This window comes from Loxodonta africana, chromosome X (genome assembly GCF_030014295.1).
Source record: "Loxodonta africana isolate mLoxAfr1 chromosome X, mLoxAfr1.hap2, whole genome shotgun sequence".
Classification (NCBI taxonomy): domain Eukaryota; kingdom Metazoa; phylum Chordata; class Mammalia; order Proboscidea; family Elephantidae; genus Loxodonta; species Loxodonta africana.
The window spans coordinates 127,251,847-127,396,025 of NC_087369.1; the positions used below are offsets into that span (position 1 = coordinate 127,251,847).

At 38.4% G+C, this 144,179-nt stretch overlaps 1 protein-coding gene across 5 annotated transcripts; it reads left to right on the plus strand.

Moving 5' to 3' along the window:
- The first annotated feature begins 320 nt into the window (after positions 1-320).
- On the plus strand, positions 321-117,705 carry TBC1D8B (TBC1 domain family member 8B). Of its 5 annotated transcripts, XM_003414817.4 has the most exons (21): positions 323-635; positions 17,419-17,529; positions 20,336-20,454; positions 21,190-21,415; positions 22,083-22,323; positions 25,300-25,507; positions 26,909-27,076; positions 64,861-65,010; positions 66,522-66,672; positions 67,380-67,594; positions 81,912-82,029; positions 83,422-83,707; positions 84,638-84,767; positions 85,548-85,646; positions 92,167-92,235; positions 92,394-92,634; positions 93,371-93,436; positions 95,246-95,329; positions 96,565-96,621; positions 101,195-101,292; positions 102,759-111,099. In XM_003414817.4, exons 1-21 carry the CDS (start codon positions 506-508, stop codon positions 103,155-103,157), a joined length of 3,366 nt encoding a protein of 1,121 aa, XP_003414865.1. In that variant the 5' UTR covers positions 323-505; the 3' UTR covers positions 103,158-111,099. The 5 variants fall into 5 exon arrangements, with proteins under 5 accessions (XP_064134724.1, XP_064134725.1, XP_003414865.1 ...); XM_064278654.1 differs by lacking the exon at positions 17,419-17,529 and having other exon boundaries at positions 321-635; positions 102,759-117,705; XM_064278655.1 differs by lacking the exons at positions 92,167-92,235; positions 92,394-92,634; positions 93,371-93,436; ... (2 more) ...; positions 101,195-101,292; positions 102,759-111,099 and adding an exon at positions 89,376-92,095 and having other exon boundaries at positions 322-635.
- Positions 117,706-144,179: the final 26,474 nt, after the last annotated feature.

Genomic DNA, 144,179 nt, shown 5'->3' on the forward strand with positions numbered 1-144,179 from the left:
TTTCGGGAACTTTGTTTTCTTCAGTTTAACGCCCTCAGCTGGAAAAGGATGAAAAGGATGAAGAAATACCTTTATACCTGGGGCTCACACTTACCTGACCAATAAACCGCTTTAAACTTTGCATAGGCAAAATCACTTAACTGGTGGCGGGACCCGCTTTGAAAGTACCCCCTCCCGGTCTTCACTCCACTGCTTTCTGGGAATTGTAGTCTCTGGCTACGGCGGCGTGAGTACAGAAAAAGCAGTTAGGAAACTACAAGTCCCAAGAGGTGAAGAAGCAGGACTATTTCCTCGTCGGGCTGTAGCGCTGTGGGAGGGTATTGGCAATTGCTCTGCCTACGTGGGAGAGTAGGGAGGGTTGGGGAAATGTGGAGAACCTGAACCTGAGGCGCTACCGCCAGAGGAAGGTTTGCTGGGAGGAGAAGTAGAAGGGAAAACACGGGTGGAGGGTGAGGTGAGGAGGACATCTAGGTTGCTGCTTCTGGGCGGCACAAAGTTCTTCACGATGTGGCTGAAGCCTGAGGAAGTGCTCCTGAAAAATGCGCTGAAGCTGTGGCTGATGGAAAGGTCCAACGACTACTTCGTGTTGCAAAGGCGTCGGGGCTACGGAGAAGAAGGCGGAGGAGGGCTCACAGGTAAGCTCTGGCCTCCCCCATCTGCCTCAGGGCATTGTTCGCGGTTACTTGAAGGGTGGTGAGGAAAACAGGTACTTCTTGCCGCCCGCCACCCAACCCTAAACCCTGGGCGAAGGGACTGGGGTTCTTCTCCCGCCACCACCAAGTCCTAAGAATGCCTCACTGGACAGCAGTTGCTCTTTGAGTGGGACGGGGAGAGGGAGGAGGGTTCTTTCTGGGGCAAAGGGAGAATTGGGGACCTGCCCTCTCGCTTCCCCCGGGAGGAGGGGCTGATGACGCGTGTTAGACCCAGGTGGGTTTCGTTAAGGCTGGTGACAGGGGCCAGTTCGTAGTTGTGGACTTAAAAAAAAAAAAAAAAAAACTGATAACCACCACTTCGGGAAGTTTAAGTGTCTCTGTGTTGGGGGAAGGGGGGTTGAGGAGAAAAGGGAGGAGCCCCAATCAGATCCTGAGAGATGGGCTTCAAATGAGAAATTAGGGAATAGGGGTGAGGGGTGTTGTGGGGGGGGGGTCGAGAATACTTACTCAGAATTGCTGACTTCTCCCAATTCGACATCTTTTACTTTGTTTCCAAGTTTTTGGCCCTTAGGATCTCCTCTGAGAAGGCTATTAAAACCATTAAAAAAAAAAATAATAAAACACTGCCCTTGATTCTAGTTCGACTCATAGTGGCCCCATACGATTTTCGAGGATATAAATCTCTACTGAAGCAGACCGGGCTGGTGGTTTCCAACCGCCGGTTTCCAGTCGATCGCTTTAACTACTGCGCCACCAAGGCTCCCATGAGAAAGCTATTACAACGTCGGAATTAATTTCTGTACTGAGTATTTGGAGCCCTGGTGGCAGAGGCTAAGAGCTGGCTGCTAACCAAAAGGTCTGCAGTTCAAATCCACCAGGCGCTGCTTGGAAACCCTATAGGGCAGCTCTGCTCTGTCCTATAGGGTCACTATGAATTGGAATAAAATCGACGGGCAACCAGTTTTTACTGAGTGGCGCTGCTCCTTCTTTCAAAGCCCTAATTCTAAGCAAAACCAATAAAACAAACGAAAGTTTCACTCTTCCTGCCTATCCCATCGTGCCCTCGATTTTCATATTAAAAAAAAAAAAAAAATTGTTCCTCGGCCAAGTGTTTAAAGCCTCTTGAGAATGTTATTTTGAGACCATTCGTCTTGTGAGGGGCTTTCAAACTTTTGGACTTAAGAGTGACAAAGGTTCTTTTTCATGACAGTTTCTAGTTTGATATCTTGGCCTCAAAATGGTGGAGCAGGCTTAATTTAGGCAGCGTGAAGTACTGGGAAGAGGGGTGAGTTAGAAAACCTTTATTGTAGTCCTATGTGCATCTCTTACCTGCTGGATGACATTCCACAAATTTTTTTTTCATTTATTCAACCTTAAGCACCTACTTTGTGCTACGTGGAATGCTAGCATACAATTAAGATTCCCTTCGTTGCTTTTGAAGCGCTCCTCATCGAGACAAACACGAGGTGGCTGAACTTGGATGGGGGGAGGAGGAAGACCCACTAGTAAACCAGGCAAGTTGTGATTAGAACCAAAGGACTGGAGGATTGGTTAAAGCGTCACGGAGGAGGTGACACTGCTTTTCCGCTTCTGTAAAATGGTGCCTGCCTCACAGAGTTGTAAGGATAAAATGAAACATAAACCAAACCAAACCTGTTGCCCTCGAGTCGATTCCGACTCATAGTGACCCTATAGCAGAGAGTAGAACTTGCCCCATAGGGTTTCCAAGGAGCAGCTGGTGGATTCGAACTGCCGACCTTTTGGTTACGGCCGATTGCTTAACCACTGAGCACCAGGGCTCCAAAATGGAATATAACTTAAAACTCAGTGTCGTCGAGTCGATTACTACTCATAGCGACCCTATAGGACAGAGCAGAGTTGCCCCATAGAGTTTCCAAGGAGCACCTGGCGGATTCGAACTGCCGACCCTTTGGTTAGCAGCCGTAGCACTTAACCACTACGCCACCAGGGTTTCCAAATGGAATATAATAGGTGCCAAATCAGTGTTAAGATGGTGATAAACGTGTGCTGTGATTTCCTTGTTTTTTAAGCCATCTCCAGGGTGGAGAGAATCCCCAGGCTCTATACCAAAAACCAAACCCAGTGCCGTCGAGTCGATTCTGACTCATAGCGACCCTATAGGACAGAGTAGACCTGCCCCATAGAGTTTCCAAGGAGCACCTGGCGGATTTCAACGGCCGAGGCCGACCCTTTGGTTAGCAGCCGTAGCACTTAACCACTATGCCACCAGGGTTTCCCCAGGCTCTATAGGACACTTTTTTTTTTCATCTTGCAAACCCTGTTCATCAATCCAGTTTCTAAAAAGAGCTTCTTGAAAATATGGCAACAAAAATTGCTTCAATAAATTTGACATGTCATTTTCTGATTTTTAAACATTGAAAAAAAAAGTTGCTGTCCAGTCGGGCTGGTGGATTTGAACTGCTGACCTTTTTGGTTAGCAGCCCAATGCTTAACCACTGTGTCACCAGGACTCCTTTTAAACATTAGAAGTATTATTTTGTAAAGGAGTCTTTTCATTTAATAGATGCAAATATTTTCCAGATTAAAATTTGAGAATTGATTTCCGTAACTGCCCAGTGATGCAAACTACCTACCTGAGTCTCTAGCAAATAGATCAGAATATATTTAAAATAGATCATATAGCCCTGTGTTACAACCTCAGAAATAGTCTTCTAATATATTTTGGTTCTGCATCATTTTACTTGACCAGTTTTTTATAGTGCTCCTACCTACAATTAACAAAGAAGTGTATTTCTCTTTGTGCACCTGTGTTCCTGAAAAATAATAGGTAAATCAAAATCTTGTGAATCAAATCACTGTAATGTAGTATAAAATGATCTTTGACTTGTTGCAGGTTTCCTTTAAATAATCACTCTTTGCTTTCTATGTTTGAATTTTGATATAATAGGCTTACTGAAAGTTTGGGCCAATTGCATCAGTTTCTTATCTATCTCCCATGTACTCCCATTTACTGTTCCCCATATCCCTAGAATAAGAAGAAATTCTACCGCATATGTTGTGACGAGCCATAGCGCCATTTTTGTACTTCCTGGTCAGTTTATATGATTGTTTTCCTTGTGGTATTGTCAAGATGTTTGAAATATACCACATGAGACCTGCCACTATATTCCATGCAAATTAAACAAAAAGGATAAGAATGGAACAAAAAGATGCTTTTAAAGTTTATTTGGTTCTTTTGGTCCAGAGGAAAAGTGTGTGCCGATTTTCATGGTTGCTCAATTACTGTATTCTTACTTAAAATGTGAAGCCAAGAGCTTTGCTATGCTTTACCACAAATCCACGTTTGGATTAGTTCTCCCAGGAGCTTGAATGTGTGCCAACATAAGCTTGCCTTTGTTCATTTTGTTTGCTAAAATCCAATATTTTGTGCTTTCCCTTTAAAAGATTATACATTTCGTGTAATGAAGAAAAGATAATGACCATCTAGAAATGTTAATAACTGTACTTTCTTTAAGATTTCATATCTTTGCCCTGTGATAATTGGCAATAACTACCAGTAGTGTAATGACTTTACATGTGAACTTGGTGAAGTTAGTTGGCTACATTTTTTTTTCTTGTAATAGAATTAGCACAACATAAAAGCCTAGGATGGTTAAAGCAGTATACTGGTTTGGAGTTACAATTATGTTGCCCTTTTCTAAATTTTTGAAATATTTATACTGGCTATCTGGTAGACTACTTAACCATTTGCCTAAGTTTATCTTACTTAATTGTTCTGGCTCACAGCAAAGTGGACTGTTCTGTGGGCATTTTTGTTATATATAAGGTTATTTTACAGAAAAAGTGATTTTCCTTCATTTAGAGAAGTAATTCGTTCTTCTGGATTCTTGTGGTTACTTACATCATCCCTTGCTCCTCTTGGCTGATAAGGGTAATGACTTTTCTATGGCACCTAAATTTAGCACTTGGTTTTATATAATTAAAAATAATTTATGCGTATTTGGGTTATTATGCAAAAATCAACAATTGGTTCTGCTTGGCAGATGGAATCTACTACACTGATGAAATTAAGGAGCTACATTCCATTAAGTATTCTAGTGTATGGGACTTAGGAAGATCTGCCAATCAGAGAGCCTTAATTTAAGTAGTTTACTGAGAATATTTTACTCTTGAATTTTCTGTATCTGAATAGTGGAAGCAGTTTCTTGGGCATTGGATTGATAATCTCCCTCAGGGGATCTTATTTAGGTGGTATAAAACAAAACTAAGAAATAAAATTTATTAAAATAGAGGATTTTTAGGCATTCTCTTTCCTAATTTCTTTGATCTTGGCATCATAATTCTGTAAAAGCTAGAACACGATAATGTTTGAAATAAGTTGTTCATTTCAAAATGTTATGATATGTATATAAGCTTAACAAGTCACTGTGTAAATGGTTTGTCATAATTAAACATACATATTAAACAGTAAAGTAGCCTTTTAAAAAAACTTCTTAATGACCAACCCTTGAAAATATAAAGCTTTTCTCCCCTTTACTCCTATTCCTACCCAAGGAGATGAACTCTAAAAATGTTCACATTAAGTATTTCTTAGCAAAACATCCCTGCATTCCATACTCATGAAGGAACAATCTGATAAAAATTTTGACCTCTCAGGCACCTCATTACTGGGAAAACCCAAACCCAAACCATTGCCGTAGACTCAATTCTGTCCCATAGCGAACAGAGTAGAACTAACTGCACCATAGGCTTTCCAAGGAGTGACTGGTAGATTCGAACCGTAGCTCAAATGGTGGCCCTGATTTATTTTAGGTAAGGAAAGGTATACGCTCCAATGAACTAGTAAATTATCATTTGAGCTTATTAAAAAGAAAATCCCCTAGGCCAACCCCTAGGGAGGGCGCATCACACTGTGTGTCTCCCCCTCCCCCCCCCGAATATTTTGATTCCCGTACAATCAGGTAAAAAAAAAAAAAACACCTTTAAAGATCTCTCTGAATGACCAAATTGAAGGAGCCTGGGTGGTGCAAACGGTTAAGCTCTCCACTACTAGCCAAAACGTTGACAGGTCTAACCCACCCACAGGTGCCTTAGAAGACAGGCCTGGCGATCTGATTCCAAAAGGTCACAGCCTTGAAAACCCTATGGAGTAGTTCTACTCTGCACATGTGGGGTCGCCATGAGTCAGATTGGACTTCACGGCAACTAAAAACAACAGAAGATTTTGTGAAATGAAGGATGGAGGATGTCATTACTTTTTCTTGGTAGTAGTGGAAGAATTATTGACTGTATACTTATGACCCTTGAGGCTTTTTTATGTTGGCACATTGTCCTCTTGCCTTTCCCCTACTTTGCTTGCTGCTGGGGCCTTTCCTTCCTTAAGCATAGGCTGGAATATACTTCAATTCGATTTAGGGCCCTGAATTCCCAATCCCCAAAAGTTAAAGTCTAATGATATGGATTATATGGAAAAGTTTTTTTTGTTAAGATATTGGATAGTTATAATGTAAGTAGAAAATTAAAAATTGCTATCAAGTCGATTTCAATCTAATGGGGAGAAAAAAAAAAACCCAAGACCAACACACATACAAATATGTGGATACACTGCCGAATCTAGTGATCCCACTTACTCCATTAACACTGCTTCCTTTCTCATCCTTGATTCTTTAATTTTTTTTATGTCTCTATTCAGTTGTAATTATTTTATAAAGTCTTAGTTTTCTTATCCTCACAATGTGCTTAAAACTTGTTTTTCCTATCTCACATAATTATGTGGATCAAATGAGTTCTGAAACCTGTGAGCATCTATACAAACATTTGATGTTCATTTATCTATTGATGGAAGACTAAGATGTTAAATGAATTTTCTGTGACTGAAGACCAAAGAAGGCTATGCACTTACATGATTTTTCCCTAGTAATTACTTTTCCCATGTTGTATATAAAAATTTATTTGGAGTAGCAACATTGAGTATGTCCAATCTACAGTGATTTCATTGTAAAAGCAAAACACTGATAGTTAATTATTCAAGAATTTTAGTATGATAGTGATTATTCATTTATGATTTATAATCAGAATAGTGTACAAGAATTAGAATAATTTATGATGGCATTTCTTTTTGATCTGTAATTGCCTGAAACCTAGAAGTTCTTTAACAATGCCTTTATAGATGTGTCACTTGTCGTCTTGCTGAGTGGTATTGAAAAGGACATATAACTTTGATTGCTTTAGTAGTTTTTCTCAAAACATAATACTTGAAGAAGAAATAATTCTGCAGGTGGTGAAAGCCCATACTGCTTGTGGACTGTTGTGAAAGGACCATGGATGTAAGATAAACTAAAAAGTAATAATAAAAATAAAAGGCACTATGTTTGTCACTGTGGGGTGAAGGACCTAGTTTTACCCTAAGTAAGGTGACCTTTGTCCTTGGCACTGGAGAAATAACCCTTGGAGTAATTGGGATGTCTTGGTCTGGGACTTCCAGGCCATACCTGAGAATTTGTGCTGGTGAATGTGGGCTGGCCAGACCAGAAAAGACTCACTTGGGAGACTTATATCAACTAGCCTCAGGAGGCATGGTTTAGCCTATAATGCAGGACTGGCCAATACAAGCCCTGAACGCTAAGGCTCAAGAGAGTTTCCTGGTTGACAGGACATCTGCTCTTGGGAGAGAGAGTACTGCTTCCCTTGGGACATGGACGCTTCAGGTTGGGAAGCCTCCCAGACCTCACCCTGTGTATCTCTCAGTTTGTATCCTTTTTTTTTTTTTTTTTTTGCTATTATATATCTGTAGTCATAAGTATGGTATAAAAACAACAGCAGCAAAAAACCAAACCCACTGCTGTTGAGTAAATTCCGACTTGTAGTGACCCTATAGTACAGAGTAGAACTGTCCCATAGGGTTTCCAAGACAGTAAATCTTTCTCCCACCGAGTGGCTGGTGCATTTGAACTGCCGACCTTTCAGTAGCAGCTGAGTACTTTAACCACTGTGCCACCAGGGCTAGGAAACAGCAGGTCAGAAAGTAAGGGTGTTGTGTGGACTCCTAAGCTTGCAGCTGGCATCCCAAAGGGGTCGTGGGAAACCAGCCCAAAATTTGTGGCCAGCAGGTCAGAAGGTTGGAGTGTTGTGTGGATTCCCCATACTTGTGGCTGGCGTCTACCTATTTGGCAGTCTGAAGGACAGTGTCCTTTTAACTTGTAAACCGTGACCTAGCTCCTGGTAGCTAGGTCAGAGACAGAGAGAGAGAGAGCTGTGGGAGCAGCTGGTGAAGAGGATGGAGAAGTGGAAATATGAAGACTGGATCCATCTTCACATTTTGGGGATTGGATTCATGCTGACCCTTGTTGTGCAGCCACATTGCTATACCGCTATGACATGGATTTTATATTGCCTTTATTTATTTATTTTTTTATGTTAGAAGGAAACCCTGGTGGTGTAGTGGTTAAGTGCTACAGCTGCTAATCAAGAGATCGGTAGTTCGAATCCACCAGGTGCTCCTTGGATACTCTATGGGGCAGTTCTACTCTGTCCTATAGGGTCGCTATGAGTCGGAATCGACTTGATGGCAGTGGGTTTGGTTTTATGTTAGAATGAGCTCTGGTGACATGGTGGTTAAAACTATGGCTGCTAACCAAAAAAAGATTGGCAGTTCGAATCCACCAGCCACTCCTTGGAAACCCTATGGGGCAGTTCTACTCTGTCCTATAAGGTCACTGTAAGTCAGAATCAACTCAACGGCAGTGGGTTTTGGGCTATGTTAGAAAGTTCGGCCAGTTTTCCACCTTTTGCTGCTGCTATATAACCACAAAAGGTAAGAGTAAATCCTAAATGGTATGGTATACAATACATACATCCAACAGCTGTTTACTGAGTGTCTTCTAAAAACAAGCACTGTTTTAGGTGCTGGAGATAACAGCAGTGAACAAAACAAAGTTCTTAACTTTCATGGGGCTAACATTCTAGTTGAGGGAGACAAACAATAAATAGTATGGCTGTGGTAACAATGATATGAAGAAGAATAAAGCAAGGTACAGTGATAGAGAGGACAAGAGGTTGGCAGTTTAGATAAATTGGTCTGGGGAAGCCTCTTTGAGGTGAATAAGGAAGACCAAAGAAGAACTGATGCCTTTGAATTATGGTGTTGGCAAAGAATATTGAATATACCATGGACTGCTAGCAGAATAAACAAGTCTATCTTGGAAGAAGTACAGCCAGAGTGCTCCTTGGAAGTGAGGATGGTGAGACTTCATGTCACATATTTTGGACATGTTATCAGGAGGGACCAGTCCCTGGAGGAGGACATCATTTCTGGTAAGGTAGAGGGTCAGCAAAAAAGAGGAAGACCTTCAACGAAATGGGTTGACATAGTGGTTGCAACAATGGGCTCAAACATAGCAATGATTGTGGGGATGGCGCAGGACTGGTCAATGTTTTGTTCTGTAGGGTCACTATGAGTCAGAACCAACTTGATGGCACCTAACAGCAACAACAACAATGAGCAGAGACCAGAAGGACTAGGGTATATGAGCCAAGCAGATATTTTGGAGCAGAGTGAATATAGATAATTATTTCTAGAAATTTTGCTGCGAAGGGAAGCAGAGAAATGGGGTGGCCGCTGGCCACTGTCCTTGGTGTTGAGTATACAGGTGGATAAAACAAATAGTTCCTACTCTCAGTTTATAATCTGGTGGGACAGATAGACAATAAATATAAATAAGCAAACAAATGTATAATTACTGAGATAGCCACTAATGATATCAGGCTGGTTTTGTTGGCTTATAAATCTCCATGAATGAGGGGGTATTAGAAACTCTTAAAGCAATTTCCCAAGGCTAGCTCTGGTGTAAAGTATATTTATCAAATGTCCTGTTCAGTGATACAAAGGTTTCCTAAAAGCAGTGATTAATAATAAGTGGTGTACTGGTGGCAGAATTCCAGTGTGGCATCTGTGGGGCATGTTGCCAAAATCCAGCTTGGATTGTTTTTGAATTAAATCAACCATCTAGGAGCACTAACAATAATCTGGACGTGGTTTGGTAGAGAGAAGTGAGGAGGACATTCCAGGTGGGAGGAATAATGTGATAGTACAAAAGCAAGAGATGGTAGTTGTTGGGGATGCAGCAAATATCCGAGATTCATTTATTTGGATTTGAAAATATGAGACTCAAGGTATAGTGCCCTTAGCAATTATAAAAAAGTTATTGAAAAGCAATAGCCTCATGGATGTAAGAAGAAAACCTGAGATAGAACATTAAAGGGAGATGAGAATTAAACCTTTGTTGTTTTTTTGTCTCCTCTGCTATTTCAAATCAATTCTAGATGGCTTTGTTTTTCTCCCTTACTCTGATATAAAGAAGTGAAGCTTTAAAACAAGTGATAATCACTTTTTTTGTTTTTATTATTATATTAGTTGTCCTCTTGTTTTAAACTAACCAAAGGAATGCCTAGGTTTGGTTTTTCTAGATAATGTCTTAATAGACCTATATTATATATGAGTTTGTTCATTTGCTGCCATACCTGCTTTTTGCTTTGCACCTAGGAATTTGTTTATTTTGTTGTTGTTGTTACTTTTTTGTACATTGATACATAAATTTTTAAGAGTAAGAAGTGGTTGTAAATAAAGATGGTAGCAATTCTTATATTGTCCTATGTTTTCATTTTTAGAAATGTAGCTGGGTTTGGTTAATAATTCATCTATTCTTGTTTCCCAAATGACATTGTAATCTGCCATTTGTGGCATCAGTTCCTTCCCTAGAAAAATTCCAAGTCTTTTAACGAACAAAGATTTCAGTTAGAGAAGGAAGTAAGTGCTTGCATGTATCCAGTTTTCAAGTAAATGCTTTTAAAAGAATGCAGAGAGAAAGAACACAGGACAAAAGAATAATTCTGTTTATTAACAGTTTTCCAAGCTCTCAGTGTAAAGTTGGCAGCTTTCAAAATGCCAACTGTGACTATTTCGTTATTTTGAAATAACCATTCATAGTCCTGTTTGGCAGACTTGGGTCTAATAGCAAGATAATAGAGTCAGGAAAATCCACAACCTTTATTGACCGCACTACTTTCTCTTATTTGAATGTATTTCCTACTAAGTGTGTTGTCAATTTACTAATTAGTTTGTTCATTAACATTTAATGAAATTGAGATTATAAAAATTCAGTAAAGGTATTCTTGTTTGACTTTATAAGCATGGCAATATATGGAAAGATGGAATCCTTTATAAGGTTCCAGCAGTCATTTCTATGGCATAAATTTGTAATCAAATATTTTACTTAGAATGGAAATAAATCTTGTTTGTAATTAGGAAATTTATTTAAATGACCGTTATACAGTTAGCACAGTGTTGCCTTACACAATGTAGGACATAGCGCCCTCAATCTAGTTTATAAACAAAAAGAGCCAATTTGTCAAACTAAAACACACTTTAATTTGTATGGTAAACTAGCACATTGACAGTGAGTACCATCTTCAAGCTGTGGCTCTTTCAGTGGCCTCGCCTCCAAAACTCAACTCTGCTCCTACCTGTTGATCATTACCATTGACCTAAAAAAAAAAAAGAAATGTTTATCAAATTTGCAGGTGTCTCAAAATTGCAGGGTGTACTTGATACCATAGGTCAGTGGTTCTCAATACTGGCTGCACATTAGATTTAACCGAGACCTTTTTAAAAGAAACTAGATGGCCCTGGAGTATTGTGAATAAAATGATATGTCATGTTTGGAATTTATTTTCAAATATTCCATGGAGGGATAAATGAAAGAAAACTAACAATGTTAGTAGCTATTGAAGCTAAGTGATGAGCACATGAATGTTCCAATATAGTATTCTATTTTTAAAGTATGTTTTAAAGATTTTGTAATACAAAGTTAAGGAAGAAATAGGATGTTCAGGTCAATGAAATCAGAATCCCTGAGGGCTGAGCTTGAGTAGTTTCAAACAAATATTTAGCAGTTTGGGTTTGCAAATCACTATCATGAACAATAAAATAAAAATTCATAAAGATCTGGACAAGTTAGAATGCTCATTTGAAATCAGTGAGATAAAATTTAGCTTGGGTAAGTGTAAACTGCATTTAGGTTTAAAAAAATAAGCTGTACAGAACAGAGATATTTGTGAAAAAGTTCAAAGTAGGTTAATTGACCACAAGATGAATATGGTATTATGGTGTAGTGGCTGAAAAAGCTAGTATCATTTTAGACTGCATTAATAAAACCAAAAAACCTGTGGCCATCAAGTCGATTCCGACACATAGTGACCCTATAAGACAGAGTGGAACTGCCATATAGGGGTTTCAAGGAGCAGCTGGTGGATTCGATTGCCTGCCTTTACTTTTGGTTCTCAGTTGAGCTCTTAACCACTACGCCACTAAGGCTCCACTTTAATAGGACCATGGAGTCCAAAATGTAAAAAGCCTTCACTTGTTTAGGCCATATCTAGTGTTCGGGTTTGAATGCCATATTTTAAAAGGGATTTTGCCAAATAGGTTTGTTAAAAGAGTAGTGGAAGAAATAATAAGAGGCCTAGACGATTGCGTACAGCAAAAGTAAGGGGAAACAAGATCGCTATAATTAAAATATTTGAAGATCTGTCATGCTGAATAGAGTACATGTTTTGTATTGCCCAAAGTTGGAAGGAAGAAATGTTTTATTTACCTTAAGAAAGATGTTCCTTTTTCTGTATTCGGTGTGTAAGAAACAGCTTTGTTTTTCTATCATAAAAGTGAAAAAATATTCATTGTAAAAATGTCAGAAACTATGTATAGGTATAAAGAAAAAAATAATCATCACCCATCATTCCACTGCCCAGAGATGACCACTAAAACGAGGACTGGCTATCTCTTTCGTGGGGCTCAGTGCAAAACGAAAATTCAGGGCCCCTTGTTAAAAAATGATTAAGAATTTCAAGACAGTGACGCCAGAGGATTAAACCAAGCATGGGGCCCTTCTGAGCACAGGGCCCTGTGCATAGGCCACAAGCCCATGAAGCCAGTCCTAACTAAAACATTCGGATATATAAATCCCTCCATATTTTGAAAAGACTTTCTAATTTATGGAAAATCCTACCAATGCCATGGGCTGCCTTGGGAGAAGTAACCTCTTTGGAGTTATACAAGAAAAACCTAGGCTTTCTATCAGGGGTACTGTAGAGAAAATGAATGTGTTAGGAGGTGGGATTACATGAACTGTTAGGATGTTTTTCTGCTCTAAAGTCAGTGATCCTCTATAACTAGCCAAAAACAATTGATCAGTGGACAATAATCATGGTATGCAAATTCCCTATTGTGGAGGAACCTCACTTTTTTATTATCTTCCTGTGCCATTTAATAAGGAGCCCTGGTGGCACAACAGTTAAGCACTGGGCTACTAACTGAAAGATTGGCAGTTCAAACCCACCCAGTGGCTCTGCACGAGAAAGACCTGACGATCCACTTCCCATAAAGATTATTACAGCCTAGAAAATCCTATGGGGCAGTTCTACTCTGTCACATGGGGTCGCTATGAGTCAAAATGGACTCGAGGGCACTAACAACAACAATGCCATTTAATACAAAGTATTACACATTTTTTTTTTAATTATGGTGTTGAATTCTCTTCAAAAGTTGGATGTGACTTGTATGTCAGAATGCTACCAAAACTCTGTAGACCTTTACCAGTGTCTAGAACATTGGTACTTTACTTATAGTCATTCAAAGGATGATTTTAATTTCTTGATATTATTCAATTTTTTCTGTTATGCAACTGACAGAAATTATCAATTCTCATTTTGAATTTAGGATAGCTATAGTATTTCTCGTGTGTGGGCCGATTCATGACCTTGGAAGTTTAGGCCGTTACATGATAAACCTCTGTGTATATAGAATAACAACCCAAGTCATCTCCTGGTTTGCTTGTACTTTTAGAACCCAGACATTGGCATATTAATTCTTGAATGATTTTCAGGGACTTGATGGTGATTACAGCTTAATAAGCTAGAAGAGTTCCCTAAGTAACTGGAAATGTATTCTACTACTAGCTTCTAAATTATTTGTTGCATAGTTTTATACTAACTGCCTTTTTTAATGCACTTTAAAAAGCTGAACAATTTTTTTCGATATAGTGTAAAAAAAAGCACCTATAATCTTAGACATATTTCTGGTGCCAAAAAATTATCTTTCTTGCTAGTGATTTTGGCCACCTTGTCCCCGGCCTCAAAACTTTGTATCGGACAACTAACTGATATTTTGCCACTCAAGAATGGTATCTAATGGCCTCTCCTTCGCTCACTGCCTCCTTACACATCCCCATTTCCAGTTACTTTTCAGTTGAGCCAGTCTTTACCTCTGTGTTCTTCCTCCAAATCTCCTAGTACTACTTTTCCTAGTGTATATAAAAAAGAAAATAAAATTTGAGGTAGTTTTATTCAAAAAGTAGTAAAGGTGAAATGAAGGAGCCCTGGCGGCACCGTGGTTAAGTACTCAGCTGCTAACCGAAAGCTTGGTGGTTTTAACCCACCAGCCACTCTGCAGGAGAGAGATGTGGCAGTCTGCTTCCATAAAGATTGTTGTTGTTGTTGTCAGGTGCCGGGAAGTTGGTTCCAATTCATGGCAACCCTGTGTACAACAGAATGAAACACTGCCCAGTCCTGTGCCATCTTCACAATCAACTATGTTTGAACCCATTGTTGCAGCCACTGTGTCAGTCTGTCTCATCAACGGTCTTCCTCTTTTTCATTCACCCTGTACTTTACCAAGCATGATATCTTTCTCCGGCGACTGATCCCACCTAATAACATGTGCAAAGTGCATGAGATGTAGTCTCACCATCCTCGCTTCTAATGAGCATTCTGGCTGTACTTCTTCCAAGACAGATTTGTTTGTTTTTCTGGCAGTCCATGGTATATTCAATATTCTTCACCAACACCGTAATTTAAAGGCATCAATTCTTTGGTCTTCTTATTCACTGCCCAGCTTTTGCATAGATATAAGGCGATTGAAAATACCGTCGATTGGGTCAAGCACACTTTAGTTCTCAAAGTGACATCTTTGCTTTTTAACACTTGAAAGAGGTCTTTTGCAGCAGATTTGCCCAATGTAATGCATTGTTTGATTTCTTCACTGCTGATTCCATGGGTGTTAACTGTGCATCCAAGTAAAATGAAGTTGTTGACAACGTCAGCATTTTCTCCATTTATCATGATGTTACTTATTGGTCCAGTTGTGAAGGGTTTTTTTCCCCATTATTTTGAAGTGTAATCCACAAAGATTACAGCCTCGGAAACCCTATGGGACAGTTCTACTCTGCTCTGTAGGGTTGCCATGAGTCCGAAATCAACTCAATGGCAACAGGTTTTGGGTTTAAAGGTGAAATAAATGGTTTTCTTGCAGATTTGAAAATACTTCTTTTTGAAGCACTGTTTTAGAATTTAAATTCTTGGAAGGCAAAAACTGTCATAAATCTAACAACTAAACTGTGGTGTATTTAATAAGTTCTTTTATTTGAAGTTGTTTAATAAGTTCTTTTATTTGAAGTTGTAATTTATTTTGACAATTGTCATGTTATTATATATCCACATGCACGTTTTCTTGATTTCCTTTTCAATCCGAAGATAGTTACCTTTTTTATTGTCCTTTGCTATAACGCTTTTAACTTCCTTTTGAATATTTTCGTTCTCCTGTCTTCAAACTGAGAACATTCCCCTTGTTTTCTCCATTTCCTGAGTAATTTCAGTCATACCATTCTGAAGACACTATCTGCATATGTTTAGCTCCCACTTTTCTTTATTCTTGACCTCTTAGCCAAATCTCCAATTTCTCACAGTTACTACTTCATGCTGAATGTGATAGAATTATTTTTCCTTTATCCCTAAACACTCCAGTAATTCCCTCATTATTATTTGAAGTATAATCATTTCCTCTGTCCCTCCTCCTCATGCCCATTCTCTTTTCCCCAGGACCTCTGCTTTCAGAATAGTTGACTGGCACGAGGTGTGGAACTCCCTTGTAGTAAACAATTTGGCCTTTGGCCCTGGTTCCTGCAAGCCGTACCACACATGAGGCCAATGAGTGGGGGGCTGGCCAGACCAAGAAGAACCACCTGAGGGCCTGATGCTGACTAAGCCTCAGGAGGCACGATATAATCTGTCATGGCACACGGGGAGGCCAATAAAGGCCTTGATAGATGGAGGCTCAGTGGAGCTTCTGGGAGGTGAAAGTAAACATCTGCTCTTGGGAGGGTAGGAGTGTTCCCTGGAAACATGGAAGCTCTGAGCCAAGATCCCTCCCAGACCTCGCCCACTGTATTTGTATCATTTTTTTTCTGCTAGATTAAAGATAACCCTTCCTCTGGAGTTTGTGAGTCATTCCAGTGGATTATGGAATGTAAGAAACAAGAGAAGGGGCCAATACCTGCTGACCTAACCCTGGGTGAATGGGGATGAGAGAGAAAGGGATGTGTGGAGCAGCTGGAGTCTAGATGCAGTTGGCTTGGAGAGTGGAATTTATTACCCACCACAATTACCATGGAAACCCTGGTGGTGTAGTGGTTAAGAGCTAAGGCTTCTAACCAAAAGGTCAGCAGTTTGAATCCACCAGGCACTCCTTGGAAACTCTATGGGGCAGTTCTACTCTGTCCTGTAGGGTAGCTATGAGTTGGAATTGACTTGATGGCAACAGGTTAATGGGTTTAATATTTGGCATCAGAAGTGAATGCTCTCAACCTCCCTAGACTGGTTTGCACAGTTGGTGCTGTGAGCCGGCTTAGCTAGAGAGAACCCTGACTGTGCAGCTGGGTTGTATCGTTTGTTTCTTAAACAAAATCTTCAATTCATACTCTAAGTTTTTTCCTATCAGATAGCTCCTTTCCTCTATAATCTGTACACATTGCCATTGCGAAGTTACTCTTTCTTCATACTTTACCCCTACCATGAAAACCCTCTGTCAGATTGCTAATTGCTATTATGCCGCATTTGTGATCCTTACTTTTCATCTATTTCTACATCTATTTTCCCATTCTTACCTTTCAACTAAGTCACATCTCCCCCTCTTCTAATTTACCTCCCTCTACTCTTTTTTAGTCTATTTTTTTTATGCTTGTAGTTCCTTTTTGACCCAAACAATTATCTTTTAATAGATGAATTTATTTATGGGGATAATTGTGGTTCAGTGGTAAAATTCTCACCTCTCCCCTCATGTGGGAGACCCAGGTTCGATTCCTGGCCAATGCACCTCATTTTGCTCTGATGCCGAACAGGTTTCAGCAGAGCTTCCAATCTAAGCCAGACTAGGAAGAAAGGCCTGGTGGTCTACTTCCCAAAAATAGCCAGTGAAAACCTTATGAATCACAATAGTGCAATCCGCAACCAATCACGGGGATGATACAGGACTAGGCAGTGTTTCCTTCCATTGTACGTGGGGTCACCATTAGTTGGGGGCCAACTCAATGGCAGCTAACAACAACAATAACAGGCTTGTGATAACATCCTATTTCACATGTGCCAAGCTACTAATATTCTGGGTACTAGAGTCCACATTTTTATTTGCTGTAGAGACAGTCTTGTGAAACAGGTGCTGCAAAATATATTGTCAGATGTGGACAACTAAGCCTGACTTACTGAAAGATAATTTTTGTCAAGCACGACTTATATAGGCATACTTCATTCAGAATACATTTTTTCTTTAGGAAAAATCTCTGTGAGGATTCTTTGGGCTAAAAAAGTAATTTAAAATAAGTTTATTAGTTCTCACATGAAGTGATACTGATTTTACTTGTCTCTTATGAAACCCTTATTCAACAATCTATCACAACAGGGCTTCTGGTTGGGACTCTTGATTCAGTCTTAGACTCTACTGCTAAAGTAGCTCCATTCCGCATCCTACACCAGACACCAGACTCTCAAGTTTACTGGTCAATTGCATGTGGTAAGTATGATTTTTCAAAATGTATAAATCAACATTAAATAAGGATACTAAGAAATGGAATATTTAAACTTAATTTAATTAAACTTAGGAGCCCTGATGGCGCAGTGGTTAAGAGTTCGGCTGCTTATCAAAAGGTTGGCAGTTCAAATTCACCAGCTGCTCCTTGGAAATCTTATGGGGCAGTTCTACTCTGTCCTATAGGGTCTCTATGAGTTAGAATTGACTCGGCAGCACTGGGTAGTAGTAGGCAGTAGGAAATTTTAAAATTTAAAACAACTATTTCCCTAGTTGTTTTGATATTTAGAAACAAGTTAAATGTGCAACTCTGCTTTCTGAGAATAGCAAGAAATCTAATTGTTTACTTAAGATTACAGGTTATTAGGACTTAAAAAAATTCACTGGTGTGAGACACCTAAAGCATGTGTTCCAGCAATACTGATTTGGAGCATATTTTGGTCAGTGCTATTACTTTATGACTTTTCTTCAATTTAACTTCTCTTGCCTCCTCCAAGTGCTGGGGAAGATGGGAACTTTCCTAGAAATGTTTTATCATTAATAACAGATAATTCAGATTAGAAGAATCTGAAGTTAACTGTGAGCCCGAAATTTAAGAATTGTGCCCTAAGGATATATAAGTAGAAAAAATTAACTTTTTTTTTTATCACGCCCCTACTTTCTCACAAAAGGCATTGTATTCTTGAAATATGAAGAAATGTGTTGCAGGTTAGTACTGCATATTCATTCATGCTGAGGTGGTTTAGATGCTGCCACCTATATATTGTGGATGGATAAGGAATGAAGATAATTCTTCCTTATAAAGCAGTTCAAAATAAAATATATATAATGACAGTTTATTTCTTTATGATTTCATTATAATGTTGGTCTAATTAGAATCCCAGAATTCTAGCCTTTTTAATGTTGAAAGGCTGTCTTTTTCATTTTCTCGCCTCCCTTTCTCTTAAGAAAAAAAGCACATGAATTTTCTAGGCAGTTCATATGTGTGAACGTACAGCATACAATTAATTTTTTTAAATACGTGGCTTGTTTTTTGATTTACCTCTAAATTTCCTTTAATGCTGCTGATGAGTCTTTTCTCCTGGCCCTTTTAAATTGAACGCCATTTAAACTAAATGAAGATGTTACACCTGCTGGTATCACTAGAATTGTGTATCTCAGCTCTAAATCTGGTTGGTAGAAATCATTTCAAGAAAAACATCCATTCTATTTTTGATGAAAATGAAAGGATATTACATAACTTAAATCCCCCAAATTAATCTGATGCAGAAATGTGGTACTGGTTACTTACTGATGAAGCTTCCTTATATATAAAGGACCAAAATAAAAGCCTTAAAATTTCCCCGCAGCTTTCAATTGTGTTTCATTAAATAATGTTATTATGCTTGGGATGGTGACTTCAGTAAGATGAATAAATTCTAAGTGAGTAATGAGGAATAGTTTTTCAGTGTCAATAATTTGTTTTAATGTATCAGTCTCCATACATCATAAAACATACTGAGAAGTGAAGATATTTCTTTTGAATGAGATTTGTATAATCCACAATGCTAGGAAGATCTCAAAGGTATGTGGTGATAGGAGGAGGTTGATAGATATTGAAATGTTTTTCAAAGCAACCCAGAGATAACTGTAATATTTTATCTGACCTCCAACAATCCATGTAACACTGATCAGAAAATTGCTACAAATTTTCTACCCTCCTTAATGAGATTTCTGTAACTTTACTAGTTCTGGTAACAAATGGGTTATTATGGATTGAACTGTGTACACCTCCACCCCCCAAAGTATGTGTTATAAATCCTAACCTCTATGCCTTATGCCTATGGTTATCATCCCATTTGGGAATGGGTTGTCTTTATTGTGTTAATAAAACGGAATTAGCATAGGGTGTATTTTTGTCAATCTCTTCTGAGATGCAAAAGAGATTAAAGGCAACTAGCAAGCACGGATACCAAGAGACAGGAAAATCACCCAGGAAGCAGAAGCTCAAAAAGACAAGGACCTTCCATTAGAATCTACAGAGAAAGAAAGCCTTCCCCTAGAGCTGGCACCCTGATTTAAGACTTCTAGCCCCCTAAACTGTGAGAGGAAACCCTGGTGGTGTAGTGGTTAAGTCGGCGGTTCAAATCCACCAGGCACTCCTTGGAAACTCTATGGGGCAGTTCTAATCTGTCTTATAGGGTCGCTGTGAGTCGGAATTGACTTGGTGGCAATGGGTTTTTTTTTAAGTGTGAGAAAATAAATTTCTGTTGTTAAAGCCACCAATTTGTGGTATTTCTGTTACAGCAGCACTAGGTAACTAACACATGGGGTGACTCTGAGCAAAGGCTTCACACTTCCTAAGATAGAATGGCCACCGTTGAAATCCACATTTACACAGCATGCATAAGATTGTCATGTACTTGCTGTTTTCAGTCACAGATTATTTGAAGACCAAGGATTGAATTATGTGTATGTATTTCCTGGTAACTCTACATAATCTCTTATAAGATACTGGTTACTGTAGATACCAGTTAGTGGCATCTTGTTTTCAGAATTTTATATCTTTTCTCATGATTTGTATTTACTTTTCTCCTCTTTCATTAAATATTTTATTCTTTCTATTTATAATAAAAAATACCGTTGGTCCCCACAAGTAGAGAATAAATATAATACTTTTATTCATTTGTGATCATCATTTTTGAAAGTGAACAGATATTCTATTCCTTTTTACACTAAGCTTGTAAATGTTAAGAGCAGTTTTGTTGTAGAGTTTTCCTTGAGCCTCTTATTTTCATGTGCTATTAATCAGGAGCCAACAGAGAAGAAATAACTAAGCACTGGGATTGGTTGGAAGAAAATATTATGAAGACCTTATCTGTGTTTGATTCAAATGAAGATATTACTAATTTTGTACAAGGAAAGATCAGAGTAAGTGTCATGAATATATTTTGTAGATAAAAAAATTAAAAAAATTTTTTAAATTATGTTTGACCCTCTTATATGAGGGTCAGAAGTTGAATGGAAAATCATTGTTTTACTGGCACTTTCAGGATTGATCAAAGCATACATGCGAATGTCACAATTAGTGCTAAAGAAAATTGTAAAGTCATTCATTTGTTTTTGGTACCATTGTAAGTATTCTTAGGTGTATTTTAACTTCAATATCTCTTGAATTTGGAGTTTGAATGAACTTTAGTTCATTTGAAAGAATATATTTAGTACCTATATTTGTGGTAACTCCTTGTGAGATATCAGAAACGCCTAGTTACAAAACTGAAGAAAATCTTCTGGCCTCTATCCTAAGAGAAGTATGTACGTACACACATACTGTGTTTTTATGCAAATAACGCACCTTCTGTGTTTGTTTGCCAGCCATGCCCTCCCCTTATGAGGTATTTTCTGAAGCGCGCTATGCTAATTTTTTTACAGCAACATGTGGAAGAGGATTGGCTTGGCGGGTGCCTCCCCGGGGGGAGGATGCAGCTGGCAAGCAAACTCAGAAGGTGTGCATTTTTGCATAAAAATACTGTATATACATATGATATATGTACCTTTATAGAAATATACAGTGGTATATGATTAACTATTTAAAATGAAATATGTGAAATATATTTTTGTTGGCAAGTGGTGATGAGTTTTCAGGAAATGTTTCATCTCTTTTAGGGATTAATTGCTGAAGAGGGAAAGCATTCTTTTGCAAAAGAAGATGATCCTGAGAAATTTCGAGAAGCCCTTTTGAAATTTGAAAAATGTTTTGGCTTACCAGAGCAGGAGAAGTTAGTGACCTATTACTCATGCAGTTATTGGAAAGGACGGGTTCCTTGTCAGGGCTGGCTCTATCTCAGCACCAACTTTTTGAGCTTCTATTCTTTTTTATTAGGATCAGAAAGTAAGTGGTTTCTGTTGCTTACCATGACTTTGAACTTGCTGACTATCAACTCTATGGTGGTGTTAGGTTTATATAAAGTAATGGGGTTGATATTAAGGGTAATTAAATTGTACATTAAAAAGTTAACTTCATCTAGAGAATCCTTCTAAGGCTGCTTGGTTAATATATGAACCATTGGACATGTGTATAGAGTGTCTTGCATACTATGTGAAGTGAATGGATATTAAATGATGATGGTTGACTGGCATATGACTGCTTTTTGCCCCTTGTTATAAATTGCCTACTTGTTTCTATCCTTGTTTTAAACATACAGCATAAACATAATAGCCATAGTACTATAATGGCCCCCATATAATTTTGTGGCCAAAAAGAAGAATCAAGCAGTATTATTTATAGTACACATGCAGTTTTTAATCATTGGTTATTGAAAAGTTATTTTCTCTAATTATGTAAAGACACAGATTTATATATCAAGTCATAATAGTTTTTAAAATTTCTTTAAAATTATTTCTTCAAAATTTTAACAAGTCTTGGATCTCTGCAGTATTTTAGCCATTCATAGCTTTTTTTTTCCAGGTGGTTAACTGTTGTCCCAAAAGACCTGATTAATAAACATCTATCAATGTTGAGAAAGTTAATCATACCTCCTTATAACTCTTATTTGCAGTAAAACTTGTTATCTCCTGGGATGCAGTCTCAAAACTTGAAAAGGCTTCCAATGTCATACTGACAGAGAGTATTCATGTATGTTCCCAAGGGGAGAATCACTACTTTTCAATGTTTTTGCACATTAATCAAACATACCTTCTCATGGAGCAGCTGGCGAATTATGCTATAAAGAGACTTTTTGATAAAGAAACGTTTGATAATGATCCAATCCTTGATGATCCTCTGCAAATCACCAAGAGGTATTTGGAGCTTAATTAGTACTTACTTTTTATAGTTTGATCATAAGAATGATGGTGCTGATTACCATTGAAATGTAACTGTTCTTTCTTATATGGTAGTTTTTTGGAGCTGATCATCAATATGTGTGTTTTTTGTGTTTATTCATATGCATTTCACAAATAATAATCTCTCCACGAAATTTAATCCTACAAAATACTAGAAGTTATTTGTTACCTGTTGTGGTTGAGTCGATTCCAACTCATAACAACCCTATAGGACAGAGTAGAATTGCCCCATAGCGTTTCCAAGGAGTGGATAATGGATTTGAACTGCCAACCTTTTTGGTTAGCAGCTGAGCTCTTAACCACTGTGCCACCAGGGGTCTGAAAATTATTTCTGGAGATTCAGATAGGATTTGCCCTGGAATGCTTTTAGAAATGTAGCGATTTGTATGTGTGTGTGTTTAGTCTAACTCTAAATTTCTTTCTGAGTGGTATAGGTAGTTTCAGGTCTGAAATTGTTAAATTCATTGTTAATTAAAAAAAATATTTTATTCATAGCATCATTTTTGATGAATAGGCAAGTTAGTGGAGCCAGTGGAACATGGGCTTTAGAATGAGAATAGAGCAACCCTTGGACAAGGTATAATCTCTCAGGACCTCAGTTTCTCATCTGGCATAACTACCTCAGAGTGCACTTGTGAGGAATGGGTAATATAATGTGTGTGAAAGCACTTTGTAAAATACAAAGCAGTGAATAAGTGTTTAATCATTTTTACGGCCTATGAGTAGGAATTCGCTCCACAGCAACAGGTTACATCAGAAGTATCAGTCTGATAGCTGCTTGTTACTATATTTGGTTTGAGGAAACTGATCAGAGCCCTTTCTTCCTGCTCAACATTCAGAACAGTTGAATGAAATTAGCATGTCAAAGGGAAGGAGGACAGAAGAGTTTCCGGAAATAGCTAGTGCAAGCAGCTTCTGGCAAGGAGGATGACTGTATAGGCGGTATGGGAAGGTCTAAGAGGAACCTCAGCCACAGTGTTATGGGTAGATGAACAAGTGATCTGGAGGGTTGTGGGATTACTGCATAGCCCCAATTGGGTACAATTGTTCCTCTTGCTTATTCCTCAACCATTCTTAAGTTATTCCTTTGTGAGCTAGCTTGCTTTTCTGGAGGTTAGATCAGCAAGGTGATTATTTTACACTTCATTACCAAAATTATGTTCCAGTGTGCATGATTTATAAATGGAACTCTATAAGGATTAAGAATCCTGTTTTTGTTGCATTCTAGTTGGGCATTTGTTTTTTATTTGTTCCTTGGTTGGCCACCATAAACATACTATAGAGCCCTCCTTAGCCATTGTGTTTCCCTTTAAAAAATCCTCTATAAAGCCATCTGTTGATGAGTTATTCATTACTAAGTTTGTATTGAAATGAGATACAGTAAATCCATTTTTGTTTCTATGCATTTTTAAGAGAGCCTCTTGAAAATCATATATATCTAAAAAATTTTTTCTTACTGTTTCTATAAGCATGTATTACTGCTATAATTTAAATAATACCAAAACCCCAAAACCAAACCCACTGCCATTGAGTTGATTCTGACTCATAGCGACCCTATAGGACGGAGTGGAACTGCCCCATAGGGTTTCCTAGGCTGTAATCTTTATGGAAGCAGGCTGCCACATCTTTCTCCCACTGAGCACCTGGGGGGTTCAAACCACTGACCTTTTGTTAAGCAGCCAAGTGCTTAACCACTGTACCAGTAGAGCTCCAATTCAGACAATACAGAAGCATAATAACCATAGTTAAGTTTCGTGCATGCCCTCCCAAGATTTTTAGTGCATGAATGAAAAAATATTTGCAAGAAAACATGAGTGGGCTTAAACAACACATACTGTTCTACAATCTGTTTTTTTTTCCCTTGCGATATTATATTGTGGACATTTTTCCTTTCATATAAATAGACCTCATCTTTTCAAACAGTAGCAAAATAGCCCACTAAATTGCAGTTTAAGTGAAGCTCATATTTATCAGAATTATTTTGGAAGACATGATGAAGTATCACATATTCAAATAGTGCAGGAGGGATGAGTTTAGATTTAACCTTGTTGGATTTGAGTTAGAGTTTATATAATCTGCTTACTCCCCCAGATGGCATTGCTGCCTAGCACTTGTGATTAAACCATAAAACCAAACCCACTGCCGTCGAGTCGATTCCGACTCATAGCGACCCTATAGGACAGAGTAGAACTGCCCCGTAGAGTTTCCAAGGAGCGCCTGGCGGAGTCAAGCTGCCAACCTTTTGGTTAATAGCCATAGCACTTAACCACTGCACCACCAGGGTTTCCAGCACATGTGCTTAGTGCCCCTAAATAATAGTACTGTTTTAAGCAATTGCTTTTTTATTTGTGTATTTATGTTATCAGCCAACCAGTCACCTGTATTTATCGACACCTATCCTGTGCCCAGCGCTGTGCAAAACAGTGTTGTTATATCATGCCTCTACTTTGGATATTTTTTAAACATTCATTTAAATGTTTGTTTCACTGAATTTTGATATTTTCTTTTATGGGATATTCTTCCTTTCTAAACTTCGATGCCATAAATTTTCATTATTTTATTTTGTTTGAACTGAGTAATTCTCTTGATTTTCTGATAACTTGATATGACAATTATTGTCTACCAAGATTGGTTGTAGCCATCATGGACTTCCAGCAAATCAACCCTTAATAGATGGTTTTAAGGTCTACATCATCTCTAACTTTTGTGCATTTTAATCTACTAATAAAATAAAATTGGAAAGAAGAATAAGCAAAATGAGTTTGTTAGGAATTGGTGTGTTTCTTCCATTTTATAGTTTGTTAAAGAACATAGTATTTAATGTTTGACCTATCTGTTTTACAGTGCATTTAGATTAATTGATATAGGCATGTGTACACTTTAGAATTCATCATTTGAGCCCTCCCCCTTCCCTTTTTTTCTTTTCTACAGAGGCCTGGAAAATCGAGCACACAGTGAGCAATTTATTGCCTTTTACAGGCTGCCCAAAGAAGAGACTTTGGAAGAAGTGCATGAATGTTTCTTATGGGTGCCATTTAGCCACTTTAATACTTATGGAAAAATGTGCATTTCAGAAAACTATATCTGCTTTGCTAGCCAGGATGGCAATCTATGTAGCGTAATCATTCCATTACGAGAGGTAATGAAAATTTGGTTACATATCAGCTTTTAGTTTGAAGGTGTTTTCATTCGCAGAGTAAAATCACCTTTAATTCTGTAAATTACTAAAAACTCAATATGCAGTGTCCTTGTTGTAATTTTAAATATTTTTTTTAAGTTAAGTATTCAAGATAGGTGTTCTAGCTCCTGAGATGCTCTCACTTTTTTTTTTCACTTCTCACATTTTATTGACGATAGCTTTTTTCCTTTACAAATAGAAACAATTGTGTAAATTTACATATGTATCAACCTGAGATGGGTTAGCTGTGTATTAACTGCTGGTGAAGAAAACTAAAGTCTAGAAAGGGAAACTGTCTTCAGTTTCACAAAGGAGAGGAAATCTTACTCCTGCTTCCCACTGAGAAAAAGAAAGGACACAGAAAGCACTAATGACCTACAGCCACATTGCTGAGTTCCTTCCTCTTTTTCGCAACAAACCATCAACATCCAGTGACAATATTATGATGTTGATTTTTTGTTTTTAAAGCTGGTTCAGGCATCATCAATTTTCATTACTTTCTTCTCCCCACCCCCATTCTTCAAATATGGTGAGATAAGGCCATTGAATGTGTACTTTTTGATGAATCATTGCCTCTTGATCCTCTCCTTATCATTCAAATAAGACGCCGTAGAGCCATTTCCATGGATTCAGACATACTGGATTGAGAGACTTGAGTTCTAGTCTCAGCAATTCCCTTTCTGCCTGTCAGATAATGGGGAAACTACAGAACTTCGCTGAGTTTTAATTTCCTTATTTGCAAGCATTTTTTTTATTAACTTTTATTGAGCTTCAAGCGAACGTTTACAAATCAAGTCAAACTGTCACATATAAGTTTATATACACCTTACTCCGTTCTCCCACTTGCTCTCCCCCTAAGGAGTCAGCCCTTCCAGTCTCTTGTGACTCAGTTACTTTTAGTAAAGCCTTCCAGCTCTTATTAAAAGTGAAAGTAGAAAAAAATTAAAAATTTAAAAACAAAACAAGGCATTAGGATGACTAAAAAAGGCATTAGGATGACTAAAACGCAGACGTTTGTGACATGAATAGCAAAATACAGATTATCACATTTGATTGTCAAAAAAGAATAGAATCGGTAACTTTCGTGTAGGTTAGAAATAAATTGTCAGTATTGCAGTGCTGAGTTTTTACAATTGTATTGTGATTTCTTTACACGTTAGCTAAACTTTTTCCTTGAGAAGTGAAATAACTTGCACTGAGGTTACTTCTATCAGTGGTACAGCTAGTACCCAAAGCCAATTTCTTAATGTATCACAGGCCAAAACTTTTAGCTATAAAACACTAGGCCCAAACACATTTTGCCTGAAAAAGTATCAACAGTAACAGAAAAACGTGATTCACTTAAATGTTTTTCACCCCCAGGTCTTAGCTATAGATAAGACAAATGATTCCAGCAAATCTGTCGTCATCAGCATCAAAGGAAAAACAGCTTTTCGCTTTACTGAAGTTAACGACTTGGAGCAACTGGTAACCAAACTCAGACTCAGGTGTGGGGCAGCTTCGACTCGCTATCACGATATTAGCACAGAGGTAATTATATAGTAATTGAATTACTTTGAAAAAAAGGCTTGTTTAGTGTGGTCCACTCTTTAAAAAGAAATTTATAGTATCTTTCCTATTCATATCTAGGTTTATTTAAAAAAAGAATGGAAGCTATAGGAATTATGTTCTATTAGTCATTTAATAAAATAGAAGTGAGAAGTAAAGACTTTATCATTTTAGGAGTGTATACTTTTAAAACATTATTATTACTTGATGTTTTTTACTCTGTTTGCTGCTTGTCATATATACACACCTTGTGTACTTCTATATAACTTGGATTTTAACAGCTCAAGCTATATTTGAGAATTTAACAAGGCCTTGAAAAAGAACTCTCCTCTTACTGTTGCCGAGTGACAGCAATTTTAAGCCAGTCTGCATATCTTTTGTTTAATATCTAGTAGGTCAGCTTTATTTTCATAATGTGGCCCACAGCAAAATAGTGGCATATCTGTTTACATAGTAAAGTCTTAAAAAATAGGGCAAATATTCTTGGCAAAAGGAGGTTAAGAGCCTGATTTTGATGCTTAGTATGTCTTTCGTGGAAATATAGAAAGTTAGTTTCAATTCAAATGATTTTTCTTTTTCGATGCCTAGGAGCCCCATTTTTTAATAGATCGATAAAATGTTTTAAATTATAACTATTTATATTTTAATTTAAAATTCAAAGAAAAAAATCACCATAGGTTTTCCTGCCTACCCTATTTTATTGGGTTTGTAGTGTAGAGCTTTTTACCTCTTTCTCTAGAGTAGAGTAGAACTGAAAACATTATAAGTCAATTATCATGCAGTATTGATAAGACTATCCCTTTCATAATAAAAAAGCGTAATGAAAACGTATAATTAAAATACATATGTCATTTCATTTCTAAACACAGAACCTTCATCTTGGGCATCAAGAGTCTTTCTTGCCCCAACTTTATTATCTCTTTAAAGATAAAGTCGCACTGTCTTTACTATCTCTTCTAGTATGTACCATTTGTTTGCTATGGGGACACAAGTAAAATCTGATCAGTGTTGCTAGTTTCCCTCCCATTACCCCCATATACTTACTGATATCACTTTTTTTTTCCCCGGCCTATTCTATTTCAGGTTTAGTCTCTGTTCAATGATGTGCTTGTTTTTCTCTCTCCTTTAATTTATCTGCCTCTCCAAAACCTGGAGAACTGGGATTTTCCCGTGAAAACTTTCACGTGCCTCTCTCTAGTAGTGGGATATGCTCAGTTGTCAAGGAAGGATTTTGTTTCAAAATGAACTTACCCACTCTTGGAGGTTTTAATAAAGATATGTACAAAATACCAAAGTCAGTATTTCTTTTTGGCTTGGAAGTCTAATTTTTTTTTAATTGTCATAACATTGTATTTTCACTTAAGATTTTTATCTTAGCAATGATGAAGAATATTGATCTGTTTTGGTATCATCTGTATATATCTAGCTTTAATGAGTATGTTTTAAAAATTAGTAAAGAAAGTTCTTTAAACAAGAGCTCATACCATTTGATTTCTAAAAAGCAGAAGTTGTAATTAGTTACATTAATTTATAGCCACACCTGAAAGAGAAAAAAATACATTCTGTAATTTTACCAAGCCTGGTGAATTTACAAAAACAACAAAACTTTTTTTTTAATCTAAATCTCAGAGAAACAAGTCTAAATATGAATACAGGAAGAACTTTAGGAGGTTTTTCTTGTGGGTACGTCAAAGATGTGGTACGAAGAACAAATGTTCCCAGAAGCAATTGGGATTATACGTAAGAATTTGATCTGCCTGAATTTTTAAGTAGATGTCGCTTAAAATTCTCCACATTTTAATAACTTAAAACCTTGGTGCACAAATGGGTTTTGATAATTTTTAATAGACCGGAAAATAGATTAATCTTTTATTTTTATTGACACGTATAATCAAGAAATATCACTTAAAGCACAAATGGGTTTTGATAATTTTTAATAGACTGTTTGGAAAATAGATTAATCTTTTATTTTTATTGACACATATAATCAAGAAATATCACTAGATAATTTTTCAAAATTAAATGAAAGAAAATGGGTTCCTTTAGCTTATTTTGGAAACCCTGGTGGTGTGGTGGTTAAGACCTACAGCTGCTAACCAAAAGGTCGGCAGTTCAAATCTACCAGGTGCTCCTTGGAAACCATATAGGCTAGTTCTCTGTCCTATAGGGTCGCTATGAGTCGGAATCAACTCCAAGGCGACTTTTTTTTTTTTTAGTTTAGTTTTAAGGAAAGTGGCCTATGAAGGGAGAGCATTGCTGAAGATACCTTACTTGATGCTTTTGAAATGCATTATAAGTGAATCATGCCCTGGTGGTGCAGTGGTAAAGAGCTCAGCTGCTAACCAAAAGGTCAGCAGTTCGAATCCACCAGCTGCTCCTTGGAAACCATATGGGGCAGTTCTGCTCTGTCCTATAGGGTCACTATGAGTTGATATTGACTCTACAGCAGTGGATTTTTTTTTTAATATATATAGCATGTCAAAAAGAAGTGGAAATTAAGCTCTTGCCTTAAAGTCTATAGAAGGGCAAATATCTTCTATAGATTATCAAAACATGTGTTGTTAGGTGCTGTCAACATCGATCTCATGTGAAAGAGTAGTACTGCCCCATAGGTTTTTTTTTTTTAAGGTTTGAATCTACCAAGCCAAATTTATTTCAAACAGCCATAATTACAGAAAGCTGATACCAGTGACTGATCAGCAAGCAACTCTGTATCGTGTTCAGAATATTGAGATTTCATAATACAAGGCTAGTGAGGTCCTAGACAGTGGGTTAATTATCACAGCTGAGTATCATGGATACTGTTGGTATGCTGGCCAGATCCTGTTTACCTGGCTAGTGAACCCATCCCTCAGAGTCCCTGGGTGATGTAAATGGTTAATGTGATCAGCTGCTAAACAAAAGGTTGGAGGTTGGAGACTACCCAGAGGCACCTTGGAAGAAAGGCCTGGTGATCTACTTCCCCAAAATCAGCCATCGAAAGCCCCATGGAGCACAGTTCTACTTTGACACACATAGGGTCACCATGAGTTGGAATTGACTTGACAGCAACTGGATTGACACCTATCCCCAGGTGGCGTGAGCTTTGGCTGGTAATCATTCACCCCATTGCCATCGAGTCAATTCCAATTAACAGCAACCCCATAGGACAGAGTAAATCTGCCCCATAGGGTTTCCAAGGAGCAGCTCGTGGACTGGAACTGCTGACCCCTTGGTTAGCAGCCATAGCTCTCAACTACAGCACCACCAGGGCTCTAATCATTCACAGCTGCCCCATTCTCCAGAGAATTGCCCTCAGTCCACAGAGAGCCATTACCTGGGAACCTCACCACCACCCCAGCTGCAACCAGCCACCAATGGCTGACTGATATGGGAGTACAAAAGGCTGGCCCCCTTGCTTCAAAGTAAGACCAACTCTGAGATGCAGTGTGTGCTCTAGATTTCCCATGGGATCAGGCAGAGGCTCCTCTCCAGCTCCACATCTTGTTGAGCTCCTTCTCCTGCCACAGCCTGCTTCCTTCACTTGCTTTCTCTTAGCACACTTTTCCATAAATCACGAGCACCCCAATCCCTGTGTCAAGCTCTGCTTCTAGGTAACCGGATCCAGGACAGCAAGAAAATCCAATTTCCTATTAAAAACAAAATTCTAATATATATGATTTATAATCTAATAAATATAACAGACATGTTTTATGAACTTTGTAGGCATCATAGCTTCAAGGTTGTTGTTGTTAGGTGCCGTTGAGTCACTTCCAACTCATAGAGACCCTGTGTACAACAGTGAAACACTGCCCAGTCCTGCGCCATCCTCACAATCGTTGTTATGCTTGAACCCATTGTTGCAGCCACTGTGTCAGTCCATCTCCTTGAAGGTCTCCCTCTTTTTTGATGACCCTCTACTTTATCAAGCATGATGTCTTTCTCCAGGGACTGGTCCTTCCTGACAACACATCCAAAGTATGTGAGATGAAGTGGTGCCATCCTTGCTTCCAAGGAGCACTCTGGCTGTACTTCTTCCAAGACAGACTTATTCATTCTTTTGGCAGTCCATGGTATATTCAATTCAATTCAGAGGCATCAATTCTTCTTAGGTCTTCCTTATTCATTGTCCAGCTTTTCACATGCATATGAGGTGATCAAAAACACCATGGCTTGGGTCAGGCGCACCTTAGTCTTCAAGGAGACATCTTTGCTTTTTTTTTTTTAATTTAGGTGAAAGGTTAGCCCAAGTTAATTATTCATACAAAAATTTATACACATACTATTATGCGACATTAATTGCAATCCCTATAATGTGACAGCACGCCCCCCCTTTCCATCCTGGGTTTTCAGTGTCCATTCAACCAGATCCTGTCCCTTCCTGCCTTCTCATCCTGCCTCTGGACAGGAGGCACCCATTTAGTCTCGTGTTGGGTGGGTTATCTACTTGAACTAAGAAGCACACTCTTCACAAATATTATTTTGTTTTATAGTCCAGCCTAATCTTTGAAGAGTGGGCTTCGGGAATGGTTTTAGTTCTGGGTTAACAGCGTGTCTGGGGGCCATGGCTTCAGGAGTTCCTCCAGTCTCAGTCAGAGCATTAAGTCTGGTCTTTTTATGTGAATTTGAATTCTGCTCCTTATTTTTCTCCCGCTTTGTCGGGGACTCTCTGTTGTGTTCCCTGTCAGGGTGGTGTCACTGATGGTAGCCAGGTACCATCTAGTTCTTCTGGTCTCACGCTGATGGAGTCTTTGGTTTATGGGACCCTTTTGTCTCTTGGGCTTATATTTTCCTTGTGTCTTCGATGTTCTTTGTTCTCCTTTGTTCCAAGTGGGTTAGGACCAATTGATGCATCTTAGGTGGCCACTCACAAGCTTTTAAGACCCCAGACGCCATTGACCAAAGTGGGATGTAAAACATTTTCTTTCTTTTTTAAAAAAAATTTTTTATTTACTGTGCTTTAAGTGAAATTTTACAAATCAAGTCAGTCTTTCATACAAAAAATTATACACACCTCGCTATGTACTCCTAGCTGCTGTCCCCCTAATGAGACAGCACACTCCTCCTCTCCACCCTGTATTCCCCGTGACCATTCAACCAGCTCCTGTCCTCCTCTGCCTTCTCATCTCTCCTCCAGACTGGAGCAGTCCACATAGTCTCATGTGTCTACTTGAGCCAAGAAGCTCACTCCTCACCGGTATCATTTTCTGTCTTATACTCCAGTCCAGTCCCTGTTTGAAGAGTTAGCTTCAGGAATGGTTTCAGTCTTGGGCTAACAGAAGGTCCCAGGACCATGACCTCCAGGGGTCCCACCAATCTCAGTCAGACCATTTAGTCTGGTCTTTTTATGAGAATTTGAGGTCTGTATCCCACTGTTCTCTGATCAGTCAGGGATTCTCTGTTGTGTTCCCTATCAGGGCAGTCATCGGTGGTAGACAGGCACCATCTAGTTCTTCTGGTCTCAGGCTGATGTAGTCTCTGGTTTATGTGGCCCTTTTTGTCTCTTGGGCTTGTAGTTACCTTGTGTCTTTGGTGTTCTTCATTCTCCTTTGTTCCAGGTGGGTTGAGACCAATTGATGCATCTTAGATGGCCGCTTGCTAGCGTTTAAGACTTCAGATACCACTCACCAAAGTGGGATGTGGAACATTTTCTTAATATATCTTGTTATGCCAGTTGACCTAGATGTCCTCTGAAACCATGGTCCTCAGACCCCTGTCCCGGCCACTCTGGCCTTCGAAGCATTTGGGTGTATTCAGGAAACTTGTTAGCTTTTTGGTTTTAGTTCAGTTGTGCTGACCTCCCTTGTATTGGGTGTTGTCTTTGCCTTCACCTAAAATAGTTCTTGTCTACTATCTAATTAGTGAATACCCCCTCCCTCCCTCCCCACCCTCATAACCATCAAAGAATATTTTCTTCTGTGTTTAAACTTCTTCTCGAGTTCTTATAATAGTGGTCTCATACAATATTTGTCCTTTTGCAACTGACTAATTTCACTCGGCATAATGCCTTCCAGATTCCTCCATGTTATGAGATGTTTCAGGGATTCATTGTTGTTCTTAATCATTGTGTAGCATTCCATTGTGTGAAGATACCATAATTTATTTATCCGTTCATCCATTGATGGGCACCTTGGTTGTTTCCATCTTTTTGCTATTGTAAACAGTGCTGCAGTGAACATGGGTGTGCATATATCTGTTCGTGTGAGGGCTCTTATTTCTCTAGGATATATTCCAAGGGCTGGAATTGCTGGATCGTATGGTAGTTCTATATTCAGCTTTTTTAAGGAAGCGCCAAATCGAATTCCAAAATGGTTGTACCATTTTACATTCCAACCAGCAGTGTATAAGTGTTCCTGTCTCTCCACAGCCTCTCCAATATTTATTATTCTGTGTTTTTTCGATTAATGCCAATCCTGGTGGCGTAGTGGTTAAGTGCTACAGCTGCTAACCAAGAGGCCAGCAGTTCAAATCCACCAGGCACTCCTTGGAAACTCTATGGGGCAGTTCTACTCTGTCCTATAGGGTTGCTATGAGTCGGAATCAACCCGAGGGCAATGGGTTTGTTTTTTTTTTTGGCTTTTGTTGGGGTGAGATGGTATCTGTAGTTTTGATTTGCATTTCTCTAATGGCTAATGATCGTGAGCATTTCCTCATGTATCTGTTAGCTGCCTGAATGTCTTCTGTGATGAAATGACTGCAGAACATTTTCTTTATAAACTTTGTTATGCCAATTGATCTACATGTCCTCTGAAAACATGTTCTCCAGGCCCCAGTGCCAGCTACTCTGTTCCTCAAAGTGTTTGATTGTGTTCAGGAAACTTCTTAGCTTTTGCTTTTTTCCATTTGTGCTGATTTCCCCTGTACTGTGTATTGTCCTTCACTTCACCAAAGATGATTTTTGTCTACTATCTAGTTAGTGAATTCCCATCTCCCTCCCTCCCCACCCTCATAACCATCAAAGAATGCTTTTTTCTGTGTTTAAACCTTTTCTTGAGTTCTTATAATAGTGGTCTCGTACCATATTTGTCCTTTTGCGACTGACTAATTTCATTCAGTGTAATGCCCTCCAAATTCATCCATGTTGTGGGATGTTTCGCAGATTCATCATTGTTCTTTATCATGGCATCCAATATCCCATTACGTGTAAGTACCATAATTTGTTTATCTTTTCTTCTTGTGATGGGCACCTAGGTTGTTTCCATCTTTTTGCTATCATGAGCAGTGCTGCAATGAACATGGGTGTGCATATATCTATTCGTGTGACAGCTGTTATTTCTCTAGGGTATGTTTCAAGGAGTAGGATTGCTGGATCCTATAGTATTTCTATTTCTAGCTTTTTAAGGAAGTGCCAAATCATTTTTGAAAGTGGTCCAACCATTTTACATTCCCACCAGTAGAGCATAAATGTTCCAGTCTCTCCGCAACCTCTCTAGTATTTATTTTTTTGTGTTTTTTGGATTAGTGCCAGCTTTGTGGGGGTGAGATGGTATCTCATTCTAGTTTTGATTTGCATTATGATCGTGAGCATTTCCTCATGTACCGTTAGCCGGAAACTCTGGTGGTGTGGTGGTTAAGTGCTACAGGTGCTAACCAGAAGGTTGGCAGTTCCAATCCGCCAGGCACTCCTTGGAAACTCTATGGGGCAGTTCTACTCTGTCCTGTAGGGTTGCTATGAGTCAGAATTGACTCAACAGCAATGGGTTTTTTTTTTTTTTTTAATCTCTTAGCCGCCTGAATGTCTTCTTTGGGGAAGTGTCTGTTCATATCCTTTGGTCATTTTTTAATTGGGTTATTTGTCTTTTTATTGTTGAGGTGTTGCAGTATCTTGTAGATTTTAGAGGTTAGACCCTTATTAGATGTGTCATAGCCAAAACTTTTTCCCCAGTCTGTGGGTTGTCTTTTTACTCTTTTGGTGAAGTCTTTGGATGAGCATAAATGTATTTTAGAAGCTCCCAGTTATCTAGTTTCTCTTCTGGTGTTTGTGCATTGTTAGTTATGGTTTGTATTCTGTTTATGCCAGGTATTAGGGCTCCTAGGATTGTCTCTATTTTTTCTTCCATGATCTTTATCATTTTAGATTTTGTATTTAGCTCTTTGATCCATTTTGAGTTAGTTTTTTTACATGGTGTGAGGTATGGATCTTGTTCCACCTTTTTGCAGATGGATATCCAGTTATGCCAGTACCATTTGTTAAAGAGACTGTCTTTTCCCCCATTTAACAGACTTTGGGCCTTTGTTAAGTATCAGCTGCTCATAGGTGGATGAATTTACATCTGGGTTCTCCATGCTGTTCCATTGGTCTATGTATCTGTTATTGTACCAGTACCAGGCTGTTTTGACTACTATGGTGGTGTGATAGCTTCTAAAATCAGGTAGTGTGAGACCTCCCACTTTGTTCTTCTTCTTCAGTAATGCTTTACTTATCCTGGTCCTCTTCCCTTTCCATATGAAGTTGGTGATTTGTTTCTCCACCTCATTAAAAAAATGTCGTTGGAATTTGAATCGGGATTGCATTGTGTCTGTAGATCGCTTTGGGTAGAATTGACATTTTCACAATGTTGAGCCTTCTCATCCATGAGCATGGTATGTTTTTCCACTTATGCAGGTCTGTTTTGGTTTCTTGCAGTAGTGTCTTGTAGTTTTCTTTGTATAGCCTTTTATGTCTCTGGCTAGGTTTATTTCTAAGTATTTTATCTTCTTGGGGGCTATTGTAAATGGTATTGATTTGGCGATTTCCTTTTTGAAGTTTTGTTTGTTGGCGTAGAGGAATCCAACTGATTTTTATATGTTTATCTTGTATCCTGATACTTTGCTGAAATCTTCTATTAGTTCCAGTAGTTTTCTTGTGGATTCTTTGAGGTTTTCTATGTATAAGATCATATCATCTGCAAATAGGGATACTTTTACTTCTTTCTTACCAGTTTGAATCCCCTTTATTTCTTTTTCATGCCTTATTGCTCCAGTTAGGACCTCCAGCACAGTGTTGAATAAGAGTGATGATAAAGGGCATCCTTCTCTGGTTCCCATTCTCAAGAGGAATGCTTCCAGACTTCCTTGGTTTAGGATGATGTTGGATGTTGACTTTGTATAAATGCCCTTTATTATGTTGAGGAGTTTTCATTCTTTTCCTATTTTGCTGAGAGTTTTTATTACGAATGAGTGTTGGATTTTGTCAAATGCCTTTTCTGCATCAATTGGTAAGATCATGTGGTTCTTATTTTTTGTTTTATTTATGTGATGGATTACACTGATTGTTTTTCTAATGTTGAACCACCCTTGCATACTTAGGATGAATCCCACTTGGTCATGGTGAATTATTTTTATATGTTGTTGAATTCTATTGGCTAGAATTTTTTTTGAGGATTTTTGCTTCTAAGTGCACGTAGGATATTGGTCTGTAATTTAATTTGTCTTTACCTGGCTCTGGTATCAGGGTTTTGCTGTGGCTTCGTAGAATGAATTTGAAAGTATTCCATCCCTTTCTATGCCATGAAGTACATTTAATAGTACTGGTATTAACTCTTCTCTGAAAGTTTGGTAGAATTCTCCAGTGAAGCCATCAGGGCCAGGGCTTTTTTATGTTGGAAGTTTATTACCTCTTCAATCTTTTCTTTTGTTATAGGATTTTTTTAGTTTTTCTACTGTAGTTTGTGTTAGTTTGGATAGGTAGTGTGTTTCTAGAAACTTGTCCATTTCCTCTAGGTTTTCAAATTAGTTGGAGTCCAATTTTCCAGAGTATTCTCTTATGATCTTTTTAATTTCAGTTGGGTCTGTTGTGATATCGCCAGTCTCATTTCTTATTTGGGTTATTTTCTTCCTCCCCTGTTTTTCTTTTGTCAGTTTGGCCAGTGGTTTATTGATTTTGTTGATCTTTTCAAAGAACCATCTTTTGGTCTTGTTGACTCATTCAGTAGTTTTTCTATTCTCTATTTCATTTATTTCTGCTCTAATCTTTATTATTTCCTTTATTCTCTTACCCGAGGCGCCCCACAGAGTTTTCTTTGAGTAAATTTCCAGGTCTTTCTCCTGTGCAGCCGCCGGGTGGGTTCAAACCATCAACCTTTCAGCTAGCGGCTGAGCGCTTAATCGTCGTGCCACCAGGACTCAAAACCGGCACTATCTTACTTTCCAACTTTTTTGATTAGGAGTTGGTTCCTTACCCTATACAATAATGCAGATAAGAGTAATAGGTTTACTCACACAATTGGTTTTTCTTTGCCTTAATAAGAATAAGGTAATATATTTTCTGTGATTATAATATAAATTAGAAACATGTTTTACCGGTGGGGAGTAAATTTGTTTCTAAGTTAGTAAACCAGGAAGTTTATTAAAAATAAAATTAGACTCTTAATTTTAAATTATGGACTGTGAACAGGAGCCTATTTTGAAGTTAAAAAAAAAAAAACACCAAACCCATTACCTTCAAGTTGATTCCAATTCTGACTCATAGCAACCCTGCAGGACAGAGTAGAACTGCCCCATAGGGTTTACAAGGAGTGGCTGTTGGATTTGAAATGTCAACCTTTTGGTTTGCAGCCAAGCTCTTAGCCATTGTGCCACCAGGGCTCCTATTTTAAGATAGACTTGTGATATTTGAGAGGAGTGTTTCTTTGAGTATTTTTCTTCTAATTTTTGGTTTTACGGGTCAACTCTGGCCCCAACCATGATTTATTTTGCTGACTTTGTGAAATATTCTAATTTAAATCTACTCATTTGTGGAAAAAGAGCCCCAGTGGTGCAAATGGTTAAGCTGTCGGCTACTAACCAAAAAGTTGACGATTCGAACTCACTCAGAGGATCTGTGGCACAGTTCCACTCTGTCAAACGGGGTCTCTATGGGTCAAAATGACTCTACAGCACCTAACAACAGCAACAGTTTTTTTAAAAGTTAACACGTTAAGCAATGTTCATCTTTGCTGTGCCTTTTCTTCACTGTCAGAAGCCACAGACTACTACTGAAGCCAGTGTCAATGCCAAAGACCGAGTAGTCCTGAGAGTACCTCTTAGGATGTCAGTAACGTATGGTGTTTTCTAGACGGGAATGGATTTTGCTCCATATTACCAAAAATAAAATAAACCCATTGCCGTTGAGTCAAATCCAACTCATAATGACCCAATAGGACAGAGTAGAACTGTCCCACAGGATTTCCAAGGCTGTAAGTCTTTATGGAAGCAGACTACCACATCTTAAGTGGCTACTAAATGTGTGCTGAGTGCCAAGTTTATTCCAGTCACAACTGTGAGCACCCAAGTAAATGAATAAACAGAATATATGCGGCCATGGGGTAAAACGCCTCCATCAAAAAAAAAAAAACCCAGAGGCAAAAAAAAGTTCAGAAATTTTAAGCTTTTTCTTGGATAATCTGTTATACTCTTCAAACAATCCAAATATTAAATTATTTTAAGCTACCATCTTTGGAAGTGAATGAGTTCATGTGGTTTTATGAATACTTAAATGCTAGTGTTTAAGAAGTAATTGTGAATAGTAACCCTGATGGCATAGTGATTAAGAGCTACAGCTGCTAACCAAAAGACTGGCAGTTCGAATTCACCAGGTGCTTCTTGGAAACTCTACAAGGCAGTTCTAGTCTGTCCTACAGGGTCACTATGAGTCAGAATCAACTTGACGGCAATGGGTTTAGTTTTTGGGGGGTCTTAAATGCTTGCATTTAAGAGGTAACTGTTAATAGGACTGTCATACTTATTATTGTGTTTATAGATTTATTTTGGGGGTTTCATCACTCAAGAGGTTATTTGTATTTTCCATCTTGGATACTTTCGTCCAGTTTGGATATACTACTAATAGATAAACGCGTGCTCCATTCATATAGTTTAAGGGAATGTACCTTGCTTGAAATCTAGAATACAAGCATGGATTTTTCAATCTGTATTTGCAAAAACATTCCTCATTACAGTCAGAGCTAGAGAAAAATGTAGAACAAAATTCAAACTCACAAAAAAAGACCAGACTTACTGGTCTGACAGAGACTTAAGAAACCCTAAGAATATGGCCCCTGGACACCCTTTTAACTCAGTACTGAAGTCACTCCTGAGGTTTACCCTTCAGCCAAAGATTAGATAGGCCCCTAAAACAAAACGAGACTAAATGGGCACAATAGCCCAAGGGCAAGGACGAGAAGGCAGGAGGGGACAGGAAAGCTGGTAATGGGAAACCCAAGGTCAAGAAAGGGAGAGTGTTGACATGTTGTGGGGTTGGCAACCAGTGTTACAAAACAATAGTGTATTAATACTTTAATGAGAAACTAATTTTCTCTGTAAACAAACCTTCATCTAAAGTACAGTAAAAAAAAGTTTTAAAAAATTCCTCAAAATTCCTCATTAAAATAACTAAATTTGATATTTTGTAGTAAATTAGGTGATTTGTCAAAACAAACTTAAAAGTAGGGAACTGTTGTAATTTGGGACCTATAATCATTAAGTAATGTTCCTTTTATCAGCTTCTTCTACCCTACCCTTATATTCAAACATTGAACTCAGTACTCCTTTCTAACTTTACCTGAATCTTGTCTTAATGTCTAACCATCCAAGGGTTTCAAGTTAAAATATCACTGTATTATTCCACCCTAAGGTGGTATTTTTTTGCCACCTCAGTCATGGGCATTCTTTTCATCTTGCTTAATTACTAAAGTTAAAGGGATGACCTTAGTGAGCCTTTTAAAAAACCCTTAGTGGTAATTCAGATGTTTCGTATAGCTATAATCCACAGAAGCTGATAACTGATTTGTTTTAAAAGTAAACGTTTTGGGGATCATACAATTCATACGGAAATGGAAGGGATTCAGAATAGCTAAAACAGTATTGAAAAAGAATAAATTTGGATGACTCACATTCTCTGATTTCAAAACTTATTACACAACTGCAATAATCAAGACAGGTGTGATAATGGCATAAGGATAGACTAAGTACAATAAATTGATAGTTCAGAAATAGACCTTTACATTTATGGTTAGTTGATCTTTCACAAGGGTGCTAAGGCAATTTAATGAGGGAAAGAATAAACTTTTCAACAAATGGTTCTGGGACAATTGAATATCCACATACAAAAGAATGAAGGCGGACCCCTTCCTTAACTCACAGTGGATCAGAGTTCTAAATGTAAGAGTTAAAAATATAAAACTCTTGGATAAAACATTGTTGATCTTCATGACCTTGAATTAAGGAATTGTTTCTTAGATATGACACTAGTTACACAAGTGACAAAAAAAAATAGATTGGACTCCATCAAAATTAAAAACTTGTACTGCAAGTAATACCATCAAGGAGGGCGGAGCCAAGATGGCGGACTAGGCAGACGCTACCTCGGATCCCTCTTACAACAAAGACACGGAAAAACAAGTGAATCGATCACATACATAACAATCTACGAACCCTGAACAACAAACACAGATTTAGAGACGGAGAACGAACTTATACGGGGAAGCAGCGATTGTTTCCAGAGCCTGGAGCCAGCGTACCAGTCAGGTACGGCACAAGCACAGAGACCTGCTCCACCCTCCTGAACTAACCCCGGGAGGGGGACCAGCCGGTTCCACGGGCGGCGTGGGACGCAGCCAGTAGGAGAAGTCCCCGGGAGGCAGTGACTGGTCTTGGAGCAGAAAGAGCAGCATCCGAGCCGGGGAACCGTCCCGCAGGGATTTGGACTGGACGCAGGTACGCCATAAACACGGAGAGTTGCTCCACCCCCCTGAACTAACCCCGGGAAGGGGACCAGCCGGGTCGCGCGGGCGGCGTGGGACGCAGCCGGTAGGAGAAGTCCCCGGGAGGCAGCGACTGGTATTGGAGCGGGGAGAACAGCGTCCCAGCCGGGACACTCGGTCACGGCACAAGCACGGGGACCTGCTCCACCCATCTGAACTAACCCCGGGAGGAGGCTCAACTGGTTCTCGGGGCGGCACGGCCACGCGGCTGGAGGGACGAGAAGTCCCCGGGAGGCAGCGACTGATTTTGGAGTCGAGAGTGCACCGTCCCAGTAGGGGAGCCTTGACGCTGGGCGTGGGGCTGGAAGCGGAGGATCTGACCGTGACTCCAGCGGGCCAGACCCCCCGGGGGCAATCTCCACACAGCCAGCACACATAGGCGACGCGCCCGCGGGAATCTCAGATATAATAGTCATTCCAAGCAAGACAAGCAACTCTGGCTATATTCTGAGGTGCTACTCTCCTATCTCTCTGTTCCCTCCCCCACCCTCCCCAGGCGGCTTCATTAACATCTGAATAGCCTGAGCCAGAGGGAGAACTCTGATAGGGATCTGACTGCATTTTTTTTTTAGTGGATTTTCTGGAAAAACTAGTTTCCCAGTGATGGCTCGGAGACAACAATCCATAGCAAACCACTTAAAGAAGCAGACCGTGACAGCTTCTCCAACCCCCCCAAACAAAAGAATCAAAACCTTTCCCAAATGAAGATACAATCTTGGAATTATCAGATACAGAATATAAAAAACTAATTTACAGAATGCTTAATGATATCACAAATGAAATTAGGATAACTGCAGAAAAAGCCAAGGAACACACTGATAAAACTGTTGAAGAACTCAAAAAGATTATTCAAGAACATACTGGAAAAATTAATAAGTTGCAAGAATCCATAGAGAGACAACATGTAGAAATCCAAAAGATTAACAATAAAATAACAGAATTAGACAACGCACTAGGAAGTCAGAGGAGCAGACTCGAGCAATTAGAATGCAGACTGGGACATCTGGAGGACCAGGGAATCAACACCAACATAGCTGAAAAAAAATCGGATAAAAGAATTAAAAAAAATGAAGAAACCCTAAGAATCATGTGGGACTCTATCATATAAAGAAGGATAACCTGCGGGGGATTGGAGTCCCAGAACAGGGAGGGGGGACAGAAAACACAGAGAAAATAGTTGAAGAACTCCTGACAGAAAACTTCCCTGACATCATGAAAGACGAAAGGATAGCTATCCAAGATGCTCATCGAACCCCATTTAAGATTGATACAAAAAGAAAAACACCAAGACATATCATCAAACTCACCAAAACCAAAGATAAACAGAAAATTTTAAAAGCAGCCAGGGAGAAAAGAAAGGTTTCCTTCAAGGGAGAATCAATAAGAATATGTTCTGACTACTCAGCAGAAACCATGCAGGCAAGAAGGGAATGGGACGACATATACAGAACACTGAAGGAGAAAAACTGCCAGCCAAGGATCATATATCCAGCAAAACTCTCTCTCAAATATGAAGGCGAAATTAAGATATTTACAGACAAACACAAGTTTAGAGAATTTGCAAAAACCAAACCAAAGCTACAAGAAATACTAAAGGATATTGTTTGGTCAGAGAACCAATAATATCAGATATCAGCACAACACAAGGTCACAAAACAGAACGTCCTGATATCAACTCAAATAGGGAAATCACAAAAACAAACAAAGTAAGATTAATTAAAAATAAATAAATAAAAATACACATAACAGGGAATCATGGAAGTCAATAGGTAAAAGATCACAATAATCAAAAAGAGGGACTAAATACAGGAGACATTGAACTGCCATATGGAGAGTGATACAAGGCCATATAGAACAATACAAGTTAGGTTTTTACTTAGAAAAATAGGGGTAAATAATAAGGTAACCACAAAAAGGTATAACAACTCTATAACTCAAGATAAAAACCAAGAAAAACGTAACGACTCAACTAACATAAAGTCAAGCACTACGAAAATGAGGATCTCACAATTTACTAAGAAAAACGCCTCAGCACAAAAAAGTATGTGGAAAAATGAAATTGTCAACAACACACATAAAAAGGCATCAAAATGACAGCACTAAAAACTTATTTATCTATAATTACCCTGAATGTAAATGGACTAAATGCACCAATAAAGAGACAGAGAGTCACAGACTGGATAAAGAAACACGATCCATCTATATGCTGCCTACAAGAGACACACCTTAGACTTAGAGACACAAACAAACTAAAACTCAAAGGATGGAAAAAAGTATATCAAGCAAACAATAAGCAAAAAAGAAGAGGAGTAGCAATATTCATTTCTGACAAAATAGACTTTAGACTTAAATCCACCACAAAGGATAAAGAAGGACACTATATAATGATAAAAGGGACAATTGATCAGGAAGACATAACCATATTAAATATTTACGCACCCAATGACAGGGCTGCAAGATACATAAATCAAATTTTAACAGAATTGAAAAGCGAGATAGATACCTCCACAATTATAGTAGGAGACTTCAACACACCACTTTCGGAGAAGGACAGGACATCCAGTAAGAAGCTCAACAGAGACACGGAAGATCTAATTACAACAATCAACCAACTTGACCTCATTGACTTATACAGAACTCTCCACCCAACTGCTGCAAAATATACTTTTTTTTCTAGCGCACATGGAACATTCTCTAGAATAGACCACATATTAGGTCATAAAACAAACCTTTGCAGAGTCCAAAACATCGAAATATTACAAAGCATCTTCTCAGACCACAAGGCAATAAAACTAGAGATCAATAACAGAAAAACTAGGGAAAAGAAATCAAATACTTGGAAAATGAACAATACCCTCCTGAAAAAAGACTGGGTTATAGAAGACATCAAGGAGGGAATAAGGAAATTCATAGAAAGCAACGAGAATGAAAATACTTCCTATCAAAACCTCTGGGACACAGCAAAAGCGGTGCTCAGAGGCCAATTTATATCAATAAATGCACACATACAAAAAGAAGAGCCAAAATCAGAGAACTGTCCCTACAACTTGAACAAATAGAAACTGAGCAACAAAAGAATCCATCAGGCACCAGAAGAAAACAAATAATAAAAATGAGAGCTGAACTAAATGAATTAGAGAACAGAAAAACAATCGAAAGAATTAACAAAGCCAAAAGCTGGTTCTCTGAAAAAATTAACAAAATTGATAAACCATTGGCTAGACTGACTAAAGAAATACAGGAAAGGAAACAAATAACCCGAATGAGAAATGAGAAGGACCACATCACAACAGAACCAAATGAAATTAAAAGAATCATTTCAGATTATTATGAAAAATTGTACTCTAACAAATTTGCAAACCTAGAAGAAATGGATGAATTCCTGGAAAAACACTACCTACCTAAACGAACACATTCAGAAGTAGAACAACTAAATAGACCCATAACAAAAAAAGAGATTGAAACGGTAATCAAAAAACTCCCAACAAAAAAAAGCCCTGGCCCGGACGGCTTCACTGCAGAGTTCTACCAAAGTTTCAGAGCAGAGTTAACACCACTACTACTAAAGGTATTCCAAAGCATAGAAAATGACGGAATACTACCCAACTCGTTCTATGAAGCCACCATCTCCCTGATACCAAAACCAGGTAAAGACATTACAAAAAAAGAAAATTATAGACCTATATCCCTCATGAACATTGATGCAAAAATCCTCAACAAAATTCTAGCCAATAGAATCCAACAACACATCAAAAAAATAATTCACCCTGATCAAGTGGGATTTATACCAGGTATGCAAGGCTGGTTTAATATCAGAAAAACCATTAATGTAATCCACCACATAAATAAAACAAAAGACAAAAACCACATGATCTTATCAATTGATGCAGAAAAGGCATTTGACAAAGTCCAACACCCATTCATGATAAAAACTCTTACCAAAATAGGAATTGAAGGAAAATTCCTGAACATAATAAAGGGCATCTATGCAAAGCCAACAGCCAACATCACTCTAAATGGAGAGAGCCTGAAAGCATTTCCCTTGAGAACGGGAACCAGACAAGGATGCCCTTTATCCCCGCTCTTATTCAACATCGTGTTGGAAGTCTTAGCCAGGGCAATTAGGCTAGACAAAGAAATAAAAGGTATCCGGATTGGCAAGGAAGAAGTAAAGTTATCACTATTTGCAGATGACATGATTATATACACAGAAAACCCTAAGGAATCCTCCAGAAAACTACTGAAACTAATAGAAGAGTTTGGCAGAGTCTCAGGTTATAAAATAAACATACAAAAATCACTTGGATTCCTCTACATCAACAAAAAGAACACCGAAGAGGAAATAACCAAATCAATACCATTCACAGTAGCCCCCAAGAAGATAAGATACTTAGGAATAAATCTTACCAAAGATGTAAAAGACCTATACAAAGAAAACTACAAAGCTCTACTACAAGAAATTCAAAAGGACATACTTAAGTGGAAAAACATACCTTGCTCATGGATAGGAAGACTTAACATAGTAAAAATGTCTATTCTACCAAAAGCCATCTATACATTTAACGCACTTCCGATCCAAATTCCAATGTCATATTTTAAGGGGATAGAGAAACAAATCACCAATTTCATATGGAAGGGAAAGAAGCCCCGGATAAGCAAAGCACTACTGAAAAAGAAGAAGAAAGTGGGAGGCCTCACCTTACCTGACTTCAGAACCTATTATACAGCCACAGTAGTCAAAACAGCCTGGTATTGGTACAACAACAGACACATAGACCAATGGAACAGAATTGAGAACCCAGACATAGATCCATCCACGTATGAGCAGCTGATATTTGACAAAGGACCAGTGTCAATTAACTGGGGAAAAGATAGCCTTTTTAACAAATGGTGCTGGCATAACTGGATATCCATTTGCAAAAAAATGAAACAGGACCCATACCTCACACCATGCACAAAAACTAACTCCAAGTGGATCAAAGACCTAAACATAAAGACTAAAACGATAAAGATCATGGAAGAAAAAATTGGGACAACCCTAGGAGCCCTAATACAAGGTATAAACAGAATACAAAACATTACCAAAAATGATGACGAGAAACCCGATAACTGGGAGCTCCTAAAAATCAAACACCTATGCTCATCTAAAGACTTCACCAAAAGAGTAAAAAGACCACCTACAGATTGGGAAAGAATTTTCAGCTATGACATCTCCGACCAGCGCCTGATCTCTAAAATCTACATGATTCTGTCAAAACTCAACCACAAAAAGACAAACAACCCAATCAAGAAGTGGGCAAAGGATATGAACACACATTTCACTAAAGAAGATATTCAGGCAGCCAACAGATACATGAGAAAATGCTCTCGATCATTAGCCGTTAGAGAAATGCAAATTAAAACTACGATGAGATTCCATCTCACACCAGCAAGGCTGGCATTAATCCAAAAAACACAAAATAATAAATGTTGGAGAGGCTGCGGAGAGATTGGAACTCTCATACACTGCTGGTGGGAATGTAAAATGGTACAACCACTTTGGAAATCTATCTGGCGTTATCTTAAACAGTTAGAAATAGAACTACCATACAACCCAGAAATCCCACTCCTAGGAATATACCCTAGAGATACAAGAGCCTGCATACAAACAGATATATGCACACCCATGTTTATTGCAGCTCTGTTTACAATAGCAAAAAGTTGGAAGCAACCAAGGTGTCCATCAACGGATGAATGGGTAAATAAATTGTGGTATATTCACACAATGGAATACTACGCATCGATAAAGAACAGTGACGAATCTCTGAAACATTTCATAACATGGAGGAACCTGGAAGGCATTATGCTGAGCAAAATGAGTCAGAGGCAAAAGGACAAATATTGTATAAGACCACTATTATAAGATCTTGAGAAATAGTAAACCTGAGAAGAACACATACTTTTGTGGTTACGAGGGGGGAGGGAGGGAGGGTGGGAGAGGGTTTTTTATTGATTAATCAGTAGATAAGAACTGCTTTAGGTGAAGGGAAAGACAACACTCAATACATGGAAGGTCAGCTCAATTGGACTGGACCAAAAGCAAAGAAGTTTCCGGGATAAAATGAATGCTTCAAAGGTCAGCGGAGCAAGCGCGGGGGTCTGGGGAACATGGTTTGCGGGGACTTCTAAGTCAATTGGCAAAATAATTCTATTATGAAATCACTCTGCATCCCACTTTGAAATGTGGTGTCTGGGGTCTTAAATGCTAACAAGCGGCCATCTAAGATGCAGCAATTGGTCTCAACCCACCTGGAGCAAAGGAAGATGAAGAACACCAAGGCCACACGACAACTAAGAGCCCGAGAGATAGAAAGGGCCACATGAACCAGAGACCTACATCATCCTGAGACCAGAAGAACTAGGTGGTGCCCGGCCACAATCGATGACTGCCCTGACAGGGAGCACAGCAGAGGACCCCTGAGGGAGCAGGAGATCAGTGGGATGCAGACCCCAAATTCTCATAAAAAGACCAAACTTAATGGTCTGACTGAGACTAGAGGAATCCCGGCAGCCATGCTCCCCAGACCTTCTGTTGACACAGGACAGGAACCATCCCCGAAGACAACTCATCAGACATGAAAGGGACTGGTCAGCGGGTGGAAGAGAGATGCTGATGAAGAGTGAGCTAATTATATCAGGTGGACACTTGAGATTGTGTTGGCAACTCTTGTCTGGAGGGGGGATGGGAGGATAGAGAGAGAGGGAAGCAGGCAAAATTGTCAAGAAAGGAGAGACTGAAAGGGCTGACTCAAGAGGGGGAGAGTAAGTGGGAGTAGGGAGTGAGATGTATGTAAACTTATACGTGACAGACTGATTGGATTTGTAAACGTTCACTTGAAGTTTAATAAAAGTTATTAAAAAAAATAATAATACCATCAAGAAAGTGAAAAAAAAAACCATAGGATGGGATTTGTATCCAGAGTAAAGAACTCTTACAACTCAATTATAAAAAGACAAATCAATTAAAAAATGGTCAAACGATTTGAATACACATTTCTCCAAAGAAGATACAGAAATGACCAATAAACACATGAAAAGATACTCAACATCCTTACTTATTAGGGAAATGCAAATCAAAACCACAGTGAAATACAATCCCACACCTACTAGGGAGACTCTAATAAAAAAACACAGACAATAACAAGTGTTATTGAGAATGCTGAGAAATCAGAACAATTATACATTGCTGGTGGGGATGTAAGTTAGTGCAGCCACTTTAAGAAACAGTTTAGTAGTTTCTCAAAACGTGAAACATAGAGTAACCATATGACCCAGGTTTCCACTCCTAGATATCTATCCAAGAGAATTAAAAACACGTCCACCCAAATATTTGCACATGGATGTTCTTAGCAGCATTATTCATAATTGCCGTAAATGGTCACAACTCCAGTGTCTATCAACTGCTAGGGCTGGGAGTGTGGAGAATGGGGAGTGACTGCAAATGAGTAGGGATTTTCTTTTTGGAGGTGATGAGAATGTCCTAAACTTATATTGTGATTATGATTGCACAATTCTGTAAATATACTAAACCATTGAATTGTACTCTTTAAATGCATGGATATTCTGGCTCGTGATTTATATCAATAAAGATGTTAAAAATAAGCTAAAAGTTTTGGGGAAACCTTTGTCAGCATTCTTAGCTTAAATACCTTTGGCATACATAAAGTTTTACCGTGTAGTTAAGCTTTACTAAGTATGTTGATAAAGGTTCCTCAAACCTTTTCTTAGAAAACCGTCAAATTAATGGTCTGGAATCTTACTTCCCTTAAAAAAAAAATGTACTCTAATACTGAGAATGGAAAAGCCCTCTTGATCTCTTCAATCTTAAAAGATTCAAATACAGCTAGCACTTTTTAAGTGTCTCCTCTGTGTTAGACATTATGCTAGTTGCTTTCACATACGCTATATTAATTTCATAATTATCCTGTGATAAAGGTGTTATCCTCATTTACATATGAGGAAACCAAGGCTCAAAGAAGGTAACTTACAGGAATTATGTAGGTAGAAAATGACAAAAACATATGGGTTAGGTTTCAGCTCTCAGTTAAAATCACATAATAATCCTACCTCCTTAAATTCTCAAATCTGTTTAGCAATATATTTGATAATCTCTTGGGCTACTTCTATGATAACTAGTCTCATCTGTTCAATGGAAATTACATTACTTTAACTCTCAATATAATCTTAATCGAATACACTTTATTTCATCCTATATTCTGATAACAGTTGTTAACTATTGACAGTATGGGATAAGAAGGAAGACAACTGGAATGAAAATTAAAAGGCCAAATTCTAGACACAACTGTCATTAAAAATCCCTGAATATGAGCAAATTGCTTAATCTCTCTGTACATTTACCCCATCTGTAAATTGAGAGGGTAAAGCAAAATAATGTTCTTTGTACTTATTGGATATTCCCTCTTAATACATCTCAAGCTAAGAATATTCCAAGAGTATTTTCAACTATGTCTCAGCAAGCTGAGGTTTCCCACTTCCAAAATTATTCTTGATCTTTAAATCTAGTAGAAAAGCTTGTTCTGTAGTACTGATGTTTCCTATGTGAACCTTTACTTATTTTCTCTTGGTTTATCTACTAGTCATGCTGTTGTTTTTTTAGGTGCCATCAAGTTGGTTCCCACTCATAGTGACCCTGTGTACAACAGAATGAAACACTGCCCGGTTCTACGCTATCCTCACAATTGTTACGCTTGAGCCGGTTGTTGCAGCCAATCTGTCAATCCATCTCATTGAGAGTCTTCCTCTTTTTTGCTGACGCTCTATTTTACCAAGCATGATGTCCTTCTCCAGGGACTGGTACCTCTTGACATTTGCAAAGATTGTGAGACAAAGCCTTGCCATCCTTGCTTTTAAGGAGCGTTCTGGCTGTACTTCTTCCAAGACAGGTTTGTTCATTCTTCTGGCAGTCCTTGGTATATTCAGTATCCTACGCCGACACCGTAATTCAAAGACATCAATTCTTCTTTGGTCTTCTTTATTTTTTGTCCAACTTTTTCACAGCACACAAAGTGATTGAAAACACCATGGCTTCGATCAGGTGCACCTTAGTCCTCAAAGTGACATCTTTGCTTTTTAACACTTTAAAGAGGTGTTTTGCAGCAGATTTGCCCAATGCAATATGTTGTTTGATTTCTTGACTGTTGCTTCCATGGGTGTTGATTGTGGATCCAAGTAAAATTAAATCCTTGACAACTTCAATCTTTTTCTCCACTTATCGTGATGTTGCTTATTGGTCCAGTTGTGAGGATTTTTGTTTTCTTTATGTTGAGGTGTAATCCATACTGAAGGATGTAGTCTTTGATCTTCATCAATAAGTGCTTCAAGTCCTCTTCATTTTCAGAAAGCAAGGTTGTGTCATCTGCATATCACAGGTCATTAATGAGTCTTCCTGCATTCCTGATGCCCCATTCTTCTTCACATAGTCTAGCTTCTTGGATTATTTGTTGAGCATACAGATTGAATAAGTGTGGTGAAAGTCTACAACCCTGACGCACACCTTTCCTGACTTTAAACCACACAGTATCCCCTTGTTCTGTTTGAGTGACTGCCTCTTGGTCTATGTACAGATTCCTCATGAGCACAATTAAGTGTTCTGTAATTCCCATTCTTTGCAATGTTATCCATAATTTGTTATGATCCACACAGTAAAATGCCTTTGAATAGTCAACAAAACACAAGTAAACATCTTTCTGGTATTCTCTGCTTTCAGCCAAGACCCATCAGACATCAGCAATGATATCCCTTATTCCACGTCCTCATCTGAATCCGGCTTGAATTCCTGGCAGTTCTCTGTCAGTGTACTGCTGCAACTGCTTTTGAATGATCTTCGGCAAAATTTTACTTGAGTGTGATATTAATGATATTGTTTGATAATTTCTGCATTCTGTTGGATCACCTTTCTTTGGAATGGACACAGTTATGGATCTCTTCCAGTTGGTTGGCTAGGTAGCTGTCTTCCAAATTTCTTGGCATAGATGAATGATTGCTTCCAACGCTGTATCCGTTTGTTGCAACATCTCAATTGGTATTCTGTCAATTCCTGGAGCCTTGTTTTTGCCAGTGCCTTCAGGGTAGCTTGGACTTCTTCCTTCAGTAACATAGGTTCTCGATCATATGCTACCTCCTGAAATAGTTGAACATCAGCCAATTCTTTTTGGTACACTGACTCTCTGTATTCCTTCCATCTTCTTTTGATACTTCCTGGGTTGTTTAATGGAAACCCTGGTGGTGTAGTGGTTAAGTCCTGCGGCTGCTAATCAAAGGGTAGGCAGTTTGAATCCGCCAGGCGCTCCTAGGAAACTCTATGGGGCAGTTCTACTCGGTCCTATAGGGTCACTATGAGTCGGAATCGACTCGACGGCACTGGGTTTGGCTTGTTTAATATTTTTCCCATAGAATCCTTCAAAATTGCAACTCAAGGCTTGAGTTTTCTCTTCAGTTCTTTCAGCTTAAGAAATGCCAAGCGTGGTTTTCACTTTTGGTTTTCTAACTCTAGGTCCTTGCATACTTCATTATAATACTCTTCTATTCAGCTTTTACTTCATCATTTCTTCTTTTCACTTTAGCTTCTGTACACTTAAGAGCAAGTTTCAGAGTGTCTTCTGACATCCATTTTGGTTATCTCTTTCTTTCCTGTCTTTTTAATTACCTCTTCCTTTCTTCATGTATGGTGTCCTTCATATCATTCCATAACTCATCTAGTCTTTGGTGATTAGTGTTTAATGAGTCAAATCTGTTCTTAAGATGGGTTCTAAATTCAAGTGGAATACTCAAGGTCATACTTTGCTCTGCTGGACTTGTTCTAATTTTATTCATCTTAACTTGAACTTACATATGAGCAATTGATGGTCTGTTCCACAATTGGCCCCTGGCCTTGTTCCAACTGATGATGTTGAGTTTTCCATCGTCTCTTTCCACAAATGTAGTTGATTTGATTCCTGTGTACTCCATCTAGCGAGGTTCATGTGTATAGTTGCCATTTATGTTGATGAGAATAGGTATTTGCAATGAAGAAGTTGTTGATCTTGCAAAATTCTATCATGTGATCTCCAGCACCATTTCTATTACCAAGACCATATTTTCTAACTACTGTTCATTCTTTGTTTCCATCTTTCACATTCCAATCACTATTAATTACCAATGCACCTTGACTGCATGTTTGATCAATTTCAGACTGCAGAAATTGGTAAAAATCTTCACTTTCCTCATCTTTGGCATTAGTGGCTGGTGCGTAAATTTGAATAATAGTCGTATTAACTGATCTTCTTTGTAGGTGTATGGATATTATCACTGGCAGTGTTGTACTTCAGGAGAGATCTTAAAATGTTCTTTTTGACAATGCATGCAATGGCATTCCTCTTCAATTTGTCATTCCTGGCATAGCAGACCATATGACTGTCCGATTCAAAATGGCCAGTACCAGTCCATTTCAGCTCACTAATGCCTAGGATATTTACACCTTCCATTTCATTTTTGACGACTTCCAGTTTTCCTAGATTCATACTTCGTGCATTCTATGTTCCTTTTATTAATGGATGTTTGCAACTTTTTCTTCTCATTTTGAGCCATGCCACATCAGCAAATGAAGGTCCCAAAAGCTTGACTCCATCCACGTCATTAAGGTTTATTCTATTTTGAGCAGACAGCTCTTCCCCAGTTGTATTTTGGGTGCCTTCGAACCAGAGGGACTCATCATCCGGCACTATATTAGACAATGTTCCACTGCTATTCCTAAGGTTTTCACGGGCTAATTCTTTTCAGAATTAGACCGCTGGGCCCTTCTTCTTAGTCTGGAAGCTCAACTGAATCCTGTCTGCCATGGGTGACCCTGCTGGTATTTGAACACCAATGGCATAGCTTCTGGCATCACAGCAACATGTGAACCCCCACAATATGACAAACTGACAGGAGATAAGTTACTTGGCCCTGTGAATTCCCTCATATCCTTTCCAATTGTTCCATACCCACTGCTTCTACCGTCATTATGTATGTCTGTACATACCTCCTTAACAGATCCTTAACAGATAAGTTTTACCTTCCTCCAATTCTAGAGTGGTATTTCTGAAACATAAATCTGATCGTGTTACTTCCCTGCTTATATTTACCAGTGACCACTTCACCATCACCAAATAACCTACAGGATGAAGTTCAAATTCATACCCTGTATTGCTCTTCATGATCTGACTCCTGCTTACTTATTCAGCTTTATCTCTTAATGCTTATCTGTGTGCACCATATATGCATTGGTTATCCGAATTACTTTTCAGTTCCCCAAAATCCTTTATTGTTCCATGCATAAGTATCTTTCTACATGCTCTTCTGTCTACTAGGAATGCTTTTTCCCCTTTTCAGTTTGGCACACACTCACTCTTGAAGATCCACCTCAAGCATCATATTCTTAGTGAAACCTGGCACTATCCACCCATTTGGACACTAGTGAAGTTGATCACTTCCTTCTTTCTGGTATCACTATAATTTGTATGTATAAAAAAAAATTTTTTTTTATTTTATATTATAGCATTTATGGCAGTGTATTATCATTATTTATTGTCTTTCTTTCCCACTGTGAGCTCTTGTTTGTCTTTATAATTCTAGAGAAGTGCCTGGAATATAGTAGGTACTCATTAGATGTTTGAATGTTGTTGAATAAATGAGAGATGGTTTTCTATAGATGTAAATTTTTGATCAACAATCAATGCCCATGGAAACAGCAGTCAGGAAATCAAAAGCTGTATTGCATTGGGCAAATCTACTGCAAAAGACCTCTTCAAAGTTTTAAAAAAAAGTCACTTTGATGACTAAGGTGTGCCTGGCCCAAGCCATGGTCTTTTCAATTGTTTCATATGTATGTGAAAGCTGGACAATGAGAGAGGAAGACCGAAGAAGAATTGACAAATTTGAATTATGGTTGGTGTTGGCAAAGAATATTGAATATACCGTGGACTACTTAAAGAACAAACAAATTAGTCTTAGAAGAAATACAACCAGAATGTTCCTTAAAAACGAGGATGGTAAAACTTTGTCTTGCTTACTTTGGACATCATCAGGAAAGACCAATCCCTAGAAAAGGACATCAGGTCAGTGAAAACAGGGAAACCCTCAATGAGATGAATTGACACAATAACTACAAGAGTGGGCTCAAACATATCAAAGATCGTGAAGATGGTGCAGGGCCAGGTAATGTTTTGTTCTGTTGTACATAAGATTGCCATGAGTCAGAGCCAACTCAGTGACAACTAACAACAGCAATTTTTCCAAAATACCTTTATTGAAGCATATTTTTCATTTCATATAAATCACTCTTTTGAAGTGTACAATGATTTTTTTTTTAATTTACCAAGTTGTGCAACCATCGCCATAAATCAGTTTCAGAACAATTTTATCTCCCCAATAAGATGCCCCACGCACATTTATTGTTAATCTCTGTCTGTCCTCTACCTCTAGCCCTGTTGTTGTTGTTGAGTCGATTTTGACTCATAGAGACCCTATATGACAGAGGAGAACTGCCCATAGAGTTTCCTACGCTGTAATCTTTACAGGAGCAGATTGCCAGGTCTTTTCTCCTGCAGAGCTGCTGGTGAGTTTGAACTGCTGACCTTTGGTTAGCAGCTGAGCACTTAACACTTGCACCACCAGGACTCTGTCCCGCAGCCCTAGACAACCACTAATCTACTTTCTGTCTTTATAAATTAACCTTTTATAGATATTTCATATAAATGGAATCACACAATATGTAGTCTCTTTGTGTCCAGTTTTCACTGAGCATAATGTTTTTGAGGTTCATCCATGTCATAGAATGTACCCACAGTCTGTTCCTTTTTATTGCTGAATAGTATTCCTTTGTAAGGATATGCCACGTTTTTAATCCATTCATTAGTTGATAGACATCAGGATTCCAATTTTTGGTAATTATGAGTAATGCTGCCAAGAACATTTGTAAGTCTTAGTGTGGATATGTTTTTATTTCTCTTGAGTATGTACCTAAGAGTGGAATTGCTGGGTCATATGGAAAATTTACATTTAATTCTTTAATAAACTGCCAAACTATTTTCTAATAGGTTGTGCAATTTTATACCCCCACCAGCGATGTATGAAATTTCCTGGTTTTACATACCCCATCAAACATTCTTTACTGTCTTTTTGTCAGGAAACCCTGGTGGCTCAGTGTTTAAGAGCTATGGTTGTTAACCAAAAAGGTCAGCAGTTCAGATCCACCAGGTGCTCCTTGGAAACCGTATGGGGCAGTTCTTTTCTGTCCTACAGGGTTGCTATGAGTTGGAATCTACTCGACGGCAATGGGTTATCTTTTCGTCATAGCCATTTTAGGGTGTGTGATATAGTATTTCATTGTGGTTTTAACTTGCGTTTCCCTAATGACTAATGACATTGAGTATATTACCCATTTATATGTCATTTTTTATAAACTTTATTGAAATATTTTGTCCATTTTTTTTATTGGGTTGTTTGTCTTCTTATTGAGGTATGTTTTTGTATATTCTGGATAACCCACTGCCATCGAGTCCATCCCGACTCAAAGCGACCCTACAGGACAGGGTAGAACTGCCTCATAGAGTTTCCAAGGAGCACCTAGCGGATTCGAACTGCTGACCTCTTGGTTAGCAGCCATAGCACTTAGCCACTATGCCACCAGGGTTTCCATATTCTGGATATAATTCTTTTATCAGATAGGTGTTTTTCAAATATTTTCTCCCAGTCTGTTACTTGTGTTTTCATTTTCTTGATGTCTTTTGAAGAGCAAAGCTTTTGAAATTTATCCATTGTTTCTTTTATGTACTGTGCTTTTGACATCATATCTAAAAAATCTTTGCTGAGCCCAAGGTTTCAAGGATTTCATCCTGTTTTCTTGTAAAAGTTGTATTGTTTTAGGTCTTACAGTTTAGTCCATAATCTGTTTTAAGTTAATTTTTGTTTATAGCATGAGGTAATGGCCTAAGTTCATCTTTTTGCATGTGGATATCCAATTACTGCATCATCATTTGTTTAAAAAGGTGGGTCTTTTCCCCAGTGAATTGCCTTGACACCTTTGTTGAAAATCAGTTTACTATAAATATAAAGATTTACTTCTGGGCTCTCAATTGTGACCACTGATCTGTGTATCTATCCTTATGCTAATACCACATTGTCTTGATAATTGTAGCTTTATGGTTAAGTTTTGAAATTGGGAAGTAAAAGTCCCCGACTTTGGTCTACTTTCTCAAAATTGTTTTGCTTATTCTAGATCTTTTGCATTTCCATATATTTTAGAATTATCTTATTAGTTTCTCAAAAAAACAAAAAAAAGCCTGTTGGAATTTTCATAGGAATTATATTGAATTTATTTTTCAATTTAGGGAAAATTGTCACCTTAACAATGTTGGGTCTTTCAGCCCACCGACATGGAATGTCCACTTACTTAGATCTTTAATCTCTTTCAGCGATGTTCTGTAATTTTCAGTGTATGAGTGTTGTACTTCTTTTGTTAAGTTTATCCCTCTGTATTTCACAACTTTCGATGTTATTGTGAAAGGTATCATATTCTTAACTTCATTTTCAGATTGTTCATTTTTCATATATAGGAATAAAATTGAATTTGTATATTAATGTTGTATTCTGTGACCTTGCTGTACTTGTTTATTACTTCTAATAGTTTCTTAGATTCCTTAAGATTTTCTACATACAGAATCGCGTCATCTACAAATAAGACAATTTTTATCTTCCTTTCCTATTTTTTTTTTTTCCTATCTGGGTATCTTTTGTTTCGTTTTCTTGCCTGATTGCATTGACTAGAGCTTTCGGTACAATTTTGAAAAAAAGTGCCAAGAGTGGGCTTCCTTGCCTTGTTCCCAGTCTTAGGGGGAATGCTTCCAGTCTTGAACCATTAAGTATGATGTTAGCTGTAAGTTTTTCATAGATGCCCTTTTTAGGTTGAAGAACTTTCCTTCCAATCCAAGCTTGTAGAGTGTTTTTATCATGAATGGGAGTTAGATTTTGTCAAATGCTTTTTCTGGGTCTATTGAGATGATCTTTTTTTTTTTTTTTAATTGAGATGATCATGTGGTTTTTCTCTTTATCCTGTTAATATGGTGTATTTGGAAACCCTGTTGGTGTAGTGATTAAGTACTACGGCTGCCAACCAAAGGGTCAGCAGTTTGAATCCACCAGGCGCTCCTTGGAAACTCTATGGGGCAGTTCTCCTCTGTCCTGTAGGGTCGCTATGAGTCGGAACTGACTCGACGGCACTGGGTTTGGTTTGGTTTTTTTTTTTTTGGATTACATTAATTGATGTACAGATATTAAACCGGCATTGTATTTCTGGGATAAATCCCACTTGGTCATGGTGTATAATCATTTTTATATATTGTTGGGCTTTGTTTGATAATATTTGGTTGAGAATTTTCGCATTGTATTTATGAGAGATGCTGGTTTGTAGTTTTCTTGTGATGTCTTTTTCTGGTTTCAGTATCAGGGTGATAATGGCCTCATGGAGTAAGTTGGGAAGTGTTTCTGCTGTTTTCTGGAAGAATTTGTATAGCACTGCTATTATTTCTTCTTAGATGTTTGATAGAATTCACCAATAAAGCTATCTGGACCTGATCTTTTGTGTGTGTGTCTATGTGGTGGAGGGAGGCTTTTAATTACTGATTCAATTTCTTTGTTATAGGTCTATTCATATCTTCTCTTTCTTTTTGAGTCAGTTTTGATAATTTTTTTTAGTAGTTTGTCCATTTCTTCTAAATTGTTGGATTTGTTGGCATAAAGTTGTTCATCTAACTAAAGGTTTGTCAATTTTGTTGATCTTTTCAAAGAACCAACATTTGTGTTCATTGATTTTCTCTATTGTTTTTCTGTTTTCTATTTCATTAATTTCCACACTAATGTTTATTATTTCCTACCTTTTGCTTGCTTTCAGTTTGGTTTGCTCTTCTTTTTCAAGTGTCTTAAGGTTAGAGTTTAGATTATTGATATAAGATCTTTCTTATTTTCTAATTATGCAGGTGAATATAAATTTCCCTCTAAAAACTAATTTGACTGCATCCCATATATTTTGGCATGTTGTGTTTTTATTTTCATTCAGTTAAAATACTTTCTAATTCCACTTGTAATTTCTTCTTGACCCATGATTTAAAAATTTAATTTCCAAATATTTATAAAAAAAATATTTATGGAGCTCCTAAATTGCCTTCTGTTGTTGATTTCCAGTTTAATTCCATTGTACTAGGAGAACATCCTTTGTATGATTTCAATCCTTTTAAATTTATTAAGATTTTATCATGACCTAGTATTAGTCTATCCTGGGGAATGTTGTATTTGAAAAATAATATGTTTTCTTCTTTTGTTGGAGGAAGTGTTCTATAGATGTCTATAAGGTCTAGTTAGTTTATAGTCTTCTGTATCCTTGCTGATTTTCTGTCTAGTTGTTCTATCAGTTATTTAGATTGGAATATTAAAGCCTCTATTATTGTTGATTTGTCCATTTTTTGTCCTTCAGTTCCCTCAGCTTTTGTTTCATATATTTTGGGGCTCTGTCATTAAACGTGTAGATGTTTATAATTTGTTATATCTTCCCGCCGAATTGGCCGTTTTGTCATTGCAAAGTGTTCCTCTTTGTCTCTAGTAATGCTTTTTTGTCTTAAACTCTTTTGTCTCGTATTTCTTCCATTATTGTCTACATGGTATATCTTTTTCTGCCTTTTACTTTCAACCTATTTGTATGTTTCAATCTAAAATATATGTTATAGACAGCACACAACTGAATCCTGTTGTTTTTTTTTTTTTAATCCGGTCTGACAACCTCTGCCTTTTGAGTTTTTAATCTATTTACATTTAATGTAATTACTGATAAAGTAGGATTTACATCTACCATTTTGCTGTGTGTTATGAATTTTTTGTTCCTGTGTGTACCTTTTTTGTTTGTTTAACATGTATATTCTACTGTACCTTTTAAGTTCTTCTGTTCATTTTTTTTACTGTATATTTAAAAAATTATTTCTCCATAACCTTGCCAACACCTGTTGTTTCCTGTTTTTTTGATCATTACAATTCTAATAGGAGTAAGATAGTATCTCATTGTAGTTTTGATTTGCCTCTCCCTAATGCCTAATGATGTGGAATATCTTTTCATGTGCTCAACGGCCATTTGAACATACTCTTTGGTGAAATGTCTGTTCAAGTTCTTTGCCCATTTTTTGATTGGGTTGTTTGTCTTATTGTTGTTGAGTAGTAGAAGTTTTATATGTATTTTGGATATTAGACCTTTATCAGGTATATGGTTCCTGAAATTTTTCTCCCAATCTGTAGTTTGTCTCTTCACTTTGTTGATAAAGTTTTTTTTTTTTAATAAAGTCCTTTGATGAACAAAAGTATTTATTTTTTATGAGGTCCCATCTATCTATTTTGTCTTTTGGTGCTTATGCTTTTGATGTCATTCCTGAACATTCATTGCTGAAAACCAAGACCCACAGCCTCACCCCTATATTTTCTTCTAAGAATTTCATGGTTTTAGTTTTCACATTTAGATCCTTGACCCATTTTGAATTGGTTTTTGTGTATAGTGTGAGACATGGATCTTGTTTCATTCTTCTCCATGTGGAAATCCAATTTTCCCAGCTCTGTTTTCTAAAGTGGCTCTACCTTCCTCATTACATGGACTTAGCACCCTTGTTAAAACAGTTGACCATAGATGCATGGATTCATTTCTGGACTCTCAGCTCTATTCCACTGGTCTATATATCTGTTAAGGAACCCTGGTGGTACAACAGTTTGGTTCTTGGCTGCTAACTAAAAGCTTGGCAGTTCAAACCCCACTTCCCCACCAGCGACTCTGAGGGAGAAAGAGCTGGTAATCTGCTTTCGTTAAGAATGCAGCCAAGTGGTGGGATTGTAAAATGGTACAACCACTGTGGAAATCCATCTGGCGTTATCTTAAACAGTTAGAAATAGAACTACCATACAACCCAGAAATCCCACTCCTCGGAATATACCCTAAAAATACAAGACCCTTCACACAAACAGATATATGCACACCCATGTTTATTGCAGCTCTGTTTACAATAGCAAAAAGCTGGAAGCAACCAAGATGTCCATCAACGGACGAATGGGTAAATAAATTGTGGTATATTCACACAATGGAATACTACGCATCGATAAAGAACAGTGACGAATCTCTGAAACATTTCATAACATGGAGGAATCTGGAAGGCATTATGCTGAGCGAAATGAGTCAGTTGCAAAAGGACAAATATTGTATAAGACCACTATTATAAGATCTTGAGGAATAGAAAAAATGGAAAAGAACACATACTTTTGTGGTTACAAAGGGGGGAGGGAGGGAGGGAGGGAGGGAGAGGGCTTTTTATTGATCAATCTGTAGATGGGAACTGCTTTGGGTGAAGGGAAAGACAACACTCAAAACAAGGAAGGTCAGCCTAATTGGACAGGATTAAAAGTAAAGAGGTTTCCGAGATAAAATGAAAGCTTCAAAGGATAGCGAAGCAGGGGCTGGGGTCTGGGGAACTTGGTTTGAGAGGACTTCTAAATCAATGGGCAAAATAATTCTATTATGAAAACACTCTGCATCCCACTTTGAATTGTGGCACCTGGGGTCCTAAATGCCAACAAGCAGCCATCTAAAATACATTAATTGGTCTCAACCCACCGGGAGCAAAGGCAAAGGAAGAACACCAAGGTCACACGACAACTAAGAACCCAAGAGACAGAAAGGGCCACTTGAACCAGAGACCTACAATATCCTGAGACCAGAAGAACAAGTTGGTGCCCGGCCACAATCGATGTCTGCCCTGTCAGGGAGCACAAGAGACAACTCCTGAGGGAGCAGGAGACCAATGGGATACAGACCCCAAATTCTCATTAAAAGACCACACCTAATGGTATGATTGCGACTAGAGGAATCCCAGAGACAATGCTCCCCAGAACTTCTGATGGCACAGGACAGGAACCAACCCCGAAGACAAATCATCAGGCATGAAAAGGACTGGTCAGTGGGGGGGAGAGAGATACTGATGAAGAGCGAGCTAATTAAATCAGGTGGACACGGGAGAGTGTGTTGGCAACTCTTGACTGGAGGGGGGATGGGAAGATAGAGAGAGATGGAAGAAGGTAAAATTGGCACGAAACGAGAGACTGTAAGGGCTGACTCAATAGGGGGAGAGCAAGTGGGAGAAGGGAGTAAGATGTATGTAAACCTACATGTGACAGACTGATTGGAATGGTAAATGTTCACTTGAAGCTTAATAAAAATTTAAAAAAAAAAAAAAAAAAAAAGAATGCAGCCAAGAAAACCATGTGGAGCCTGATTAGAAGGGCGAAAATGCAGAGCAGAATTTCACAATCTCATGGACTTTAGACTTTCTGAGCTGTGGAGGGTGGATGAGCCCCTGAAACTGTTGCTCTGAGATAATCTTTAAACCTTAAACCAAAAATATCCCCTAAAGTCATCTTAAATCTAAACAGTAGTTTAGTTTAACTGGTAGAAAAGGCCTACCTTGAGCATTATGGTCTTTTAATGACTATATGGGATCAAATTGACAACAACTCAAAAGATTAGATAGGAACCTTAGAGAGCAGTGAGTTTGTGTTAATGAGGGAACAATAAGAAAAGGAGGGTGAGAACGGTTGCACAACTCAAAGAATGTAATCAGTTTCACTAAATTGTACATGTAGAAACTGTTGCATTGGTGTATGTTTTGCTGTGTATATTCTCAATAACAACAAAATAAATAAAATTTAGGAAAAAAAACTATGGGGCAGCTCAGCTCTGTAACTTGTGATCGTTATGAGTCAGAATTGACTTGAAGGCACCCAACGATAACATATGTCTTTTAATACGTTCCTTCATTTTGAAGGATAATTTTGCTGGATATGGAATTCTTGGTTGACTCTTTTTCTTCCAATTTTTAATATGTTCACTGACTGATTTCTGGTAAGAAGTCAGCTGTCGATTTTATTGAGTATCACTTGTGCATGGTAAGTTGTTTTTTCTTGCTGTTTTCAAGATATTCCAGATTCTCTGTTTTTCTTTGACTTTTATCAGTTTGATTATGTTGTGTTTAGGTATACATTGGGAGCCCTGGGGGCGCAGTGGTTGAGTTATGTTGCTAATCAAAAGGCTGGCAGTTCAAATCCACCAGCTCCTCCTTGGAAACCCTGTGGGGCAGTTCTACTCTGTCCTACAGGGTTGCTGAGTTGGGCTCAAATCAATGGGCAACAGTTTGATTTGGTTGGTAGGTATATATCTTTCTGAATTTATTCTACTTGGAGTTTGTTGAGCTTCTTGGTTGAATAACTTAATATTTTCTCGTGAAATTTGGGGAGTTTTTGGCCATTATTTTTTCCTATGTCTTTCCTACCCCTTTCTCTTTTCTCCTTCTGGGACTCCCATTATGTGAATGCTTGATGGTTTCCTACAAATATCTGAGGCTTTGTTCATTTTTCTTCATCCTTTTTGTTTTCTGTAACTCAAACTAGATAATCTCTATTGACCTAACTTCAAGATTGTTAATTCTTTATTTTGCCAGCTCAGATCTGCTGTCGAGCCACTTAGTGAATTTTTCATTTCAGTTATTGTACTTTTCAACTCCAGAATTTTTATTCGATTCCTTTTCTTTACTGATATCCTCTGTGTAGTTGGACACAGTTGTCATACTTTCCTTAAACAGAATTTCCTTTAGTTCTTTGAATATATTCATAATAACTGCTTTACAGTTTTTGAAAACCCTGGTGGCGTGGTGGCTAAGAACTACAGCTGCTAACCAAAAGGTCGGCCGTTTGAATCCACCAGGTGCTCCTTGGAAACCCTATGGGGCAGTTCTACTCTGTCCTATAGGGGTCACTATGAGTCAGAATCGACTCGATGGAAATGGGTTTTTGTTTGTTTTGTCTTTTTAATGTATCTATTGTGCTTTAGGTGAAAGTTTACAAATCAAGTCAGTCTCTTATACAAAAAGTTATATACACCTTGCTGTGTGGTACACCTAACTGCTCTCCTCTTAATGAGACAGCACGTTCCTCCTCTCCACTCTGTATTCCCCATGTCCATTCAACCAGCTCCTGTCACCCTCTTCCTTCTCATCTCACCACCAGACAGAAGTTGCCCACATAGTCTCATGTGTCTACCTGAGCCACAAAGTTCACTCCTCAACAGCATCATTGTCTAATAGTCTAGGCCAATCCTTTGCTGTAAAGGTGGTTTCAGGAATGGTTCCAATCTTGGGCTATCAATGGGTCCGGGGACCATGACCGTCAGGGTCCCTCTGGTCAGGCAGACCATTAAGCCTGGTCTTGTTAGGAGAATTTGAGATCTGTATCCCACTGTTCTTCTGCTCCATCAGGGATTCTCTGTTGTGTTCCCTGTCAGGACAGTGATTGGTGGTAGCTGGTCACCATCTAGTTCTTCTGGTCTCAGGCTGATGGAGTCTCTGGTTTATGTGGCCCTTTCTGTCTCTTGGGCTCGTAATTACCTTGTGTTCTTGGTGTTTTTCATTCTCCTTTGCTCCAGGTGGGTTGAGACCAATTGATGCATCTTAGATGGCCGCTTGCTAGCATTTAAGACCCCAGACGCCTCTCACCAAAGAGGGATGTAGAACGTTTTCTTAATATATTTCGCTATGCCAATTGACCTAGATGTGGCTTGGTTTTTTACAGTTTTTGTCTATGAAGTCAACATCTAGGCTCCTTCAGTGACATTTTCTGTTGCCCCACCCCCCCACCCCCCACCATATATAGGCATACTTTTGTCTTTCTTTGCATGTTTAGTAATTTTTTTTTGAGAACTGGACCTTATAGTTAATATATTGTACCAACTCTTAATATCACATCTCTCCCCCAGGGTTTTTTGTTCTTGATGTTGTTTTTCTCGTTATTTCTGCTTATTTGTTTAGCAACTTTCCTAGACTAATTCTGCGCATTCTGCCTCCCTGCAGGGTGCAGCCACTGAGTTCTCTTATAGTTTTTTTTTTAAGTTCTTGTTTTTATTTTAAAGCCTAGCTTCATTCATGCTCACCCTTGAGATCAGTATAATTCAGTGATCAGAAGATTTCTTTAAATTCCTTGAGCCAGTAAGTCATCCACCTTTTGCCAAGGGCATCTTTGTGTGAAGACAAGCCTTCAAATTTCAGGCAATTTACAAATCAGCCTTAGCTTTCACAGGGGCTCAAAATCAGCCAGAGTTGAGTGACTGGGGCCTTCTGTCCCATTTCTTTCCTGGCCATGTGCATAGCTCTGCACACGCATGTATACTTCTAGAGCTCCAAGAATATATCAAAATCTTTCCAGTTTTTTTAGCCACGTTCTTATTTGCCCCAACTGAAATCACATTGTTAGGCAGCTGTGATTTTACCAGGAGATTGTTATTGTTTTCAGTAACACCCAGGGGATAGGGCTTTTTCTTCACAGAGTTGAGTTGTATTAAATCAAATGGTGACAATACCCTAGGAATGAAGATTTTCCAGGAGTTACTACCTTGGTCAAAATATTTTCTGGAATGTTCTGGGGATGGGACTTTTCAGGGAGCACTAAAAGCGATTGATGCTCTTAAGTTGGCTGTGATACTGCTGGTGTTTCATGGCTACCACGCGTCTGAGCTGGGGAGGGAGGGAGGGAGGGGGAATGGGAATAGCCTCAAGTTAAAATACCACAGACCATGCTATTCTTACTGAAGTTTAGTCATTTTTCTTGAATAGACACTTTCCAGTCTGTTCTATGCCTTTGGTTATTTACAGTGTTCTGAAATGGTTTATTTTGAATATTTTGCCAGTATTTTTGTTTCTTTTGTTGGAGGTGTAGGTTTACCGAATTTTTCACTTTGACAATCCAGAAATCAATCTGTTAATACCTCTTGTTTTTATAGGAAAACGATATCTGTGTGAGACATTGCTTTAATGTTTGTTATTTATATAGATTGTGGTTTGTAAATGACAGATAAAACAGCATTTTTTTCTTCTTGTGGAAATTTTTAACATGCATTTGAGACAATTACATTGTGACTCTCTTTTTCAGGTTGCTATTAGTTCTGACTCTTCAGGTCCATCAGATAATCTTGAGGAGCAATCTATGACATGTCAGAAAGAATGCAGTAAAACTGTGAACACTGAAGCCTTAATGAGAGTGTTTCACCCTCAGAATTTGGAGACTCTTAATTCTAAAATGGTAAGAAAACAAAATATACAAAATATTTAAATCTATGGACTAAAACAGTTGATTAAAAATCTTAGAGCAGGCTGAAAGATACTACATTCGAAAAATCTTCTTTTGGGGTTCAAAAAGGTATTTCAGCAGGTGCTACTGTGTGACTTGTTATAAGGAATGAAAGTAAAAGATAAAAGTTGGATGTTGGGTTTTAGTTACGTAGATTTTTTGTTTTGAACATTTTATTGTGGTTTAGATGAAAGTTTACACAGCAAATTAATTTCCCAATCAACAATTTATACACACTTTGTTTCATGACATTGGTTGCAAACCCCTGAATGTGTCTGCACTCTCCCTGCTTCCTTCCTGGGTTTCCCATGTCCATTCGCCCAGCTTTCTTTTCCCTGTGTCCTTCTGAACTTTGCTTTTGGGCAAATGCTACCTTTTATGTCTCGTGTAGTTGATTGTTCTGAAGTATACATTCCTCACTGGTGTTATTGTTCATATTATAGGCCTGTCTATTGTATGGCTATAATGTAATCTCCGAGAGTGATTTTAGTTCCAAGTTTGAAGGGTGTCTAAGGGCCATAGTCTTGGACGTTCCACCCATCTCTTATCAGACCAGTAAATCTGGCCTTAATTATGAGTTTGAATTTTTTTCTACATTTCTCTCCCACTCTGCCCATGACCTACTATTGTGGTCCCAGTCAGAGTGGTCAGTAGTGGTAGCAGGGCACCATCTAGTTCTTCTGCTCTCAGGCTAGTGGAGGCTGTGGTTCATGTGTTCCATTAGTCCTTTGAATTAATTGTTTCCATGAGTCTTTGATTTTCTTCACTCTTATTTGCTCCACATGGGAAGAGATCAAATGTACCTTAGATGGTCGCTGGCAAGCTTTTAAGACCAAGCCATTACTCAACCAAGGTAGGATGTAGAACATTGTCTATATGGATTATGATATGCCAATTGACCTAGATGTCTCCTGAGACTATGGTTCCTAGCCCTCAAGCCCAGTATCTCAGTCAGTTGCATAGATTTCTAATAATCTATCCTGGAATCGGGAGTCCTGGTGTCTCAGTGGTTAAGAGCTACAGCTACTAACCAAAAGGTCAGCAGTTCGAATCCACCAGTTGCTCCTTGGAAACCCTATTGGGGCAGTTCTACTCTGTCCTGTAGGGTCGCTATGAGTCAGAATTGACTCAATGGCAATGGGTTTTTTTAATTCCGGAATCGAGGTGATATGGGGAGAATGATAGTTCAGAGCTTTACCTCCTAAGCTTAATGGTTTTCCCATTTGTATATGAGTTTAGCTAAGAATTAAAATAGTCAATTAAAGCTGTGATGTTCACATGGGTTAAAAAGATTTTTTGTTGACAAATGTTCAATGTTTGACCCTTATGTGAATACTGGTTTTGACTTTATATGCTATTGATATCCATAGATCTATTGTTGTTTCGTGTTGAAGAAAGTGGTCAGATTACTTAAAGAAGTTAATTTCTCAGTATATTTAATTGGTTTAATATTTCTGTTACAGCTGAAAGAAAAGATGAAGGAACAGTCATGGAACATCCTATTTGCAGAATGTGGGCGTGGTGTTAGCATGTTCCGGACCAAAAAGACTCGAGATCTGGTTGTAAGAGGGATTCCAGAGACCTTAAGAGGAGAGCTTTGGATGCTTTTTTCAGGTACTACATTTACCACATTTTTATGTAAATAATGCATGCCTTCTACGTTTGTTTACCACATGCGCCCTCTCCCTGCTAGGTATATTAAGCATGCTAAGCTAATTTTTTTACAGCAATGTGTAAAAAGAATTGACATAGCATGTATGATAATACTGCTCAGGGTTAGGGCACAGTTGGCAAACAAACATAGAAGGCACGTGCTATTTGCGTAAGAACGTGGTATTCACTTTATTCATTAAACAGACGTTAATCATGTCCTTTCTAGGAGTTATGCAGTAAGCTAAAGTCATAGAATTACAAAAATGGCTAGGACAAAGTCTTGCCCATTATGAGTTCAGAATAGTCAAAGAGAGAAAGTTAAATAGTATGAGTATTTAGCTATCCACACATCCAGCATCTGAGCAGATTAGTTTACTTGGCAGGATGAGTGTACTTTGGAGGGAAAATCCCTATCTCTAGTGTCAAAGGAAAGTTTAGAGAAAAAAAAAACTCAGCTTATGAAAATGTTATTCTGTTTGATAAGATTAGTGTCCTGATCTTATGGACTCTAGCATGAACTTTTTTTTCTTTGCTTGTGTGTGCTCGGATGTTAACTGAGCATAAAACTAAATCTCAAGGTAATGAAATTTAATTCTTCATGTATATGTGCAAATGGTAGCTGTATTATGTTCTTCTTCCTTTGTATGTTAATGTAATCATGTTCACAGGTGCTGTTAATGATATGGCTACTAACCCTGGTTATTATGCTGAAGTGGTTGAGCAATCCTTAGGGACCAGCAACTTGGCTACCGAAGAAATTGAACGTGATTTGCGTCGCTCCCTGCCTGAGCACCCAGCCTTTCAGAGTGATACTGGCATATCTGCTCTGAGGCGGGTACTCACTGCATATGCATACAGGAATCCCAAAATCGGGTACTGCCAGGTATGACTGCACTCCAAGTTCAACTATGTGCATGTTCCAAATGTAAAATCACATCAAATCCAGCTCCACTAATTTGGAAATTGTGATAATAAGGGTAAAGGTTGGGCTGAGGTGGACAGTGGATATTATTAGTATAAGTAGGATGATAGTGGGAATACTTAGGAGAATTGATATTTCATTAATTAATTTTTCTTTTTCATGTAACAGATGTTTATTGAATTGCTGTTCTGTAAAAGGTATGATAAGTACATTGTGCTGTATGCTTGAGGCTTTATAAAGATTAATCAGATAAGGATTCTGCCCTTAAAAGTATAAAGACTGGTAGGTGTTATTCACTGGAAAACCAGAAAAACAAATGAGAGAAACCATTAGAGAAATATAAAGTCCTGCAAGGATAAGGATTTATAACAGGGAGAAATTTTTATCTGGGAGAATCAGACAAGGCTTCATGGAAGAGATAGCATTTGAAGGTCTTGAAAATTGGTGAATTTTGGATGAATGGAAATGAAATGAAAGAACTTTCCAGGTGAAGGGATTAGTTTAACCTAACACAAAACCAAAAAAAAAAAAAACCAAATCTACTGCCATTGAGTTGATTCTGACTCATAGCGACCCTAGAAGACAGAGTAGAGCTGCCCCATAGGGTTTCCAAGGAGCACCTGGTGGATTCGAACTGACCTTTTGGTTAGGAGCCGTAGCTCTTAACCACTATGCCACCAGGGTTTCCTAACCTAAAACAAACCAAAAAAAAAAAAAAAAACAAACTGTTGCCATCAAGTCTATTCCAACTCATAGTGACCCTATAGGACAAAGTAGAACTGCCTCCATAGAGTTTCCAAGGAATGCCTGGTGGATTCGAACTGCCCACCTTTGGTTAGCAGCCTTAGCACTCAACCATTACGCCACCAGAGAGAGGTAAATTTGGAATGTGTGCAAGACCATGTCCTATTTAGTTTAATAGAAGTGTAGGGTGAATAAAGGGAAGTAGTTGGGAAAAAATAAGGTAGGTTGGGATAGGATTGCTCTGAGTTGGAATTGACTTGACTGCAATGGGTTTGGTTTTGGGATAGGTCAGGAGTTTAAATTTTATCCTGTAGGCAGTAAAGAAATCATTGGGGAAGATATCCTTTAGGAGCGCATTGTATTAATTAGGGTAGGCCAGACTGCTAACACAAACTCAAATAGATAATAGTTGAAACACAATAGAAGCTTGTTTTTTTTTCCAGAGAAAAATAACTTTATTATTCATTGCACAGCAGGCAGCTTTAGGTACATGTTCTCACAAGTTTCTCTTGACTACTTGTTAGGGATTGAATTATGTCCTGCAAAAATTCTGTCGGAATCCTAGCCCCTTACATGTGGATGTAATCCCGTTTGGGAATAGAGTTTTCTTTGTTATGTTAATGAAATCATATCACTGTATGGTATGTTTTAAGCCACTTTTTTTTTTTAAATGATATTGTGTTTTTGATGAAAGTTTACACAGCAGTTTAGGTTCCCATTCAACAGTTTCTACACAAATTGTTCAGTGATATTGGTGACATTTTTTCACAGTGCATGAACATTCTTTGTTATTTCTGTTCCAGTTGTTCCATTTCCTTGCCTTCTCATCTTTGCTTTAAAGTAATTGTTGACTGTTTGGTCTCATAGAGGTGATTTTTTAAAGGGGCATAGTATTCACAGGCGATATTCTTTATTTAGTAAGCCATTTCTGTTATTTAGCTAAAAGGTGACCTCAGGGGTTTGTTTTGGTTCAAAGTTTAAAGAGCTTCTGAGGGCAGTAGTCTTGGGGAGTCCTTCAATCTCAACCAGTCCAGTAAGTCTGTATTTTTTAGGAATTTGAGGCTCTGTTCCACGTTTTTCTCCCATTCTATGAGGATCCATCTAGCATGTTCCTGATCAGAATGGTTGGTAGTGGTGGCCGGGCACCTTGTAGTTCTTCTGATCCCAGAGTAGATGAGGCCATGGTTCATGTAGACTAGTTTCTTCTTTGAATTTTTGTTTTCCTTCTTTCTCTTCTGTTCCAGATGAGTAGAGACCAATAGTTGTCTCTTAGATGGTTGTTCACAAGCTTTTAAGACCCAGACACTACTCACCAAACTAGGATGTAGAACATAAACTTTACGAACTATATTATGCCAATTGACTGAGTTGTCCCACAGGACTACGGTCCTAAGCAGAAGTTTATTTCTTAAAGGAATAGAGGAGAACATGTATTCTGATCAGTAGACAGCTGTCCTCCATGAAATTAGTCAGGGGCTTAGGTCCTGGTGGTACAGTGGTTAAGTGTTCGGCACTTACCAAAAGGTCAGCAGTTGGAATCCACCAGCTGCTCCTAGGAAACTATGGGGCAGCTCAACTCTGTCCTATAGAGTCGCTATGAGAATCGACTCGGCGGCAATGGGTTTTTTTAGGTTGGCAGCAGCCTCTGTCATCTTCAAAAACGGCTTCCAAGGTGCTCTTTCATTGCCATTACCACTCACAGGAAGGGTGAGAGAGCTTTTCTGGGAGATTGAAATGAATGGATCTTCTAAGTGATTAGTATTGTTAGCATATTTTAGGCTCTCTGAGAGTTACAAAAGGAGCATAATGCTTCCCTCAAAGAGCTTACATTCACAGAACGTGTGATGTTATCTATATACAGTAGTTTAGAGAAATCTTCAAATTATGTGGCACTTGACTTTGACTTTTAAAAGATGACAGCAGAGTTAAGAGTACATGGGGGCAAGAGGAAAGTTATACTGGGTTTAGGTAACAATATGAGTAATACCATTCAGGTGAGGACAAGCTTGCCATAGAGATCAGACTAGCTAGGTTCATATTGGAATCAAGAAGTAAGTAAGTTTGTGTGGGATGATATCATGGAGAATCTTAAAAGCTGAGGAGAAGGGTTTGAATTTAATATAATAAGCAGGTTATTGCTTTTGATCAAAAACCTTTGCGAGCAGTATAGAAACATCATGGCGTGGTTATTTGTTCATACATCTCATATTGAGATATAACTCACATAACAAAATTCACTCTTTTAAAGTATACAATTCGCTAACTTTCTGCCTCTCTGAATTTGCCTATCCTGGATTTTTCATATAATGGAATGGTACAATAGGTGGCCTTTTGTGTTTGGCACCTTTCACTTAGCATGATGTTTTCAAGGTTCATTCATGTTGTAGAATGTATCAGTACTTCACTCCGTGTTATGGCTGGATGATATTCCATTGTATGGATATATTACATTTTGTTTATCGATGCAACAGTTGATGGATATTTGGGTTTTTTCTACCTCTTGGGTATTGTGAATAATACTGCAATGAACATTGCTGTACAAGTCCCTGCTTTCAAGTATTTTGGGTATACCGGTAGTCCCTGATTTACGATGTATTAGAGTTGCAATGAACCGCGCTTATGACTGCCTGTTTTTTTTTTTTATATCTTACCATTAGTAATATGTACCACATACAATGTTGTAGCACATAATTTGCTGATGTTATCATTCTCAGATGTTCACTCGCAGATGTTCAATGTTATTATTTATAGCAGGGTATTTGGAAACCCTGGTGGCATAGTAGTTAAGTGCTATAGCTGCTAACCAAAAGGTAGACAGTTTGAATCCACCAGGTGCTCCTTGGAAGCTCTATGGGGCAGTTCTACTCTGTCCTATAAACTCTCTCTGAGTCAGAATCGACTTGACGGCAATGGGTTATGGGTTATGAAAACTAAAAAGAGGTATTAAACTTATGTCAGAACAGACAGCATAGTCGTCGGAACAGGACCCCATTATAAGTTGGGGGCTACCTGTATATCTAGGAGTGGAATTGCTGGGCCATATGATAATTCTGGAGCCCCGGTGGCCCACTGGCTAAGAGCTCAGCTACTAACTGAAAGGTCAGCAGTTTGAATCCGCCAGCCACTCCTTGGAAACCCTATGGGGCAGTCCTACTCTGTCCCGTTGGGTCGCTACGAGTTGGAATTGACTACAACAGATTTGGTTTCTTTTTTTTTATTATTGGTAATCCTGGGTTTGACTTTTGAGGAACCACCAAACTGTTTTCCACAGTGGCTGCACAATTTTAGATTTCCACCAACGTTTATTGATTCTCTTTCTGATTATAGCCATCCTACTGATTATGAGTTAGTATCTCATTGTGGTTTTGATTTGCACGTTCCTACCTGGTGGCATAGTGGTAAAGTGCTACGGCTGCTAACCAAGAGGTCAGCAGTTTGAATCTGCCCGGCACTCCTTGGAAACTCTGTGGGGCAGTTCTACTCTGTTCTATAGGGTCACTATGAGTCAGAATCCACTTGATGGCAGTGGGTTTGGGTTTGGTTAATGACTAACAATATTGAGCATCTTTTCATGTGCTTATTGGCTATTTGCATAAACTGTTAGGAGAAATGTCTATTCAAACACCTTGCTCACTTTTAAAATTTAGTTCTTTGTCTTGTTATTATTGAGTTTTAGTAATTCTTTTTTTTAATCTTTTTTATTGAGTTTTAGGTGAAAGTTTACAGGTCATGTTAATTTCTCATACAAAAATTTATACACAAACTGTTATGTAACCCTAGTTGCAATCCCTATAATGTGACAGCACACGCCCCCTTTCCACCCTCAGTTTCCCTTGTCCATTTACCCAGCTCCTATCCCTTTCTGCCTTCTCATCCCTCCTCCGGACAGGAGCTGTCCATGTAGTCTCATGTATCTACTTGAATTAAAAAGCACGCTCTTCATGAGTATTATTTTATGTTTTATAGTCTGGTCTAATCTTTGTCCAAAGAATTGACTTCAGGAGTGGTTTTAGTTCTGGGTTAACAGAGTCTGGGGCCATGTCTTCTCGGGTTCCTCTAGTCCAGTCAGATCATTAAGTCTGGTCTTTTTATGTGAATTTGAATTCTGTACCACACTTTTCTCTTGCTCCGACAGGGACTCTCTGTTGTGTTCCTGTCAGGGCTGTCATTGGTGGTAGTGGGGCACAATCTAGTTAGTCTGATCTCAGGCTGATGGAGTCTCTGGTTTACGTGACCCTTTTGTCTCTTGGGCTAATATTTTCCTTGTGTCTTTGGTGCTCTTCATTTTCCTTTGCTCCAGGTAGATTGGGACCAATTGATTTATCTTAGATGGCCACTTGCAAGCTTTTAAGACCCCAGACACCACTCACCAGAGTGGGATGCAGAACGTTTTCTTAATAAACTTTGTTATGCCAATTGACTTGGATGTTCTAAAATCAGGTAGCGTGAGGCCTCCCACTTTGTTCTTCTTCTTCAGTAATGCTTTACATATCTGGAGCCTCTTCCCTTTTCATGTGAAGTTGGTGATTTGTTTCTCCATCTTGTTAAAAAATGTCATGGGAATTTGGGTCAAAATTGCATTGTATCTGTAGATCGCTTTGGATAAAATTGACATTTTCATAATGTTGATTCTTACTATCCATGAGCAAGGTATGTTTTCCACTTATGTAAGTGTAATAGTTCTTTATGTATTGTAGATACCAATCCCTTCTATAATATTTGCAAAATTTTTGTCCCACTCTGTGGGTTGTTTTTGACTTTCTTGATGGTGTCCTTTGAAACAGAAACTAAAAAAAAAAAGATTATAGTCCAATTTACCTATTTTTCTTTTGTCATATGTGCTTTGATGTCGTACCTAAGAAATAATTGTGTAGCCCAAGGTCTTGACCATTTATTCTTATTTTCTTGTAGGAATTTTATAGTTTTAGCTCTTACATTTAGATATCTGATCCATTTTGAGTTAATTTCTGTGCATGGTGTATGGAAAAAGCCCAACTTCATTCTTCTGCCTGTGGGTGTCCATTTGTCCCAGTACTATTTGTTGCAAAGCCTATTCTGTCCTGCATTGAATTCCTTGGTACTTTTGTAGAAAATCAGTTGACCATAAATGTTACATTTTATCTCTGGACTCTTAATTCTGATCCATTGGTCTGTATGTCTATATGTCAATGCCATACTATCTTGATTAATGCAGATATGTAGGAAAGTTTTGAAAGGGGGAAGTGTTAGTCCTCCAACTTTGTTCTTCTTCTGGGTCCTTTGCATTTTCGTGTGAATTTTAGGATCAGTTTGTGATTTCTGCAAAAAAGCCAACTGGGATTTTCATAGTGATTACGTTCAATCTTTAGATCAAATTAGGGGGCATTATTAAGTCTTCAAGTCCCTGAACACAGGATGTCTTACTTGTTGGTTTATTTAGGTCTTTTAATTTCTTTCAAGGATATTTTGTAGTTCTCGGTGTATAGGTTTTGTTAATTTTATTTCTATTTTATTATTTTTGATGCTATTGTAAATTGAATTGTTTTCTTGATTTCATTGTTGGGTTGTTCATTACCAGCATATAGAAATACAATTGTTTATATTGATCTCGTATCCTCCAACTTTGATGAACTCACTTGTGAATTCTAACAGATATTTTTGGTGTGTGTGTGAATTCCTTAGGGTTTTCTATATACAAGATCATAACATCTGTGAATAGTGATACTTTTGCTTCTTCCATTCCAATCTAGATGCCTTTTTTTTTCCCTTACCTAATTGACCCGGCTAGACCCTTCAGTACAAAGTTAAATAGAAGTAGTGACAATGTACATCTCTGTCTTCTTACTAATCTTAGGGGAGAAGAAATCAATCTTTCACCATTAAGTACAATGTTAGCTGTGGGATTTCTGTAGATGCTGTTTATCAGGTTGAGGAATTTTCCTTCTGTTACTGGTATGAGTGTCTTTTATCATGAAAGGGTGTTGGATTTTGTTAAATACTCTTTTTCTGCATCTTTTGAGATGATCTTATTTTTTCCTTTATTAATAAGGTGTATTACATTGATTTGTTTTAGTGTATTGAACAAACCTTGTATTCCTAGTATAAATCTCACTTGTTCATAGTATACTATAATTATTTTTGTATGTTGCTGGGTTCAGTTCGCTAGTATTTATTGAAAATTTTTACATTTATTCATATGAGATATTGGTGTGTAGTTTTCTTGTGTTATCTTTGTGCGGTCTTGATATCAGGGCCTCATAGAATGAGTTGGGTAGTTTTTCCTCTTCTGTTTTTTGAAAGAGTTTGTAAAGGATTGGTGCTAATTCTTGTTTAAATGCCTGGTAGATTTTACCAATGAAGCCAGGGTTTTCTTTGTGGGAAGTTTTTGGATTACTAATTCAGTCTCTTTACTTGTTATAAGTCTATTCGGAATTTTCTATTTCTTTCTTGAATTGATTTTAGTAGCTCGTATTTCTATGGGAATTTTTCATTTCATCTAGGTTATCTAATTTGTTAACATATAATTGTTCATCATACTCCCTTATAATCCTTTTTTATTTCTCTGTGGTCAGTAGTAATATTCTCTCTTCCATTCCTGATTTTCATAATTTGAGTCCTTTCTCTGTTCCTCTTATCTGGTCAGGCTAGCTAAAGGTGTTTCAGTTTTGATGATCTTTTCAAAACCCAACTTCTGGTTTCATTGATTTTCCTCATTTTTTTATTCTTTATCAACTCTTGCTTGCCCAGAGGCTCAAGGCTAGCCAGAGGTGAGAGCTTAGGGCCTTTGGTATTCTTTCTTGAGCCTACACACAGCCGAGGGCATGCATAAAGTCATATATATGTGCATAGCATTCTAGATTCCTAGGAATATGTTAGAGCTTTAAAAACCTCCCTATGGAGTTCTCATTCCCCAGCTTTCCTTTTAGCCTATTGTTTATCCAACTGTTATCCACTGCCTCAGGTAGCTGCCATGTCCAACAACTGCCTCTGATTGCTTTTGACAAATACCCCTGGGCAAAAGGCTGCTTGCACTGTATAAGCTCTGAGTCACGTCAAATTACAGACAGCCTTGCAAGTGGGGTCTTCCAGAGAACCACCAGATAAGCCAAATAATGATAATTCCCTGAGAATGGGGCTTTGAAGGAACTCCAGCCTCATTATTTTCCATCCAGTGGCTGCTGCTGTTGTTGTTAGGTCCCATCGAGTTGATTCTGACTCATAGCGACCCTACGTACAACAGAATGAAACACTGCCCAGTACTGCTCCATCCTCACAATCATTGCTATGCTAGAGCCCATTATTGTAACCACTGTGTCAGTTCGTCTCATGGAAAGTCTCCTCTCTTTCTCTGACCCTCTACTTTACCAAGCATGATGTCCTTCTCCAGGGACTGGTCCCCCCGATAACATGAGACGAGGTCTTGCCATCCTCACTTCTAGGGAGCATGCTGGCTATACTCCTTCCAAGACAGATTTGTTTATTCTTCTGGTGGTCCATGGTATATTCAATATTCTTCACCAGTGCCATAATTGAAATGCATCAATTCTGCTTTGGTCTTCCTTATTCATTGTCCAGCTTTCACATGCATAACGTGCAACTGAAAATACCATGGCTTGGGTCAGGCACACCTTAGTCTTCAAGGTGACATCTTTGCTCTTCAACACGTTGAAGCGGTCCTTTGCAGCAGATTTACCCAATGCAATGCGTCTTTTGATTTCTTGACTGCTGCTTCCATGGCTGTTGATTGTGGATCCAAGTAAAATGAAATCCTTGACAGCTTCAATCTTTTCTCCATTTATCATGATGTTGCTCATTGGTTCAGTTGTGAGGATTTTTGTTTTCTTTATGTTGAGGTGCAATCCATACCGAAGGCTGTGGTCTTTGATCTTCATCAGTAAGTGCTTCAAGATTTCTTCACTTTCAGCAAGCAAGGTTGTGTCATCTGCATATTGCAGGTTGTTAATGCATCTTCCTCCAATCCTGATTCTCAGTATTGGCAAAAAAAAAAAAAGCAGTGAAATGGGCATTCAGGCACTATCAGTCAGAAATATAAATCGGTGTAGTCTTTTTGTGAGAGAATTTGGCAATAACATAAAGCCTTTTAAAAATAATATTCTTTGACTAAATAGCAGCTGCATTCTGAAATTGATCAAACACGCAGTCAAAATGCATTGGTAATTACTGGTGGTTGGAATGTGAAAATTGGAAACAAAGGAGAAAGGTCAATAATTGGAAAATACAGCCTTGATAATAGAAATGACTCCAGAGGTCACATGGTAGAATTCTGTAAGACAAACAACTTATTCATCAGAAATAATTTTTTCAGCAACACAATCGACTACACACATGGACCTCACCAGATGGATTACAGAGAAATCAAATTGACTACATCTGTGGAAAGAGCCAATGAAGAAGCTCGATATCATCAGTCAAGACAAAGCCAGGAGACAAATTGCTCATGTGCAAGTTCAAATTGAGGCTGAAGAAAATCAAAACAAGCCTACGAGACCAAAGTACGACCTTGAATGCATCACACTTGAATTTAGAGACCATCTCAAGAGTAGATTTGTCCTGCTGAACACTAATGACCAAAGACCACAAAAGTTGTGGGAAAATATCAAGGACGTCATACATGAACATCAATATCTTAGGCATTAGTGAGCTGAAATGGACTGGTATTGGCTGTTTTGAATCAGACAATCATATGGTCTACTGTGCTGGGAATGACAAATTGAAGAGGAATGGCATTGCATTCATAGTCAAAAAGAACATTTCAAGATCTATCCTGAAGTACAACGTTGTCAGTGATAGGATAATATCCATATACCTACAAGGAAGACCAGTTAATACAACTATTATTCAAATTTATGCACCAACCACTAATGCCAAATATGAAGAAATTGAAGATTTTTACCAACTTCTGCAGTCCGAAATTGATCAAACATGCAATCAGGATACATTGATAATTACTGGCAATTGGAATTCGAAAGTTGGAAACAAAGAAGAAGGAACAGTAATTGAAAAATATGGCCTTGGTAATAGAAATGACACCAGAGATCGCATGATAGAATTTTGCAAGACCAGTGACTTCTTCATTGCAAATACCTTTTTACAACAACCTTTTTTCAATGGCGACTATTCACATGGACCTTGCCAGATGGAATACGCAGGAATAAAATCGACTACATCTGTCGAAACAGATGATAGGAAAGCTCAATATCATCAGTCAGATAAAGGCCAGGGGCCAACGGTGTAACAGACCATCAATTGCTCATATGCAAATTCAAGTTGAAGAAAATTAGAACAAGTCCACAAGAGCCAAAGTATGACCTGAGTATATCCTCCCTGAATTTAGAGACCATCTCAAGAATAGATTTGATGCGTTGAACACTAATGACTGAAGACCAGATGAGTTGTGGAATGGCATCAAGGACAGCATACATGATGAAAGCAAGAGGTCATTAAAAAGACAGGAAAGAAAGAAAAGACCAAAATGGATGTCAGAAGAGACTCTGAAACTTGCTCTTGAACATAGAGCAGCTAAAATGAAAGGAAGAAATGATGAAGTAAGAGCTGAACAGAGGATTTCAAAGGGTGGCTCGAGAAGACAAAGTAAAAGTAGTATAATGAAATGTGCAAAGACCCAGAAATAGAAAACCAAAAAAAAAAAAAAAAAGAACTCACTTGGCATTTCTCAAGCTGAAAGAACTGAAAGAAAAAAAATTCAAGCCTTAAGTTGCAATTTTGAAGGACTGTATGGGGAAAATATTAAATGATGCAGGAAACATCAAAAGAAGATGGAAGGAATACACAGAGTCACCTTACTAAAAAGAACTGGCCGACGTTCAGCCATTTCAGGCGGTAGCATATGATCTGGAGCCCATGGTACTAAAAGAAGTCCAAGCTGTGCTGAAGGCATTGACGAAAAACAGGCCTCCGGGAACTGACTTAATACCAGTTGAGATGTTTCAATAAACGGATGCAGTGCTGGAAGCGCTCACTCATCTATGCCGAGAAATCTGGAAGACAGCTACCTGGCCAACCCACTGGAAGATATCCATATTTGTATCCATTCCAAAGAAAGATGTTCCAAAGAATGTGGAAATTATCAAACAATATCATTAATATCGCACACAAATAAAGTTCTGATGAAGATCATTCAAAAATGGCTGAACTGCCAGAAATTCAGGCCGGATGGAAAAGTGGACGTGGATTGAGGAATGTCATTGCTGATGTCGGATGGATCCTGGCTGAAAGCAGAGAACACCAGAAATGTGTTAACCTGTGTTTTATTGACTAGGCAAAGGCATTCAACTGTGTGGATCATAACAAATTATGGATAACATTGTGAAGAATCGGTATTCCAGAACACTTAATTATGCTCATGAGAAACCTATACATAGACCAAGAAACAGTCATTCGAATAAAACAAGGAGGTACTCCGTGGTTTAAAGTAAGGAAAGGTGTGCATCAAGGTTTTATCTTTTAACCATACTTAGTCAATCTGTATGCTGAGCAAATAATCAGAGAAACTAGACTTTATGAAGAAGAACACAAATGAATGCAATATTGGAAGTGCTCATTTGTCTATGCTAAAAAATTTGGAATACAGCTGCTGAGCCAACCGACTTTAACAGATCTATCTTTGTGCCCATTCCAAAGAAAGGTGATCAAATGGAATGTGGAAATTTTCAAACAATATCATTAATACCTCTTGTTAGCAAAATCCTGCTAAGATAATTAAAAAAATTGCAACTGTACATAGACAGGGAACTGCCAGAAGTTCCAGGTAGATTCAAAAGAGGACATGGAATGGGGGATATCATTGCTGATTTCAGATCTTGGCCAGAAGCAGAGATTATTAGAAAGCTGTTTACCTGTGTTTTATTGGCTACATGAAGGCATTTGACTGTGTGAACCATAACAAATTATGGATAACATTATGAAGAATGGAAATTCCAGAACAATTAATTGTGCTCGCGCGTAACTTATACATGGATCAAGAGTCAGTCGTTTGAACAGAACAAGGGGTTAATACGTGGTTTAAAATTGGAAAAGGTGTATGGCAAGGTTGTATCCTTTCACCTTATTTATTAGATTTGTATGCTGAACAATAAATCCGTGAAGCTGGACTATGTGAACAAGAACACGGCATCAGGATTCAAGGAAGATTCATTAACAATTTATGATATGCAGATGGCACAACCTTGCTTGCCAAAAATGAAAATGACTTGAAGCACTTACTGATGAAGGTCAAAGACTACAGCCTTCAGTACAGATTATGTCTGAATGTGAAGAAAACGAAAATCCTCACAACTGAACTGATAAACAACGTCATGACAAGTAGAGAAAAAAATTGAAGTTGTCAACAGTTTCATTTTACTTGGATCAAATGATCAGTCTACAGAAGCAGCAGTCAAGAAATTTTTTTTTTAATGTATTACATTGGGTAAATCTGCTGCAAACAAACAAAAAAAAAAACCCACTGCCATCAAGTCGATTCCGACTCATAGCGACCCTATAGGACAGAGTAGAACTGCCCCCATAGAGTTTCCAAGGAGCGCCTGGCGGATTTGAACTGCCAACCTTTTGGTAAACAGCTGTAGCACTTAACCACTATGCCACCAGCGTTTCCATCTGCTGCAAAAGACCTCTTAAAAGTTTTAAAAATCAAATATGTCACTTTGATGACTTAAGGTATGCTTGATCCAAGCCATAGTCTTTTCAGTGGCCTCATGTGCATGCGAAAGCTATGCAAGGACAAGGAAGACAGAAGAATTGATGCATTTGAACTGTGGTCCTGGTGAAGAATATTGAACACATCGTGAACTACCAGAAAAACAAACAAATCAGTTCTTAGAAAAAATATGACCAGGTGCTCCTTAGAAGCTAGAATGAGGAGACTTCCACTTGCTTACTTTGGACACATCATCAGGAAAGACCAATTGCTAGAAAAGGATGTCACATATGGTAAAGTAGAGGGTCAGCAAAAGTGAAGGAACCCCTCAGTGAGGTAGATTGGTAATAGCGACAACAATGAACTCAGACATACCAACAATCATGAAGATGGCGCAGGATTGGGCAACATTTTTTTCTGTTGTACGTTAGGTTGTCATGAGTTGGAGCCAGCTCAACAGCAACTAACAACAACCCTGAGAAAATAGTAAAAAACTTGGATGAAAATTTATGTACAGAGATATTCATTGCAGTGTTATATATAATAGTAAAAAATTGAAATCAGCTTAAATGTCCAATAATAGTAGAGTGGTTAAATAATTTATATTATACCCAATTTATTATTTTACAGTCCTTAAAAATATTATCTTAGAAGAATATTTCATGGCATCAAAAATGGACAATATAATGCTTAGTGAAAAAAATCAAGATTTAATATACAGCATGACCCAAATTTTAGGAGAGAAAGCAAGAAAAAAACTTTTTAAAAAAGCAAGGAAAAAAAATACATCAACATGTTAACAATGGTGATTTCTGGGTAGATGGGATTATATGAGGTTTTTATTTCCTTCTTCATACTTTTTCATTGTTTCTAAATTCTATAAAATAAGGATTTGTTACCTTTATAATTAGAGATGTGCCCAAATGTGATAGAAAAGTAATGATCTGACATTTGTGTGCAAGATAGAATAGAAGGAGAAAGTTAGAGTGGTAGCAAGAATGAAGAGGAAAAAATATATCTAAGTGATACTTTCTTTTTAAAAAATTTATTGTGGTAAAATATATGTAACAAAACGTTTGCCATTTTAACCATTTTTACATGAATAATACAGTGACATTAATTATGCTCACATGTTGTACAACCATCTGTTTCCAAATCTTTCCATCACTCTTAATAGAAACTCAGTACCCCTTAAGAAAAAAAAAAACCCACTGCCATCGAGTTGATTCCGACTCATAGCAACCCTACAGGACAGAATAGAACTGCCCCATAGAGTTTCCAAGGAGCGCCTGGTGGATTCGAACTGCTGACCTTCTGGTTGACCACCATTGCACTTAACCACTACACCGCCAGGGCTTCCCCCTTAAGAAATACCTCCCCATTTCCCCCTCAGACCTGCCCTTGATAATCACTAATAAACTTTGGTCTCTATGCATTTGCCTAGTCTAGATAATAATAAGTATGTAAGTTGAGGATGATATCTAAGAGATGTTCTACCGTAGGCAGCGTGAAGTACAGATGAAGTTTGTTTCTCCAGTTCTAGTATATCCTTGAAGGTAATACAAGTGGTTTTTTCTGATTTGTGATAATTATGATTTTTTTACTCATTGAAATTAGTTAAAATTAGGAAGGTTTTACTGATTGTATTCTATATTCATGATATCCCTGCTTCATTTTCTTTGAATGATGTGGTATAAAATAACTGATTAGCAAATGTTAGTCTGACTTCACCTTGTTTTGCTTTGGACTGGCTAAGAGTTCTCATGTTTCCATTATTATTACTCTTTTAATTGTTGTTGCTATTGAAAACTACTATATTTGAAGAAGAAATTTATTTCTTACCTGAGCAAGATTTACTTTTTTGTATTTTTTCTTTAGGCAATGAATATTTTGACTTCAGTGTTGCTTCTGTACGCAAAAGAGGAAGAAGCTTTTTGGCTTCTGGTTGCGGTCTGTGAACGAATGTTACCTGATTATTTTAATCGTCGAATCATCGGTAAGAAAATACACATACACACACATATATTCTTTTCTAAACAAATCCTGTGGCTCTTGTCTATCTAGTATCCAATTAAATCAAAAAACCGATGAATTAGGTTGTGAAATATGCAAAATGCAAGCAGTTTTAAAATGTCACTTTCACTTGACATGCTCAAGAGAGGAGCTTTTTGCATTGAGTGTTATTGTGTGCCATCGAGTCAAGTGTGACTCATAGTGACCCCATGTGACAGAGTAGAACTGCCCCATAGAGTTTTCTAGGCTGTAATCTCCATGGAAGCTGATTGCCAGGTCTTTTTACTGCATAGTTGCTGGGTGAATTTGAACTGCCAACCTTTTGGTTAGCAGCTGAGTGCTTAACCACTGGTCACCAGGGCTCCTTTTTTAATGAGTATGGTTCTAAATGAGCCCTATAGGGTCGCTGTGAGTCGGAATCAACTTGATGGCACTGGGTTAAATGAGCCCTGATGGTGCAGTGGTTAGTGTCCGGCTGCTATCCAAAAGATTGGCAGTTCGAATCCACCAGCTGTTCCTTGGAAACCCTATGGGGGCAGTTCTCCTCTGTCCTATAGGGTTACTCGGAGTCAGAACTGAATCGATGGCGTTGGGTTGGGTTTTATGGTTGTGAAGATTGTTTAATATATTTTTTAAATAAAATTTCTGATCTTAACAAAATTGAATTTTTAAGTTTATTATAGGGTCGCTATGAGTCGAATTGACTCGATGGTGAGTTTTTTTTTTTTTTTGATCCCTATATTGCTAAAAGAATGGTGATCTGAAATTTCCAGAGCTCCCAGAGAATTTTTAATAGTTTCTTTATGGGAGGGGGGCTTTAATCAGCTTAAAACCCCCACATTTATATGAATTATATAAGTATTTGCAAGGTCAGAAAGAAGGATCAAGTTCTTGGCTTGTTAATTGTCTAATATTTTCTTCAGTCACCAAATAACTTACAGATCTATGATCCCCTACCTCAAAACTTATGTATGGTCTCTCTTCAGAAGCCTTCCGTATCTTGGTTATGTCATTGACTGTATTCTCTCTTTTGTTATAGTTTTTTGTGTGTTTATCTTAAGTTCTACTAGTTATTAAGCTCTTTGAAGATGAGACCAAGTCATTAATTGGTGTATCTCTTGTAGCACCTAGTGCAGATCTCTGCACATAATACAGTTTCTCAGATAAATTTGAGTTGAGTTTCTCCAGTGCTTCTTGATGCGTGGCACTCTAATAGCAGCTGTAGAGCTGTATGAAATATAGAAAGGGCACCAAAGGAGTTCATAATTTCAGGAAGAGAGATAAGATGTATCGGCATACTAATAGAAGCAGGAGGTATAATAATCGAGTCCTTTAGAAAGGTGTTCATTTTTCAACTTCTTTTGGTATTCTTCAGGTGCATTGGTGGACCAGGCAGTCTTTGAAGAACTTATCAGGGATCACCTTCCTCAGCTAACAGAACACATGGCTGATATGACATTCTTTTCCTCAGTTTCTCTCTCATGGTTTCTCACACTTTTTATTAGTGTGCTACCTATTGAGAGTGCAGTGAATGTAGTGGACTGCTTCTTCTATGATGGAATAAAGGCCATTTTACAACTGGGATTGGCAATACTGGACTATAATTTAGACAAATTGCTGACATGTAAAGATGACGCTGAAGCTGTGACAGCGTTAAACAGGTACTGTAAGAATCATAGCATTTAAATCTGGAGGGGACCTGAGAGATTATGTTGTTCTAGTCCCTTATTTTTACGGATGAGAAAACTGAGCCTCTAGAAATTTGAAACAATTTGCCCAAGGTCACAAAGATGGTTGAACGGAAGAGCTAGGCCTAAAGTCTAGTACTCTGTCTTCGAGTATTATATAATATAATGACAGTAAATTGTTTTGAAGTAAATTACTAAGTTCTTTGCCTGTTATACTAATAGTGTTGATTCAGTATGCTGGTACTTTCATAGCTCCAGTTTGAGCTATAAAATGTCTCTGTATAAAATTAATTTGAGGCAGTAAAGGGGGCTTGATCATGTGAAATGTCCAGGGGGAGAAATCATTCTGGCTTCCAAGTGATTTCAATCAGTTAGATTGAACTATATTTTCCCAGTAGTTTTTTTTAGGAATGCAGTTTTGCATTGGAGCACACGTGTAGTATGTGTGTGTATGTGTGTGTGCATATGTTGAATGAATTAATATTTGAATGAGTGACTGTTCATCAAGTATAGAATAAAATACAAACTCTTCACTCTCCCATTCATAACTGTCTGTGATAAAGCCTCAATGTACCTTTCTTAACTTTTTTCTCCTTACATGCCTCTACATACCCTGTATTTCATCGTTACTGAGCTATGTGATATTTGCTAAGTACACTCTGAGCCTGTTTCCTTCCCTCATGCTCACCTCTCCCCTTCTGAAACGATTTCTTCTCCATTCCATTCTTCTTACCCGTGTCCTCCTAATTCCCAACCACCCTCAGATTCTACTCCATAAAATCTCCCCTTGTCCTTTCAGTTTAAATTAACGACTAACTCACTAGGGGGAAAATTCGATGCCATTTTCTCTGCTTTAATAATTTTTGTTCCACTAATTATTGTATTAATGTCACTTTTGGATAGGTTCTTTGACAATGTCACTAATAAGGATAGCCCATTGCCTTCAAGTGTTCAGCAAGGTTCAAATATGAGTGATGAAAAAAGCAGTCATATTAGAGTGGATATTACAGATTTGATTAGAGAGTCAAATGAGGTAAGTTTTTTAAATTATAAATACGTAAATTCCACTCCAGACTCACTGCCATTGAGTCAATTCCGACTCATAGCAACCCTGTAGGAGACAGTAGGACGGTCCCATAAGGTTCCCAAGGCTATAATCTTTACGGAAGCAGACTGCCACATCTTTCTCCCACAGAGCACCTGGTGGGTTCAAACCACTGACCTTCCGGTTAGCAGGTAAGTGCTTAACCACTGTGCCATCAGGGCTTCTTTATAAATACACAGCATATTTTAAATGATTGATATGGTAGTTGCATCTGTAATGATATATTAAAAGTAAGATAATAATGCAAGATAAAATTTAAAATCCATCTTCACTTTAAAATTCAGTTCTGTGAGTTGTTCCTAGGTTTTATAACCACCTCTGCCTCCATTTGCTTTTCATTAAATGAAATTGTATTTGCTTGCTTTCACAAATCATGACCACTTTTAAGTAGCTATCACTACATAAAAAAGTGAAAATTTTCCCATCTTAGAGGCTGGAGGACTGGTGGCGTTGTGGTTAAGAGCTCAGCTGCTAACCAAAAGACTCGCAGTTCAAATCCACCAGCTGCTCCTTAGAAACCACATGGGGTAGTTCTACTCTGTCCTCTAGGGTCGCTATGAGTCGGAATTGGCTTGATGGCAACAGATTTCATTTTGTTTGGTTTTTATCACTATATAAAAAGGTGAAAATTATTCTCAGACACTAGAAACTTTACCAATGTTCTTGTACTTAGTCCAGACACATAAACAAAAAAAAAATTTCTTTCAGAAATATGGTAATATTCGCTATGAAGACATATACAGCATGCGCTGTCGAAATAGGTTGTATGTGATACAGACCCTGGAGGAAACAACAAAACAGAATGTGGTGAGTACCCATCCAATAGGGAAAGCCAATAGAAGTAACATATTTTTCTTCAATATCCTTAAAAATTTATATCTGTGTGAGGAAAATGAAAAAGACTGAACAATTGAGCTAGATTCTTGCCAAGGGTCAGCTTACTGTAAATTATTTGAGAGGGAATAAGTTATTTTCTTCTGATTGATTAATGCTGGTTGCTCCGACATGTGTTGTTATTTGACCTTCAACATCATTGCAGCTTAGTGTTGAATATCGTGATGTAGGTGTTTAAGCATAAAATAAATAAATAAATAAACTTTTTTTTTTATTTGTGATGTGCTTCATCAGTAAGAATAGCTGACCTACAGAGTAGTCAGTACTACTAATATGTATTTATTATCCTTGGGTATCTAAGGTAAAGTTAAAAGGGTATAAAGCAGTATGTTTTAAATACTCTCCTTGTTAGTATGTGGATTGATACATAAGAAGCTGTTGATATTGGTTGCCTCTGGTGAAAATGTACCGTTTGAGCTTTTATCATGAGAATATATTATTTTTATAATTTAAAAAGATTAATAATTTTTCTTGCCTCAGTAATTTATAAGGTAAAATATTCTAAAAGCATAATATAGTTAATTTGTAATATTATGCAACCGGCTTGCTTAAAAGCTGAGTCCTCAGAGATACAAATCTGGGCCATTAATACTTCTGAGGAGTCCAGGTTTAGAATTCAATGAAATAAATTCAGTGATGTCACTGTGACATAGCATAGAGCCCCTTTGACTCTTGTCTTAGTTTTTTAATATTTATTAAAAAAAATACTAAGGTAATACATTCTCATTATAAATACTGTAAAAAATAAAGGTCCCCACTCCAGGAGTAACCAATATTAAAAATGATTTGACATATATCCTTCCATATCTTATTTCTATGCATCTGCAGACATATGTGTGTATGTTGGGGGTGGACCTGAGAAGTAGGTATATAGTTTTTAAAATAAGATTGGGCCATCCACGTTGTTCTGCACCTTACTTTTGTCACTTAGAAATATAACATGGTCATTGTATATCAGTACCTCTGGATCTACCTCACTCTTCTTTATGGCTGACTAGTGTACCATAGTATGGGTGGGCTAGAATTTATTTAACAGTTCCCTTGTTCGTTTAGTTTGTCTCCGGTTTGTTTTTTTGTTTTGTTTTGTTTTGTTTTTTTGCTCTTTTAAGTAATACTTTAGTGAAACGTACTTGAATATATATTCTTACACATTTGTAGAAATATTTCTTCTGTAAGATAGATTCCCAGAAGTTGAAGATGGGTCAGAGGGGGTATGCCCATTTAAAATTTAGACAGGTACTGCCAAACTATCCTCCAAAAGGTTTATACCAAATTATAATCCCACCAACCTTGTGAAAGAATGCCCTTTTCTCATACTCTCACCAACTCTAGATGTTAGAAATTATTAATTTGTACCAATTTGATAAATAAAAGTTCAAATCTCATTTTAATTTTTATTTCACTGACCACATATGTTTAGAAATCAATTAATCCTTTTTATTTATTCTTCTAATTGCTTGGTTGTTGCCCATTTTTCTATGAGGTTGTCTTTTTCTAACTGATTTGCAGGAGCTCTTTGTATATTAGTAGTGTTAATTCTTTGCCAGTTATATTTGTGGCTAATATTTTCCCCCAGTCTTACTGTTTCTTTCATTGTCTTTATGGTGTCTTTCAGTGTACACAAGTTTCAAATTTTTGTGTAGTTGAATCTTTCTCTTTTTTCTTACATGATGTCTTGGTTTCAGGTCAAACTAAGCAAGGCCTTCCTTAATTTAACATTACAAAAGTCTTTCCTTATATTGGTTTGTATTACTGGTATTGCTCTCTTTTTAATATTTAAATATTTAATACACCTAAAGAATATATTTTATTTATGGTAGGACATAAGACTCTAATATAATTTTTTTCCCAAATGAAATAACCTGTTGTCTAAATACCATTTATTGACTAGTCCACCCTTACTGTATTATACCTTTTCCATGTGCTAAATTCTTATGTACGTAGGTGGATTGTTTCTGGACTCTCTCTTTTTCTTCCTGCAAATACCATACTATTTTAATTATTGTGGCTTTATAGTCCATTTTGAAATCTGGTAAGGCTTTTTTAATGTCCTTTTAAATGTCTGTTTTAATTGTTTATTTTACTGTCCTTTAGTGAAAATTTATAGTTTTTTATATAGATGTTACACATTTGTTAGGTTTATTCTGCACCTGTGTATTTTATAGTTTTGTTGCTAATATAAATGAGATGTTTTTCCATTACATTTTCTAATTGTTTATTGCTGTGTATATAAAAGTTATTGGTTTGGGTATCTTGCTTTTGTAAATGGCCGCATTATTGATTCTCATTACTTCTAATATTTTTCCATTAAATTCCTTGAATTTTCGGGATAGACAAGCATGTCATTTCTACTCTTAAGAGTTTTGGCCCTTCCTAATATTTACTGTGTGATATTACTTCATAATTTCTGCATTCTGTTGAATCACCTTTCTTTGGAATGGGGACAGATGTGGATTTCTTCCAGTCAGTTGGCCAGGTAGCTGTCTTCAGAGTTTCTTGGCATAGATGAGTCAGCACCTCCAGCAATGTATCCGTTTGTTGAAACATCTCAATTGATATTCCGTCAATTCCTGGGGCCTTGTTTTTCACCAATGCCTTCAGTGCAGCTTGGACTTCTTCCTTCAGTACCATCAGTTCTTGATTATAATGCTACCTCCTGAGATGGTTGAACGTTGACCAATTCTTTTTGGTACAGTGACTCTGTGTATTCTTTCCATTGTCTTTTGATGCTTCCTGTTTCATTCAATATTTTGCCCATACAATCCTTCAATATTGCAACTCGAGGCCTGAATTTTTTCTTCAGTTCTTTCAGCTCAAGAAATGCTGAATGTGTTCTTCTCTTTTGGTTTTCTAACTTCAGGTCTTTGCACATTTCATTATGTTATGTTGTTTTGTCTTCTCAGGCCACCCTTTGGAATCTTCTGTTCAGCTCTTTTCCTTTATCGTTAAGCTTCAAGAGCTTCAGCTGTTCTATGCTCAAGAGCAAATTTCAGGGTATCTTTTGACATCCATTTTGGTCTTTCCTTTCTTTCCTGTCTTTTTAGTGACTTTCTGCTTTCTTCATGTGTAATGTCCTTGATGTCATCCCACAACTCGTTGGATCTTTAGTCATTAACGTTTAATGCATCAAATCTATGCTTGAGATGGTCTCTAAATTCAGGTGGGATATACTCAAGGTCAAATTTTGGCTCTTGTGGACTTGTTTTAATTTTCTTCAACTTGAACTTGCATATGAGCAATTGATGGTCAGTTCCCCTGGTCTTGTTCTGACTGATGATATTGAGCTTCTCCATTGTCTCTTTCCACAGATATAGTTGATTTGATTCCTGTATATTCCATCACTGGGGGATGTTGTTGAAAAAAGATATTTGTGATGAATAAGTCATTGGTCTTGCAAAATTCTATCATGTGATCTCTGACATTGTTTCTGTTACCAAGGCCATATTTTCCAACTACCAATCCTTCTTCTTTGTTTCCACCTTTCGCATTCCAATCACCAGTAATTATCAATGCATCTTGATTGCATGTTTGATCAATTTCAGACTACAGAAGTTGGTAAAAATTTTCCATTTCTTCATCTTTGGCATTAGTGGTTGGTGCATAAATTTGAATAATAGTCGTATTAACTGGTCTTCCTTGTAGGCATATGGACAGCAGTACATCGAGAGGAAACTGCCAGAAATTCAAGCTGGATTCAGAAGAGGATGTGGAACGAGGGATATCATTACTGATGTCAGATGGATCTTAGCTGAAAGCAGAGAATACCGGAAAGATGTTTACCTATATTTTATTGACTATGCAAATGTATTCAACTGTGTGGATCATAACAAATTATGGATAACATTGTGTAGAATGGGAATTTAAGAGCACTAAATTGTGCTCATGAGGAACCTGTACAAAGATCAAGAGGCAGTTATTCAAACAGAACAAGGGGATGCTGCATGGTTTAAAATCAGGAAAGGTATGTGTCAGAGTTGCATCCTTTCACCATACTTATTCAATCTGTATGCTGAGCAAATAATCTGAGAAGCTGAACTATATGAAGAAGAACGGGGCATCAGGATTGGAGGAAGACTCGTTAACAACCTGCCTTATGCAGATGACACAACCTTGCTTGCTGAAAGTGAAGAGGGCTTGAAGCACTTACTGATGAAGATCAAAGACCACAGCCATCACTATGGATTGCACCTCAACATAAAGAAAACAAAAATCCTCACAACTGGACCAATAAGCAACATCATGATAAACAGAGGAAAGATTGAAGTTGTCAAGGATTTCATTTTACTTGGATCCACAATCAACACCCATGGAAGCAGCAGTCAGGAAAGCAAATGACGTATTGCATTGGGCAAATCTGCTGCAAACAACCTCTTTAAAGTGTTCAAAAGCAAAGATGTCACTTGAAGGACTAAGGTGCACCTCACTAAAGCCATGGTATTTTTAATCACCTCATGTGCATGCAAAAGCTGGACAGTGAATTAGGAAGACTGAAGAACTGATGCCTTTGAATTATGGTGTTGGCAAAGAATATTGAATATACCATGAATATGCCAGAAGAACGAACACATCTGTCTTGGAAGAAGTACAGCTAGAATGCTCCTTAGAAGTGAAGATGACTAGACTTCATCTCATATACTTTGAACATGTTATCTGGAGGGACCAGTCCCTGGAGAAGGACATCGTGCTTGGTAAAGTAGGGGGTCAGTGGAAAAGAGGAAGAACCTCAATGAGATGGCTTGACACAGTGGCTGTAACAGTGGGCTCAAGCGTAACAACGATTGTGAGGATGGCACAGAACCGGGCAATATTTTGTTCTGTTGTACATAGGGTCACTGTGAGTTGGAACCAACTCACAGCACCTAACAACAATAGCAACAATATTTATGCTTTCTTTCTTTATCTTGTCTTATTGCTTGTGTAAAACCTTCAGGGAAGTTTAAATAATAGCAGTGGAAGTAGGCTTCCTTGTCTTATTCCTGAATTTAAAAGAAATGCCTCTAGTATTTTATTGTTACATATGGTGTTTGCTGTTGGTTTCTAAAGAATGCCTTTTTTTTTTTTAATGAAGGAGGTTTTCTTTTGTTTCTAGACTAAGAGGTTTTTGACTTTTTTTTAATCAAGATTGAGTGTTAACTTTGCTCAAATGACTTGTGCACATGTTCTTGAGACTGTGTTTTTCTACTTTACTAGTGCAGTGAATTATATTAAAGAATTCCTAATACTAGCATTCCTTTGCATCCTTAAAATAAATCCTATTTGTTCATGATGTATTATTCTTTTAATATTCTTCGCTGATCATTTTACTGTTAGGTTAGCTAGGTTCTTTGCACCTATATTAGGTGACACATTGGTTTACAGTTTTCTTTTTTTGTGCTAATAACTTTGATTTTCATATCAGTGTTGTGCTCACATCATAGGATGAATTTTAGAATAATCTGTATTTTTCTATGCTCTGGAATAGTTTATATCACATAAGAATTATCTGTTACTCGACAGTTTTAGAAAATGAGCCTATAAAACCATCTGGGTCTGCTGCCTTTTTGGTGGGAGGTAGATCTTTGATTGTTTTTCAGGTCTGTTTATTCAAATTTTCTTACTGTTGCTGAGTTAATTTTGCCCGTTTGTATTTTCCTAGAGAATTATCCAGTTCATCCAGACTTTCAGATGTATTGGTATAAAGCTTATGGAATTCATTCAATGACTATGTAATGGTACCTTTATGTGCTGGGCACTTTTAGTGATCTCTGTATCTGTGTTTATATTACCCCTTTCCTTCTCAATGATGTTTATTTGTGATTTCTTTTATCACACTTGCCGAAGATTAAACTATTTTATTTATTTTTTCAAATAACCAGCTCTTGGTTTTATTAAGTCTACTGGGTTTTTTTTTAAAAAGTTTTTCCTGTTTCATTAATTCTACTTTTTATCATTTTTACCCTTGCTTTTAGATTTCTTAAATATTATAATGATTGTACCACTAGTGCTTATTCTCCATGGAGCAGTATAAAATTGCATATTTTCTAAGGTTCTTGAATTATAATTTTTGGCACAGAGAGGGATGTACATCTCCCAATGTGTTTGAAATGTTTAATTGACAACCCCACATGATGACTTGGAAATTGCTTATGTGGTTAGAGCAAAGCATATGAAATGAGACTTGAATACCATTTATTGACATTAAGTGGCTGTCCTTTGGTGATTTGGGGGCATGTAGCATTAAGGTCAAAGTACGTATCAGAGTAGAACTGAACTATAGTCTATATACAACTTTTTTAATGGTAAAATAGGCACGTTTACCTTTGTTATTTCTATAAAAAGTTCAAAGAAAAATAAAATTTATTGTAGCAGAGAGGAATCTCTAAATTGAAAGATAATTTCTATATTGAATTGTTAAGTTCAAAATTCTGAATTGCTTTTAATCTTTTTTTTAAAGTTGCGTGTTGTATCACAAGATGTGAAATTGAGCCTTCATGAATTGGATGAACTTTATGTCATCTTTAAGGTATTGTTATTCTTCTTTAAATGAAAAATAATGTACTTTTAGCAGAATTTTATTACAACTACTCTTAAATATTTTATCTTTAATTTCACAGACATGTTTAAAAGAAAAAGCTCTTCCAAAATTACTTTTTGTGATGTAATAACTTTTTTTTTTTATAGAAAGAGCTGTTTCTTTCTTGTTATTGGTGTTTGAATTGTCCAGTATTGAAGTACCATGACCCCAGCCTGCCATACTTGGAACAGTATCAGATTGACTGCCAGCAGTTCAGAGTCTTGTATCACTTCTTGAGTCCCTGGGCTCATTCTGCAAACAGAGACTCACTAGCTTTATGGACGTTCAGATTGTTGGATGAAAACTCTGACTGCCTTATAAACTTCAAAGAATTCTCATCTGTAATAGGTAAGGTGATGTCCAATCATTTCTTTTTTTAAAGCAAAAAATAATTTTTTTTTATAAATATTTAATACTGGTTATTTTTACCAATTTAGTCAGATTATATCACCCTGGGTTACATTGTCTCCAACTTTAGCAATAACTGGACCTTTTCTGTGTTTGTTGCCAATTCTAAGTATATTGATCTAATTTTGCCCCAACTGTCACAGAAAAGCAAGCTGTTAGATGTGGGTGTTTCAATAAAGGAAGAGAATGACCTGGCTTCCCCACACTCAGGTGCATGGATGCTACAGAAAGACTTTCCACCTCAGTAAAAATCCAACCTAGAAAAGCGGTAGGGGAATATCAAACAAACTAGTAGCACCAATCGTATTGTTTATTTCTCTGTTTTTCCAGATAGCCCCAGGATGCTTTTTTTTTTTTAAATCAGGGATTGCCCATGGAATAGCAATTATTTCCTCAAATGAGGCATAAGGCCTCATTCCAAAGAAAAACGAAGTTCGAGGTTGGGGGAGAAGAGATCAGCACGGGAGCATTTTATCCCTCTGTTAAAGGATATTTTGCTTACACCTTTAAGGGAGAGGATCTCACTGGTTGGGTGGTTCTTTAACTATTAAAGTAACTGAAGGTTTCTGATTCCTGATTCTTGGCTAATATCTGTATCTTAATTAATCTGTGTTGCTGGACTTAATTGAATGTTCTCTGGATACGTGATTATTTGTAATTGAATTTTATTGAACAGACATAATGTACAACGGAAGTTTTACTGAGAAGCTTAAACTGCTTTTTAAGCTGCATATCCCTCCAGGTAAGATTTTAACAGTCTTTAATGATGTACAGGAAGGAGCTCCGTGTCCTGGTGGTTAAGAGCTTTGCTGCTAACCGAAAGGCTATTGGTTCATAGCTACCAGCTGCTCCATGAGAGAAAGATGTGGCAGTCTGCTTCTGTAAAGATTTATAGCCTTGAAAACCCTATGAGGACAGTTCTATTCTGTCCTATAGGGTCGCTATGAGTTGGAATCGACTCGACAGCAATGGGTTTGGTTTTGTTTAATGATGTACATAAGGAATTTATTCCATTTTAACAAAATATAATTACAGATATAATTCCATTTCAACAAATAACATGATTTTCAGTATGATATATGGCCATTGATTCATTGTGGCCCATAGATCATACTACCACTACTTTTACTGATATAGTGAATTCTATAGAAGAGATTCAGCGTTAACAAATGGATTTACAAGTTTCCTTCCTGTTAGTGGTCAATCTATTTAATAATAGTTTGTACACATGAACTACGTATCATTTGAATATTGGTATAACATTGTTTTTTTGTTTGTTTGTTTTTGTTATTAGTGAGTAGAATTTAACTTTAGACAAACTTCTAAACTTGAAAAAAACTAAAAAAATCATTCAGAAATGTGGGACCAGATAGCTGGGATATTAAAAATTGGAAAAGATAGCAAAATAAAAACTACCTTTTATTGAGCACGTTGTTTCTCAAATAATTTACTTTGCATACAGTCTTTCATTTGATCTTCACAATGTCCGTGAAAGGTGGTATCATGCTTCTAATTTTGATGATAAGGAAAGTGAGGGTGGGAAAGATTAAATAACTTGCGGAAGATCACATAGCCAATAAGTTGTATAGCTGGAATTCAAACTGAGGTCTGACTCCAAAACTCGGCTTTCCTTCGGTTCTACCAAACGGCCTCAAAGTTACCACACTGTTACAGTTTAGTGTTTCGCACTGACCTTAAGAGACTGCTTTTCCCAAGCCTGTTATGTGCTTTGGGAAAACAGTCTTAGGCTTTACATTGTAGGCACATTGTAAAAGTACCTTTTAGCTTAGATAGGATAATTCACAAAAACAATTGACACCTCATAGTTCTTCGAAAGCTACACCTGGGTTCCCTTTTGGAGTCTTCCCAGGACATCCAAGAAACATTCTTCACTAGACCAAAAAGCAAACAGCCATCTTTAATTTTTCATATACTCAAATCACCAACACAGCATTAAAAACAAAAGACAAACCACTTAATTTAAATCTAAAAGGAGTTTACATTGTCAGTTTGGCTGTTAGAATGTCTAATATTGTCATCAAATACATTTTCAGTAGAGGGATCAAAAATTGGAAAAATGTTATGTACTTGTTAAAGCGTAGGTAGGAAGTAAAACAAAACACCCATCTTCATGTTTTCCTTATTATTTGTATATCTAAACATAGTAGTATGATTTAACAGTTAATGTTTGTTGTCTCCAAAAATAATCTAGAATGATAGTACAGTCCCTCATTTTGTTACTGAAGAGGTTTTTTAAATGACTAAGGTCACATTTTCAGAGATTTCCAAATGCCAGGTTTTCTTATTTCAACTTGTAATGGCTCTCACAAAGCTATTAAAAAGCAATTCGGAGAAATAATAGAACTCAGAATGACCAAGAACTTTTTATTGTTTGCTAGTAAAATAGCACCACTTCCACATTTCTTCACATATGGTCTTCTTATACAGGGATCCTTTGTTTAACTCCCTGTCCCCTGTTTGCCTGACCCATTATGGACTCCGTCTTTGTCTCTCATTATTAGTAAATGTGGTTTGAGTTATCTGTTTTCAGCTTATACTGACGTGAAATCTCAGGACCCTTCAAAAGGAGATGAACTTTCCAAGGAAGAATTACTTCATTTCAGTCAGCTACATGGTAAATTTCTTTTTTAAAAGTTTATCTATATTGATGATTGATCTCAAAGAGATCTCCCTGACTTAGATTTTCTTGACCCAGCTGTAACTAGTAAAATTTGGGTTAATTATACTTCTTTTGTATTGTCATAATACTTAGCACAGTGTTAAGTTCTTGGCGATATTCCACAAATATTTGACTGATTATCCAAACTGCTTTTTTTGGTTTTGATTCGTAGAATCTCCTGTTTATGGGAGAATTAAAAGGAAAATGAATTCTGTTTCTACTTATGTTTCCAAAATTTCTAAAATGTATCAGGCCGTTTTTATGCTTTGCTAAAATACAATGAAGAGAATATAATCTTTGCCAATTGAGGATCATAGTTATTCAAATAATGAATACTTATTATAAATTACTGTAGATGTAGAAGACAGGGATGAATCTGTCTCTAAGACATAATTTGGAAATGATATTTTTGCGCTCTTTGCTTCAGTTTCATAAATATGCAATGTCTTTTGAAGGGATGAGGTCTGATTAATATATATTTTTGGTTACTGTATGTTAATGTAGCTGGAGTCCTGGTGGTACAGTAGTTAAGAGTTTGGCTGCTAACCAAAGAGTTCGGCAGTTTGAATCCACCAGCCACTCCTTGAAAACCCTGTGTGGTAGCTCTGCTCTGTCCTATAGGGTTGCTATGAGTCGAGATCAACTCGATGGTAATGGATTCCCTCCCCACTTTAGTATGTTAAAGTATTTGAACATTAAGTTTGAAGAGACCTTACAAATCATCTAAGTCAAGTCTCTTAATTTCATATATAAGGGCACTAAGGTTCAGAGAGGGGAAGTGACTTGCATAAGGTTTCACAATGAGTTATTGCCAGAACCAGGACTAGTAGCACAACCTTCTGACTTCCGGTGTGCTTTTCTTTTCTTTCTTTCTTTTTTTTTTTTTACTTGATAGTAAAAGTAATACAGTTTAATGTGAGGAAAATCACAAAGCAGAAACTACCACCCAGAAATAAACAGTATTTGATATACTCCCTTCTAGGATTTTTTTAATATGGATTTTTCCTCAGTATTCTTTTTTAATATGAAAGCTCTTGAGTACTTTGAATTCTAATGACAGGAGGTCAGATCAACTAAAATTGGTTTCTGAATCAAGAAAGTAATGTGCACTTATAATAAGTCTTTGTGTAGAGTCTAGTTTTAAACTTGTTAAATATCTTACAAAATGCAATTGCCCTCTTTTCCTGTAGTTTCCAGACCTGCAAATGAGAAGGAGGCGGAATCAGTAAAAAACAGCCCTGAAAAAGGTACTGTGATCTAGGAATATCATTTAATTTAGTTTATTAAGTTACTGTTTTTATAAATAGGATTAACTACACAGGGAAAAAAGTGGATCCCTTTAAAGGCTATTGATTTGTCCTGAGAGCTTTTTCAGTTCCTTTGTGTTGGTTTAACAATTTATTTTTTCTTCCTTTGATACTGAAGTCCCAGAAGTTACAGAAAATATAATAGTAAATGATCCATATTCATTTAATTTTATTATTTTAAAAATAGTTATTTTTACTTACAACAATAATAGATAATCCATGTAAAAGGAGTTCAAACAGTACAGAAGCCCTCATGCCCCCTGTCCAGCCCTACCCTGAGGTAAATGCTGAGAACACTTTGGTTTATATCCTTTTCAGATCTGTTTCTATGCATACACAAAGGTACATAAACATCTCTCTTTAAAAAAAAAATCATTCCATAAATATTGTTCTACAATTCATTTTGCTATGTATCATGGACATTTTTTCATGTCAGTACATTTGGATCATGTTATTTTTAATGGATGCACAGTATTGCATTTTTTGGTTGTACCATAATTTATCTCGATCAGAGATAAGATCAAGAACCGATGGTACTAAAGGAAGAAGTCTAAGCTGTACTGAAGGCATTGGTGAAAAACAAGACTCCAGGAATTGACAGAATATCAATTGAGATGTTTCAACAAACAGATGCAGTACTGGAAGCGCTCACACCCATCTATGCCAAGAAATTTGGAAGACAGCTTCCTGGCCAACTGACTGGAAGAGATCCATATTTATCCCTATTCCCAAGAAAGGTGACCCAACTGAATATGGGAATTATAGAACAATATCATTAATATCACATGCAAGCAAAATTCTGCTGAAGATCATTCAAAAATGGCTGCACCAGCATATCGACAGGGAACTGCCAGAAATTCAAGCCGGATTCAAAAGAGGACGTGGAACCAGGGATAGCATTGCTGCTGTCAGAGGGGTCCTGGCTGAAAGCAGAGACTACCAGAAGGATGTTTACCTGTGTTTTATTGATTATGCAAAGGCATTCGACTGTGTGGATCATAACAAACTATGGATAACATTGTGAAGAATGGGAATTCCAGAACAGTTAATTGTGCTCATGAGGAACCTTTACATAGATCAAGAGGCAGTTGTTTGGACAGAACAAGGGGATACTGATTGCTTTAAAGTCAGGAAAGGTGTGCGTCAGGGTTATATCCTTTCAGCATGCTTATTCAGTCTGTATGCTGAGCAAATACAGTAGTACCCCCGCTTACCCCCAGTTTCGCTTTCCACCACTTTCAGTTTCCCGCGGTCAACCTCATTCGGAAAAGATTAAATGGCAAATCCAGAAATAAACAATTCATAAGTTTTAAATTGGATGCTGTTCTGAGTAGCGTAATGAAATTTCGTGCCGTTCCACTCTGTCCCACCTGAGACATGAATCCTGTTATCTATGCTGTATACACTACATGCCTGTTAGTCACTTAGTAGCTGTCTTGGTTATCAGATCGACTGTCATGGCAGCACAGTACTAGTGTTCAAGTAACCCTTATTTTACTTAATAATAGCCCCAAAGCACAAGAGTAATGATGCTGGCATGAAGTGGAAAAGTGAAAGTTCTCAATAATAAGGAAAGGAAAAAAATCGTATGCTGAGGTTGCTAAGATCTACAGTAAGAATGAATCTTCTATCCATGAAATTGTGAAGAAGGAAGAGGAAATTTGTGCTGGTTTTGCTGTTGCACCTCAAACTGCAAAAGTTACAACCACAGTGCATGATAAGTTCTTGATTAAGATGGAAAAGGCATTAAATTTGTGGGTGGAAGACATGAACAGAAAACGTTTCAATTGACTGCAACACATTGCTCCAGAATGCGTTGAGTCTATATGAAGCCGTCAGCAAGGGATCCCCTGAAATGAGTGACACCAAGCCATTTACTGCAAGTAAGGGATGGTTACACAGATTCAAAAATAGGTTCGGACTGAAAAATAGAAAAATTGCTGGAGATGCTGCATTTGCCAATGAAGAAGCTGCTGCCACTTCCCAACAGAGTTGAAGAAGTTGGTTAAGGAGAAAGAATACCATCCAAAGCAAGCCTTCAATTGCAGTGAAACTGGGCTGTTCTGGAAGAAGATGCCCAATAGAACCTATGTTCATAAAAGTGCAAAGGAGGTGCCAAGGCATAAAACATGGAAGAACGGATTAACTCTGGTACTACATGGCAGTGCTGCAGGGCATATGACAAAGCCAGGTGTAGTGTCCAGAATGAAGAACCCACATGCTCTCAAAAACAGACATTACCTGCCTGTGTTCTGGCAATGTAATCAGAAAGTGGGGGTGGAATGGAATGGTTCCACCAGTGCTTCATCCCAGAAGTGAAAAAATACTTGGAAGAGGAAGGGTTGGAATTTAAAGCCCTGTTGATAACAGATAATGCACCTGGCCATCCCTAATCTGTTTGTTATGAAAATGTCAAGGTTGTATTTTTACCTCCAAATACAACCTCATTACTTCAGCCCCTTGACCAGGGCATCATTCAGTTTGTCAAGGCCACATACAGCTGCCTGGTATTTGATTGCACTCGATCAGCAATTGATGTGGGCCCTAATCTGGACATAGTGCAGTGCTGGAAATCTTTCACTCCTGCCGATGCAATAACATTCATCAAAGCTGCAATGGATGAATTAAAGCCAGAAACTGTAAATGCCTGCTGGAAGAACTTAGGGAATGAAGTCATGAATGATTTAAAGGATTCTGCTAATAGAGAAGTTAGCAGAATCACTCACGTAGCAAGAAAAGTCGGTGGAGAAGTATCTGCCAACCTGCTTGATGAAGAAGTGGAAGAACATATTGAAGGCCACCGAGAAGTGTTAACAAATGAGGAATTGGAAGAACTTGTTGAGTCATCGACCAAGGAAGACGAAGATGAAGAAGAAACTGAAGCAGAACCAGCAATGCGGACATTACTAAAATTTGCTGAAGTGTTTCAAATTGCACAAACATTAAAGGACAAATTTATGGAATTCGGTCCTCAGATGGAACACAGCATTAAAGTCACCTGTGTGGTTGTCGAAGGATTACAACCTCTGCAGCAACACTTTGATGAGTTAAAAAGAAAGAGACAGCAACTTCTAATTACAATGTTCTTCTTGTGATGTGAGATCATACAATGCCTATGTGATGAGGTGAAGGACATAGGCATTGTGATGTAGTGTTAGGCAACTACTGACCTTCTGATGATTCTTCAGAAGGAGGATCATCTGCCTCGGGTGATCCTGGATCATTGAGTCATGATGATGTTGATGGCTGGGGATCCTCCGTAGTTGAAGGTTTTTTACTTGGATCCACAATCCACGCCCATGGAAACAGCAGTCAGAAAACCAAACGACACATTGCATTGGGCAAATCTGCTGCAAAAGACCTCTTTAAAGTGTTAAAAAGCAAAGATATCACTTTGAGGACTAAGTTGTGCCTGACCCCAGCCATGGATTGACACAGTGGCTGCCACAACGGGCTCAAACATAGCAACAATTGTGAGGATGGTGCAGGACTGGGCAGTGGTTCGTTCTGTTGTACACAGGGTTGCTATGGGTTGGAACTGACTCGACGGCACCTAACAACAACAGCAATAATTTATGGCAATAACTAGCCCTATAATTGTACATTTAGGTTGTTGGAATTATTATTATTGCAAATGATACTGCAGCAAACATTTTTATACATACATTTTAGGATACTTTTCAAATATGTCTTTAGGACAATATAGATGCATAGAAGTGTTGGAATGCTGGGTCAAAGAGTATGCATATTTAATATTTTGATAGAGGCTGTCAAATCACTCTCCCAAAGCCTATTATATATATATATTTTTAGTAATGTTTAGTTAAAAATATTTAATTGCTGTTTAGGAAGCATTGAGTTTCTTTTGTGGTGATGGAAAATTTGGCAACATATTGGGGATGGTTGCACAGCAAAATTAATGTAGTTGATGTCACTAAATTGTACCTGTGAAAAACTTTAAATTGGCAAATGTTGTATTACATGTATTTTTACAACAATAAAAAAATAGTAGAAAAGAAAGAATTAATTGCTGAGGATCTATTTAAATATTATAAATTTCCCAGGTTGTTCAATATTTCTACCCAGTTTTCCAAGGGATCCTAAAAAATTATTAGTAAATCGACACCTATAGCATCTTGATTTAATTCTTTTAAGGAACGAGTGAGTAAGTAATGTTTTGAGTTTTTGGAAAAGAGTCACTGTAGACCACTGTGGTATCTGCATATTAAGAACGTAATATACGAACTGCTTTAACTTAGTACTATGCATGAGAATGTCTATATGAAATTTGCATTGTCAAGCCGTGCTGTACTGTTTTAGTTGAAGTGAAGATAAAGTATTCTAGGAGCCAATGGGTGAAATAAAAGGTAAATCTGGGTTATTGACTAGGTAAAAAAAAAAAAAAAAGGACTTATATCTCAGTGAAATTTATCTCAGTCCTAATTATTCTTTTGAGATTTTGGAAAATGTAGTGGGCTGTTTATTATGAAATGGTTTTATTCCCTTCATTTAGGCAAAGGAAAGGTTGATATTCAAACATATCTAAATCAATGGCAAGAGGAGCTTTTCAAAAAAGAAGAAAACATTAAGAATTTACCAAGAATGAATCAGGTATAGTATTTTCAAAGAGAAAATTCTAGGTTCCCAGTTTTTGTATGAATTTGGGTGTATGCAACTCTAAAGTAGCTAACGTGCTATTATGAAAATAGTTAAATAGTCTGTCTGTTATCTCTGTAACTTTCAGATGATCCCAGAAGAGCGGGAGCAAATTTTTATATATATTTTTATCTTAAACACTTAAATACATTTTAGTGTTTCGGTATAATTCATCTGTTATGAACATTTGTACCTGTAGAAAAGATGTACAATAACATATGTTTCAATGCCTTCTCTTCCAGCTTTATTGGAAATGTTCATTCATTCAGTAAATATTTTTAGTGTCTACTAGTTGCCAAGCCCAAAGCTAGCTACTTGGAATACAAAATTACTAAAATAGGTCCAGCCCTGGTTCCTAATGAGCTTGTACTTGAACTTGCTCAGGCAATACTAATGACTACTATTGACAGAATTCTAAATTCGTCTCTTTCTTACACACTATCCAGTCAGAATATATATATATATATTTTTAATTAAAATCTGATTGGCAGAGATACTGAGGATCTCTGAAACTCTACCAAAATCAGAAGTACCAAGAACTTAGTATTTCTCAATGACTAGATAATTTGACAGTTGACTAAGTACTTTTTAAAATGAGTGAATATGATATATTTATTTCTAGATTATTATGAATGAAAAACACTACAGCCTAAGGAAGAAAGGGAAAAAAAGTTAAAAGTTTGTTACAATGTAGTTTTTATAAAGTATATCCTTTATATTTGTTGTTTATTTACAGGTAAACTTTTCTGATAGGATGATTGACTTATTAGGACTCTTTTGTGTTAGAATCACTTTTTTAAATTGAGAAAGTGTCACACAAGCATCTTGCAGAAATGTCTGCAGATTATCTAAGGGCAATCAGCAGACAAGCCAGGTTACATCTTCACTTGGGCCCAACCTCAGCCTTTAAAAAGGAACATGCCCAAATGGGCTCCTTAGATCTAGCTTGCACTGTTAGATAAGTCACAAAAGTCTCTCTTCCCTTTAAGGAGTCCTAGCTGAACTGCCTTCTTCAAACCCTTTGTGAAGATTAGGTGGAAATCATTCTTCATCCTTTGGATAAGTTTGGTTAATGAATGAATGATTTACATGTAGGGAAATATGGGAATGTGCCTAATTAAAAGTACCACTTAACACTGAAGTAATGCTGGCAGGTAAACTGTCCAGGAATTTGTCATACTGTGTATACTGTGCTAGTATTAGACAATCAATGAGAGGACTTACATGAAATTTTCTTCTGCATCTCATGCCCATATTTCTAAAACTAAGATATAGTTTGGGATTAATCGTCAATTCTTATGGCTTCTAGGGTGAAGATTATATGGTACAGATCCTATATAGGAGACTATGCACTTCTAAGTTCTCTTTATATTTGCTACAGCTAATACTCAAATGTGTTATTTCCAACTTATGTCTTCTAGTCACAATTTATTCAGTTTTCAAAAACTCTATATAACTTATTCCATGGAGACCCTGAAGAAGAGTCATTATATCAGGCCATTGCTGTTGTAACCAGCCTTTTACTCAAGATGGAAGAAGTTGGAAGGAAACTACATAGCCCTATGTCATCAGCCAAAGGATTCTCTGGGACTGTCTGTGCTTCTCGAGGACCCAGTGAGGGGACAACAGAGAACCACTTGCGGGAGAAAGATCCCTCCTCTCCCAAGCAAGAACCTCAGTGGTCATTTGCATTTGAACAAATTCTTGCATCTTTGTTGAATGAACCTGCATTGGTGAAGTTTTTTGAGAAACCCGTAGATGTAAAACCCAGGCTAGAAAATGCAAAAACCTCTCAGTTAAGGTCTAGAACCAAGATATAAATCTCTTAACAGGAATGGTCTATCATAAAAACAAGTTTAATCAAGATTCCTGAAGCTATCAGCTTAATTCCTGGGAGTATGGCTCAGGAATTTAGCTTTGTCTTGTTACCAGTGTGTTTGAAGGCAAATATGTATATATATTCTGAAGCACAATGATTCTTTCCTTTGTGGTGATCTAAAATTTTGATATTCTCAAATACAAAAGTTCTTTTTATATTTCACAAGATGTATGATGTCAGGGGAATATGCTAAATGTTACCACCAGAGGGCACTACCTTATCACTTTTAGTAAGGAAATTACTAGATTTGTGCTGCCTTTTACATATAAATTAGTGATGATTTTCACAAGATGGTGTTGTGTTTGAGTATTAGTGATGGTGTATGTCATATAGATAAATCCTACTTTCCAAATTGTCTCAGATCTATGAGAATGCTTTAGAAATCTGGGCTTTGAAACCTATATATAGCCTTATTTACCTGGAAGATTACCCTTTGGAGGCCCTATTTTCAGGTCATCTAACTGAAATATTGTTAATGTTTAAATCTCACTCTGTCTTCTGATAATTTTTTTTAGTAGCTTCTGCATTCTCCCTACCTGAGAGGTTCAGAAGCTGCTGACTTCCACTTCTGTCTCTGTTACTGATTTAAAAAAAAAATCAAGAACTCTAAACTCTGGGCTGATATAAGGAAAAATAATATTGGATGGAGTTTAAGCCTTTTCAGGAGGGTTAAGAAACAGTTTCATTAGCTCTGTATATCTCTCATTAGACTGAGAAATTACTTGAAATTCTTCTGAGCATTCCTTTTTATGGCACTTGTCTCAGAGTAGCTTGGGACTGCTTTTGTTCTAGCTTTAAATATTGGATTTTCAACACTCATGTTTTAAGTTACATAAAGAACAGTTACACTAAGACTGGATTATTGTATTAGTTTGGCAAGTTCATAAAGTATACTTGTGTAAAGTGATTGTCAAGGTAATGTATAGAATTGCCAGCATCTAGCTAAAAAGTTTTGACTATCTGATTTAGATATGTAATCTCTGTGTACTTTATGCTGCTTGTAGCTCATATTCAGTCATTACAATGAAAGTCCACTTAGAGATAGTGGGCTTTGTTAGCATTTAAAAAACAAACAAACAAGCAATCCATACCTATCCTATCTTCCCTTCTGTCTCTGACAAGAGCCATTTATTAATCAATTAATTTAAGAAATTGAGGGGAAACTCATCCATTGGAATTATCTTTCTTCACAAAAAACTTTGGTTTTAAGCCCTTTGACTTTTCTAAATGTGAAACAATGAAAGGGCAAACATCCTTCAGAGTGACCCCAGAAGTCTCCCTTCCTGGGAAGGAATCTGTACAGTCAACCTTTGACGAAGAGTCCACTGTGAACAAGGCCTAATACAGAAGGTTTCATCACCATAGAATATATTTTTTCAGACAGTTTCAGGAATTTTCAAGTTGACCCTCTGAGAATTTCATAAATTGGGCATGGCCAAACACTTATTTAGTAGTGTCTTTAAAATGATACGGTCAACCTTGTCCTTTCAAGGAAATTACCACTTAAAGAGATAGCTGGTACATAAACATCTATTTCTCAGAAGTAATCTGCTGAAACATCTAAATCTTAGAACTTAGTCAATAGTTTATATGAAAAGTATCACATAAAAATCTTGATCTACTATTATGCAATGATCCTTAAATTATACTACAGTAGCTCCAGAAAGACACAAAGCTGTATGTTTATATACAAAGGCACTATTGTACACACTTCGTTGAATATTTTATGAATTGTATTTACCAAAAAAAACCCAATTTCTTAAGAACATATGTTATTAATATTTGATATTATTTTAAAGTCAGACTATTGAAAATTACCAAATATTGTATTTTAGCCTAGATTAATTAAAATTTAATATGTAAAGACATTTTATGAATTGCAAAAAGATTATAAATGCAAGTTAAAAAGACAACTTTATTTTCTGAGTCTACAGGAGAAACAAGCTAAACACATAGTTTTATAGCTACTGCTTGCTAAACAAAATGAGTTCTTAATATTAAAAATCTTATGTAGTTGTGTCATACTGAACCAGTGCATTATAACTTATACATTAAATTAAATATGTTATAAGGTGGATTTACCTGTGTTTATAAAAATAAATATTGTAAATCTATTATAGACGAAAAATCATTTACTTAAATAATATTATTTACTGTGATGTATTTTTTCTTTACGTTTAACTCAGATACCAGTTGAGGACTTCCCTCCTGTATCAGCTAGGGTTCAGTTGCAGAGAACAGAATTCACTCTACTTAGTTTTGGCAAGAAAGGATTTATTCCTGCACGCTAAAAGCCTTGGTGTCCCTGGGTAGTACAAATGGATCACACACTCAGCTGCTAACTGAAAGATTAGAGGTTCGAGTCCACCTAGAGGCACCTTGGAAGAAAGACCTGGAGAAATCTACCTCTGAAAAATCAGCCATTGAGAAACCTATGGAGCACAGTACTATTCTGACACACGTGGGCTCACCGTGAATCAGAATAGACTCACTGACACCTGGTTTAGTTTAGTTTTTTTTTTTTCCTAATGAAAGAATTACAGAATTATCAGGGGTGGGGGCTGACTCAAAATTGACCTTTCAAGAACAACTTCCAAACCATAGCACAGAACCAGGCCACCAAAGGAGCTGCTAACTCTTCTATAATCAGAAAGCTACTATGTATTTCATAATGAGAAACCAGTGCTATTGCTGCTACCTCTAGAACATGCTCTGCCTGCTGTGATTTACACATTTACAACAGCAAAATAGCAGCCCTGCAGCCTGCCTCTCACCACTCACAAGCTAATGACTAAATTGCAATAGAACCAAGTTTACCAGCAGATGCGGCAGAATAATAGCCTGCACCTCCCTTCTGCCGTTTAAGTTTCACGTGAGTGCATCCGATTAGCCTATAATATATATAGAATCATAGTTGCAGGGGAATCTGGGAAATGTCTTTTTAGCCACTGCAGTACAGGAAGGCACAGAGTTTGGAATGGACATTGAGCACTGTATTCTTTTTCTCTTGTGTAACAAATTACCTCACACTTGTTAGTTGCTGTCGAGTCGATTCTGACTCATAGTGACCCCATGTGTGTAGAGTAGAACTGCTCCATAGAGTTTTCATGGCAGTGTGTCCTTTCAGAAGCAGATCACCAGGACTATCTTCTCAGGTTCCTCTGGGTGTGTTCAAACCACCAACCTTTCAGCTAGCAGTCATTCGCTTAAACACCCAGGGACTCCAGATTAAAATAGCATGCATTTATTATAGTTTCTGTGAGTTAGGAGTCTGGCCTTGGCTTAGCTGGGTCCTCTTGTTGTTGTTAGGTGCCATCAAGTCGGTTCCAGCTCACAGTGACCCTATGTACAACAGAATGAAACACTGTCCAATTCTTTACCACCCTCAGATTCGTTATGCTTGAGCCCACTGTTGCAGCCACTGTGTCAATCTGTCTCGTTGAGGATCTTCCTCTTTTTCACTGACCCTCTACCTTACCAAGCATGATGTCCTTCTCCAGGGACTGGTCCCTTCTGATAACATGTCCAAAGTGTGTGAGTTGAAATCTCGCCACCTTGCTTCTAAGAAGCATTCTGGCTGTACCTCTTCCAAGACAGATTTGTTCAGTCTTTTGGCAGTCCATGGTTTATTCAATATTCTTCGCCAGCACCTCAGTTCAAATGCTTCAATACTTCTTTGGTCTTCCTTATTCATTGTCCAGCTTTCACAAGCATATGAGGCGATTGAAAACACCATGGCTTGGGTCAGGCGCGCCTTAGTCCTTAAAGTGACATCTTTGCTTTTTAACACTCTAAAGAGGTGTATTGCAGCACATTTGCCCAATGCAATACATGGTTTGATTTCTTGACTGCTGCTTCCATGGGCATTGATTGTGGATCCAGGTAAAATGAAATTCTTGACAACTTCAGTCTTTCCTCCGTTTATCGTGATGTGGTTTATTGGTCCAGTTGTGAAGATTCTGGTTTTCTTTATGTTAAGGTGTAATCCATACTGAAAGCTGTAGTCTTTGATCCGTAAGTGCTTCAAGGCCTCTTCACTTTCAGCAAGCAAGGTTGTGTCATCTGCATATTGCAGATTGCCAGGGAGTCTCCAGTCCTGATTCCTCATTATTCTTCATAGAGTCCAGCTTCTTGGATTATTTGCTCAGCATACAGATTGAATGGGTATAGTGAGAAGATACAACCCTGACACACACCTTTCCTGACTTTAAACCACGCAGTATCCCCTTGTTCTGTTCGAATGACTGCCTCTTGGTCTAAGTACAGGTTCCTCATGAGCACAATTAAGTGTTCTGAAATTCCCCTTCTTTGTAATGTTATCCATAATTTATTATGATCCATGTAGTCAAATGCCTTTGCATAGTCAATAAAACACACAGGTAAACACTTCTGGTACTCTCTGCTTTCAGCATGATCCATCCAGCAATGATATTCCTTGTTCCATGTCCTTTTCTTCAAATCCTGCTTGAATTTCTGGCAGTTCCTTGCCGATGTACTGCTACAACCGGTTTTGAATGATCTTCAGCAAAATTTTACTTGTGTGTGATATTAATGATATTGTTTGATAATTTCCTCATTCAGTTGGATCACCTTTCTTGGGAATAGGCATAATTATGGATCTCTTCCAATCAGTTGGCCAGGTAGCTGTCTTCCAAATTTCTTGGTATAGATGAGTGAGCGCTTCCAGTACTGCACCCATTTGTTGAAACATCTCAGTTGGTATTCTGTCAATTCCCGGAGCCTTGTTTTTCGTCAATACCTTCAGTGCAGCTTGGACCTCTGTCTTCAGTACCATTAGTTCCTGATCATATGCTACCTCCTGAAATGGTTGAACATGGACCAATTCTTTTTGGTGTAGTGACTCGGTATTGCTTGCATCTTCTTTTGATTCTTCTTGCGTCTTTTAATATTTTCCCTGTAGAATCCTTCAGTACTACAACTCAAGGCCTGAATTTTCTCTTCAGTTCTTTCAGCTTGAGAAATTCCGAGTGTGTTCTTCTAACTTTTGGTTTTCTAACTCTAGGTCTTTGGACATTTCGTTATAATACTTTGTCTTCCCGAGCCACCCTTTGAAATCTGTTCTGCTCATTTACTTCATCATTTCTTCCTTTCACTTTAGCTGCTCTACATTCAAGAGTAAGTTTCAGAGTCTCTTCTGACATCAATTTTCGTCTTTTTTTCTTTCCTGTCTTTTTAATGAATTCTTACTTCATATATGATGTCCGTGATGTCATTCCACAGCTCGTCTGGTCTTTGGTCACTAGTGTTCAGTGTGTCAAATCTGTTCTCGAGATGGTCTCTAAATTCAGGTGGGACTATACTCAAGGTCATACTTTGGCTTTTGTGGACTTGTTCTAATTTTCTTCATCTTCAACTTGAATTTGCATATGAGCAATTGATGGTCTGTTCCACAGTCATCCCCTGGCCTTGTTCTGACTGACGATATGGAGCTTTTCCATCATCCCTTTCCACAGTAGTCGATTTAATTCCTGTGTATTCCATCTGACGAGGTCCAATTGTAAAGTTGCTGTTTATGTTGGTGAAAAAAGGTATTTGCAATGAAGAAGTAATTGACCTTACAAAATTCTGTCATGCAATCTCCAGCATCGTTTCTGTCACCAAGGCCATATTTTCTGACTACCAATCCTTCTTTGTTTCCAGCTTTCGCATTCCAATCACCAGTAATTACCAACGCATCGTGATTGCATGTTTGACCAATTTCAGTCTGCAGAAGTTGGTAAATATCTTCAGTTTCTTCATACTTGGCCTTAGTGGTTGGTGCGTAAATTTGAATAATTATTGTATACACTGGTCTTCCTTGTAGGCGTGTGGGTATTATCCTATCACTGACAGTGTTGTACTTCAGGATACATCTTGAAATGTTCTTTTTGACAACGAACACGACACCATTCCTTTTCAGTTGGTCATTCTCGGCACAGTAGACCATATGATTGTCTAATTCAAAATGGCCAGTACCAGTCCATTTCAGCTTACTAATGCCCAGGGTATCGATGTTTATGCCTTCCGTTTCATTTTTGACGACTTCCAATTTTTCTAGATTCATACTTCATACATTCCACTTATTAATGGATGTTTGCAGTTGTTTCTTCTTAGGGTCTCACAAGGCTGCAATCACGGTGTCAGGCTAGTTCTCATCTAGAGGCTCAACTAGGAAAGAATCCACTTCCAACCCACTCAAGCTGTTGGAAGAATTCATTTCCTTGTAGTTGTAGGACTGAGGGCCCCAGATTCTTGCTGCTTGTCGACTGGAGGCCGCCCTCAGCTCCTAGAGGCTGCCAGTAGTTCCCTTGCCACATGGGCTTCCCCCAAATGACCACTTACTTCAAGCCAGTATGGTGAATCTCTAGAGTGAGTCTGCTAGCTGGACGATGCCTTATATAATGTAGCATAATCACAGTAGTGACATCCCTTCCCATTCTGTTAGTTAGAAGTAAGTCACAGGTCTCACCCACGCTGGAGAGGAACAAAGGTATACACTCCAGGAGATGGGAGGGGAGGGGCACTTTAGAGTCTTAATGTTTGTTCACCACAAGCAACAACCTGTGCTATCCACCTCTTTTACAATACAATACACCCTTCTTCCTATACTTCTGAATGGCAACTAGTAGCAACAACAGCTGCTCCTGCCTATCTTAATGCAAATCTCCCTCCAAAACCAAAAAACCAAACCCATTGCCATCAAGTCAATTCTGACTCATAGCGACCCTGTAGGACAGAGTAGAAGTGCCCCATAGGGTTGCCAAGACTGTAACCTTTATGGAAGCAGACTGCCACAGCTTTCTCCCACAGAGTGGCTGGTGGGTTCCAACTGCTGGCCGACCTTTCGGTTAGCAGCTGAGCATTTAAACACTGCACCACCAGGGCCCCTAAATCTCCCTCATACAAACAAAATGCATTGTTCTCCCTTAAGGGAAGATCCGTCACTTACTTAGATCCATCTGTGGGTGATATTCACTTCTCCTAATTCAGTCACAATCCCATCTTGATATCCTGTAATATGTGGAGTAAATTATAAATTTAATCACCACCAACTCACCTTATATAAAACAGTAGAGGCATGGTAGGGCAACAAATTGGTTATCTATAAATATGTACTTAAAAGAACCGTGGCAGTGGTTAAGAGCTCCATTGCTAACCAAAAGGTCAGCAGTTCGAGTCCACCAGCCACTCCTTGGAAACACTATGCAGGCAGCTCTGCTCTGTCCTGTAGGATCGCTATGAGTCAGAATTGACTTGACGGCAACGGGTTTGGGTTTGGTTTATGTACTTAAAAAAAGAAAGGGAGAAACCTTTGGTAGCTACTACAGTCCTCATTTCTGCAACTGGTCATGAGGCCATAGTTGTGTTTTTTGTTTGTTTTTTAATTACCATACAATACACTTAACTTTTTTGGTATAAACTTCCATGAGTTTTAACAGATATATATTCATGTTATCGTCGTCACAGTTAGAATACAGAACTGTTCCACCATCCCTCAAAAAAGTCCGCCCCCCTTGCCATCCCCTTATAGTCACACTCTCCTCCAACCCCTGACCTCAGGCAATCACTGATCAGTTCTTTATAGTTCTGACTTTCTGAGAGTGTCATGTAACTGGAATCATACGGTATGTGACTGTTTGAGACTGGCTTCTTTTACCCAGCACAACACCTCTGAAATTCACCCGAGTTGTTTTGTGTTAGTTCCTTTTTATTGCAGAATAGTGTTCCGTTATACACATGTACCACTGTTTATTTATTCACCCACTGAAGTACATTTGGTTGTTTCCAGGTTTTGTCGATTATAAATAGAGCTGCTATAAACATTCATATACAGGTTTTTGTGTGAACTTAAGTTTTCTTTTCCCTGGGTTAAGTACCCAGCTGTGGGATTGCTAGTTCATATGGTGCGTGCACGTTTAAATTTGTAAGACACTGCCAAAGCATTTTCCAAAGTGGTTGTACCATTTTAAATGTCAACCACCAATGTATGAGAGTTTCACTTGTTCCACATCATCTCCAGCAATTGATATTGTCAGGATTTTATTTTTTGTTGTTGTGTTTGCCTTCTAATAGGTACACAGTGGTATCTCACTGTGCTTTTAATTTGCGTTTCCCCTAATAACCAATGGGAGTTTGGAGGTGGTTAATGTATTCAGTTGCTAACCAAAAGTTTGGCAGTTGGAGTCCACTCAGAGGCATCTTGGAAGAAAGGCCTGGTGATCTACTTCCAAAAAACCAGTCATTGAAAACCCTATGGAGCACAGTTCAACTGTGACACACGTGGAGTCACAATGAGTTGGAACTGACTCCACAACAACTGCTTCGGCTAATAGCTAATAATGTTGAACATCTTTTCATGTGCTTTTTTGTCATCCCTATATCCTCTTTGGTCAAGTGTCCAAGTCTTTTGTCCATTTTTTAAATGCGTTGTTTGTTTTCTAAGTGATAAATTTTGAGATTTCCTTATGTATTCTGAATATGTTCTTTTTTTTTTCATTGTATTATCAGTGTTTTTCAGAAAGCAGAAGTTTTTTATTTTGATGAAGTCCAATTTATCATTTTCTTTTATGGGTCATGTCTAAGAAATCTTTGCTTAAGTTGGGTCACAAAGATATTCCCCAGTATTTTCTTCTAAATATTTTATAGTTTTAGGTTTCATCATCTTGAGTTAATTTTTGTGTAAGGTGTGAGGTTTAGGTAGAGATTCATATTTTTATGTATGGATGTCCAAATATTCTCATACCATTTGCCGAAAAGACTATCCTTTCTCCATTGAATTGCTTTTGTACTTTCTTTGAAAATCAAATGGCCTTATTCATGGGGGTCTGTTTTTAAATTATTCTGTTCCAATGATTTATGTGTCTACATCTTTACCGATACAACGTTGTCATGATTACTGTAGCTTTATAGTAAGTCTCAGAATCAAGTTTGTTATTTTCCAATTTTGTTTTCCTTCTTCTAGTACCTTTGCCTTTCCCTATAAATTTCAGAATCAGTATATATCTGAAAAAAAAAAAAAACACCAACAAAAACTCTCCTGGGTTTTCAACGGGAATTGTGTTAAAAGTATAGATCAATTTGGAGAGAATTATCATCTTTACTATGTTGAGTCTTCCAATCTATGTGCACAGTACATCTCTCCATTTATTTAGGTTTTATATGTATATATCAGTGTTTTGTAGTCTCTATGATACAGATCCTGTACATGTTTTGTTGATACTTAAAGATTGCATTTTCTCGAGCTATCGTTAGTGGTATCTTTTTTTAAATTAAGTTTCCAGTTGTACATTGCTTGTGTAAAAAAATAGGTTGCATTTTGTTTCTTGACCTTATATTTTGTGACCTTGCTAAACTCATTTAGCTAGTTTTTTGTTTTGTGGATTTTTTGGGGGGGCAGAGGGGAATTTGATTTTTTTTTTAGATTCCTTAGGATTTTCTACATAGACAACCATGTCATCAGTGAATGGGGACAGTTTTAGTTCTTCTTTTCCAATCTGTATGCCTTTTTTTTTTCATTGTCTTCCCTTGTTGCTTGTGCTTTTGATGTCATGTCTAAGAATTTATTGTCAAAAACAAAATCTTGAAGCTTTACCCTATGTTTTGTCCTAAGAGTTTTATGGGTTTAGTGCTTATATTTAGATCATTGATCCATTTTGAGTTAATTTTGTATATGGTGTGAGGTATAGGTCCAGGTTTATTCCACTTCATTTCACTTGTCCCGGCATCATTTGTTTTTGTTTTTTTAAATAATATTTTAAATTTAATATTTTTTGGTGAAAGTTTATGCTGCAAGTTAGGTTCCCATTTGACAATTTCCACACAAACTGTTCAGTGACAGTAGTTACATTTATCATGGTGTGGCAAAATTCTCTTCAATTGTGTTCAGTTTGTTCTCTTTCCAGTACTCTGGTTTCCCTGTACCCTTATCTTCTTATCTTTGCGTTTGAGTAAATGTTGACTTTTTGGTCTCATGCTGATGGTTTTTAAGTAGGACACCAATCTTATGGGTAATATCCTTATTTTGTGTGCTTCTCTGCTATTTCACTAAATGGTGATCTCAGGAGATAGGCTCAGTTCTAGGTTTAAAGCATGTCTCAGGGGTGATAGTCTCAGGGAATCCTCTGTTCTTTGCTGTCCCAGTTTGTCTTACAGTTGTGTAAACTCAATCTACAAAATTAATTTACAACTTAAGCCAATCTCTTTTGAGATATAAAGGAGAGAAGCAGGCAGAGAGACATGGGGACCTCATAACACTATGGAAGTAGTGCCAGGAGAAGAGCGCGTCCAAAGGATGGGGTCCCTGTGCTGAGAAGCTCCTAGTCCAGGGAAGATTGGTGACAAGATCTTCCTCCAGAATCGACAGAGAGAGAAAGCCTTCCCTTAGAGCTGGTACTTTGAATTTGGACTTCTAGCCTCCCAGTCTGTGAGAGAATAAATTTCTCTTTGTTAAAGCCATCCACTCATGATATTTCTGTTATAGCAGCACTAGATGACTAAGACATAATGTCACCAATTTTATTTCTTAATTTGGTTATATGCCTCTTCCGTTTTTTTTCTTTTGTCAGTCTAGCCAGTGGTTTGTCTATTTTATTGATCCTTTCAAAGAACCAACTTCTGGCTTTGTTCATTCTTTCAATTGTTTTTCTGTTTTCAGTTTTGTTTATTTCTGCCCTGATCTTTATTATTTCTTTTTTTCTGGTAGCATATGGCCTCTTTTGCTCTTCCTTTTCTATTTGTTTGAGTTGTTGGTTTAAGTTAATGATTTTGAATCTTTCTTTTTTAATGTAGGCATTTATTTCTAGAAATTTCCCTCGAGTACTGCTTTTGCTGTGTCACAAAAGTTTTTATATGTTGTGTTTTCATTTTCACTTGATTCTAGGAATTTTTTATTTCACCTTTAATTTCTTCTATGACCCAATAGCTTTTTAGTAGTATATTATTCAGTTTCCATGTATTTATTCTTTTTATTTTTTTGAATTTATTCTTTTTTCCTGTTATGGTCAGAGAAGATTAAAATCATACAAAGCATCTTCTCTCTATGTCTTCCCTCACTGTTGCCATTGCACAGGTACTCCCATGGTGTCCTGCTGTGGGTTGTTTCCTGTACAGCCTGTCAGTCTGAAGTATTCTCCTCACCCAGCTACCCTTGCAATTCCTCCCAGTCCTAGTGCCCATCTGTCTTGGGCCTTAGCGAGATTCAACCGCACTCTCACACATCACCACAATCTCTCTTCACCCCATCCCAATTGTGTGGCCCATGTACTCCCACAGCCAATTTGTGCTGCCTTAAAAAAATCGGGCTAGTGCTTCCTCAGATTATCTCCTTTCCTGTGTTTCCTCTTTGGGGTGTTACCCAGCCCCCTCCCAAAATGGCTGCAATGAGCGAACACTCCCAGCATTAGCGGGTAGGATCTCCTGGCTTTTGTGCCAACCCCGTTCCTACTTTCCCCTGCTTCTGGACTCATCCCGACTCTCCAATACCTCAGCTGCTGTCCAGAGTTCTGAGATCTCAGTCTGTGCTTGTTTTTATCTGTGAGTTAGTTGCCAGGGAAGTAAATGGGAGCATCCACTCACTTTGCCATCTTGCTCCGTCTCCTCCTAGCGTCATTTGTTGAAGACACAAATACCCAATTAGAAAATGGGCAAAGGACATGAATAGACATTTCTCCAAAGAAGATATACAAATGACCAACAAGCACATGAAAATATGCTTGTCATTAGTCATTGTTGTTGGGTGCCATCGAATTGGTTCCAACTCATAGCGACCCCATGCACAACAGAACGAAACGCTGCCCGGTCCTGAGCCATCCTTACAATCGTTGTTATGCTTGAGCTCATTGTTGCAGCCACTGTGTCAATCCACCTCGTTGAGGGTCTTCTTTTCCGTTGACCCTGCACTTTGCCAAGCATGATGTCCTTCTCCAGGGCCTGATCCCTCCTGACAACATGTCCAAATTACATAAGATGCAGTCTCACCATCCTCGCTTCTAAGGAGCATTCTGGTTGTACTTGTTCCAAGACCGATTTGTGTCTGTCAGTTTGTCATACTACGGGGGCTTGCATGTTGCTTGATGCTGGAAGCTATGCCACCGGTATTCAGATACCAGCAGGGTCACCCATGGAGGACAGGTTTCAGCTGAGCTTCCAGACTAAGACAGACTAGGAAGAAGGGCCCGGCAGTCTACTGAAAAGTGTTAGCCAGTGAAAACCTTAACCATTAGTCATTAGGGAAGTGCAAATCAAAACCACAATGAGGTATCACTTCACACCAACTAGGATGGCTATGGTTTTAAAAACCCCAAAACAACAGGTGTTGATGAGAATGTGGAGAAATTAGAGCCCTTGTGCATTGCTGCTGGGAATGTAAACTAGTGCAGCCACTGTGGAAAACGTTCTACTGGCTCCTCAAAAAGCTAAACATAGAATTACCACACAACCCAGCAATTCCACTTCTAGGTTTATACCCAAAAGACATGAAAGTGGAGACTCAAACCAAGACTTGTACACCAGTGTTCATTGCAACATTATTCCACAACAGCCAAAAGGTGGAACAACTCCAGTGTCCATCAACAGATGAAAGGATAACTAAAATGTGGTATATACATATGTCTTAGTTATCTAGTGCTGCTGTAACAGAAGTACCACAAGCGGATGGCTTTAACAAAGAGAAGTTTATTTTCTCATAGTAAAGTAGACTAAAAGTCCAAATTCACAGTGTTAGCTCCAGGAGAAGGCTTTCTCTCTCTGCCCACTTTCTCATCAATCCTACCCCAGACTTGGAGCTTCTCTGCGCAGGAACCCCAGGTCCAAAGGACGTGCTCTGCTCCTGGCACTGCTTTCTTGGTGGTGTGAGGTACCCCTGTCTCTCTGCTCACTCCTGTCTTTTATGTCTCAAGAGATTGCCTCAAGATACAATCCAGTCTTGTAGGTTGAGTCCTGCCTCACTAACACAACTGCTGCCCATCCTCCCACATTAACATCATAGAGGCAGGATTTACAACATATAGGAAAATCACACAATACCTGGAATCATGGCCCAGCCCAATTGAGGCACACATTTTGGGGGGACATAATTCAATCCATGACAACTTACAATGAACTATTATTCAGTCATCATGAGGAATGAAGTTCTGATACATGCTATAGCATGGATGAACCTTGAAAACATTAATGAAAATAAGTAAGACACAAAAGGAGAAATATTGTATGATCCCACTTATATGAAATCTATAGAATAAGCTGATGCATTGCTGTTGTTAGGTGCCATCGAGTCGGATCCAGCTCTTAGTGACCCTATGCACAACAGAACGAAACACATAGAGACAAAAATTTATTGGAGGTCCTAGGGGCTGGGGGGAGGAGAGAATGAGAAGTTATTTATTAAAGAGTACTGAGTTTCTATTTTGGATGATAAAAAACTCTTGGAAGTAGACAGAGGTAATGGTTGTACAACGTGGTGAATGTAATTATGTTACTGAACTGAATGGTTAAAATGATAAAATTTTTGTTACATATATTTTGACATGATAAATTTTTTTTTAAATCAATTAGTCATATTTGTGTGGGTTTCTTCACCTTTGTTTTTGAAAAATTTTTTTTTACTGAATACCAAATTTGGGATTGCTTCCCCTCCCCCCCCCAAATTTGACAAGATCATCCCATTGTCTCCTGGCTCCTATTGGTGCTATTAAGCTGTCAGTTTCATTGTTGTTCTTTTGAGATTAATCTTGTTTTCCCCCTTAACTTAAAAAAAAAAGTCTGAAAAACAATATAAACCCTTACAGGCACATTTGGAAAATACAGACAATAAAATGAAATCATATATAATGCTACCACCCTAACACAACCACTGCCTTGCACTTTTGCATTCTATTTTCTGTATTTTTTAATTTTAATAATTTTAATCCTGTGTTTCTCTCTTTGTAATCCTAGTCTCTTCTATCTGGTTTCAGCTGTGGTATCTCCAACTGCACGTGATTGTCTTGAATTCACAAAAATAAATACAAGAAAGCATTGCAAACATCTGCATTTCAAATTATTACCTTCTGTAAGAACAGATTCCTATTAACTTCTCATGTGTCCATTTATGGTTTTGTGTATGTATAAGGAGTGGAAAGGTATACCAAAAATATATAACACATTACACAAAGACCAGTATCTCCACCCTTCCCTTTCTTAAAAAAGAAAAGAAATAGAAACTCTCCTACCTTTGACCATTTTTATTTTTATTCCCATGACTCTGCATTCATTTTACTTTTTATGTTTCAGGAAATGTTTTGGTCAGTTGGAATTTCTCATACCATTTTTAGTGTTGTTCTTGTGGCTGTGGTAATTCTCTTATGAACTTAGATAAAAATTTGAAAACTTCCCAAGGCCTTTTTGGAGTTTAAGTAGTATGACTCTTTGAAGCGGTTTTCAGGAGAAAAAAAATCCCTTTTCTTAATATGCCGAATGCAGTCTGAGTGGCATAATATGATCATTTCACTCAAATGTGCAGGCAACCTAGCTTTGGAGAAATAACATGAACTGCAGATTTTGTAAGCCATTGCCAGTGGCAGCCGGCAAATGTCACTAACAGCAATCAACGCAAAGCTGCTACTCACATATCCACAGCTACACATGCACAGCCTCTTGGACAGCTTCCCCAAGTTGATTAGGAAATGGGGTGTTCAGAAAGGGTGGGCAGAGGAAGAAAAATTGCAACATTTCAACTACCTCTAGGAGTGAAGCTATGAGCTTTAGCTTTTCTGGCAATTGACACGAATGGCTTTTCTGCCAGTTCTCTAAGGGCTTCTCCCAGAAATTTCTGGGCCTTACGTCTACATTTTGAAAGGCAGACTGTTATGCTGAAGTTCCTTTCATGGCACTTATTAAAATACAACTTTGTATAACATTTTCCCATTTCAGGGTGTTTTCCTCACATAGCTGTCAATTTGAAGCTCATTGCCAACAGACCTATGTGGTTGATAGGCTAGGGTGTCCTCACTTTAGAGATCAGGAAACTAAGTGACTTGTCCAAGATAATAAATGACAGAACCTGAACAAGTATCTGAGTCAATTCTCCTGATGCCCGATGCTCTTTCCTTCCCACCACACGGCTCCCATCTCAGAAGGTATTAAATATCCATTAAAGGAATTGGCTAAGGTTACCTGTGTTTTATTTTAATTCTTTCTTACCTATGGAAATGGTCCTCAGATTTCCAAAAATATTTTGGTAATTAAACAAGTTTCCATGGATGTTTTTGAGCAGGAAAAATTTCATTCTCAGCCCAAGGCTAAGCCCCTTCTCCCAGGCTAACAATTTCACGTACATAGTCAGGTTACTTTTTTTTTTTTTAATAATGTTTTATTTATTTTTGGTGGCAATACCCACAACTAAACGTACATACATTCACAATTTTTACACGAACAGTTCAATAACGTTGGTTACATACTTCACATCTTGTGCACCATTCTATCTCTACTCATGTTTCACCACCATTGATTTAGGGAATGTTTTCAGCCTCTCTCCGTTGGGCATGATGTTGGCCGTTGGTTTTGCATTATTATGGTGAGAAATTTTCCTTCTATACCTATTTTATTGAGAGTTTTTATCAGAAATGGGTGTTGGACTTTGTAGAATGCCTTTTCTGCGTTGGTTGGAATGATCATGTGATCCTTTCCTTTTATGTATGTAGTGGATTACGTTGATTGATTTGCTAATGTTGGGCCATCCTTGCATACCTGGTATGAATCCTACTTGGTCATGGTGTATTATTTTTTTGATATGATGCTGAATTCTACTGGCTAGAGTTTTGTTGAGAATTTTTGCATCTATATTTGTGAGAGATATTGGTCTGTAATTTTTTTTTTGTTTGTGGTGTCTTTGCCTGGTTTTGTTATCAGGGTTATGCTCACCTCATAGAATGAATTTGGAAGTATCACTTCTTTTTCTATGTTCTGAAATGGTTTGAGTAGTAGGGGTGTAAGCTCTCCTCTGAATTTTTGGTAGAATTTTCCAGTGAAGCCACCTGGGCCAGGGCTTTTTGTTGTTGTTGGTGGTGGTGGTGGGAGTTTATTTTATTATCTTTTCAATCTCTTGTTATGGATCTGTTCAGATGTTCAACATCCTTTTGTTTTTTTTGTTTGTTTTAGTTTGGGTAGGTAGTGTGTTTTTAGAAATTTGTCCATTTCCTCTAGGTTTTCAAATTTGTTGGAGTATAGTTTTTCATAATACTCTGCTATGATCCTTTTTACTTCAGTAGGGTGTGTTGTAGTGTCCCCCATTTCATTCCTTATTTGGGTTATTTTCATCCTCTCCTGTTTTTCTTTTGTCCATTATGGCCAGTGGTTTGTCAATTTTATTGACCCTTTCCAAGAACCAACTTTTGGTTTTGTAAGTTCTTTCTGTTGTGTTTCTGTTCTGAATTTCATTTATTTCTGCTCTGATCTTTATTATTTCCTTTCTTCTGGTAGCTGTGGGCTTCTTTTGCTTTTCTCTTTCTATTTGTTCAAATTGTGTAGGTAATGTTTAGATTTTGTCTCTTTCTTTTTTGATGTGTGCATCTATTGCTATAAATTGACCTCAGAGGACTGCCTTTGCTGTGTCCCAGAGGTTTTCATATGATGTGTTTTCATTCTCGTTTGATTCTAGGAATTTTTTCAATCCATCTCTGATTTCTTCTGTTACCCAGTGGTTTTAAGCAGGGTGCTATTCAGTTTCCATGTAATTGATTTTTTTTCCTTACTCTTCCTGTTGTTAATTTCTACTTTTGATGGCATTGTGGTCAGAGAAGATACTTTGTATTATCTCAGTGTTTTGGATTTTGTTGAGGGTTGCTCTGTGGCCTAAGATGTGGTCTAGTCTGGATAACATTCCATGTGCTTTGGAAAAGAATGTGTACTTTGCATCTGTCAGGTGGAGTGTTCTGTATATGTCTATGAGGTCAAGTTGGCTGATTGTGCTCTTTAGCTCTTCTGTGTCTTTGTCGAGTTTCTTTCTAGATGTCCTGTCCTTTACGGAGAGTGTTGTGTTGAAGCCTCCTATTATTGTGGAACTGTCAATTTCTCTTTTCAGTGCTGTTAGAGTTTGTTTTATGTATTTTGGAGCCCTGTCATAGGGTGTGTAGATGTTTAATGGTTAAGTCTTCATGATGAATCATGTCTTTAATCATTATATAGTGCCCTTCTTTGTCTTTTATGGTGGATTTTTTTTAAGTGTATTTTATCTGAGATTAGGATTGCCATTCCTGCTCTTTTTTGGTAGCTGTTTCCTTGATAAATTTTTTCCATCCTTTGATTTTTAATAAATCTATGTCCTTGTTTCTAAGGTGTGTTTCTTGTAGACAGCATATTGATGGAGCCTGCTTTTTTATCCATTCTGTCACTCTGTGTCTCATTATGGGTGTATTTATTCCATTTACATTCAGTGTAGTTATTGATAGGTGTGAGTTTATTGCTGTCATTTTGTAGTGCTTTTTTTTTTAATAACTTTTATTAAACTTCAAGTGAACGTTTACAAATCCAATCAGTCTGTCACATATAAGTTTACATACATCTCACTCCCTACTCCCACTTACTCTCCCCCTCTTGAGTCAGCCCTTTCAGTCTCTCCTTTCTTGACAATTTTGCCTGCTTCCCTCTCTCTCTATCCTCCCATCCCCCCTCCAGACAAGAGTTGCCAACACAATCTCAAGTGTCCACCTGATATAATTAGCTCACTCTTCATCAGCATCTCTCTCCCATCCGCTGACCAGTCCCTTTCATGTCTGATGAGTTGTCTTCGGGGATGGTTCCTGTCCTGTGTCAACAGAAGGTCTGGGGAGCATGGCCGCCGGGATTCCTCTAGTCTCAGTCAGACCATTAAGTTTGGTCTTTTTATGAGAATTTGGGGTCTGCATCCCACTGATCTCCTGCTCCCTCAGGGGTCCTCTGCTGTGCTCCCTGTCAGGGCAGTCATCGATTGTGGCCGGGCACCACCTAGTTCTTCTGGTCTCAGGATGATGTAGGTCTCTGGTTCATGTGGCCCTTTCTGTCTCTTGGGCTCTTAGTTGTCGTGTGGCCTTGGTGTTCTTCATTTTCCTTTGCTCCAGGTGGGTTGAGACCAATTGATGCATCTTAGATGGCCGCTTGTTAGCATTTAAGACCCCAGACACCACATTTCAAAGTGGGATGCAGAATGATTTCATAATAGAATTATTTTGCCAATTGACTTAGAAGTCCCCGCAAACCATGTTCCCCAGACCCCCGCGCTTGCTCCGCTGACCTTTGAAGCATTCATTTTATCCCGGAAACTTCTTTGCTTTTGGTCCAGTCCAATTGAGCTGACCTTCCGTGTATTGAGTGTTGTCTTTCCCTTCACCTAAAGCAGTTCTTATCTACTGATTAATCAATAAAAAACCCTCTCCCACCCTCCCTCCCTCCCCCCCTCGTAACCACAAAAGTATGTGTTCTTCTCAGGTTTACTATTTCTCAAGATCTTATAATAGTGGTCTTATACAATATTTGTCCTTTTGCCTCTGACTCATTTCGCTCAGCATAATGCCTTCCAGGTTCCTCCATGTTATGAAATGTTTCAGAGATTCGTCACTGTTCTTTATCGATGCGTAGTATTCCATTGTGTGAATATACCACAATTTATTTACCCATTCATCCGTTGATGGACACCTTGGTTGCTTCCAACTTTTTGCTATGGTAAACAGAGCTGCAATAAACATGGGTGTGCATATATCTGTTTGTATGCAGGCTCTTGTATCTCTAGGGTATATTCCTAGGAGTGGGATTTCTGGGTTGTATGGTAGTTCTATTTCTAACTGTTTAAGATAACGCCAGATAGATTTCCAAAGTGGTTGTACCATTTTACATTCCCACCAGCAGTGTATGAGAGTTCCAATCTCTCCGCAGCCTCTCCAACATTTATTATTTTGTGTTTTTTGGATTAATGCCAGCCTTGCTGGTGTGAGATGGAATCTCATCGTAGTTTTAATTTGCATTTCTCTAATGGCTAATGATCGAGAGCATTTTCTCATGTATCTGTTGGCTGCCTGAATATCTTCTTTAGTGAAATGTGTGTTCATATCCTTTGCCCATTTCTTGATTGGGTTGTTTGTCTTTTTGTGGTTGAGTTTTGACAGAATCATGTAGATTTTAGAGATCAGGCGCTGGTCGGAGATGTCATAGCTGAAAATTCTTTCCCAATCTGTAGGTGGTCTTTTTACTCTTTTGGTGAAGTCTTTAGATGAGCATAGGTGTTTGATTTTTAGGAGCTCCCAGTTATCGGGTTTCTCTTCATCATTTTTGGTAATGTTTTGTATTCTGTTTATACCTTGTATTAGGGCTCCTAGGGTTGTCCCAATTTTTTGTTCCATGATCTTTATCATTTTAGTCTTTATGTTTAGGTCTTTGATCCACTTGGAGTTAGTTTTTGTGCATGGTGTGAGGTATGGGTCCTGTTTCATTTTTTTGCAAATGGATATCCAGTTATGCCAGCACCATTTGTTAAAAAGGCTATCTTTTCCCCAGTTAATTGACACTGGTCCTTTGTCAAATATCAGCTGCTCATACGTGGATGAATCTATGTCTGGGTTCTCAATTCTGTTCCATTGGTCTATGTGTCTGTTGTTGTACCAATACCAGGCTGTTTTGACTACTATGGCTGTATAATAGGTTCTGAAGTCAGGTAAGGTGAGGCCTCCCACTTTCTTCTTCTTTTTCAGTAGTGCTTTGCTTATCCGGGGCTTCTTTCCCTTCCATATGAAATTGGTGATTTGTTTCTCTATCCCCTTAAAATATGACATTGGAATTTGGATCGGAAGTGCGTTAAATGTATAGATGGCTTTTGGTAGAATAGACATTTTTACTATGTTAAGTCTTCCTATCCATGAGCAAGGTATGTTTTTCCACTTAAGTATGTCCTTTTGAATTTCTTGTAGTAGAGCTTTGTAGTTTTCTTTGTATAGGTCTTTTACATCCTTGGTAAGATTTATTCCTAAGTATCTTATCTTCTTGGGGGCTACTGTGAATGGTATTGATTTGATTATTTCCTCTTCGGTGTTCTTTTTGTTGATGTAGAGTAATCCAAGTGATTTTTGTATGTTTATTTTATAACCTGAGACTCTGCCAAACTCTTCTATTAGTTTCAGTAGTTTTCTGGAGGATTCCTTAGGGTTTTCTGTGTATATAATCATGTCATCTGCAAATAGTGATAACTTTACTTCTTCCTTGCCAATCCGGATACCTTTTATTTCTTTGTCTAGCCTAATTGCCCTGGCTAAGACTTCCAACACGATGTTGAATAAGAGCAGTGATAAAGGGCATCCTTGTCTGGTTCCCGTTCTCAAGGGAAATGCTTTCAGGTTCTCTCCATTTAGAGTGATATTGGCTGTTGGCTTTGCATAGATGCCCTTTATTATGTTGAGGAATTTTCCTTCAATTCCTATTTTGGTAAGAGTTTTTATCATGAATGGGTGTTGGACTTTGTCAAATGCCTTTTCTGCATCAATTGATAAGATCATGTGGTTTTTGTCTTTTGTTTTATTTATGTGATGGATTACATTAATGGTTTTTCTGATATTAAACCAGCCTTGCATACCTGGTATAAATCCCACTTGATCAGGGTGAATTTTTTTTTGATGTGTTGTTGGATTCTATTGGCTAGAATTTTGTTGAGGATTTTTGCATCAATGTTCATGAGGGATATAGGTCTATAATTTTCTTTTTTTGTAATGTCTTTACCTGGTTTTGGTATCAGGGAGATGGTGGCTTCATAGAATGAGTTGGGTAGTATTCCATCATTTTCTATGCTTTGGAATACCTTTAGTAGTAGTGGTGTTAACTCTTCTCTGAAAGTTTGGTAGAACTCTGCAGTGAAGCCGTCCGGGCCAGGGCTTTTTTTTGGTGGGAGTTTTTTGATTACCGTTTCAATCTCTTTTTTTGTTATGGGTCTATTTAGTTGTTCTACTTCTGAATGTGTTAGTTTAGGTAGGTAGTGTTTTTCCAGGAATTCATCCATTTCTTCTAGGTTTGCAAATTTGTTAGAGTACAATTTTTCATAATAATCTGAAATGATTCTTTTAATTTCATTTGGTTCTGTTGTGATGTGGTCCTTCTCATTTCTCATTCGGGTTATTTGTTTCCTTTCCTGTATTTCTTTAGTCAGTCTAGCCAATGGTTTATCAATTTTGTTAATTTTTTCAAAGAACCAGCTTTTGGCTTTGTTAGTTCTTTCGATTGTTTTTCTGTTCTCTAATTCATTTAGTTCAGCTCTAATTTTTATTATTTGTTTTCTTCTGGTGCCTGATGGATTCTTTTGTTGCTCAGTTTCTACTTGTTCAAGTTGTAGGGACAGTTCTCTGATTTTGGCTCTTTCTTCTTTTTGTATGTGTGCATTTATTGATATAAATTGGCCTCTGAGCACTGCTTTTGCTGTGTCCCAGAGGTTTTGATAGGAAGTATTTTCATTCTCGTTGCTTTCTATGAATTTCCTTATTCCCTCCTTGATGTCTTCTATAACCCAGTCTTTTTTCAGGAGGGTATTGTTCATTTTCCAAGTATTTGATTTCTTTTCCCTAGTTTTTCTGTTATTGATCTCTAGTTTTATTGCCTTGTGGTCTGAGAAGATGCTTTGTAATATTTCGATGTTTTGGACTCTGCAAAGGTTTGTTTTATGACCTAATATGTGGTCTATTCTAGAGAATGTTCCATGTGCGCTAGAAAAAAAAGTATATTTTGCAGCAGTTGGGTGGAGAGTTCTGTATAAGTCAATGAGGTCAAGTTGGTTGATTGTTGTAATTAGATCTTCCGTGTCTCTGTTGAGCTTCTTACTGGATGTCCTGTCCTTCTCCGAAAGTGGTGTGTTGAAGTCTCCTACTATAATTGTGGAGGTATCTATCTCGCTTTTCAATTCTGTTAAAATTTGATTTATGTATCTTGCAGCCCTGTCATTGGGTGCGTAAATATTTAATATGGTTATGTCTTCCTGATCAATTGTCCCTTTTATCATTATATAGTGTCCTTCTTTATCCTTTGTGGTGGATTTAAGTCTAAAGTCTATTTTGTCAGAAATGAATATTGCTACTCCTCTTCTTTTTTGCTTATTGTTTGCTTGATATACTTTTTTCCATCCTTTGAGTTTTAGTTTGTTTGTGTCTCTAAGTCTAAGGTGTGTCTCTTGTAGGCAGCATATAGATGGATCGTGTTTCTTTATCCAGTCTGTGACTCTCTGTCTCTTTATTGGTGCATTTAGTCCATTTACATTCAGGGTAATTATAGATAAATAAGTTTTTAGTGCTGTCATTTTGATGCCTTTTTATGTGTGTTGTTGACAATTTCATTTTTCCACATACTTTTTTGTGCTGAGGCGTTTTTCTTAGTAAATTGTGAGATCCTCATTTTCGTAGTGCTTGACTTTATGTTAGTTGAGTCGTTACGTTTTTCTTGGTTTTTATCTTGAGTTATAGAGTTGTTATACCTTTTTGTGGTTACCTTATTATTTACCCCTATTTTTCTAAGTAAAAACCTAACTTGTATTGTTCTATATCGCCTTGTATCACCCTCCATATGGCAGTTCAATGTCTCCTGTATTTAGTCCCTCTTTTTGATTATTGTGATCTTTTACCTATTGACTTCCATGATTCCCTGTTATGTGTATTTTTATTTATTTTTTTTAATTAATCTTAATTTGTTTTTGTGATTTCCCTTTTTGAGTTGATATCAGGACGTTCTGTTTTGTGACCTTGTGCTGTGCTGATATCTGATATTATTGGTTCTCTGACCAAACAATATCCTTTAGTATTTCTTGTAGCTTTGGTTTGGTTTTTGCAAATTCTCTAAACTTGTGTTTGTCTGTAAATATCTTAATTTCGCCTTCATATTTCAGATAGAGTTTTGCTGGATATATGATCCTTGGCTGGCAGTTTTTCTCCTTCAGTGTTCTGTATATGTCGTCCCATTCCCTTCTTGCCTGCATGGTTTCTGCTGAGTAGTCAGAACATATTCTTATTGATTCTCCCTTGAAGGAAACCTTTCTTTTCTCCCTGGCTGCTTTTAAAATTTTCTGTTTATCTTTGGTTTTGGTGAGTTTGATGATAATATGTCTTGGTGTTTTTCTTTTTGTATCAATCTTAAATGGGGTTCGATGAGCATCTTGGATAGCTATCCTTTCGTCTTTCATGATGTCAGGGAAGTTTTCTGTCAGGAGTTCTTCAACTATTTTCTCTGTGTTTTCTGTCCCCCCTCCCTGTTCTGGGACTCCAATCACCCGCAGGTTATCCTTCTTTATATGATAGAGTCCCACATGATTCTTAGGGTTTCTTCATTTTTTTTAATTCTTTTATCCGATTTTTTTTCAGCTATGTTGGTGTTGATTCCCTGGTCCTCCAGATGTCCCAGTCTGCATTCTAATTGCTCGAGTCTGCTCCTCTGACTTCCTAGTGCGTTGTCTAATTCTGTTATTTTATTGTTAATCTTTTGGATTTCTACATGTTGTCTCTCTATGGATTCTTGCAACTTATTAATTTTTCCAGTATGTTCTTGAATAATCTTTTTGAGTTCTTCAACAGTTTTATCAGTGTGTTCCTTGGCTTTTTCTGCAGTTATCCTAATTTCATTTGTGATATCATTAAGCATTCTGTAAATTAGTTTTTTATATTCTGTATCTGATAATTCCAAGATTGTATCTTCATTTGGGAAAGGTTTTGATTCTTTTGTTTGGGGGGGTTGGAGAAGCTGTCACGGTCTGCTTCTTTAAGTGGTTTGCTATGGATTGTTGTCTCCGAGCCATCACTGGGAAACTAGTTTTTCCAGAAAATCCACTAAAAAAAAAATGCAGTCAGATCCCTATCAGAGTTCTCCCTCTGGCTCAGGCTATTCAGATGTTAATGAAGCCGCCTGGGGAGGGTGGGGGAGGGAACAGAGAGATAGGAGAGTAGCACCTCAGAATATAGCCAGAGTTGCTTGTCTTGCTTGGAATGACTATTATATCTGAGATTCCCGCGGGCGCGTCGCCTATGTGTGCTGGCTGTGTGGAGATTGCCCCCGGGGGGTCTGGCCCGCTGGAGTCACGGTCAGATCCTCCGCTTCCAGCCCCACGCCCAGCGTCAAGGCTCCCCTACTGGGACGGTGCACTCTCGACTCCAAAATCAGTCGCTGCCTCCCGGGGACTTCTCGTCCCTCCAGCCGCGTGGCCGCGAACCAGTTGGGCCTCCTCCCGGGGTTAGTTCAGATGGGTGGAGCAGGTCCCCGTGCTTGTGCCGTGACCGAGTGTCCCGGCTGGGACGCTGTTCTCCCTGCTCCAATACCAGTCGCTGCCTCCCGGGGACTTCTCCTACCGGCTGCGTCCCACGCCGCCCGCGCGACCCGGCTGGTCCCCTTCCCGGGGTTAGTTCAGGGGGGTGGAGCAACTCTCCGTGTTTATGGCGTACCTGCGTCCAGTCCAAATCCCTGCGGGACGGTTCCCCGGCTCGGATGCTGCTCTTTCTGCTCCAAGACCAGTCACTGCCTCCCGGGGACTTCTCCTACCGGCTGCGTCCCACGCCGCCCGTGGAACCGGCTGGTCCCCCTCCCGGGGTTAGTTCAGGAGGGTGGAGCAGGTCTCTGTGCCTGTGCCGTACCTGACTGATACGCTGGCTCCAGGCTCTGGAAACAATCGCTGCTTCCCCGTATTAGTTCGTTCTCCGTCTCTAAATCTGTGTTTGTTGTTCAGGGTTCGTAGATTGTTATGTATGTGATCGATTCACTTGTTTTTCCGTGTCTTTGTTGTAAGAGGGATCCGAGGTAGCGTCTGCCTAGTCCGCCATCTTGGCTTCGCCCCCTTGTAGTGCTTTTTTGTGGTGCTAAAATTTTCTTTGTTCCTATTACTCTCCTGTGCTGAGTTCTTTTTGTTTGTGGATTTCTTTTTCATCTATTTCTGTAAATTTTATTTTTATTGAGACTTTATGTTTTTCTTCTTTATTTTTTTGAATTTTTATTGTGATTTAAGTGAAAGTTTAGAAATCAAGTCAGTCTCTCATACAAAAATTTATATACACCTTGCTATATACTCCTAGTTGCTCTCCCTCTGAGACAGCCCACTCCTTCCCTCCACTCTCTCTTTTCATGTACATTCAGTCAGCTTCTGACCCCCCTGCCCTCTCATCTCCTCTTCAGACAGGAGCTGCCCACATAGTCTCATGTGTCTACTAGATCCAAGAAGCTCATTCCTCACCGATATCATTTTCTATCCCATAGTCCAATCCAATCCCTGTCTGAAGAGTTGGCTTTGGGAATGGTTCCTGTCTTGGGCTAACAGAAGGTCTGGGGACCATGACCTCCTAGGCCCTTCTAATCTCAGTCAGACCATTAAGTCTGGTCTTTTTATCAGAATTTGAAGTCTGCATCCCACTGCTCTCCTGCTCCCTCAGGAGTTCTCTGTTGTGTTCCCCGTCAGGGCAGTCATCAGTTGTAGCCAAGCACCATCTAGTACTTCTGGTCTCAGGCTGATGTAGTCTCTGCTTTATGTGGCCCTTTCTGTCTCTTGGGCTCATAATTACCTTGCATCTTTGGTGTTCTCCATTCACCTTTGATCCAGGTGGGTTGAGACCAATTGATGCATCTTAGATGGCTGCTTGCTAGCGATTAAGACCCCAGATGCCATTCTCCAAAGTGAGATGCAGAATGTTTTCTTAATAGATTTTATTATGCCAGTTGACTTAGATGTCCCCTGAAACCATGGTCTCCAAACCCCCGCCCCTGTTATGCTGGCCTTCAAAGGGTTCAGTTTATTCAGGGTCCTTCTTTTCTTTTGGTTTAGTTCAGTTGTGCTGACCTCACCTGTATTGTGTGTTGTCTTTCCCTTCACCTAAAATAGTTCTTATCTACTACCTAATTAATGAAAAATCCTCTACCTCTCTCCCTCCCCACTCTCATAACCATCAAAGAATATTTTCTTCTCTGTTTAAACTATTTTTTGATTTCTTATAATTGTGGACTCATGCAATATTTGTCCTTTTGCAGCTGACTAATTGCACTCAGAATAGTGCCTTCCAGATTCCTCCATGTTATGAAATGTTTCACGGATTCCTCACTGTTCTTTATCAATGCGTAGTATTCCATTGTGTGAATATACCATAATTTATTTATCCATTCATCTGTTGATGGGCACCTTGGTTGCTTCCATGTTTTTGCTATTGTAAACATTGCTGCAGTGAACATGGGTGTGCATATATCTGTTCGTGTAAAGGCTCTTATTTCTCAAGGATGTATTCCAAAGAGTGGGATTGCTGGATCATATGGTAGTTCTATTTCTGGTTTTTTAAGGAAGTACCAAATCGATTTCCAAAGTGGTTGTATCATTTTATATTCCCACCAGCGGTGTATAAGTGTTCCAGTCTCTCCACAACCTCTCCAATATTTACTATTTTGTGTTTTTTGGATTAATGCCAGCCTTGTTGGAGTGAGATGGAATCTCATTGTAGTTTTGATTTGCATTTCTCTAATGGCTAATGATCGTGAGCATTTCCTTATGTTAGCTACCTGAATGCCTTCTTTAGTGAAGTGCCTGTTCGTAACCTTTGCCCATTTTTAAATTTGGTTATTGTCTTTTTGTTGTTGAGTTTTTGCAGTATCATGTAGATTTTAGAGATCACATGCTGATCAGAAATGTCATAGCTAAAAACTTTTTCCCAGTCTGTAGGTAATCTTTTTACTCTTTTGGTGAAGTCTTTGGATGAGCATAGGTGTTTGATTTTTAGGAGCTCCCAGTTATCTACTTTTGCTTCTGCATTGTTAGTAACGTTTTGTATACTGTTTATGCCGTGCATTAGGGCTCCTAGCATTGCCTCTATGTTTTCTTCCATGATCTTTATCATTTTAGATTTTATATTTAGGTCTTTGATCCAGTTTGAGTTTGTTTTGTGCATGGTGTGAGGTATGGGTCTTGTTTCATTTTTTTGCAGACGGATGTCCAGTTATGCCAGCACCATTTGTTAGACTCTCTTTTCCCCATTTAACTGACTTTGGGCCTTTGTCAAATATCAGCTGTTCATATGTGGATGGATTTATGTCTGGATTCTCAATTCTGTTCCATTGGTCTATGTATCTATTGTTGTACCAGTACCAGGCTGTTTTGACTACTGTGGCGATATAATAGGTTCTAAAATTAGGTAGAACGAGGCCTCCCACTTTGTTCTTCTTTTTCAGTAATGCTTTACTTATCCGGGGCCTCTTTCCCTTCCATATGAAGTTGGTGATTTGTTTCTCCATCTCATTAAAAAGTCATTGGAATTTGGATCGGAATTGCATTGTATCTATAGACGGCTTTTGGTAGAACAGACATTTTTACAATGTTAAGTCTTCCTATCCATGAGCGAGGTATATTTATCCACTTATGTAGTTCTGTAGTTCTCTTTTGGTTTCTTGCAGTAGTGTCTTGTAGTTTTCTTTGTATAGGTCTTTTACAGCCCTGGTAAGTTTTATTTCTAAGTATTTGATCTTCTTGGGGGCTTCTGTAAATGGCATTGATTTGGTGATTTCCTCTTCAACGTTACTTTTGTTGGTATAGAGGAATACAACTAATTTTTGTATGTTTATCTTGTATCCTGATATTCTGCTGAACTCTTCTATTAGTTTCAGTAGTCTTCTTGAGGATTCTTTAGGGTTTTCTGTGTATAAGATCATGTCATCTGCAAATAGAGATACTTTTACTTCCTCCTTATAAATCTGGATGCCCTTTATTTCTTTATCTAGCCTAATTGCTCTGGTTAGGATCTCCAGCACAACATTGAATAAGAGTGGTGATAAAGGGCATCCTTGTCTGGTTCTGGATCTCAGTGGGAATGATTTCAGGCTCTCTCCATTTAGGATGATGTTGGCTGTTGGCTTTGTATAAGTGCCCTTGTTGAGGAATTTTCCTTCTATTCCTATTTTGCTGAGAGTTTTTATCATGAATGGGTGTTGAACTTTGTCAAATGCCTTTGCTGCATCAATTGATATGATCATGTGATTCTTGTCTTTTGTTTTATTTATATGGTGGATTACATTCATTGTTTTTCTAAGCATGAACCATCCCTGCATCCTTGTTATGAATCCCACTTGGTCATGGTGAATTATTTTTTTGATATGTTGTTGAATTCTGTTGGCTAGAATTTTGTTGAGGATTTTTGTGTCTATGTTCATGAGGGATATAGGTCTGTAATTTTCTTTTTTTGTGGTGTCTTTACCTGGTTTTGGTTTCAGGGATATGCTGGCTTCATAAAATGAGTTTGAGGGCATTCCATCCTTTTCTATGCTCTGAGATACCTTTAGTAGTAGTGATGTTAACTCTTTTCTGAAAGTTTGGTAGAACTCTGCAGTGAAGCCGTCCGGGCCAGGGCTTCTTTTTGTTGGGAGTTTTTTGATTACCTTTTCAATCTCTTCTTTTGTTATGGGGCTATTTATTTGTTCTACCTCTGTTTGTGTTAGTTTAGGTAGGTAGTGTGTTTCTAGGAATTCATTCACTTCTTCTAGGTTTTCAAATTTGTTAGAGTACAATTTTTCATGGTAATCTGACATGTTTCTTTTCATTTCAGTTGGATCTGTTGTAATATCACCCATCTCATTTCTTATTTGGGTTATTTGCTTTCTCTCCTGTTTTTCTTTTGTCAGTTTGGCCAATGGTTTATCAATTTTGTTAATTTTTTCAAAGAGCCAGCTTTTGGTCTTGTGAATTCTTTCAATTGTTTTTCTGTTTTCTATTCATTTAATTCTGCTCTGGTTTTTATTCTTTACTTTCTTCTGGTGCCTGAGGGTTTCTTTTGTTGCTCTTTTTCTATTTGTTTAAGTTGTAGGGATAATTCTTTTATTTTGGCCCTTTCTTCTTTTTGTATGTGTGCATTTATTGATATAAATTGACATCTGATCACTGCTTTCGCTACGTCCCAAAGGTTCTGATAGGAAGTGTTTTCATTCTCATTGGATTCTATGAATTTCTTTATTCCATCCTTGATGTCTTCTATAACCCAGTCATATTTGAGGAAGGTATTGTTCAGTTTCCAAATGTTTGATTTCTTTTCCCCGCTTTTTCTGTTATTGATTCCTACTTTTATGGCCTTGTGGTCAGAGAATTTGCTTTGTAATATTTCAGTGTTTTGGATTCTGCTATAGCTTGCTTTATGACCTAATATGTGGTCTATTTTAGAGAATGTTCCATGTGCACCAAAAAAGAAATTATACTTGGCTGCTGTTTGGTGGAGTATTCTGTATATGTCTCTGAGGTCAAGTTGGTTGATTGTGGCATTTAGATCTTCCGTGTCTTTATTGAGCTTCTTTCTGAGTGTTCTATCGTTCACCGAAAGTGGTATGTTGAAGTGTCCTACTCTAATTGTGGAGCTATCTCACTTTTCAATGCTGTTAGAGTTTGTTTTACACATCGTGCAGCCCCGTCATTGGGTGCACAAATATTTAATATGGTTATATCCTCATGTTATATTGTCCCTTTAATCATTATATAGTGTCCTTCCTTGTCCTTTGTGGTGGATTTAACTTTAAAGTCTATTTTGTCAGAAATTAATATTGCCACTCCTGCTCTTTTTTGATTGTTTGCTTGATATATTTTTTCCATCCTGTGAGTTGTAGTTTGTTTGTGTCTCTAAGTCTAAGGCGTGTCTCTTGTAGACAGCATACAGATGGATCTTGTTTTTTTAATCCATTCTGCCACTCTCTGTCTTTTTCTTGGTGCATTTAGTCCATTTACAGTCAATGTAATTATGGATAGGTATGAGTTTAGTGCTGTCATTCTGATGTCTTTTTTGTGTGTTGTTTACAGTTTCTTTTTCCCACTTAATTTTTTGTGCTGAATAGTTTATCTTTATATATTGTCTTTTCCTTTTATTTGTTCTTGTTTTGTTTCTGCCGAGTCTCAATTTTTTTTCTTGTATTTTATTTTGATGAGTAGGATTGTTAGCCTCCTTTGTGGTTACCTTGCTATTTATCCCTATTTTTCTATGTCTAAAAATCACTTTATTTCTTTATATTGCCTTGTCTTCCTCTCCATATGAAAGATCTATAACTACATGTCTTAGTCCCTCTTTATTGTTTTAATGTTATCTTCTTTTACATAATGACATCGCTGTTTCCCTGTTTTGAGAGTTTTTTTCGTCTTGATTTATTTTTGTGACTTGCACGTCTGCGTTGACATCTGATTGCTCTGTCTAGTGTTCAAGTCTTGAGTTGCTATCTGATATTATTGATTTTCTAACCGGAGAACTCTCTTTACTTTTTCTTCTTTTTTTTTTTTGGTTTTTACGAATTCCCTAAACTTTTGTTTATCTGGAAATGTCCTAGTTTCGTCTTACTATCTGAGAGACAGTTTTACTGGATATATGAATTTTGGCTGGCAATATTTTTTCCTTCAATGCTTTGTATAAGTCATCCCATTGCCTTCTTGCCTTCATGGTTTCTGCTGAGTAGTCTGAGCTTATTCGTATTGGCTCTCCTTTGTAGGTGACTTTTCATTTATCCCTAGCTGCTCTTAAAATTCTCTTTATCTTTGGTTTTGGCAAGTTTGTTTATAATATGTCTTGGTGACTTTCTTTTAAGATCTACCTTATGTGGTGTTCAATGAGCATCTTGGATAGATAACTCACATCTTTCATGATGTCAGGGAAGTTTTCTGCCAATAAATCTTCAACAATTCTCTCTGTATTTTCTGTCATCCGTTTCTGTTCTTGTACTCCAATCACTTGTAGGTTATTTCTCTTGATAGAGTCCCACATGATTCTTAGGGTTTCTTCAATTTTTTAAGTTCTTTTATATGATTTTTCTTCAAATATATTGGTGCCAAGTCCTTTATCTTCAATCTCATCAATACTGCCTTCCACTTGCTCAATTCTGCTCCTCTGACTTTCTATTGAGTTGTCTAATTCCATCATTTTATTGTTAATCTTCTGAATTTCTGATTGCTGTCTCTCTATGTATTCTTGAAGCTTATTAAATTTTTCATTATATTCTTGAATAACCTTTTTAATTTCTTCAACTGCTTTATCTGTGTGTTCCTTGGCTTGGTCTGCGTATTGCCTGATCTCCTTCCTGATCTCATTCCTGATGTCTTGAAGTGTTCTCTATATTAATCTTTTGTATTCTGCATCTGGTAATTCCAGGAAAGCACCTTCATCCAGAAGATCCCTTGATTCTTTGTTTTCAGATCTTGTTGAAGTAATCATGGTCTGCTTCTTTATGTGATTTGATACTGATTGTTGTCTCCGAGCCATCTATAAGTTATTGTATTAGTTTATTTTATGTTTGCTTACTGTATCCTAGCTTCTTGCTTTATTTTGTTTTGATATGCCCGGATAGTCTGCTTGAGTGAGCTAGCTTGATTATATTCATCTTTGATGCTCTAACATCCTGTCACCAGATGGCTAGAGCTCTTATCAGGTATATCAGCCTAGAAGTCCATTCACTTTTCTTGTATGGATTCAGCTCATGTGTCCAGGTAGTTGGTCATCAAGTGTGTGGTACAGGCTGTGTCTTACAGTCTTAGAGGGGTGGGGCAATTGGTGTAGGTACCTGTATCTGGTTGCAGCAGGGGGTCACACTTTGAATAAGGCGGGGGTCTGAGAACCACTTCTCAAGTGTCTGTGAGGACAGCACATCCGTGTTCCCCAGAGCGCAGAGGTGGGTGGGTTCTGCAGACAGGTCATGGGCACAAAATGCTTTTGGTTTTAAGGACTTGGAGATACCAGTTATCCTTGGACCCCTGTCACGGGTGGCTGGGTGACCTGAGTGGAGCCACCAATTCTTAGGCCCCTGTTGTGGGTATTTGAGGACCTTATTAATAGGCAAAGTGGTGTCAAACCTCAAATGCCCACCTCTTCACCACGCAGCTGGGGTAGTTGCAGTCTTCCAGCAAGTGTTTATTCTCCTGAAATAGGCCCACACACATCCATGCAGGGGGGAAAGTTATTCAAAATCTACGGACCGTTTATGCCTGGACATAAACAGTCTTCTGTCCTGAGATCCCCAGGTTAGTGGAGTGGGCAGATTATCTTTCCCCCCAATTGTGAATTTGTTCCTTCTCCAAGGCTGGGAGAATGGCTCAGAGCATGCAGCAGGACTATCTCGAAAAAAAAATTTATCTCAGGCCCAGGAAAATCAACAGCCACTGAAGCTGGCTTGGGGGCTGGGGGTGCAGTAAAATATATGCAAGTACTTAGCTTTTGCCGAGAGCACTGTTCTTCTCTGGTTCTGGAGGTGTGAGTAGGCTGTGCTGCTGGCTGTTTCTCCCTGAGGAAACTGCAACCAAACGCTACCACCAGCCCACCACAGCTGCTCCCAAGAATGGTGCCTGAGGGTTCCCTGCAATTCAGGTCCAGCAACTCCTCTCCAATTCTGAACCATCTCTCCCTCCCCATGCTGCTCAGTCTGTTTTCTAACTTTGCCTTTGATGTTCAGGGCTCCGAGCTTGTCATAAATATAATTTTTTTGCTTGTTTTTTTGGATCTTTGTTGTAAGAGGGTTCACCGGAAGTGTCTGGCTACTCCACCATCTTGGCCCCTCTTCTTCTTTATTTTGACTGGTAGGTTTGTTAACTTTCTTTGTTGTTACCTTGAAATATGCCTTTATCTTCCTAAGTTTAAACTAGTGCATTTTTACTTAGTATCGCCTTGCCTTCCTCTCATTTAGAAAGTTCTATACCTACACCATTTATTCCCTCTTTTATTGTTCTGTCATTGTTGTTATTTACAGATTAATCTCTCTGCTTCCCTGTTACAATTTTTATGGTTTTGGATAGTCCTTGAGAGTTTATTTCCTAGGTTAATATCTTGTGTCCTAGATTCAGGCTGTGGTCTGATGTTGTTTGTTCTCAGACCAAAGGACTCACTTTAATAATTCTTGTAAGTTTGATTTGGTTTTTACATATTCCCTTAATTTCTGTTTATCTGGAAATGTCCTAATTTCACCATCATATTTGAATGAAAGTTTTGCAAGATATATTATTCATGGATGGCAATTTTTTTCTTTCAATGTTTTATATATGTCATTCCATTGCCTTCTTGCCTGCATGGTTTCTGCTGCATAATCAGATCTTAGACTTATTGTTTCTTCTCTGTATGTGACTTTTTGTTTCTCTCGAGCTGCTCTTAGGATTTTTTCTTCATCTTTGGTTTTAGCAAGTGTGATTATGATATGCCTTGGTGTTTTTCTTTTGCGGTCTATTCTATATGGGGTTCGTTGAGCTTCTTGGATGGTCAGCTTTTCATCATTCATGATATTAGGGAAGTTTTCTGTCAGCAATTCTTCAATGATCCTCTCTGTGTTTTCTGTTTTCTCTCCCTGTTCTGGAAGTCTGATCACTCACAAATTTTTGCTTTTTGATTGTATCCCAAATAATTCTCAGGGTTTCCTCATTTTTCTTTGTTCTTTTTTTCTGATTTTTCCTAAAAACGTATTGAATCCAAGTGTTTGTATTGAATTTTGCTGATCCTGTCTTCCATTGGGAAACCCTGGTGGCATAGTGATTAAGTGCTACGGCTGCTAACCAAGAGGTCGGCAGTTCGAATCCGCCAGGCACTCCTTGGAAACTCTATGGGGCAGCTCTACTCTGTCCTATGGGGTTGCTATGAGTCAGAATTGACTCAACAGCAGTGGGTTTGGTTTGATTTTTGGTCTTCCATTGTTTCAAACTTGCTCCTCAGCCCTTCTATGATGCTGTCCATTTCTGAAATCCTGTTGTTTATCTTTTGGATTTCTAATTGTTTTTTAATGATTTCTTGTTGTGAATTTATTTTAGCATTCTGTTCCTCTATTATTTTCCTGAATTCTTCTATTTTTTGTCTGTATTTTCCATGAATTTTTCTGTCTCTTCCATGAGTTTGTCTATTTTTTCTTCTTTTTTGTCTGCTGCTTGTTTCAACTCTTGGATAGCTCTGAATATTAGAGATTTGAATTCCCTGTCAGGTAGTTCTAGTGCCTTTTCTTCTACTGATAAGTCATTTGGTGTTTTATTTTGGATGCCTACTGGAACCATTCTGCCCTTTTTTTAAAATATATTTTGATATTGTTTGCTATCTTTGGGATATTCAGTAGTTATTTTCTTCATTTCTTGATCATAGATTTGTTTGTTTCATCTTGCTTTTTTGTTTTATTTGGTTGCGTCTGAGCAGGTGGGTTGTGCATTCTTTGTTGTTTGCTTCTCTGTAGTCACAATAGTTTTCACCTCCTTGTCCAATGGATGGGGCTGGCCATTTAGCTATGGTGCGTCAGGGCAGTTCTAGCTGAAAGGGTGGAGCTGGGATGGGTTATTTGTGGCATGTAGTAGGGCCAACAGGGCAGGCCAGGAATCAGTGCCAGGCAGGTTCTGGTAGGCCATGCCTGTGCTGCCCGGGGGTGTGATGTTCAGCGCACAGTGCAGGTAGGCAGGAACGCGGGGGGGGGGAGGTAGTGATGTGTGGAGCTAATATGGGTATGGGAAAGAGGAGAGAGATACAGGAGCCAAAGACCAACAAACAAAGGAAGAAAAAAAAGATTGCTAAGGGAGCTTGCAATTGGAGTGGAGAGATGAGAAACAGAAATGGAGAAAAGCAAAAAGGAGAAAAAGGGAAAAAAATAACTAGATAAAAATTTGGAATAGAAAAGAAAAGCCCTAGGGGTCCCACCAGTGCAGCTGTGAAGACTGGGGAAGTGGATCCCTGGCTGTACAGTATAACCTTGCTAGAATGGGTATAGATGTCACATAACATCAGGTATTCAGGAGACAGGTAAAGAAGGTAAGTATAGACAGACGAGAACTGAGAAATGAAGAAAGAAAGGGGAAATGAGAGAAAGAAAGAAAAAAAGAAACGCCCCAGGGATCCCACCTACACAGCTGCAGAGATTGGGAGTGCAGTGCAGTGCAGCCTGACTAGAAGGGCCTCCCATGTGTGAAAAGATAAAGAAAACAAACAAAACAGAACAAAGCAAAACAAGCCAAAAAAAAAAAAAAAAGCCCCAGGGATCCCTCCAGCATGGTGTCACAGGCCAGGGGAGTTGTTCCCCAGTCGAGCCAGGCTTCACAGCCTTCCAAGAAGAAGCAAAGATGGCACGTGGAGCCAGGTGTTCGAGAGAAAGGAGAGAGAGGTAGTGGAAGGCGTCGAAGAAAGTCTAGAATTGGAAAAAGGCAACACCAGCTCAGGGTCCCGGCCAGTGTGGGCGAGGTGAATCCATGCAGCCTGGGCGGAAGCAGTTGCCTCCCGGCCAAGAGACTGCGGCTGTCAGGAAGCAGAAGAGTCCGAAGGGGGGGGGAGGGGGAAGAAATCTTTGGCAGGCCCCTATTGGTGAATCACAGTGCAGACCCTTAGGGTTTTGGAGCAAAGCCCTGCCATCCCCTGCAGATAACTACTCTCCTTTTGAGAAACAGCTTTTGGCTTGTTACTGGGCCTTAATAGAGACTGAACGCTTAACCATGGGCCACCAAGTCACCATGCAGTCTGAGCTGCCCATCATGAACTGGGTGTTGTCTGACCCACAAAGTCTTAAAATTGGACATGCACAGCAGCACTCCATCACTAAGTGGAAGTGGTATATACAAGATCGGGCCTGAGCAGAACCTGAAGGCACAAGTAGGTTGCATGAGGAAGTGGCCCAAATGCCCATGGTTTCCATTCCTGTCACATTACCTTCCATCTCCCAGTCTGCACCTATGGCCTCATGGGAGTTCCTTATGATCAGTTGACTGAGGAAGAGAAAACTCATGCCTAGTTTATAGGTGGCTGTGTGCAATATACAGGCACCACTCGAAAGTAGACAGCAGCTGCACTACAGCCCCTTTCTGGGACCTCCCTGAAGGACAGTGGTGGAGGGAAATTGTCCCAATGGGCAGAGCTTTGAGCAGTGCACCTGGTTGTTCACTTTGCTTGGAAGGTGAAATAGCCAGATGTGCGACTATATACTGATTCGTGGGCTGTGACCAATGGTTTGGCTGGATGGTCAGGGTCTTGGAAGGAACATGATTGGAAAATCCGAGATTAGGATTTATGGGGAAGAGGTATGTGGATAAAAAAAAAAATAGACCTCTCTAAATGGGCCACAGAAGTGAAGATATTTGTGTCTCATGTGAGTACTCACCAAAGGGTGACCTCAGCAGAGGATGATTTTAACAATCAAGTGGATAGGATGATGCATTCTGTGGAAACCAGTCATCTCCTTTCCCCAACCACTCCCATCATTGCCCAATGGGCTCGTGAACAAAGTGGCCGTGGTGGCAGGGATGGAGGTTATGCATGGGTTCAGCAACATGGACTTCCACTTACCGAGGCCAACTTGGCTACAGCCACGGCTGAGTGCCCAATCTGCCAGCAGCAGAGACCAACACTGAGTTGATCAGCCATCAACCTGGTGGAAGGTTGATTACGTTGGACTGCGTCCATCATAGAAAGGGCAGTGTTTTGTTCTTACTAGAATAGACACTTAATTTGGATATGGATTTGCCTTCCCTGCATGCATGCTTCTGTCAAAACTACCATCTGTGGACTTACAGAATGCCTTACCCACCATCATGGTATTCCTCACAGCATCGCCTTGGATCAAGGGACTCACTTCATAGCAAACAAAGTATAGCAATGGGCCTATGCTCATGGAATTCACTGGTCTTGCCATGTTCCCCCTCATCCTGAAGCAGCTGGCTTGATAGAGTGATGGAATGACCTTCTAAAAACACAGTTACGGTGCCAGCTAGGTGGCAATACCTTGCAGGGTTGGGGCAATGTTCTCCAAGAGGGTGTATATGCTCTAAACCAGCGTCCAATATATGGTGCTGTTTCTCCCATAGCCAGGATTCATGGGTCCAGGAATCAAGGGGTGCAAATGGGAGTGCCGCCACTCCCTATTACCCCTAGTGACCCACTGGTCACATTTTTGCCTCCTGTCCCCGTGACCTTATGCTGTACGTGTCTAGAGGTCTTAGTTCCAAAGAGAAGAATGCTCCTGCCTAGAGGCACGTCATGGATTCCATTGAACTGGAAGTTAAGAATGCCACCTGGCCACTTTGGGCTCCTTATGTCTCTGGATCAACAGGCAAAGAAGAGAGTTACCATATTGGCTGGTGTGATTGATCCTGATTACCAAGAGGAAATCGGATCGATATTACATAATGGAGGTAAAGAAGAGTATGTCTGGAATGCATGAGATCCCTTAGGGCATCTCTTAGTACTACCATGCCCTGTGATTATAGACAATGGAAAACTACAGCAACCCAATTGTGACAAGACTACTAATGGCCCAAACCCTTCAGGAATGTGAGTTTGGTCACCCTACCAGGCAAAGAACCAAGACCAGCTGAGGGCAAAGGGAATATGGAATGGGTGGTGGAAGAATGTAGTTCTATATACCAGTTAGAACCATGTGACCAGTTGCAGAAATGAGGACTATAATTGTTATGAGTATTTCTGCCTTGTATGTGTGCATCAGGTATTTTTGTTTTCTTCGCTTATAAAATATAAGATGTAAATAGGGCTAGTGCATTTTAGGTTGTATGCATGTTAGTTGCATCATGTTAGGTGCATGTATAACTTTATAATTGTCTTTATTCAGAGATTCTGTATGATTTAAGGACGTGTATACTGGTCCCAAGTTGACAAGGGATGGACTGTGGTGGTTAAGGTTGTGTGTCAACTTGGGTGGGCCAGGATTCTCAGTGGTTTGGTAGTCAAGATGTAGTTTTGCAGTTGTATAATGATGTAATCACTTCCATGATGAGATCTGACATAATGTGATCACTTCCATGATGCGATCTGCTGTGAATAGCCAATCAGTTGAAAGTGAGTTTCCTTGGGAGTGTAGCCTGCATTCAATATATGTGGACTTTCTGGCAAAGCTTTCTGGCTTTTGCCCTGCTCTGGATCCTACATTTGGCTCATCAGCATCTGATCGCCAGTTCTTGGGACTTGGGGCAGCAGCCTACCATCTTACCTGCCTGTCTTGGATTCATTGGCCTTCGTAGCCGTGACCCAAGTCTGTCCTCATAACCTCCAGACACTAAATTGCTGACCATAGAATCCTCTGGATGGATAGGCCTAATGCTTGTCCCTGCTGTAGGTCCAACCTTAGTTCAGAGGTCAGCCACCAGGGGGCGTGGCTTCTTCTGTTAATGAACACCAGTTGGATTGCTGGGGACTTTTGAGAACTGGCCGTTCCCTCCCAGGGGTGCAAGATTTCCCAAAGAAACCACAGCCTGACTCCAACCAGATCTTGGGCTTTCCCTTAGCCCCTTTTAAGTCACATTTTTTCCCTGGCCACAGGTTTCTCCAATGTATGGGTACAGAAGTACTTTTGCACGATAGTTTACATACTTCCCTTCCCTGTAGGATGCAGGAGGCTAGGGGGAGCTGCTTGCCATGCCCAACTCTCAGGGCTTCCTGGGGGAATGAGTAGGAGGGTAGGAGGAGTCTAGTAGTTAAGAGCCAAACTCTGTAGTTACACTGTTTGAGTTCTTTTCCCAGCTTCCTTAGTTACTGGCTGTGTGATCTTTAACAGGTTAACAGACCTTCACCTTACCTCTCTGAGCCCCAGTTTCCTATCTGTAAACATGAAGGTCCCACCCCCTACCCTGCTGAGATTTCACAAGGCTCGATCGGGATAAAGCATGTGCCATGCCTAGCACAGTGTCTGGCACATCACATGAGAACTCAGCAGTTTCTCCCACTGGGCCCAAACTTTCCAGCCAGAACAAAGCACTCCCAGCCAGGGCCTAATCCATCAGCCTTGCCCCTGGTAGCTCCATGCCTGTAGCCCAGGTTCTGTGAAAGCCTGCCACTGCCTGGCAGAAGGCCCCCAAACGCCCCTTCCTCTGTGACACTTTTCAGCGGTCCTCAGCTCTTCCTGGCCAATAGTTCTTCCTAACCTGACTCATTTCCCTCTAGTCAGAACAGAAATCCTTTCTCCCACAGACTTAATCCTTTACTGAGCCCTGTTGATTCCACCTCCAGAAAGCACAGGACTCTGGAATCAGACCGGAATTCTGGCTCCACCGCTCACCATTGGTATAACCTTGAACAAGTACTATAACCTCTCAAATCTTGGCTCAGCCATATATTGATTGCGTGACATTGAGCAGATTCCTTGACCTCTCTGAACCTCAGTTTTCTCATCTATAAAATGAGGATAATAATAGTACTTATGTTTTAGGGTTGTTGTAAGGATTAAATGAGTTAATATGTGTAAAGTGCCTGGCACTTAGAAGGTGCCAAGGATTATAAAATGTATGGTTTTTGGGCAAGATTTTTAACCACTCTAAGCTTCGGTTTCCCTAACTGTACCTATCCCTCAGGGTTGTTGTGTTAAAGATGTTAACCCATGCATGGTTCCTAGCCAAGCACAGGTCCATAGTAAGAATTTGATAGTTATCAGCTGTTATAGCTATTATCTTCCTAGTCACTCAGTTGCCTAGTCTCCTCTGAACAGGGAAAGCCCCCTATCCCACCCCAGTGGGTGTTAGCATTCCCCATGCATCATCCCCTTCCTTCAACTACGCCTTTGCCTGGGCAGCTAATGAGCATTTTGTCTTCTTTCCTCCTTAGTCCCTTGCTGTAAAATGGTGGCCTAAGTTCACTGTTTTGACCTGTCAGTGGCCTCATGTTGGTTACTGTATTTCTGGTTTACCCCCAGCTGGCAGGGCCTGTAGCAACCTCTATACAAGCAGACAAATCCAGGTGCAAAAACTCAGCAACGAGTGAGTGCTCAGTAAGCGGTAGTGACAATACTCACTCTTTGCCAGGCACTTGTTTGTTATTCATCTAACATGCTTTATCTCATATGGCAATCACAACAATCCTATCCTCATTATCCCTGTTTGTGGATGAGAAAACTGAGAGTTAGCAAGGCTTTAGCGCCTAGATTTGAGTATGTGCACTGAGGTTGCTACAAGCCCTGGCAACTAGGGGTACACAAAAACTACACTAACCAACATGAGGCCAGTGACAGGTCAAAAGAGTGAACTCAGGCCACCTAACGAATTTGTTTGGTGAGAAGGATTAGCAACCATTTTACAACAGGGGACTGAGGGAAAAAGGAGACGAAATGCCCAATACATAACTGGGTGGTGGGGGTGAGGGTGGCGGTAATACCCACTGAGGTGAGGAAAGAAGCTTTCTCTGCCCAAAGACAGAGGAGAATAGGCAACTACTTTAATGAGCATGGAGGGGAGGGCTATGCGTGTGTGTGTGTGTGTGTGTGTGTGTGTGTGTGTGTGTGTGTGTATAAGGAGCAGTGAGAGGGCTGAGGGAGCAGAGAGCCAGCTTTAACACAGGAGGTGAGTGGGCCTATAGATACAGCCAGTATGTAGCAGATATGGGATTTGAACCCAGGTACATGCCTTTTACACATCTGCCTGCAAAGCCTAGCTATTAATCATTACAATATTAATGCCTGGCACACAGTATGATTCATACTGCTGCCTTTTTCTGGACAGTTTTCTCCATCTATCTCTACCTGTCTTGGAAGAAGTACAACCAGAATGCTCATTGGAAACAAAGATGGCAAGACTGCATCTCACAAACTTTGGACATGTTAGCAGGAGAGACCAGTCTCTGGAGAAGTACATCATGTTTGGTAAGGTAGAGGGTCAAAGAAAAAGAGTACGACCCTCAATGAGGTGGATTGACACAGTGGCTGCAACAACGGGCTCAAGCATAACAATTGTGAGGATGGTGCAGGCGCTGGCAGTGTTTCGTTCTGTTGTACATGGGGTTGCCATCAGTTGGAACCAACTCTGTGGCACCTAGCAACGACATCTCTACCTGTGCCTCTACCTCAAGGCCCAGCTCAAATGCAGCCTCGCCCTCAACAGATGCGCTCACTCCCTGTTACTATGGGGTGGGGGACATGTGGGACATCAGTGCTGGGGTGGAGCTAGAAGAAGGACTCTGAGTTTTGCAGAGATTTGCTCCTAAGTTTGTGCACTGGAGTTGAATTTGCTACAAGGGCAAAACATAACAAATTTGCTATAAGGCAAAACATAACAAAACAACTCATAATGGGCTCTGATTAGTCAGAACAGTGA

Bases quoted from the DNA above. Each gene is read 5' to 3' on its own strand.
- TBC1D8B (XM_003414817.4), top strand. From the start codon at position 506: ATGTGGCTGAAGCCTGAGGAAGTGCTCCTGAAAAATGCGCTGAAGCTG. The intron at 65,011-66,521 runs GTAAGAAAACAA...TTTCTGTTACAG, and splicing joins AGACTCTTAATTCTAAAATG to CTGAAAGAAAAGATGAAGGA. The intron at 92,635-93,370 runs GTAAGGTGATGT...TTTATTGAACAG, and splicing joins AGAATTCTCATCTGTAATAG to ACATAATGTACAACGGAAGT.